The 142,361-nt window shown below is 40.3% G+C and overlaps 8 protein-coding genes and 4 non-coding genes across 12 annotated transcripts; 7 read left to right on the forward strand and 5 right to left on the reverse strand.

Annotated features, from left to right (window-relative positions):
• Positions 1-15,221: 15,221 nt before the first annotated feature.
• Positions 15,222-15,306, reverse strand: LOC136049029 (small nucleolar RNA SNORD100). The gene has a single exon (XR_010622259.1). It is a non-coding gene; the product is annotated as a small nucleolar RNA SNORD100 (small nucleolar RNA).
• Positions 15,307-15,647: 341 nt separating this feature from the next.
• On the reverse strand, positions 15,648-18,866 carry RPS12 (ribosomal protein S12). The gene is made up of 5 exons (XM_065733799.1): positions 18,760-18,866; positions 18,559-18,675; positions 16,889-16,991; positions 16,287-16,388; positions 15,648-15,730 (listed from the first exon to the last, which is right to left on the reverse strand). The coding sequence occupies exons 1-5, from the start codon at positions 18,771-18,773 to the stop codon at positions 15,668-15,670; spliced, it is 399 nt and encodes a 132-aa protein (XP_065589871.1). The 5' UTR covers positions 18,774-18,866; the 3' UTR covers positions 15,648-15,667.
• Positions 16,035-16,171, reverse strand: LOC136049018 (small nucleolar RNA SNORA33). The gene has a single exon (XR_010622256.1). It is a non-coding gene; the product is annotated as a small nucleolar RNA SNORA33 (small nucleolar RNA).
• Positions 16,451-16,537, reverse strand: LOC136049022 (small nucleolar RNA SNORD100). The gene has a single exon (XR_010622257.1). It is a non-coding gene; the product is annotated as a small nucleolar RNA SNORD100 (small nucleolar RNA).
• Positions 17,871-17,945, reverse strand: LOC136049049 (small nucleolar RNA SNORD101). Its single transcript, XR_010622261.1, has one exon. It is a non-coding gene; the product is annotated as a small nucleolar RNA SNORD101 (small nucleolar RNA).
• Positions 18,867-22,721: 3,855 nt separating the features above from the next.
• Positions 22,722-44,128, forward strand: SLC18B1 (solute carrier family 18 member B1). The gene is made up of 14 exons (XM_065733770.1): positions 22,722-22,780; positions 23,252-23,391; positions 25,064-25,159; positions 26,362-26,435; positions 27,256-27,403; positions 27,961-28,117; positions 29,140-29,276; positions 31,207-31,308; positions 32,140-32,231; positions 32,919-33,014; positions 41,613-41,687; positions 43,013-43,106; positions 43,186-43,232; positions 43,606-44,128. The coding sequence occupies exons 1-14, from the start codon at positions 22,735-22,737 to the stop codon at positions 43,676-43,678; spliced, it is 1,377 nt and encodes a 458-aa protein (XP_065589842.1). The 5' UTR covers positions 22,722-22,734; the 3' UTR covers positions 43,679-44,128.
• Positions 44,129-50,830: 6,702 nt separating this feature from the next.
• On the forward strand, positions 50,831-58,989 carry LOC136046858 (pantetheinase-like). The gene is made up of 8 exons (XM_065733669.1): positions 50,831-51,181; positions 51,257-51,387; positions 52,510-52,702; positions 54,133-54,427; positions 55,216-55,589; positions 58,084-58,254; positions 58,490-58,848; positions 58,881-58,989. The coding sequence occupies exons 1-7, from the start codon at positions 50,972-50,974 to the stop codon at positions 58,616-58,618; spliced, it is 1,503 nt and encodes a 500-aa protein (XP_065589741.1). The 5' UTR covers positions 50,831-50,971; the 3' UTR covers positions 58,619-58,848; positions 58,881-58,989.
• Positions 58,990-63,439: 4,450 nt separating this feature from the next.
• LOC136046865 (pantetheinase-like) lies at positions 63,440-69,733 on the forward strand. The gene is made up of 8 exons (XM_065733682.1): positions 63,440-63,667; positions 63,743-63,873; positions 64,732-64,924; positions 65,567-65,858; positions 66,840-67,213; positions 67,374-67,544; positions 67,782-69,204; positions 69,241-69,733. The coding sequence occupies exons 1-7, from the start codon at positions 63,458-63,460 to the stop codon at positions 67,899-67,901; spliced, it is 1,491 nt and encodes a 496-aa protein (XP_065589754.1). The 5' UTR covers positions 63,440-63,457; the 3' UTR covers positions 67,902-69,204; positions 69,241-69,733.
• A 5,596-nt stretch (positions 69,734-75,329) lies between these two features.
• TAAR1 (trace amine associated receptor 1) lies at positions 75,330-76,316 on the forward strand. The gene is given in 3 exon segments (XM_065736716.1): positions 75,330-76,014; positions 76,017-76,173; positions 76,175-76,316. Coding segments are annotated over 3 exon segments (984 nt in total).
• Positions 76,317-83,167: 6,851 nt separating this feature from the next.
• On the forward strand, positions 83,168-84,920 carry TAAR2 (trace amine associated receptor 2). The gene is made up of 2 exons (XM_065736727.1): positions 83,168-83,262; positions 83,751-84,920. Exon 2 carries the CDS (start codon positions 83,836-83,838, stop codon positions 84,850-84,852), a length of 1,017 nt encoding a protein of 338 aa, XP_065592799.1. The 5' UTR covers positions 83,168-83,262; positions 83,751-83,835; the 3' UTR covers positions 84,853-84,920.
• Positions 84,921-93,777: 8,857 nt separating this feature from the next.
• LOC136048325 (trace amine-associated receptor 5-like) lies at positions 93,778-94,806 on the forward strand. Its single transcript, XM_065735956.1, has one exon. The coding sequence runs from the start codon at positions 93,778-93,780 to the stop codon at positions 94,804-94,806; it is 1,029 nt and encodes a 342-aa protein (XP_065592028.1).
• Positions 94,807-102,564: 7,758 nt separating this feature from the next.
• Positions 102,565-135,326, forward strand: STX7 (syntaxin 7). Its single transcript, XM_065733785.1, has 10 exons — positions 102,565-102,649; positions 109,102-109,246; positions 123,188-123,257; positions 124,825-124,915; positions 127,157-127,294; positions 128,000-128,052; positions 128,824-128,914; positions 130,165-130,237; positions 130,871-130,953; positions 133,911-135,326. Exons 2-10 carry the CDS (start codon positions 109,165-109,167, stop codon positions 134,001-134,003), a joined length of 774 nt encoding a protein of 257 aa, XP_065589857.1. The 5' UTR covers positions 102,565-102,649; positions 109,102-109,164; the 3' UTR covers positions 134,004-135,326.
• The last annotated feature ends 7,035 nt before the right edge of the window (positions 135,327-142,361 follow it).

Here is a 142,361-nt window from a genome sequence, read left to right on the forward strand (position 1 = left end):
GAAGATGTTAATCAGGAAACAATACATTAAGACTGTAATTCAGACACAAGGGCAGAGCTGTTCCATGGGCACCTCCGGAATTTTTGAGAGATTTGTGACTGGCATTGACAAGCACAGCTAGAAGTGGATGCCAGCTGAGAGATGTAGCCTTGCAGCAACCCCCCCTTTAGCTCTGTTCCATCTCCTTCTCTTCATAGAGCTTACCATTTGCATCAGGGCATTCTGCAATACAACACAGGTCTCAGCACCAACCTGGAGCAATTCACTTGCACGATAGTTTTGACACCCAACATCCAGATGAACCATTCCTGTAAAGTTTCCATTCTTTCCTCATTCTGCATTTTGGCTCCCTGTACCTCCTCTATCACAATCAATAGCACCAAAACTGCAAAACTCAGCCAGCTTTGTTGAGTTTTTAAGGAATCATAAAACTTGAAAACATGGACTGGACTTTTGAACATCTTAAACACTTTCAAGGTAGATAATAAAGAGATTTAGTGCCACAAATATACTGCCGCACATCTGCAGTCAGAAAGCAAAATAAATAAATTAAAAGTACTGTAAGAGCTAAGACCTGACATGCTCTTCATTTTGGTTCTTATTCCTATTCAGAGAAAGTGAAACTGTGCATTTTTTCTATGGGTATATGCGCTTTTTTTTTTGTTATTTTTATTTTTTGCCCATTTTATATATTGCTAGAGCTCAATAAAACTGCAAGTCCTAGCAGATGTGTTGTACAAAAGGTGGGCACACAGTTCTGATTCCCTGTAACAAAGAGGTGAAGTGATGCGGGCTCTGAGTCAGAATTCCTAAGGTTTCAGAGTAGTCAATACACCTGCTATTCATTGCTCTTCAAAACATACCATCCTGAATAAAGGTGCTAAGGAAGAGGTGGCAAGGAACTTCTTTCACATTAGGACTCAATTACTAAGAATTTTATTTCAAGGGCTTTAATCTCCAATTCATATTTTAGAGTTTGCATGTGGATGAAGGGCCCAACCATCTACTCCTAATTGCTTTAAGAGCAGGGACAGTTGACTGTGTTTACATTTGCTGGAATTTATTTAACTGACTTTCAGCATGCCCTACTGACCCCCTACTGACCATGTGGGTTTGCAGTCCCTGGGGCTGCAATTTGACCGTTGGGGTCTATCCAGATTGCATGCTAAGAGTAAAACTCCAACTCTGAACAGTTTTTAGGTGGTTGTGGTCAGGGTAAAGTAGCCATTCTGTGTGCTCTGTTTTTGAGCACTGACCCTGCCTTTGATCTCCTTCCAGTGCCTTCCCCCACATGCAGTTCACTGGTGGAGCACAATGTGCATCCCCCTCTGTGGGAATTTCTGGGGTTTTGTTTGTTTGCTTCCTTGGTTTGGTTTAGGTTTTTGTTTGTTTGCTTTTAGGAGAGAGATTTTCTCCATTCTTAACAAATCTGAAGAACATTTTAATATTAGTGGCTACTACTTAGAGGCTAGACGGAAGCACACGAGGAAAGAAAACTGAAGGCCATCTAAATATGTCTCTTTCTGTAACAAACTAAAGCAGGGATACATAAATGGTAGACCCAGATTTGGCGTCACCTACTTTTCCTCACAGAATAGCAAGAGACCATGCACCAGAGGTACACAGCAGATGCTTGAGTTGGTCATCACAGGCTCACTTTACTGTTCCTGTGAAGCAAGCATCACATTTCACCGGCCATTTTAAATATCTACTGTAAGATAAAACTAAGTGATCCCAATTTTTTTTTTTTTTTACATCAGCAGTAAGGAGTTATCATTTGTAACTGGACCTTGTAGATAGACAGGTTTGCTGTATCAGTTGTGAAGCCATAAACAGAGACAACAGGGGAGAAAGATCAGATCACTTAACAGAAGAAAGTAAATACCAATTCTGGCATTTTGTTCCATGGATTGCTTCAGCATTTTACATTAGAGTCACTGAAGAAAAAAACAAACAGAAGTCCCAAGAAATTACTTGAGCAAAGAGCAAACTTCTCTCTCCGTTTACAGTTCAAGATTGTATCTGCTAAAATATAGATCAAGATCTGTTTGCCACCTCTCCATTTGGCCCTGAGATATCACAATTCCTGGCTGCAAAGGTCTTGCAGCAGAACAGGGATTGGTACAGTCCCTACATAGAAAAAAACTGAAATCAGTAAAAATCACTATTACAGAAACTTCCTAACACAGGAAACAGCTAGTAACATGGATACTTGTTTGCTAAAATAAAAATACACTATTTAAATAATGCACATTTAGAAATCAAGTATTCACATTTTTAAGAAAAAATTTATGTGGAACTCCAAAATCATTATTAAAGAAAAAAATGTGTAGAGATTATATGAATATCTGCAAGCACAATGCCTCCACCTGTTCAGGGCAAATGTGCCTCCTCCTACAGAGTGTGTTGGTTCACGTTCATATTTGTATGTGTGTGAACATATGCAGTGGTAGTAGGGAAGAAAACAAATTTTCCCAACATCTCCTGGAAAAAAAAATTAATCATATTATGGTGTATTATTCCTTAAATCAACAAACTCCAAGTTGCAAAATAATAACGTGGAAAATTCTCCTTTGCATCAGCACAAATTTCTGAAGTAATAGACTATAATGTATTTTATAATATGATTTATTTGTCAATGTTTTCAAGAGTAAAACATAATATTATCCTAACCTTTTTTTTTTGTTGTTCTTTTTTTAAATAGAGCTATGATTTAGAGGAAACGTGAATCTAACAATGAGGTATATGGTAGTTAATATCTTAATTTTATGCATGCAACAAATTAGCTCATGTTTAAAGCTGTTTTGTTTGAGCTTCTAATTGTCTCAATGTTATCCTACCATGTTGCCTTCTGAGTAGGGGAAGTTCACTTGAAAATGTTTTTGGTTTTTTTTTCCTCAGTTGACAACAATTCCTTGAGATAACTGATTTAAGATCACCTCTGTGGCTGGGCTGTTTCAAATTGAGGAAACGTTACCTTGCAAGAACCTGCTGAATTTTTGTCAGTTTTCTCCCAAAACTCAGATCTTTAAAAACACTGTTCTTTTCTACCAAGGTCATCTTATGATGATAAGAGTCAATGGCCTTCTAAACTCTCTACTTAAAACAACTTCAGTGTGCTTCCCTCCACCTCTGTTTTTTGTTTTATTAATTTTCTGATGGCTACTCAAGTAATTTTCACCAAAGTTTGGCACAAAATTTCAGTAATTTCAGCTCAACAACTAGCAGTCAGTGGACTCTAGGTTTTCAAGGTCACTCAGATGCTGCAAGCATTTTAAGACCAGGGAGCCATGACAATCAGAAACCAGATGGGAGGGACCACTAAGACTTCTTACAGGAAGCAAGAAGACATTCTATGAATGAGACTTGGGTAGGTCTGAATAAAAGTTAGTTATGATCCAACTGTAAATCAGCTCACTACCTATGTAAACCTATTTAATGGAAACAAATTTGATACATGATGACACTATCCCAAGCCCAAACATTACAGCAGTCATATAACAAAAACTTCAGCTGGCATATCACATGACCATCAAAGTACAGAAAGTTGGGAAGTCGTTTGTATTTTGGGGAACTCTTCACTAAGTATCCCATAGATTAAACTTCTGTTCCATTATTGCTGGTAGACTGTGATTTTGCATAAAGGTCTATCCAGGAGTAGTATCCATGACAAACATCACAACACAATCTTATGTCATGAAGATCTTCCAAGCTAAGCAGATGAAATGGATTAAAAAAAAACCAACAAAAAACACTGAGGTTGGTGAGCTGAAGGACAGACATGCTCCAGCTTTCATAATAATCACTGGCAGAGACGGAAAAAATCCAAAGCCAGCACCCTAACCATAAAACCATGCTTGTTCTCCTGGCATAGAAACAGAAACATGCCAGAGATGGAAAGCAAACACCAAGTAGGAGAATGGGCCCCCAAAGTGTTTTGTTCCCAGGGGAGAGATTAAAGTCTTGCAGTACATATAAACACCTGCCTAATGATGACAGAATTGAATTTATTGCTTCATGCAACAAAAACGCCTCCGAAATAAGATACTAGACTTACCATTGAGATCATCCAAAACATACCACGTGTTATAGTTATCATAAACTTCAGGTGATCGGCCTAAAACATCTGCAGCACATGTACTATCTGTTGAACACAAAGGCACTTAGCTCATAGAAACTCTGCCCAGGATCCTCCAGAGATTGTAAAGTAGCTGAGACACGATAGACTCAAAAGAACACCTCAGTTCATCAACCTATACCACTACCTCAGCACAGCAGCTCCAGTGGAAGCACTGCCAAATGCCTAACTTGCACACCCTCTCCTTCAGCTTATCATGCTCTTCAGTTAGTGGAAACAGATTTCTGAGGCTGGGATGATGTTTGAACAGAGACCTTAACACACAACCACTGCATTTATCCATTTGGCAATCAACCATCTTCTATTAGCGCTTAAAGTGTAAAGTACTTCAATAAAAGAACACTGGGCCTCAAAAACTTTAATGAAATGCAACTTAAAAAAAAAAAAAAAAAAGCAACCAAATCTTTCTAATTCACATTGTTACATTCACTTGGTCAAAAAGCAAAGCAGTTATATCGTAATGAGCATCTGTTGCAACAAGAGGTTTGAGCTCTTAGGCTGCCTGTACAAATGAGTTTACCAGTTCTACTGTATTTACAGTTGGTAAAAAAGCCATGGTAATTTCCATTAAACTGTCTATACTCAGTTTGACAGTGATGTTAAAGGTGAAGTGCCATTATTTATATATTGGCTGTAATATGGTTAAAAACACAGTACAAATAGCAAAATGATCTACACTGCAGTCATCTGATATTGCTGGATTTTTTCTCTTATGAAAGAAAGTTTTCATGGCTTTTTATTGTTAGAAGATGTAATCAAGATGGTCACTCTTGATTGAAGAGAATTAATCATGTAGGCTAAGGAGGAATCATATTTGCAGATCATAAATTAGATGAAAAGTATCCATATTTATTTGTTTTCATTTCTTCCCTGGGCAAAAATCCCTACTTTATTATCTGGAGCAACTGGAAATTTCAAAATACGGTCCTTACAAATTAAAATTTAGCATTGCTCCTCAGATCTCAAGCCAATAACAGCTAAGAGAAAGAAAAAACAAATAAATCCTTGCCCCCACTCACCCTTTCACCACCTTCACAATTCTGTTTCTCTCAGAAAAACTTGAAAGAACTGGTGAGCTTTGCAGCACACCAGAGAAGTCAATGTGCATGGCCTAGTTTATATCAATGGGAGAAATGCCTACTGAAGTACCAAGAGCTCCTTCACTACTATACCAAAAAAGTGCCAGCTCAACTTTTCTGCCTGATGAAAAATCACGGAGATGAGCTGCTTTCTAACATTAGCAGGTCTGGGTCAATAGATGTATTATGGAGCAAAAGAATAAATGATTTTCAGCTCCTCTTGGAAACACCCCATTATAGTGCACAAAGGCAATATTCTCACTGGGCAATAGACAGCACATGCCAAATTCAGCCCTTCAGACCTGAGTTCCTGAGCTGGCCTGATATGTGGTTTTGAAAGAAGTATATCACAGTAATGTAATTCCCATGGTGATCAAGGCTTTTTGTTTCCTTCACTTCAGTAACTCAGTACACTGGGCCCTACTACAGCACCCATTAACCTTCATTCTTGAACCAGATGCTAATCAGATTCCTAAGAAAAATAAAGTCTAGAAAAAACATTCTAGCCACCCAAGTTTTTTGACCATCTGAGGGCCAATGTAGCCATCTCCTCTTTGCTTGCTCTCTATGCAAGCACTATTGATTCTTTTTGTACCTTTTTACAGCTGTGATGATGAAAGAAGGCTTTATTTTAGGTAGCCATCTGGGTTCTTTTAGCATTCCTGGGAGCACATCCATCATATCCTTTCCAACCACGAATGTCCATAGGATGAGATCAATGATCCACTTGCCCTGTTTTATCTCACAGAGTGGCTACTGCAGAACTTGCTCAAGGAGAACACGTGGAACAAGACGTTGCGGTCCAGTCCTCATACTCATCCTGCATCACGTTTTTAGATTATGGATGTCATCAGGAACATCCTTTCCTATTGCCAAAAGTATCTGATTTGCACCTTTTATCCATTAATTTGTCTAATTCACTTTGAACTTCTTGATATGCACTGACTTCACACTTTCTTGCAACAGCAAGTTGCAGAGATTTATCACATGCTTTGAGGACATACAGCTTTTAAAATCCACTTTAAATTATCTCTTATCAGTTTCAATCCACATCCCCAACCTGGTATTACAGGATCTGATTAATAAGTTTAACACTCATCTTTTGCATTGCTCTTGATGTGGTAAAGCAAGCCCCTCTATATTCAGCCTTCTCTCCAAACTGAAGTGATCCTGCTGTTACACCCCCCTAATAACTTTTGGTGTCCTTACTCCTGGCTTGTTTTAACTTTTTTTTTTTCCTCTTCAAACTACACTTTTCACGAGATGTGGAGACCATCAAGAATACATGCAATAATCAAGACGTGGGAGCATGAAAGACTTTCTACAGTGAGTAAACTGTTCTCAGTACCCTTCCCAGTAGGGGCAGTTTTGGCTGCAGCTGAACACTGAGCCAATGGTGACAAAGAAATGCTAACTCAGCATGGCTTGCATTATTCTAAATCACCACAAAGGTTTTTTTTGGAGATGCCCAAATTAAGTCCAGGCAAGTGACTAGACTAAAATGACATGGGATAATGCCATGCAGAGATAGATTCTTGCTTAAGCCTTGGAGTATAACTCCCCCAGTGGAGTGCACAGACTCCTAGATTCTCTCATCTAGAGTGTCTACAATTACAGTGTATTGGATAAAACAGGCAGTCCAACAGTCTCTCCCACATGCATGAAACATTTTCACATCAATACTTCTCCTTTGCATAGCCCTCGTAGAATCACTAAGGTGGAAAAGATCACCTAGTCCCAACCACCAACCCATTCCAACCATGCCCCCTAACCACATCCCTCAGTGCCTCAACCACACATTTCTTGAACACCTCCAGGGACAGTGACTCCACCACCTCCCTGGGCAGCCCGTTGCAATGCCTCACTGCTCCCTCTGAGAAGCTTTTCCTAATAGCCAACCTGAACCTCCCCCTGGTGCAATGTAAGGCTGTTACCCTTGCCTCTGCCTTCAAGATACACAGAGCACTGAATAGAGGTGAACATCTGCGTTATCAGTAAAAATTAGTTGCTAACACATTCTTCCTTATTTAAAACTTGTCTTCACTGAGAAAATTTACCAGTACTGCATCTGAAGGCCAACACAGAGCTGTTATTTGAAAGAAAGGGATGAGAAGTACGAAGAGCTTCCTCTTCCCCCAGTGCTGCATCTTTTCCCTCCCCATGTACACCACTGATGCACCTCAAAAAATATTTACGAGTTCTCATTCAAGTACTTCAGCTGATAAATTTAATATCGCGATCCCTGGGGTAAGCAAAAAATAAAATACCGCATTGGCCTTCACACATGTGGAGATTATATTACTTCACAATGAAACCCAGCAAGCTGCACGTTGCAGCTTTTACCACAATCTCCTCGGTAGGAATGTTTCAAATACATTGCATATGTGTGAATACAATATAAGCATGCCGAAATGCTTTGAACGCTGTAATACATCAGACACTTCAGGGAGAAGAAAAAAAATAAAATGCTTTCACCTATCCTGACTCTTATCTGAAGCCTGCACAGTCCTTAAGCACTGCATTGGACACAGGTGTGTTCCAGCCTCACACAGTGCTACCCACGGAACCAACCTACGCAGCTATTTTCTAAGCAATCCACATAACCCCAAAACCTCGGCAACTCTGCGTCTTATTCGTTAATTAAGGTATCTCTGTGAAGGAAAGAAAGCAGACAACGCTGCCCGCTCCGCGCGTTACAGCTCGGAGAAAAACAGATTAAAGCAGCCACAGCTGTACAACAAAGCCCTTTGCTTTACGCACTCACATTTCTGCACGCTGTAAAAAGCCCAAACATCTGACTCATTTGGATTTTACAAGGCTATCGTGCTGGAAAACACGCATAAAAATCGACAGCGTTCAGGCTTCCACGCCGCGTTTGTTTCCCCCGCAGCCGGCTCGCGGGATCACCACAGCACCTGCTGCCGTAACTCCGCGGGAGCCGGCCGCCTAGCCGCAGCAACAGCGCCCCCTCGTGTCCGGCCGCGGCTGAGCGGCGGCGCTCAGGCAGCTCCAGTACTGTTATACAGCCCTGCGTATAAAGGCGATGCGGAGGTAACAAATGACCAAAAGCAATAAACAGCCCTCCTGTACAGTACAAACAACAGTTTGTGACTGTTGTCACAAAGAGCGTGCATATCCCAAGAGGGCCAACCTTTTGTTTGCTTTTGAGCTTTGTAACCTGCCCATGACAACTTTTATCCCTACACAAACTCTTCCTGTATAGTTTACACCTCTCTGTGAGCTAGCACTAGAGGACAGAGAAAAGCATTGCTATTCATTTCATAGACGATTATTGCCTGGAGAGTGATGGTGAAACAGTGGCCTCTTCGGGTTCAACTCCAGATGCTGGTTAGGGAAAATCTGTATCTTGAACTCACATCTCCCTAACTCAGCCTCTTGCTGTTCCTGCTCTGCCCTCACCTGCTAATTATGTTCACCAGCCTTAGTAACTACTCCTCACTCTCTTTCCCACAACTCCAATCTCACCCCCTCACACATCTTCTGAATCTGTTCCTTCTCTTCCCCCACTTCCCAATTACATATCAAGTCCACGAATGGAAACACTTAAAAATCTTTTCACTGGGAAAACTAAGTTAAAAGAGTTGAAAAAAAATAAGCCCCTATTCACTTTATTCCCAACAAGTCTCAGAAACCTCCTTGCTACTTTAATTGAAAAGTAAAAATATCAGTTAAAAAAAGAAAATATATGAAATTTTTCAGGCCCTGGGAAATAAACTTAACAAAGCTCTCACATATAAGTGGAATCTTATGGGAAAATATAATTAACATTTTATATTCATAACACTGTTAGCTCAACCAATGACCATGTTATGGATTTTATCATAAGATGATGGGCAGCCATACAAAAGGCTCAGTTCCATCACTATTTCTTGGCTGTAGGACAGTCTGGCTAAAAGCTTTCTTCTCTTTTGAATACATGCAAAGACACTGAGCTCCAAACAGCATTTTAGGAGCATTTTCACATGGTTGCAAGCAGAAGAGACATTTTCATTAACTTCCAAATTAAGGCTTTTAATATATGATAAAATTTAATGGAAATTGCTAATCTTAAGGTATATAATTTACTGAGACAGAAGCATGAATGCTTTCCAAATCAGACAATATATCTGAAGTAGACAAGAAAACTTATGACTAAATTATATAAGTAATCTTTTCTGTACACAACTTATATGGTTTTGACCGATGCTTATGAGTTTGTAGTAAGGTCACAAAAAAAAAAAAGCTAGAATAAATCCATACAGCATTTAGTATTATAACTATACTGTCCATTCTCTGAGAGCATTTTTGTAATGTTCTGCTGTGGTTTTCTGTGGGAGGAGAGGAATAAAAACACTACAGTTGAAAGTGAACAGCATGTGTGGTTAATCACCTCCGAAGAAACTGCCCTTCTCATCACATACTGTTGTGCAGCACCAGGAAGTCTGGGTGTAGGTTGTAGAGAGCGTACCAGCATGATGTTTTCCTAAAAGCACCACTGATACAAAACACATAAAAGGGAGAGGACTAATTTCTTTGCTTACTAGTTGAACAGAATCTTTTATCCCTTTTTGCTACCAGTTCAAAGTGGGAAAATAAGAGGTGACAGTTGTTCAGACTGCTGATCTAAATCCAATCCTCATTTAAAGGCTCCACTTAAAAACAAGCTTGCACATTTCTCACAGCCTCAAAAAATAATAGTTCTCTATTTCTATTTTTTCTACAAAACTCAATCATATTTAGTGATTTAATCTTAACCAATATTAAATCACCATCAGACTAACATGAGGTTCTCTACACTGTAGCCCAAATTTTATTAGCTCAAAAGACACCCGAAGTTCCCAGAACACATTAACTACTGCAAACAGAGCTGATGTTAAGTCATAACACCAACAAAATATATGGTAACATCAGAACTGTGCAACTAGCATGGGAGTAGCCACAAGCTGAAAAGGAAACATTCTCCAACTCACTACAGAACAGAACATTCTTATGTATTTAGTCAGTCTTATGCATCTGTGATCAGAAATTATTTTCAATGCTTGAATTACACATCACCACCAAGAATTTTTTTGCAAATACAGATACATGCTGCCCTGAAAAAACAGCCATTCCCAGATGTTGTTTGCCTCCTCTCACAAGAAGTGCCTTGCAAAGAGGCTAAAGGTTGTGCACTGCCTACCTTTATGCATCAAACAAATGAATTCATGCCACTATTCACACCAAGAACATCAACCTGGAAATGCAGAGGATTGTTACAAAGTGATGGGAGAAACTGTACTTGCAGCATCACTCTGAAGAGATGACATGTTGAACTGTAAATCAAATAGAAGTCAACATAAATATGGAAAATTAAAACATAGATGGCATCAGTACAAAAAGACAAATCTCCTTGAAAATGTCCAGCAGAGGGCTACGAAGATGATAAAAGGCATGGAACAGCTCTCTTATGAGGAAAGGCTGAGACACCTGGGTCTGTTCAGCCTTGAAAAAAGAAGACTCAGAGGGGACGTGATCCATGCCTATAAATATCTAAATTGGAGGAGGCAAAAGGACATGGCCAGACTCAGACTCATCTCCTCAGCAGTGTGTGTTAATAGGACAAAGGGTAATAGCCTCAAACTGATGCACAGGAAGTTCTGCACAAACGTGCGTGGGAACTTCTTCCCAGTGAAGTGACGGAGCACTGGCACAGCTGCACAGAGAGGTGGTGGAGTCTCCTTCTCTGGAGACATTCCAGATCCACCTGGACACCTACCTGTGCAACCTGGGCTAGGGAGCTGCTTTGGTTGGGAGTGATCTCAAGAGGTCCCTTCCAACCCCTACAACTCCATGATTCTGTCTTAATAGGCAATACTACAAACTATCTCACTGAGTTTGAAGTAGACAGTCAAATAACGATGAAGGGAGAGTCAGATGCAGCTGAGATTTAGATTTGGACCTAAAACATATCCATGGAATAGAGAGGTGAGTCAGTGACTGCAAAAAAGAGAAATGAATTTATATATATAAAGAAGTAGCTTGTTAAATTCCATTTGCGCACAGGCATTTCTCAAGCATGTGCTGACATTGTATTTTGCTACCTTGAAAGAAAGCTGAAGGGTGATACTTTAATATGTAGTATTTAATCCACTCAAATACATGGATGAAAAAGGAAAGCTCACCATAGCTTGCACTGACATATACCTTCATATATATAAATGGAAATCTGAGGGTGTTTCATTTTTTTTACTGTGGAGGGGGTTCTACACAGCATGACCTCAATTCCCTTAAACACTTAAAACTAGAATCGTTCCAGTTCCCCCCCCCATCTGCCTTCGTAAACCTGTCCTAAGCATCTGCATTATGTTATCCAACACACCAGCTGCTAACAATACAATCAATATAAAAGGTTACTTAGGGGGCACAGTTGTTTTTTTTCTCTCCCCCCCAAAACACACACACAGACACACACCCTGTCCTCAAAATACAAAGTATATTTTAACAGATTTAAAGTCTTTTTGCTGTGGAAAGGGTCTTAGAATAACTTGAATAGGGGGGAAAAAACAAGGGGGGGTGGGGGGGAAGTCTGGGAATGAAGCATACCAGAATTGTAACTCTTTGGAACAACAAAACAGGAAATTTGCTTTAATAAACATTTGACTGCGCATCAGCATAAAATATACTTTTGTTTCATAACTCAACTGTAAAATTTTATAGGGCAGTAACTTCACATACCAGATACTGGCCTGAATGCAGATTATTCCACTGCTTTTAGAAAAAAGAATCTGGTCACTTTGCATTGGTATTCTTGCAGAGTATCAAGGCAAAAAACCTACGGTTGTACTTCAAACAGTAAAACTTCTCTTCCTGACACTAATCTCAATCAGGCTACAGGGAAGATGAATGTATTACTATTATTTACTGAGCTAGAGGGGAACAAAACAGAACAAGTTTTCCATTCAGATAAGCAAAACAGCCTCAGTTGATCTGCACATATTTTCCCCCGTGGATATTTCTGTAGAACTCAGCCCAGTAATCTTTCAGCAACACAAAGTATCAGGTTTTAGTTTGGTTTTTAATAAATCGGGTACAAACAAAATAGCAACTCTGAATTATTAGAAAGGTGTGGGTACTTTTCCTTACAGAAAATATCCCCGTTTAATGTAATACCATACTGCTTCCACATATCTCAGTGAAAATACTTTTAGATACTATGAGAAGTCTCCCCAACTCCTTTAAACTGGAGAAGCAGAGGGAAAGCTTCTGCAAATAATTACTCTCAAATCAGTTCTCACTAGTTCATATATTACGTGACTGAAATGAGGAAGCACAGTTACAGATGCCTGGAGGTTAATAATGTAGTGTTTCACTCCCTTAACACTGTACCACTGAGTACAGTAGCAATTAATGTGAATTTAGGTTACTCCAGCAGTAGAGCCTTCATTCAAAAATAATACCAACACGAGAAAATTCTGAACATGTAAGATCACCACATAAGACCTATCACATCATCTGCCCAACATTTTCTTAAAAGATTCTGTAAGTAAACATTTGCTTGCTGACCAATCACTGAAAGAATTTGTATTTACTTGACTGTCAAAAATTGCCTGTAACTTCTGTTTTTTTCTTCAGTTTACATGAATCACACCACACCTCTGTGCCTGCCCAGCATACAGTATCTGCTTCAGGACCCAAACACGTAGTTAAAAATCCTACTGATACTTCAAACCCCAAACAGAATCTCCAGTGTAGAAGGCAGGACTAACAAATCTGTTCCTTTAAGCCACTGGATGCGAGGCCTTCAGAAAAGGACAGCACACTGTCTGCAGCTTTAGCACAGAAAGAAAAAGGGGCACACTGGTTGACAGCTGCATCATCTAAGATATGCAGTGTAGTGAACTGGTGGAGGCAATTCTGAATCAGGATCGTTCTCTTGCACTTCTCATATGGTTAAGGATACTGCGTGGTTTCATACCAAGCATTTTTCTTTGCATGAAATTAATGCTCAACAGCCAGAACATTTCTAGCATTAAATAGAACTGCCATATTCACTTCTCTCTTGGTAAGGCAGGCAGAACAACACTCTCTAAAGAAATGGAGCCTCCAGATTTGTGCACACAACACAACTTAGTGCTCAAAGCTCTGACCCCTGACATTTATGGTACTGAAGGACTTCTCAGCATACTGCACTGTGAGACCCTGAAGTGAATGAGCTGTCATTTTTTCAGCAAGCACTTGGCTCCCTCTGCAACTCTAAGCACAACTACTTCCTCCTTAGCAGCAAGATGTGTGCAGTAAGAGATCACTGCCAATATCCCACACTTCAAGGGACTGAAACAGTAAAGCAGGGACACACGCTGTCATTGGAAAGCGTGGATGGAATATATAATCAGATCCTAAACAAGAACCAAATACATTCCATCAAATCAGGAGGGATAGGGTATGTATGCATCTAGATGCTCAGGCAGTTTTGACCTAAGACAAAATGATATACAAGTAGTACAGGCCAGGATGATATACAGATGGCTCTAGAACAAGACAGTCTCAAAATACTTGCTTTGAATCTCACAGGACGTTCTTGCTAATACTATCTATAGTCTGCACACTTCATGACTTAATGACATTTCTTCAAAGCACTTCCCCTAGCTTTCTCCTTCACACAGAAACTAAGGATTTTGACCTGAGAAGAACCAGCAGCTCAGGAAAACTGTATTTCCAGAGAAAATTCTGCTGCACACACTGGAAAGTAAACATCTGTACATTATGTTTAATCTCCTCTTGTATTCAATTGAAGTTTACCTGAAATAGAAATCAGTCTTCCATTGTCCTATGTCATCGTGTTTAAAAAATGAAAACAATGTTTTAGCTAATGACAAACATCTGGAAATGCTGCTTTCTTTCACGTGCTCAGCTAGGGCTTCTTTGCATTTGAGCACGTAAGTCTGGATTTTATTGTTTTGATGAATCTTCATCCACTATCCCAGAGGTTACTGTATTGTATGCTTGTTCCTCTCAGCCCAGAGAATTTTAAGGACTCTACTATTCCTTGTAGGTAAAAACATTTAGCACGGGAGGCACTTAGTTAAGAAACAATTTCCAACCCAGCAATTTAACCTTTTCAGACCCCACTTTCCTTTGAGAAATTTAACAAAACAGAGGGACAAGGAAAAGCAAATCTTAAATACAATTGCCACTACCACAATTTCAGACAACTTCCCCTAGCATGTAGTTGGGAACATTTTGAAACTATTACAACCAGATAAGCACAGATATCTTATGCATTTTCAAAAGGCAACCAAAACCTTTGGAAGATACAGCTCCTGAAAATAGCATACAAGATAAACCATGCTTTAAGATACATCAATTTCCAAGATACCAAAGCTCATGAGCCAGATCAACCTGAGTTTTGCAGCAATCCTTTAACTTCATTTTGAAAGGAGCATTTTATAAATTGTTCAGAAACCTTCAATAATCCAATGAGAACTGCAACTGAGCATCTTACCTAGAGAATTTATGTAGATTTCAATAGTAATGGGTAAAATACTAGTAATATGAATACCAGTTGTAATTTCCTTGCAATTAACATATATGCATGTCAATCTTTCCAGTGTACACATGCTCAGTCCCACAGTCACTCATGCCCAACTTACCAGCATAATAAAGCAAATCCTTAGGAGTCCTCTTAGAGATGCTCCACTTTGCAGAAAACATAATACATGCAGGAAAAGGTATTAAACCCATTCAGATTTCCAAAAAGGTTTTGCTTAAAGTGTGTACCTGACCACTATTAACAAATCCAAGACAAAGGACAAGTCACTGTTAAACACTGCCTTGTGTGAGCTGAGAGAACTCAACTATTTGGCTACCCTGACAGCTAAGTACACATGCACAACCATAAGCACGTGACAGTACTTCTTTTACATAGGTAATTCCACGCAGTTTGTTTCAAAACTGAGAGAAGGAAAACACAACTAGTGTCAAGTCAGTCTCCTGAATAAATTAAGATTTATTTAAAGAATTCCTGCAACATCTCAGAAGATTTGGGTAACAGTTAAGGCAGTTCTCCTCATTTGCATCAGTAGAGGGAGCCAAATTTTCATCACAGATGCAGCAGTTACTTCAGATTTTCCCAAACCAGCTACTCTGGAAAGAATGTAGCAGTACAGGTCTACATACTGCCAAACTAGGCACCAGCAAAGGCCATAATCAACTATCAGCATTTCTGCAATTCAGAAGCTGTGTGAAGCCCCCTAAGTTGCAAACCTTAATGGCACAAACAAAAAGAAGCACCATGGAACAGGAATTACAAAGATCTCCATTATCTTTTTAAAAAATAGACAGAATTCAGATATTAAAGAACCACTCCAAGACCTTTAAAGTCCTTAAATCTGCTGCTATCCTTTGTGACATAAATTCCACCAGCACCCACCCATTAATCACACGCACACTCATCAGGCTCAAAATTTATTTTTCATTTCTTGCACTTGAAGTACTCTTCGATGACATCTTTGGCCTGAGATTCCTTGCCATAATCCTGTAAGACAGAATAACCATTATAAAAGACCTGTTTCTGAAGGTTATACCCTATTTTCAAAAGAACAGTTAGTATTCTCACATGATGTCACCTCAAGAGAAACCACAACTACCAGTTGCTTCCCCTCAGTTTGCTAATAAATAACTTTTAATAAAGGACTACTATATTTCATTTAAGCATATAACCCACTGGTGCAGATCCAAGCAGACTTAATTTCTGCTTAAAGAAAAACAAATATGCCCATATGTGAAACAGCAACAAGTACTACAATACACACAGAAGTCATTACTGCTTATGGTATGTAAGATGTAGCCATCTCTTGGGACCTCAAAGACAATAAAGTCTCTTCAAGGCTCGTACTGTGGCTTTACTTTACCAGTATTGTTTTAAAACATGCTCTGCAAAACATTTTCAAGTTAAGCAGAGACTATTAACTGGTGTTTTTTCTGTTAAACTTATTTTCTAGCTAAAAACTTGTCTTTAATGCTTACTGGCAAGAGGACATAGAAACCATTTCATATTGCTCATTTCCAGAATTAAAGGTGTATCATCTTACTTTGACAACCACACAACTGCAGCCCACTACTTTGCGAGGCTTCCCTTCTCTGTCGATCTTGCAGAGTCCTACCCATTCACCCAGCTTTTTGTTGTCATCAACCTGCAAAAAAAATTACACACATCAGAACTGTTAACTTCTAACGTAACTGTCCAACAAAAACTGCTGTACTCTCAGAGGTATTGGGTAACGTATGGCTGCTTTCCTCACAACTATCAGTAGAGGGAGCCAAAGTCTCATCACTGTACAGCTCCTGTGTTTTTTTTTTAATTTGAGGACAAACTCACAGTAAGATCACACACACACCCTACAACCACTAACAACTTCTGTTTCTTCATATACAGGACAAAAATACACTTCAACCTTATGATATATCTAAAACACATTTAACCATTTTTACATGTGTTGTTTTTATATTGCTCACCTAAGAATCTGACCAAATTGAACAGTCACTGCTGCTGTCCGAAGTTTTGCTTTCATAAACCACATATATAATTACAGTACTGAGTTCTCAAAGGTTCACCTCCGCATACACGGAAACAAGCAGACCAGATCACAAGTATGGTAACTTCCAGACCTGTGTCTGAAGTTCTGACACTCACCTTTATAAGGTTGATCTGGTGTTCTGCACAAAGTGCTTCAACTAGCTTTACATACATGGGCTCATCACAATTGGAAGCCAGGACACAAAGATGGGCTTGGCGTCTTAAAGGAAGAAAAGGCAAATGTAAACTCAAAACCTGACCAAACCTTCTTAATAATAAAAATCACAACAAACAAGATTCAGCACGTGCATCCTTAGACAGTCACTTCTTTGCTTTTGGTCTTGTTAAACTACTTTTGAATTATAAAGTATACTTTTGATACAATCTACTACTACCTTCTGCTTCTCAAACACAATGCAGTTCTTATGCATTGTTAGTTTTATTATGAGATTCTGTACCATTTCAAAAGCTTCTATAAACGCCATTATATTAATTCTCAGTCACTAGAGAAAGATGTAATGAACAGATAAATACTAAATCCCATAAGTAACTACTGTCTTTATTAGAAAGCAACAACATTACAAGTTGCTTTTTGTCCTTCACCTCAGATTACAGTAATTCAACATTAGGATTATAATTACAAAAGCTTGAATTTCTTATGCCAGGTTTTTAAAAGCTCTTCAGAACAATCTTTTCTACTTACTTCCAAAGAAGCTGTTATGACAGGGCCCCAATCCCAATTCTAATTACGATCTTTGTACTGCAGTACAATGTTAAGAATCTCAAAGGGATACCTGACAACAAAGAGAGCTGTATAGGTCTTCTATGCTTAACTTCATGTAACGTGACCACTGCAAACAAAACCTATGTCCTCTACAGCCTTCTCCATCATGAGCACCACTAGAGCCATTTAAGAAGTTTCCAAGCAAGACCATTCAGCAAAATGCACTCAACCCTTGAACAAGTATTATGCTCTTTATACAAGTTACACAAATTCATAGCTTAACTGAAAAGAATTCCTGATATCTAGTTTTCAGTCAGTTCCACTTCTCCTTCCTTCACTTATTTGGCACTCTGTCTTACAGGTTTTTGCATACAGGTTTGTCAGACCACTGTTCTCACTCATGGAAAGAGTGAAGGGGTATCCGACAATATGTGAAGTCATCACTCAAACACTGTAGCTTTATACTTAAATGTTATTTAAAGGCTAATACTAGAAGCTTGCATCTGTGCATGCATACTAGAAATAGTAGTTTTATATTGTATTTAGTACACAATACACATACATTCTGATATAGTAACAAAGCAATAGCCACAACGAAAAAAAAAAAAGGAAAGCAAAACAAAAAAGGCATACTCCACTTACAAAAACTAAATCACTTTTTGCAGTTCAAATCTGACATACACATTAGCCTTACCGATTCAAATCCTGATCAAGTTTTAGGAGTTTATCTTTTCTAAAAGATGAGGTTCCTGAGCTTCAGGTTTCTGAAGCAGCAAGCAACCAATGCCATTCCATTTTCTCCATCAAAAGTAATATATATGAAAACTCAATGGCACTACAGTTGCAAAAAAAACACTAATACTCTAGATGTTATCATTCTTGAGTCATTCAGTTTTACATCCACGTTTTAAAATCACAGTTGAAGCCTTGAAACAAACTATATTCACTAACAGAAAAGCACGGTCTTAGGAAAACCTGCAACTATAAGGCCCTGGACTAAGCAGGCATCGTAATACTCCTCACTATTTTGCTATTCACAGATAAAATAAACATTAACACTTACTTGTCCAAGGCTTTGGCTGCTTCACGAATACCACGAGCGAGGCCATCATGGATCAGTGCGGTCTTCAGCACTTCTTGGAGGGCGGTGTTGACATCCATTACACCTCCAGCAGTAATGCTGAGCAGAAAGCAGACATTATAACTACGCCTCGGCCGGCCGCCTCCCTCCCCCTGCCCCTCCGTCCTCCCCCGCCCCGCTCACCCTTCCTCGGCCATGGCCCTGTCGGTTGGTGCCGCTCCCGCCCGGCTTCCTGCTGCAAATACAGAGACACACCGCCCCGGTGAGTGCCGACGGCCGCCCCGAAGTCCCCGCCCAGCACCCCCCGGCCGCGATGCCCCGCCAGGCAGGGGGATCCTGCCCGGCAGGCCCCGCCGCCGCCATGGCCGCTCACCCCGCCGCCGCCGCGAGCCGCAAGCGAAAGAGGGGGCGGGGCTTCCGCCTCACGCTCTTATAGAGTGCGAGGACCCCGCTGCGCTCCGCTGCAGAGGCTGTCTGCGGCGCTGCCTGATGCGGCTCTGCGTTAGGGAAAAAGTCACGTCTGAAGGAATGCAGCGCTGGCACAGGGTGCACAGGGAGGTGGTGGAGTCATCATCCCTGGAGGTGTTCAAGAACCGTGTGGATGTTGCACTGAGGGGCGTGGTCAGTGGGAGTGGTGAGGATGGGTTGGTGGTTGCACTAGGTGATCTTAGTGGTCTTTTCCAGCCTTAATGATTTACTTATATTGCTCAGACCCCAGGAAGCACACAAACAGACTACAGTGCCCCCACCTTGTTTCTCTCTACAGGAAGAATGTTTTTTTCTAATATCCATCTGTTGCTTAACCTTCCTATTCTTGAAAAGCCCCAAAGATGCCAAACCTATAGAGAAGTTTCTGTTCGGAGTGGAACAATAAACCACTCTCACCCTCAAGGCCATCTAAGGATAAAGCAAAGTCCTTAGCATTCTGGAAGCAGAACATGGAAGAACAGTTTTTCTGGAGCAGTTCTAAGACAACAAACCTGTGCAAAGCGTTATCTCGACGTAGAGAAGAGGTTTTAATTGGCACTGAACTCTGTGTTGAAATGTTAGTACTGCACAGTAGCCATTTTTATAATAATGAGAATATATGATCCAATTTGAAAGTCCACTCCACTGCATGATGTGCATAAGGACATTGTGAATTCTAGAATTACAACAGTTCCAAGAGGGTAATTCTAGTCCATGTGAGGGTGGATGCACGGGTTAACAAGTGGAGCACTAGAAAACAAACAGTGGAATACCCTGCCAGTGCTCTGGAGGGTTGAAGTGTCTGTGCCAACAGTGGCCCAATGTGTCACCAAATGTCCAGCCCATCAGAGGAACTTAGTCTTCTTGAGATGTGCTTATATTATAAATCATATAACACATTGCCTGTAAGCCTGGATTTGTGGAGAGGAAGAGTATGCACAAGGTGCTGAAAGATTATGTTCAAGAATTCAGGTTCTCTCCAGCTAACTGTTCTGGACAACTCATTTGGACTCACAATATCACTCTGAGATTTTAGATTTTAGATATATAACAATAATATAACATTTCATGCACGTATAATATATTTAAAAATTCTTCATCCATTTGTAGCAGAAATGCAAAGTCATGGCCTGAACCCGTAATTGAGCACCTGGTGGGAAGGCAGGGCCAACCCAGGGGAGCTCAGGTGTATGCAGTGCCCCTGAGTGACTGAAAGGGGAGGAGCCAGGATCCACCCCTTCCCAGACCTCATTTAAGGGCTGGCAGTGGAAGTGCACTTATCTTTCTGGAGATCTTTGTGTGCCTGAAGTCTTCCAGAAGTGAGCAGCTCTTTTTGTTTCATTTTAATGTCTGTAGCTGCTGTGTTTGGGCTTGTGCTATAGCCATGGACTATGCTATCCCACTACTATTGCTGTACTTTATGTAGTAGCATTAGGCCATTTAATTTCTTGATGCATTCTGGCTGTTATTCTTTATCGCTTGTGGTAGTTTTTCTCTCTTTACTTTGCTTTAAGCAGTAACAGGACCTGGGAGGCTTTTTCCAAGGAGTAGTGCTGCAATCAGAATATAACAGCTTGCTATATCTTATTCATTGTGCTCATTTTTCTCCTGGTTTCCATTGGTAGTAGTCTCTACTTTCTCCTTGTGCTTTTCCTAGAAACCCCAACCCATGTTTTCCTTAGAATGCCAAACTCTTGTGGTAGTTTAACTTAACTATCATGTTCTAAGCTGCAGGGATTCAGGAACTGAGCGATGAGTTCAGAGCACGTGACAGTAAGACTGTCAAGTAGACAAGTGAAAGCATCAGCTTTTACAAGCTTCCAAGAAAGCACTACTGAAGTCTGAGCAAGCAGTTTTGCACTTTTATTTTGAACAATATTTGCAAAACTTACTTCCCTATGCATTTTCTTCCAGAAATGCGAAATGCAAGCAGTGCTGTGATAAATGTCTGATGTTGTGAGGCAGAACTAATTTTCGTTATGGAATGTTCTATGTCAGTCTCATGGAGCACCAAGCCAGGAGCTTTCTTGCAAATAACTTCAGTACATATTCAACTCTACTTTTCCTGAACAATTACTTAACTTTGTAACTTGGGAGAACAAAAGCTGTCTATGCTAAGTTTCAAGCACCTGTAGGAAGTATGCTGTGATCATTTGAGGGTTTCATGAAGAGGGGAGCATGTTATTTCAGCAGCCGTGGATAGAAAATCATTCATGAATATAAAAAGTGATCTGTGACTCTTAAATGATGTGATTATCATTTGGTTACATTACAGCAGGTATAAAGTTTCTAACTACCTGCCTGTGTCCCTATAACTTCTGGGGGGGAAAAGTCATATGATGTGAATAAACACTGGCCAAGAGATTCCTACATTATAAGGCAAAAGTGTTTGCAAGAGTTTTACAAATATACAGTACAATAATATAGGAAACATATCTTCACGTGTGCTAATCAATTCAGGATAGCCTGAATGTCTACTCAGAAAGCACTTAAAGCAGTTTTCTTAGCATGTTTTTCTTGTTGTTTGTTTTTGTAGACTAAGCAATGGATGTAGATCCTTTATAGTATTTATAGAGGGCTCTTTCCTCCAAAGCTTGAATTCTACCTATGACTTGGGATCTGAAAGACAGATTTTGTTTCTAAATGTTGCTGGAGACATAACATAAGCAAGAAAGGTTTGGAGTACACTTAAAAAAAATAAAATTGGAAAACTTAAAAAGCTACTGTGACAGATTGGTAGCAAGTACTGTTTCTTTTTAAGAGATAGGAAGAATTAATGAATGTACTCTTATGACAGTGAGCACTGCATTTGTAAACTGTATGCATGTACAGGGAGCTCATAGCCCCATCTCGTTCTCTGAGCTGTAACTAATGTTGTTCACAGTATGTCACTGCTGCTCCCCATACTTCATCCTTCTACTGAACACATGGACTTTGTAGAAATGGGATTCAGTGGGATTCTGAACTTGTGTAAATGGGAACGTTTGCTCTGAAACATTGTTATGCATCTTAGTATTGGTGATTAGATGGAGCACTGATGGCACGGCTAAAATAGTACTTTAGGAAATAGTTACTTATTTGTCTCCATAGCAATAGGTGCTTTGCCTTTCACTGGGCTTTGAAGAGATTCCCCAGCTTGCTCTTCATTTCCTTTCCCATTTTCCTCCCCTCTCAGTAGGAATCTGTGCTGTTTGTATTGATTGTGTTGCCTCCTCCTCAACTCTAGCCTGGATTTCCTCCTGGCCGCTTTGTAGCCATTCATTCTCTGACAACTTTGCCATTCGACCTTTTTGTTACTGTGTACTGTTCTGCACCTTGATAAAGGTTGTGCGGATGATAGTGACCTTTCCTATTGTAGCACTCTCAAACAGTAACGCTGAGTTGCCCTTTCGGAAGGAGGGTAGAGCTGCTCAAGACCCTTTTAGAGCTTCCAACATAAAGTAAATCGAGACTTGTTGACGCGGTCGGAATCGAAACCTTAACAGCTCAGCTCTTCCAGCAGTGCTGAGCTCTCCGCGCTCACCTCTCCGACCGCAGCTCACCCCTCGATCTACCCGCCCTGCGGCGCCACCGATCTCCCGCTCAGGACGAGCCGCATCCCGAGCATGCTCAGTGGCCGGCGCCTGTCCCTGCCCCGCCGCGCTGCCAGAGGAGGCGGTGCCGGCCATCGCGGTCCCGGCGCTCTTCCCCATGGGGAGCCGCGCGGCGGACGGCGCGGGGCCCGAGCGGCCGCCAGGTGGGAAGGGGGCCGGCTCCTGCAGCGCGCGGGTCGGGGAGCTGCGAGCGGAGGGTGCCGGCACCGTGCTTCGGGAAGCCCGCGTGCAGAGCGGCTCCCCCGCGAGGCCGAGCGTGGGGGACGGAGGCTGGAAGGGCTCCGCTGGCACCGCGGGGTAACCCCGACGTAGTGAAGGACGGCTGGGGCTGTCCGCGTCGTGGGCCGAGCACATGGTGCCCCTGTGCGCTCCTGCGGCAGGGGGGAAATACTGCTGCGTGGTTAATTGCCCCGAGTCGGGAGGATTGACGTTTTGCGCGGAATTGGACTTCTGAACGTGATTTGTAAATCATCTATTTATAGAACACTATTCACTATTTTTTGCAATATTGAATAATTTTATATTTTGCAATATTGAATAATTTTATGCAAGTGTTCTATTTATAGAACACTTCATCTATTTATAGAACGTGTTGGGTTTCTTTTTTCATTTAGAAGATGGCACACCAGAAGCACCTGGTGAGGAATCGAGGAGGCTCACCAGACAGCAGCTATTTACCATGCTTGCAGCAGCTTCCATAAACTTCAGCTCAATGATATGTTATTCCATTCTGGGACCTTTTTTCCCTGCAGAGGTAAACTATCTGTCTGTTCTTTTGTTTGTGTTTTTCACCTTGAAGCTTTTAAAAGGATCTTGAGGATCAGAGGATCTCTATAGCTGTGTGTGAGCTGTGGCTTACTCTTTGGTTGTGGGAATTGGTAGTGATGTTCTGGTGCTGGCTAAAATAGCTCAGTGTAAGTAATAGTGACCTGGTTCCTGGCCATGGTCTAATTTCATTGTCTCCACAGCTGCAGAGGAGACAATAAACAAGTGGTAGAGCAGCATTTGCTTAGATTCACGCGTGGTCACTTTGTGCTAAGGCTCTGTGGCCATTTCTTGATGGTGCTTCCCTGCTTTCTTAGGTCTTAAGAAAGAGGTCTTCCAGCTGGCATCCAGCTCTTAGCGTGGTAGTTAACAGGTTATATAGTGGATTATACAGGCAAGATACATTAGAAATAGAAATGAAGTAGTTTTTTTGCAGTGTGTTGTATAACAGTTTGTTGATAGAGCTGAGATTAGAACTCAAGCCACTTCCTGGCTTGCACTTCAGTACCTTAACTTCTCAATGACTTTTTTTTCCTCTTTGTTAACTCATGCTTGGTTGTCATTCACTGTGTTAAATTTGCTGAACTAGCAACTGCAGGAAGAAATATACTCTACTTATGCTGAATGACTGCAAAGCTTAATTGTGGAATGAAAAACATTGTCATGGTCCCTCTGCAGCAGAAATCCACTTCTCTCATAACCAGATTGTTCCCAGTTGTTAAAAGGAAATACTGAAAATTACTTTTGCCCTAAATGTGCCAGCATAAGTGTGCTGTACCAGCTGGATAAGTCAAAAACTTGCTAGACGCTTGTTATCATAAAAATGTTGTGAGTTAGAAGGGATCCACAAGGATCACAGGGTGCCAACTCCTGGCTCCGCATAGGGTTGCTCAAAATCCAAACCCTATGTCAGAGAGTGCTGTCCAAACACTCCTTGAACTCTGGTACTTGGGGCTATGACTGCTGTCCTGGGCAAAAATGTCCACTACCTTTTGGTGAAGAACCTTTCACTATCACCCAGCCAAAACCTCCCCTGACACAACTTCATATGCTGTTCCCTCAGGTCCCCTCGCTGTTTCTAGAGAGCAGAGCTCAGTACTGCCCTTCTGCTTCCCTCACAAGGAACTGTAGGCTGCCATGAAGCCTCTCTTTAGCCTTCTCTGGTCTGGGCTGAGCAAACCAAGGGACCTCAGCTGTTCCTCATACACCTTGTCCTCCAGACCCTTCACCACCTTTGTATCTCTCCTTATGTGCAAAGGTGGGCTATAGAGATGATGAAGGGGAGGCATGATACACTGAATTTAACAGGCTGCCCTGTTTGCTGCCTTCTTGCTGTGAGTGGCATCAAATCTCTGAAGGTACAGCACACCAGCTGGAGCAGTGGGTATAAAGTCTGTTCACCTAATCAGTAACATAGCATGCAACACAGCATTACTGCTCTTTGAGGAATTAATGTTGCTTTTCTCTTGATCATGTATAGCTTAAATAGAAGTGGAAGATTTTAAGTTGTTGTAAAGTTACCTCATGAGCACCTACTGTCTTTGAGAAAGGGAATTGCTTTGTAACTGCACTGACAGAATTAAAAAGAATTCAAAAAGTGTGACTGTTACTTGCCTGAAGAGTTTGCCTCCATCTGTACTTAGTTGTGATCTTTTTTGCAGGCAGAAAAGAAAGGTGCCAGTAACACAGTTGTTGGCCTGATTTTTGGATGTTTTGCTGTGGTCAATTTCTTAACTTCTTTAATCTTTGGAAATTATGTAAGTATCATTGAAGCGGCGATATACTTTTCTGAGACAGGTTGGTACACAAGGATAATTATGTTAGGGTGAGGAAAGAGTTGTTTCTTCAGGAGCGCTCTTGAAGGGTTGACTGCAGTAACCAGAGCTTGGCCAGTCTGATCTGATCTAGGTCTTGTCAGCACAGTTTAAAAATTACTCTTCTGCAGTTCCTGAAAGCAGCATAGTGTTGCTGAATTGCTAATGCTTTTTGTTTTGCTTTTTTCCCCCTCTCTGGTTAACTCTTCTGATGGCTTCAGAACAATCTGTCCATAAGTTCTCCTTTATTTTCCATCTTCCAATAGCCTATATTATATTTATTTCACTTGTGAATATATTCAGTCCCGTATTTGGCTTGGTTCATAAGGTGTTTTTTTTCCTTTAGTCTGCTTCACCATTTTTTTCTGATATGTTGCCTTTCTCATGTGTGTCCTTCCATTATGATGTTGTTGCCTAACTCAGTTTCCCCTTCCACTTCATCCCACTGCAATACAAGGTCAATGTCTCCAGTCTTTTCAGCTTCAGTTTTCTTGCAGAATCAGTATTCTTGCTGTCCAGGCCTAAACAAGACAGTCTGAAATGCCTACTGCCTTTAGGGGATGTTACAGCTTGGAATTAGAAGCTCCAGTGTGCTTTGTTACTGGATTAAGTTTTATGTCATGCCTATCCTCAACTTTCACCTCAGTGATGAAGCCTGAAAACTGGGTAATTTATCTGGTAATAAACAGAAGACCTGAAGTTACCATGCCTCCTGTTCTGAAACTTTCTGTTATTAATAGTCTTGATATATTTTCTTTAAAGTCAGCTTCTGCTGACTCTCTCAAGCCATGTATGAAACAATTGTTGCTGACTTTGCACCACTGACTTCACTGAAGGGTGAATGCATTAATTTTAGTTGGTAATTAGGAGTCCTGCAGTGATCTGCTGCCCTGCAGAAGCTGCAACGTGCAGCTGTGAAATAGTTAACTGCACCATTGTCTTACCAAGCTGAAAACTGGGTTAAGTCACTTAACCATTTAGAGTATTTTTAGGTTCAATGTTGTGTGAAGGCATGCAGGCAGGAGAAGTGTCTCCAGATCGTTTGGTTATTTTTGGTATTTTACAGCCTACATACTTTGATTTCTTAAATGTAATTTTGAAAGATTGATTGAAATAATAACACAAAAATTATATTTAATTTACAGCTTACAAAGATTGGAGCAAAATTCATGTTTGTAGCAGGGATGTTTGTTTCAGGATGTGTAACAATTCTATTTGGGTGAGTAATTTTTGTTTGGTTGCTTTGTTGCATTTGTCTTCCAATTATTTTCATCCAAATGAAAAGACATTAACAAAACAACTGGAAACTACTGGAAACTCTTGAACATCTTTTAGGTATTGTTTAGTTCATTTTTTGCCTCTTTACTTTTATTTATCACTTGTAAAGCCCAATAAATGCTTCTCCTTTTCAAGGTTTTAAGGCTTGTTTAGTACTTTGAAAGCTAAGAAGGAAGTTTCTATAAATAAGAAGCTTCCATAGTTAATGAACTGTGAGAAATCTGCCAGAGTGCAGCAATAAGGGAACTATTTATGCATAATATTTTAATTGCTGCTTTCTTAAATAATAATAATAATAATCCTGAGTGCAAATAAGAAGATTTGCCTGGCATCCAGTGAGAGTAAGCTACTTTTTATAGGAAAATAGAAGTTTTATTGAAAATAAAGTAAGTTTTAATTAGGTATTGTTCACTGCATCAGACTCCTTGAATTGTTGCTTGGAAAAGCTATGAAATACAGCAGAAAATGGCACTGGTGTATTTGTTGTTTTTTTGTTGTTGTTCAGGAGTTTGGAGGGTGATACTCCTTTTATTTTTCTTCCTTTTTGCATCATCAGAGAAAGGGGGGAAATGATAAAGATGTCAGGAGAGATTTGATAGAGTTTGAATGACTATAGTGATGTAATTTCAAAAAGATGCAGCAATAGAAGTATCATGTGTCTTACAATTTTCTTTTAACTAGTAACAGTGATTTTCCTGAGCCATTTTTGGATGACTTGTCACATCCTGAATGGTCTGCATTTACTTCTTTTTTCCCCCCAGAATGCTGGACAAGGTGCCAAATGGACCAATGTTCATTGGTATGTGCTTTTTAGTAAGAGCGATGGATGCAATAGGTTTTGCAGCTGCAATGACAGCATCATTTTCAATCCTTGCAAAGGCATTTCCCAATAGTATAGCTACAGTTCTGGTAAGTACAAAAAACTGTTACAACTGAGTACCTGCAATACAATGAATTAGCTGTAGGCAGTTCTAAAACCAAGAGGATAAAATCTGCTGTCTCACATGCAAATGTATTCAAAGTTATCATATAGTCTTTATATAAGATGCCAGGTTGGCTGTAATTTAATAATGAGTGTTTCCCACTGCATTTTCACTGTTTCTTGTCCCTAGTCAGTGAATCTAGTCAGCCACTTGTGGAAAGAAAGCTTTAACTAGACATGCTTGCTTCCATCCAGGAGTGAGCATTCCCACCCCACCATAGAGTTCACCATAGAGGTGATTGCTTCAGCCTGGGTTGGCTTACAGATGCTTTCCATCAGTGAAGCATTTGTCCTGCCTCAGAACTTAGGTGCATTAGTGATAGCTGAGTGGCTAACCCTGCAGTGGTCTATGTGGTCTATCTAATCAAGCCTACAGCTGATTTGGATAACATTCCTTTTGTTATCCCACTTTGTAAAGGTCATTGTTACACTGAAATTTCTCAATATACTGACTTTTTTATTTATCTGCTTTTTTATTTTTTAGGGCAGCCTTGAAATTTTTACAGGGCTTGGACTGGTTTTGGGCCCACCTTTAGGTGGCTTTTTGTATCAATCCTTTGGTTATGAGGTCCCTTTCATTACACTGGGATGTGTGGTATTGGTCCTAGTGCCTGTGAATATGTGCTTATTACCTAAATATGGTATGTACCTTTCCCACTACCTCCTTTGTTTACCTTAATTTCTTCTCTATGTAACTGCTCATTAGAAAATTGTCAGCTTCTGGAATCTGATTCAACTCAGAGGGTTAGATTTACTTGCAATCTTCATCAGGCCTGTCTTTTAACAGTTAATGCATGCAGATGGCCTGGAATGAATCCAGTGTGTCATGTCTTTCTGCAGACACTTGGGACTCTGGAAGTAAGCTGAAATTGTTGTTGTTGTTGTTGTCTCCTTAGCTTCAGTGCCTGTAGAGAGTCAGTGGCATCTGCTTAATATCAGTTTGTTGTAGCTAGCTGAAGAAAGGCAGGAGATCAGCTTTGCCTAGGACAGGAGAGCTTGGTGTGTCTGATGATTTGTAGTGGGGGAAGAATTACAGTGAGAACGAAAAGGAAGATTACTTGTACTGATTGATATCTGACCTGATTAATTTTAGATGATCCTATTTGGGCAGAAAAATAGCTTAAAGGTAAGTCTTTCCACAGGATGGCAACTGTAAGGTTCCAAATTAGTTAGTTTTTGATTCCAAGAGGAACAGTAGCTATAAAATAGTTATTCTTTTCCTCAGTTTTCTTCTTAAATTCAAAAGCCTTGAAAAGTAACTCACTTATACTGGCTTTTAGAAGAAACCTACTGTGGTTACCACCTACCCACTAGAAACTACACTAATAAATGTAGCTCAGAGTTGGTGGATGCAGATGAATGAACTTTAGTTTTATACGTGCTCTGAAATGGTACTCAACAATTAAAGCACAAATAGCATCAAGAAGGGAGCCCAACTTAGGAGTGGTGTCTAAGAGAAGCTTCCCATCTGTAATACAAATAGAACATGTAGGAGATCCAAATTAGTGTTCATGTACAGATGATTTACTAAGACTTTTTTCCATCCTTTTTTGCTTGTTTTAAATTGAAATGTATTTGTGAGGTTTTCATTGTATAAGCAGTAGTAGAGATGTAACTGCATTTTCACAGTATTTTTCTTTTCCTTCCTTTTCTCTCAAATCAGATGCAATCCCTAGCAAGGAGTCATTTTGGAAACTCTTTCTTCTGCCAAAAGTCTTGCTTCTCTGTTTTACTATATTTTCTTTAAGTGCGTGCTTGGGCTTTTTGGATCCCACGATGTCTCTCTTTATCCTAAAGAAGGTAAATCTTGTTAATGTGAAGGAAAGACCTAACTTACAGTGAACAACTGATTAAAGTTGTGCTTTAAATTATCTCAAACAATGTTATGCCTTGTCCATTTCAGTTGGTTTAATTAACTTTACTTCCACTTACACTATTGGTTGCCATGGAGTCTCAGGAACTTTGAGAACAAGGAAAGTTCAGGAAATATTTGCTTTTACCGCTTAATTGACTTTCAACTGCAAAAGCTGTTCTTCTAACTGGCAGGTTTTATAAACAAGGGGCTTTTTCCTCCTTGCTGGAAGCAAATTCTGTAAAGTTGCAGCAGTGATAGGCAGCATCGTGTCTTGATGGATACATGGGCAATGAGATGAGGAGGAAAGTTTATTTACTGAGTAAGATATCAGAATGTAAAATAATACAATGCAATATAATTAAAATTGAATCACAGATTTGTAGGGGTTGAAAGGGACCTCTAGAGATCGAGTCCAACCCCCCTGCCAAAGCAGCTCCCTAGCCCAGGTTGCACAGGCAGGTGTCCAAGTGGATGTTGAATGTCTCCAGAGAGGGAGACTCCACCACCTCTCTGTGCAGCTGTGCCAGTGCTCTGTCACTGCACTGTGAAGAAGTTCCCTCACACATTTGTGCAGCACTTCCTATGCATCAAAAAAATCAAATAAAATGAGTGTCCAAAACCAAAGGCCTACTCCAGTGCCTAAGATGAGATGGCTAGGGAGTACACACACTGTAGAGACAAGCAGAAAGGGAAAAGGGAGTGTCTCGTGACATGCAGATAGTTTCCTTTCCTTTGGAAAGGGAAATGGAAGCAGAACAGTTAGCAGTCCTCTGGGGTACGTAGCTCTTATCTTCTGAAACAGATATACCTGGAACTACCAACAATCCACAGAACTGGAGCATTAACTTTTTAACTCCCAGTGTGCAGCATGATGTTACGTGGAAAATCATTAAACAAAAATCATAAAACCGTAACAAGGGACATTGTGTCATAGCCCTGCTTTCACTTACAACAGTGCCACAGTGAAATTGGTTGCAACTACATAGTTTGCTAGCCAGGTTCTTCAGCACTCATTAAAAGACAAATGTTTTACTTGCTTTTGATTAATTTTAATATTTCTATCTAATTTTGTTTTTCCACTGGTGTTTAGGCAGTTCCTGCCTGAAATTAAGCAATTATTTTTGAGTTGCTTATGTATTAGTTTTTCTAGGGTATAGCATTTTATAAGATGTAGTACTGCTGCTACTTTTTCCCTGTTTGGTTCAACATTAACAGTGCTCATCCAGGATGGAGAAGGCTTGGTGCAAACCTCTTACATCTTTAGAGATGTGAACATAGGCCTTCTAACACCTGAGCAAGATCTGTAATCATCCCACTGTCAGATAGTGTGCAGTGGTGTGTCTGCTGTTTTTTTGCCCTGCTCTGTGCTAGCAGATACTTGCTGTGAAATGACTGCAGCCTTCTTGGCAAGTGTTCCAACCGCAAAATTAGAGTTATCGTGTTCTTTCATATGCTGAGGAAATACTGAATGTTTATGTAGTTCATGTCACATGAAACACCCTGGAATACCTTCTAGCTGTTAGTTAAAGCATTCGTTTTAGAGGCTAGATTATGCATTTGGTTTCAGACACACTAGATATCAGTGTTAGTGTCCTGTGTGCTGAGTTAGGAATATAGCATAGTGTTTGTGCCTATTTTTCTTTCAGAGGAGTCTTATCTGACTACAGTCATGTCAGGCTTTGTGCTTAGAAGTGAAACTAGAGCTTCACTGATGTGTTCAAATACTTGACAAACCCGTGTATGAGATCAATAAATATGTAAAACCATGCATAGATTTCATTTATTTGACCTGAAATATAGTTCTTGGATTGCTCTTTAATTAACATAACATATATGGTTTGTGTTGTTTTTGTTGTGTTTTTTTCCTTCTCATAGTTCAAACTCCCAGCTGGATATGTGGGCTTAGTGTTCCTGGGTTTGGCACTCTCATATTCCCTGTCTTCTCCCCTCCTTGGGCTCCTAAGTGACAAAATGCCTGTGAGTACTGTTCTGGTTGCTTTTATAGTGGTGGCAATGGGCTCTGTACATTTAGCTGAAAGTGAGGGACTTCTCATATTGAAGTAATGTACACTGACCTGCTGCAGTGAAAAGATCTGCATTTCAGAACCTTGCACGTGCACTGAATAATGGCAACTTAAGGTCCCTTTTGCAAGGTCTGGGTTGTACAAGAACATCCAAAATTGTAAGGGACACTGGATAAGTATCTTACAGTTGAAGTGATCATTTTTGGTGAACTAAGCAGTGTTTCCAGCCAGTATGGAACAAACAGGTAAAACATGTTACAGTTATTCACACTTTTGTCCACATCTGATTTTTATTTGCTTTTGAGAAGAATAATGTATGTCAATCAGGCAGATTTACAGCCACTGCTAATTGATCAATGAAAACTGAACTTTGAATAATGTGTATAAAGAGTGGTGAAGGTTCCTGCCAGGGGGGAAAAAAAAACAGAACTCAATTATGACCTTGGTATATGAGAACTGCTTGCAGTGCTTTATCCTTTCTAATGCTAAGACGGAATAAGACCTAGAATATTGAATATTTCTCTAACAGAGCAGTGCTTTTATTCAGTATTTTGAGATCTCTGTATTAGACACGACTACCAGTGATGTCACTGGTGGCAAGAAAACATAAATTCAGTATTTATTAATGTTTAGAAATTAATTGCTTGTTTGTGTAGTGATAGTCTATAGAGCAGTGGTACTTTTTAAAAGATGAAGATGTAGAAGAGGAGTATTAGAAAATACAAAAATATGCATTACATAGTCTTATTTTTTAAATGGTATACGTCTTCCTTTTCTTTCACAGCATCTCAGAAAATGGCTGTTGGTATCAGGCGGCCTAATAACAGCCCTGTGCTTTTTCTTGTTAGGACCTGCTCCTGTACTGCACATTGAAAGGTTAGGAACTGCTCTTCTTGAACCTGTCTCCTTAAGTGATGCTTTAGTTACAGTTATCGTGGCCGTAATTATATTTGTGCACAGTTCTAGCTTTTAGCACCTCTGACCTTGTAACAGTGTGTTTCTCACTTCTAATGCAAGACTATAAATGTAAATCAGTGGAAGTCCCTGAAAATTGAGGTGTAGTTAAAGGTAGAAATGACTGTTTCTGAGTAGATCCTTTTTTCTGTATTTCGCTACTACATTTGCTTGTGTGTTGTGAAGAGTGCTGCTTTTTTATTTGCCTCCCAGTTCTGTGGCACTTCCACTTCAGCAAAACATGGTCCTCTTTCTGTCTTATTTCTCAATCTTCTCAATTTCATCAGTGTTCATTAACTATGTTTTTTGTATGTGTGGCTGTACTACTAAATTAAGCTCATCTGTCCACCGCTTCTGTATGGTTCCTCTTAAAATTAGCTGCCTTGGATAGAGAAATATTTAAACTGAACATGCAGCATTTAAAAGCTTTGAAGTCTTTTTTAATGCATAGACATTTATTTTCAAGTCGAAGTGATAGTACAGTTCTTTTTGACTTAAAGAAACTTAGTTTTCTGTTTGGTCGGTGTAAGCTGATATAACGGCCTTCAGTCAAATGATATCTTGTTGTGAAAAGAATCTTTAGCTGTTTTTTAAATATCTCTTTTGCAGTCAGTTGTGGATGTTTGTCCTAGTGCTGCTTTTTCTTGGCTTTTCCCTTGGAATGAGTGCAATCCCAGTATTTCCAGAGATACTGCAGTGTGCATAGTAAGTAACTGTCCAGTATATCCTCCATGTTTGTTTAATAGTAGGAAACTCAACATTATTTTCAGAGGTGAATGCAAAGTGGATTTTTGGTGTGGCTGTTTTCCCCTTTTGAGATCAAAGCAGTGAGTAACAATTATGTGCTTTTCACTACTTTGTCTTAGATTTTTTTTTTACAGTTTCCCATCGACACAGTTGTATTACAAGTAAATTTTTGTAGATATGTGCTTCTGTGCTATAGGCTCAATGAGTGGACATAGGATCCCAAAGTATGGGGTGGCTTCTGTCTGGTTTCCTATCCATAGGACTTATTTCACCTTCTTAATAAGATTAGCCCACAATTTGCACCGTATTTTCAGTCTGTGTTGGCATTGTGCCAACAACTGGCAAGTTGCATTTGCTTGAAATACAAAGCTTGTGATGTGTCTTGACAGCAATGTCCTGGAAGGGTCTTGATTTACTTTTGTAAGTATGTTCCCCCTGAAGCATGGTCTTCCCTTCTTTAAAGCTATCTATCATTGTTTTATACTTGTCAAGTGAAGTATGGAGACTGAGCAGTCCTCGTGATCAACTGCTTTGGAGTCGGCACAGCCGGAGCTGCAGTGGCTGATTGAGGTACAGGGTGGGTTTTCGGGAGGTTCCAGTCTCTCGGGAACCGAGTGAGAGCAGCTAGTCCCGGCAGACCCCGGCAGCTCTCTCTCGCGAGAGGCTGACGTGGCGTAGGCGTTGCCAGGGAAACGGCGGGGGATTTAAAACGATCAGAACCCGGAAGTACCGCTCAGTCCTCGTGATCAACTGCTTTGGAGTCGGCACAGCCGGAGCTGCAGTGGCTGATTGAGGTACAGGGTGGGTTTTCGGGAGGTTCCAGTCTCTCGGGAACCGAGTGAGAGCAGCTAGTCCCGGCAGACCCCGGCAGCTCTCTCTCGCGAGAGGCTGACGTGGCGTAGGCGTTGCCAGGGAAACGGCGGGGGATTTAAAACGATCAGAACCCGGAAGTACCGCTCAGTCCTCGTGATCAACTGCTTTGGAGTCGGCACAGCCGGAGCTGCAGTGGCTGATTGAGGTACAGGGTGGGTTTTCGGGAGGTTCCAGTCTCTCGGGAACCGAGTGAGAGCAGCTAGTCCCGGCAGACCCCGGCAGCTCTCTCTCGCGAGAGGCTGACGTGGCGTAGGCGTTGCCAGGGAAACGGCGGGGGATTTAAAACGATCAGAACCCGGAAGTACCGCTCAGTCCTCGTGATCAACTGCTTTGGAGTCGGCACAGCCGGAGCTGCAGTGGCTGATTGAGGTACAGGGTGGGTTTTCGGGAGGTTCCAGTCTCTCGGGAACCGAGTGAGAGCAGCTAGTCCCGGCAGACCCCGGCAGCTCTCTCTCGCGAGAGGCTGACGTGGCGTAGGCGTTGCCAGGGAAACGGCGGGGGATTTAAAACGATCAGAACCCGGAAGTACCGCTCAGTCCTCGTGATCAACTGCTTTGGAGTCGGCACAGCCGGAGCTGCAGTGGCTGATTGAGGTACAGGGTGGGTTTTCGGGAGGTTCCAGTCTCTCGGGAACCGAGTGAGAGCAGCTAGTCCCGGCAGACCCCGGCAGCTCTCTCTCGCGAGAGGCTGACGTGGCGTAGGCGTTGCCAGGGAAACGGCGGGGGATTTAAAACGATCAGAACCCGGAAGTACCGCTCAGTCCTCGTGATCAACTGCTTTGGAGTCGGCACAGCCGGAGCTGCAGTGGCTGATTGAGGTACAGGGTGGGTTTTCGGGAGGTTCCAGTCTCTCGGGAACCGAGTGAGAGCAGCTAGTCCCGGCAGACCCCGGCAGCTCTCTCTCGCGAGAGGCTGACGTGGCGTAGGCGTTGCCAGGGAAACGGCGGGGGATTTAAAACGATCAGAACCCGGAAGTACCGCTCAGTCCTCGTGATCAACTGCTTTGGAGTCGGCACAGCCGGAGCTGCAGTGGCTGATTGAGGTACAGGGTGGGTTTTCGGGAGGTTCCAGTCTCTCGGGAACCGAGTGAGAGCAGCTAGTCCCGGCAGACCCCGGCAGCTCTCTCTCGCGAGAGGCTGACGTGGCGTAGGCGTTGCCAGGGAAACGGCGGGGGATTTAAAACGATCAGAACCCGGAAGTACCGCTCAGTCCTCGTGATCAACTGCTTTGGAGTCGGCACAGCCGGAGCTGCAGTGGCTGATTGAGGTACAGGGTGGGTTTTCGGGAGGTTCCAGTCTCTCGGGAACCGAGTGAGAGCAGCTAGTCCCGGCAGACCCCGGCAGCTCTCTCTCGCGAGAGGCTGACGTGGCGTAGGCGTTGCCAGGGAAACGGCGGGGGATTTAAAACGATCAGAACCCGGAAGTACCGCTCAGTCCTCGTGATCAACTGCTTTGGAGTCGGCACAGCCGGAGCTGCAGTGGCTGATTGAGGTACAGGGTGGGTTTTCGGGAGGTTCCAGTCTCTCGGGAACCGAGTGAGAGCAGCTAGTCCCGGCAGACCCCGGCAGCTCTCTCTCGCGAGAGGCTGACGTGGCGTAGGCGTTGCCAGGGAAACGGCGGGGGATTTAAAACGATCAGAACCCGGAAGTACCGCTCAGTCCTCGTGATCAACTGCTTTGGAGTCGGCACAGCCGGAGCTGCAGTGGCTGATTGAGGTACAGGGTGGGTTTTCGGGAGGTTCCAGTCTCTCGGGAACCGAGTGAGAGCAGCTAGTCCCGGCAGACCCCGGCAGCTCTCTCTCGCGAGAGGCTGACGTGGCGTAGGCGTTGCCAGGGAAACGGCGGGGGATTTAAAACGATCAGAACCCGGAAGTACCGCTCAGTCCTCGTGATCAACTGCTTTGGAGTCGGCACAGCCGGAGCTGCAGTGGCTGATTGAGGTACAGGGTGGGTTTTCGGGAGGTTCCAGTCTCTCGGGAACCGAGTGAGAGCAGCTAGTCCCGGCAGACCCCGGCAGCTCTCTCTCGCGAGAGGCTGACGTGGCGTAGGCGTTGCCAGGGAAACGGCGGGGGATTTAAAACGATCAGAACCCGGAAGTACCGCTCAGTCCTCGTGATCAACTGCTTTGGAGTCGGCACAGCCGGAGCTGCAGTGGCTGATTGAGGTACAGGGTGGGTTTTCGGGAGGTTCCAGTCTCTCGGGAACCGAGTGAGAGCAGCTAGTCCCGGCAGACCCCGGCAGCTCTCTCTCGCGAGAGGCTGACGTGGCGTAGGCGTTGCCAGGGAAACGGCGGGGGATTTAAAACGATCAGAACCCGGAAGTACCGCTCAGTCCTCGTGATCAACTGCTTTGGAGTCGGCACAGCCGGAGCTGCAGTGGCTGATTGAGGTACAGGGTGGGTTTTCGGGAGGTTCCAGTCTCTCGGGAACCGAGTGAGAGCAGCTAGTCCCGGCAGACCCCGGCAGCTCTCTCTCGCGAGAGGCTGACGTGGCGTAGGCGTTGCCAGGGAAACGGCGGGGGATTTAAAACGATCAGAACCCGGAAGTACCGCTCAGTCCTCGTGATCAACTGCTTTGGAGTCGGCACAGCCGGAGCTGCAGTGGCTGATTGAGGTACAGGGTGGGTTTTCGGGAGGTTCCAGTCTCTCGGGAACCGAGTGAGAGCAGCTAGTCCCGGCAGACCCCGGCAGCTCTCTCTCGCGAGAGGCTGACGTGGCGTAGGCGTTGCCAGGGAAACGGCGGGGGATTTAAAACGATCAGAACCCGGAAGTACCGCTCAGTCCTCGTGATCAACTGCTTTGGAGTCGGCACAGCCGGAGCTGCAGTGGCTGATTGAGGTACAGGGTGGGTTTTCGGGAGGTTCCAGTCTCTCGGGAACCGAGTGAGAGCAGCTAGTCCCGGCAGACCCCGGCAGCTCTCTCTCGCGAGAGGCTGACGTGGCGTAGGCGTTGCCAGGGAAACGGCGGGGGATTTAAAACGATCAGAACCCGGAAGTACCGCTCAGTCCTCGTGATCAACTGCTTTGGAGTCGGCACAGCCGGAGCTGCAGTGGCTGATTGAGGTACAGGGTGGGTTTTCGGGAGGTTCCAGTCTCTCGGGAACCGAGTGAGAGCAGCTAGTCCCAACGGCTGTTCTCGCGAGAGGTTAACGAAGCGTTAACGAGGCGCAGGTGTTAACGAGGTAGGTGTTAACGAGGCATAGGCGCTGCCAGGGTTTCAGCGCCCTCGCCCACACTCCTCAGCTGATTAGGGCTGAAGGGTTATATCCCTGAAGGGCTCAGGGAGGGCCGCGAAGTATCACATTACAATTCATATCTATATATATATTATTATAAACAATTATTTATATATTTACTCTCAATTTTTTTTTTTTTGTTTTTTTTTTTTTTTGTTTTTTTTTTTTTTTTTTTTTTTTTTTTTTCGTTTCTTTGTTTTTTATTTTTTTCTGTCATGGTCTCTACAAGACAGAGGGCTTGCCTTAAGAAGGCTGTGGCGACCCAGACAGAAGGTCTGCCTAGAAGTGTGGCTACACAGGTCTCTGGTTGCAAGGAGTGTCAGAGCCTGCTACTACTAGATGAGGGTGCTAAGCAGTTCTCCTGTGCAAGGTGTGAGCAGGTGGAAGATCTGCTTAACATGGTGGTTGAATTGAAGGAGGAGGTTGAGAGACTGAGGGCCATCAGGGACTGTGAGAGGGAGATTGACTGGTGGAGTAACTCCCTAGAGTGCCAGAGAGAAAGGTACCAGGGAGATCCCCCACAGTTTCTGGTGGACTCCCTGACCTGTCCCCGTAGGGCAGAAGGGGGATATCTGAGGGATGGGGAGGGCTGGCAGAGAGTCCCTACTCGGTGCCGTGGGCGATCTCCCCCTCTGCCTCCCCAGTGCCCCCAGATACCCCTAAGCAATAGATTTGCAGCATTGGAAGTTGAAGAGGTGATAAGGGGTGAAGTGCAGGAAGATTCCCGCAGGAGGTCACCAATGGCAAGGCAGTCACCTCCGTGCATTGAGACTGCTGCTACTAAGAAAGAAAGGAAGGTGATCGTAGTGGGTGGCTCCCTTCTAAAGGGAACTGAGGGCCCCATTTGCAGACCAGACCCAAACCGCAGGGAAGTGTGCTGTCTCCCTGGGGCTCGAATCAGGGACATTACTAGAAGACTCCCGGACTTGATACGCCCCACCGACTACTACCCATTACTAGTAGTTCAGGCAGACTGCAATGAAATATCTCAGAGAAGTCTGCGAACTATGAAAAGAGATTTTAGGGGATTAGGGCGATTAGTTCAAGGGGTGGGAGCACAAGTGGTGTTTGCTTCCATACCTTCTGGGGCGGTGAAGGACACAGAATGGGCTAGGAAAACACAAGTGATGAATAACTGGCTGAGAGGTTGGTGTAGAGATAGACACTTTGGGTTTTTTGACCATGGGACAGTTTACTCGGCTCCTGGCCTGTTATCTGTTGATGGGACACACCTATCCCAAAGGGGGAAACGAATCCTAGCACAGGAGCTAGCTGGACTCATTGAGAGAGCTTTAAACTAGCTGTGACGGGGGAAGGGGATAAAACAGGGCTCTCCAGTAAAGAGCCTAAGGAGGCTGTGCTGAAAAAAGGGGTGAGGCAGATATCTCAGCTGAAGTGCATCTATACCAATGCACGCAGCATGGGCAATAAACAAGAAGAGCTTGAAGCCATTGTGAGGCAGGCTAACTATGACCTTGTAGCTATTACAGAAACATGGTGGGACCTCTCCCATGACTGGAATACTGGGATTGATGGCTACAAGCTCTTCAGAAAGGATAGACAGGGAAGAAAGGGTGGTGGCATAGCTCTCTATATCAAAGAGTGTTTTGATGTTGAAGAACTAGTGGTTGGAAATGACAAAGTAGAGTGTCTATGGATAAGGATCAGGGGGATAGTCCTTAGGAGTGACATCGTGGTGGGGGTCTGTTACAGACCACCTAGTCAGGATGAAGAAATAGATGAGATGTTCTATAAACAACTCGTAGATGTTGCACGATGGCCAGCACTCGTTCTCATGGGGGACTTCAACTTCCCTGATATATGCTGGAAATACAATACTGCGCAGAGGAAGCAGTCCTTGAGATTTCTAGAATGTGTGGATGATTGCTTCCTGACTCAGCTGGTGCAAGAGCCTACCAGGGGAGATGCCTTGCTTGACCTACTTTTCACTAACAGGGAAGGACTAGTAGGGGATGTGAAGGTTGGAGATTGTCTTGGCCAGAGTGACCATGAAATGGTGGAGTTTGCTATTCTGGGTGCCGTCAAGAGGGTGACTAGCAAAACTATTACCTTGGACTTCCGGAGGGCAGACTTTGACCTGTTCAGGACACTTGTTGCAAGGGTCCCTTGGGACTTGCTCCTGAAGGGTAAAGGGGTCCCGGAAGCCTGGATGCTCTTCAAGATGGAAATCTTAAAGGCACAGGAGCAGGCAGTCCCGGAGTCCTGTAAGTCAAGCCGGAGGAGCAAAAGACCAGTGTGGATGAACCGGGATCTTTTGTTGAGACTCCGAGAGAAAAGGAGAGTCTATGTCCTCTGGAAGATGGGTCAGGCTACTTGGGGTGACTACAGAGAACTGGCCAAGATCTGCAGGCAGAAAATTAGAAATGCTAAAGCCCAGCTTGAAATTAGGCTGGCTACTGCTGTAAAGGAGAACAGGAAACCCTTTTACAAATATATTAACAGCAGGAGAAAAACTAAGGAAAATTTCCCTCCTTTACTCAACGAGGCAGGCAATATAACCACAGATGATAAGGAAAAGGCTGAGGTTCTCAATGCCTTCTTCACATCTGTCTTTAATAGACAGGACAGTTATCCACATGGTACTTGCCCTGACCTGGAAGTCCGGGACGGGGTGCATAATGCACCCCCTGTGATTCAAGCAGAGACGGTCAGAGATCTTCTCCTCCATCTGAACTGCCACAAGTCCATGGGGCCAGATGGGATCCACCCAAGGGTGCTGAGGGAGCTAGCAGAGGTGATTGCCGAGCCACTTTCTGCCATCTATCAGCATTCCTGGTTATCTGGAGAGGTCCCACAAGATTGGAGGCTTGCCGATGTGACTCCCATCTTCAAGAAAGGCCGTAAGGAAGACCCGGGGAACTACAGGCCTGTCAGCCTGACCTCGGTATCAGGGAAAGTTATGGAACAGATGATATTGAGGGAGATCACACGACATGTGCAGGGCAATAAAGGGATCAGACCCAGCCAGCACGGGTTCACCAGGGGCAGGTCGTGCTTGTCCAACCTCATCTCCTTCTATGACTGGGTGACCAGACAGGTAGATGAGGGAAAGGCTGTTGATGTAGTCTACCTGGACTTCAGCAAGGCCTTTGACACGGTCTCCCACAGTATTCTCCTAAGGAAACTGGCAGCCCGTGGTGTGGACAGGTTCACTCTTCTCTGGGTGGAGAACTGGCTGGAGGGCCGTGCCCAGAGGGTAGTGGTTAATGGAGTTAAGTCCAGCTGGCGTCCTGTAACGAGTGGTGTCCCCCAAGGGTCTGTTTTGGGGCCCATCTTGTTTAATATCTTTATTGATGACCTAGATGAGGGAATTGAGTGTACCCTCAGTAAGTTTGCAGATGACACAAAGCTGGGAGGATGTGTCAAACTGCCTGAGGGTAGGGAGGCCCTCCAGAGGGATTTGGATAGGCTGAACAGCTGGGCTGAGCAAAATGGGATGAGGTTCAATAAGACCAAGTACCGGGTCCTGCACTTTGGCCACAATAACCCCATGCAATGCTATAGGCTTGGGGCAGAATGGCTTGAAGAATGCAGAGAGGAAAAGGACCTGGGGGTGTTGGTTGATGCTCGGCTCAACATGAGCCGGCAGTGTGCCCAGGTGGCCAAGAAGGCCAACAGCATCCTGGCCTGTATTAGAAATAGTGTAGCCAGCAGGAGCAGGGAGGTGATCATCCCCCTGTACTCAGCTCTGGTGCGGCCCCACCTCGAGTACTGTGTTCAGTTTTGGGCCCCTCACTACAAGAAGGACATTGCGGCCCTGGAGCGTGTTCAGAGAAGGGCAACAAAACTGGTGAGGGGCCTGGAGCACAAGTCTTATGAGGAGCGGCTGAGGGAGCTGGGATTGTTTAGTCTGGAGAAGAGGAGGCTCAGAGGTGACCTTATAGCACTCTACCACTTCCTGAAGGGGGGTTGTGGAGAGGAGGGGGTAGGCCTCTTCTCCCTGATAAGTAATGACAGGACGAGAGGGAATGGCCACAAGTTGCGCCAGGGAAGATTTAGATTAGACCTCAGGAAGCATTTCTTTTCTGAAAGAGTGGTCAGGCACTGGAATGGCCTGCCTAGGGAGGTGGTTGAGGCACCATCCCTAGCGCTGTTCAAGAAGCGTTTAGATGAGGTGCTTAAGGACTTAATTTAGTAGTTGGGTAGAGATAGTGATAGGAGGATGGTTGGACTAGATGATCTTATAGGTCCTTTCCAACCTTATGAACTTATGAACTTATGAACTTATGAACTTATGAGTGATGGTGTGATGGTAGAAATCTCCCCAAAAAAACATAAGAGATAAGCAGCACTGCAGTCTTCCAGAAAAACAGCGAAGAAGAAAGTGCTGTAGATGCAAACATGATCCCAACAAAAACCCATTTTAGGGGAAAGCTATATGTTGAGATGCAGTAATGTATTGTGCATCTCTAATTGTGATGTCTTCCTGCAGTGAAAATGGTTTTGAAGAAGGGTTGAGTCTGCTGGGACTGGTGTCTGGGCTCTTCAATGCCATGTGGTCCCTTGGGTATGTATACAGTCACCTTTTTATAGGCTATAGTGTTTGGCTGTTCTTTACTATTGCTGTACGATAATGCTAAATTACAACTGTGGCCATTGTGTTGACTTCCATTCAAGAGGTTGTTGTCAAATGTGTAGTGGGCATGTTGAAATAAAGCTTCTATCCTATAAAAGAATGGACTTGCCTACCTTTAAAATGTATTGTTTTCATATATAAAAAAACTGCACTGATTAAATGGGTGTTAGTTTGCACTCTTTTATGTTTATTTTTGTTGCCAGTGAAACCTTTAGTGTTTATTATAGACATAAGTAGACTTCTTTATTTTTATTTTTCTTCTCCTGCATTTACTTTTTTTGTTGTTGTTCTGGATAGAGCACTCTGTTCTCTTTTGACTACAACTGCTATTCAAGGTCTGTCTTTGCAGAGCTTAGCAGAGAGTTACTGAATTTCTTACTCAGTGGTTGTCATAGTAGCATCTTTCACACATTTCTAACTGAATGTTAGAATGGCTCTTCAAAGTTGTTGTTCAGTGAGAAATGAGTCCCTCTCTTGGCAGACACTTTCACAAAATTCTATCAGTTTGTGTAGCCCTCTGTGGCTGCAGATGGGTTTCAGTTGTTTCAGTTTTATCTTATAAAAATGGTGCATCTAGAACTTAAGTTATTTGGTGTAGGGTTTGGTACAGGTACATGCAGTATAAAGTTAGCAAAACTCAATTTTATGCTGCTACTAAACATGGTATTATTATGACTGGCTTCTGGGAAATCTCTAGTTGTACAGAGTTTCATCTCTTGCTGCAGCAAGTGGCAAAATCATGTAGAACTTTTGCAAAGCAATAGTAGCTGCATAACCTTTCATAGCGTTCTTAGACTGAAACAGAGGTGCTGGGATGTTACACACAACTCAGCCTTATGAGCAAAGTAATGAGAACTGTAACTGTCATGCTGTGCCTTTCTGCCTGCTTATATCTATCTACTTTAAGGTTTGGGTGGTTTAAATTTTGAGAGATGAGTGTTTAAATTTCTTTTATGGTAGAAGAAGTCTATGTAGGTACTGTTAGAACACTAGTTAATGGAGCCCCTAAGCCACCCAGTATACAGAAGAGTGCATTCAGCATAATGATGTGTATCCTGTCTATAACTGAGGAGGCAATTAAGCAAATTTATTGGGGCCATGACAAACAGAGTTAATACTAGCTTCAGAAGTCAGCTTCTTTGTTGAATAAGAGAGAATCAATGGAGGACGGCAATGAAGTGCAATAAAACTTATGCAGATAATACAATCTCTACCTTTTATTTGAGATATCAGTGCCTCTTTTTTATTTGTTATAGGGCTTTTATAGGTCCCACTTTAGGAGGATTTCAAAATGAGAAGCTGGGTTTTGAATGGGCATCAGCCATTCAAGGAGGATGGGCACTGTTAAGTGTAAGTGATAGATGTTTTGCTTTTTAAGAACTGCTGCATAAGGTGATTATTATGATTGTAACTGACTGTTTTTCCAAAGGGACTTGTGACTGGAATATTTTATATTGCTGAGGCCACAAGGAAAAGGTATGGGGAGTTATTCTTTTTTTTTTTTACTTAAAACTGTATGAAGCAAATCTTTGCAAGCTGTGCTTCCATTTTTCTTCAATACCATCTTGGTATTAAATGACAGAATGAGCAGTGAAAATATTTTATACTTTACCTCTATTCTTTACTAAATCTTCACTGACTTAGAATATCTGTGAACTATGCCAGTAGAAGCAATAGGTGTGAAAACAATAGTACACATTTCCTTAGTGTTGTGCAGAACTAATTCAAAGATCCAGTTAGTTCTTAGCTTATTTTGTGTGATTTTTGTTAAAATATTGGTGTTATATGGGAATACCTACACAATGTTAAACCTGCTTCTTCTCTCCCATTCCATTCCTTCTGTGAACAGCTCCAGTTCCAGCCTGCAAAACCCTCCTAGTGATAATGAAGAAAGAACTCACCTCTTGGGTAGTGAAACATAACCAGAAATTATTTTGATTATTTATTATTGTGGTTTAACTTAGTTTTGAGGTGAGTGGGCTTAATTGTTTTACTGTTCTGGAGTTGAGATACTTGATCTCCCTAGTGATGGTTTAGTTGGACCTCCATTCATATTTTGAAACACTAAACACTGCCTTTCTTTTGAAAGTCCTCATGTTGGGTGCACTGACGAGTAGCCCTCAGATGTCAGCCTGTTTAATTGTATTCCATATACAGTGTACCACTGTATGTAAAGAGGTGCATTTTCAAATGTCTGGCTTCTATACTTGAGCCTGCTGTGCATTACTCTTGGATAAAGCTACTATTTTGCTACTATGATTTTCTCTATTTTTTTAGAAGAAATATCTTGTAATACCTTAAGTGACACTATAAGATTTTTGAAACAGAATTTGAAGTGGCAAAGCATTTAAGCACAATGCTGTTTTCAATAAAGCAACTTTTTTTTCCTAAATTGTGTGAATTTTCTTGTACAGGTAAAGTCTTTGTGTCTAGCATTTGTAACGCATGGAAGTACCTGAAAATGAGAAGTAAACATCTCAGTGAGAGCTGATTTCCATTGTTAGAGGGGATGGGTTACTCCAAGTGTGTGTGTATGTATACATATACATTCCTCTAACACATGGAAGCTTAGGTTAGTCTGTGAGATCACTGTCCTGCTAGTAAATGCCAGCTGTAATGTTTGTACTAGTTGCCTGTGCAGTAAGTATATCTATCAGAAGTCTAGGGCTACCATTTTTCAACAGAAAGGAAAAAATCTCTCTCCTCTGGATGCTAAGCACAAAAGGTGAGGTTAACTGAGATAAGGGTGAACTGCACTAGATTTTTAGTCTCCAGCTTGGCATGAGTTTTATTTTTATCCTTGAACCAAGTACCAGGCCCTAGAAGATGTACTCTGTGGTACCCATTTGTCCCATAGATAAGGGGAGTGGTTTACTCCTAGTAATTTGGAATCAACTTCTTTTGTTGTTAGTAGCTAGTGTAGTTTACATGAAAAATATTCTGCTGGAGTCCTTCTTGGGGTGCTGACAAGAAAAACTGCTTAAAGAGACAGCTGAATAGGGTGCCAAAAAGCAGAAATATTCGGGCAATAGCTTTTCTTTTGTGTTAAGTATTAGATCTCTTTGAAATCTGGAGTGTACCACTCAGCCTGCTTTAAAATGCCACTCCTGCCCTTGCTGTTGGTGAGGCAGGTGAGAAAGATCTAAAAGAACTAGAGGCAAATGTGAAGTGTACAAGGTGCAAATGCGTTCACTCTGGGGAATTACCTGTTCTCCTACCTGATTTGTGCTGTTAGGACTTGAAGGATTACCAGAGTGTAAATGCCTCTGAATATAATGAGCAACCCTTGCACTTCTCCCGTTGTCCTGTAGAAACAAGACAGGTTTAATTAACAGTTCTGGCACTACATCTTCTCCCTTCTTTCATGTTTGCAGTAGAGGCAGAAAACCTGAATTTAAATCTTGGGTTCCAGATCTGTTCTTCAGATGAACTCACGAACATCTTCTCCTGCCATGATTATCTAGGAGTCCAGGAACCATGGTTGACGAGCAGTGGAATCTCCTATGGGAAATTGAGTGCTCCCACTTATGGTGCTGTTCTGTCATCCAAGGGCAGCTCTAAATACCCAGTTTGTTTTACTAGCGCAGTTGTGTGGTCTGTGAAGCTGTGAATAAATACCAGGTGTAAGTAAACTCCACATTTGGAGCAGTGCTGAGCTCAGGGCTAGCCCCCTGCCCATACCTTACTGTCTGCCTGGGAATGTGTGAGCTGTCTTTTTGCTGAGGATTTCCCAAACTGGCTTTCTTTCTGCTGAGACCTGGGCTTACGTTAACCTACCTTCGCACAGCCATGACTTGCCTGAATAGTTTGCTAATCTGGCTGGCAGTGTATTTCTTCAGCTACAGCACAGCAGTGACTTATGTCAGTGGTGTAATGGACTGTTGGTGTTTTGAGGCTTTTGGGAAATGGGGTTGTATTGCATGATCTTGGCTTTCTAGTGCTCCAGGAAATTTATATGTTTCTGTAAGACTTTCCTTATTAAAGTTTCCTGTCTTTGCTTGCCTCTGCCCCTCCTCTTGGGTGACTTCAGGCTTTAGGTGGGGCTTTTGAGAGCTCCCACCTCTACTGTGGTTTTGCTGCTGTCTTCTCTTGATGCCTGGGCTCTGGATGGTGACATCACAGCTGTCTACAAGCACAGTGCATGTCTGAGGACACAAATTTCTGCTTCTCCTGAGAGGGTCTTGATGCTGATGGTCAGAAATATGGCTATTTTGGAAGTGGCCATCAAAGAAGCAGTCAGACAGGTATTGTGACTTAATGAGAGCCATTTATTTTGGTAAGTGCTACAGGAGTTGTCTTTTTCTATGTTGGTACTAGGGTGCCTGTATCATTGTGACTCCTGAAGATGGTATTTACAGCTGGGTCTTCATGAGGGAAACAGTATATGCTTACTTTGAGGATATTCCAGAGCCACAGGTGGACTGGATTCCATGTGCTGATTCTGAAAGGTATTGTCTTTTCTATTCAGGAGGAATGTTCTAGTGGGGAGAAACAACTACACTGAGGATTGTTAGTGCATTTCATTTAAAACGTGTATCATTTAAAATGTCTTGGGACAACTGTTAGAGGAAGAGAAGTTAGACATTATTAGTTGTTGTAGATAACTTCAGATAACTTCCTTGATTCTTTTTCTGTAAATCTTTAATTCTTTTATTTGTGTTAGTACACTTGTGAAGGACAAAATTTATTTAAAAGAAATAAGGGCCATTTTAGAATGTTAACATATTTTACTTCCATCAAATTAAAGCATGATATTGTTCTGACCCAGTTCTTTTTAACATTACTGCATTATGAAGAGAAGGAAGCTCAAGTTTTATTTTTCCTCAATAAGTTGTACCTTTTTTAGTGATTTACAAAAAGGCTGAGGGGAGACCTATTTGGTCCCTCCAGCTGCCTGAGTGGAGGTTGCAGTGAGAATGGTGTCTCCCACATTTTTCAGGTGACAAATCACAGGACAAGAGGAAACAGTCTCAAGTTGTGCTAAGGATGTTTAGGCTGACATGAGGAAGTATTTCTTCATGGAAAAAGTGGTCAAGTGTAGGAATGAACTGCTCAGGTGTTGAAGAGATGTGTGGATGGTGCACTGAGTAACACAGTTTAGAGACGAGAATTGGTGGATCAGGTTGATGGTTGAACTTGATGATCCTGAAAGTCTTTTCCAGTCAGATGATTCTAAGATTCTGTGCCTTTATGAAAGATAATGTTATACAGTATAGAAGAAACAATTTCTGAGCTACACCAGGGCAGCAGCTGAATCAAGAGCTGAAGCAGAATGCTGAGATAATCTTGTATGTCACAGTCACATCAGTGTTCTGTACAGGATAGCAGCAAAAAGGAGAACTAGATGGTGAGAAGATTAACTTTCACTGCAAGGTAACTACTGTGTTCCTCAGTTATTTGAGTTAATGTAAAGCCAAAGTTTCATCATTCTAAGCTGAATTGATCTCGTTCAGAAGGTTAAATACCCATAACCTTTGGGCATGCGTATACATGCAGACAGGATTAGGATTTCTACTGATCTAGTGGAAATCAAAACGTGATATATAACAACACAGAAATGTTTAAGATATTTGGAGCACTTTTAGTGCTTTTATTTTTAAGTTATCATTCCTGAGATTTAGTCTGTGTGTTGGTTCTTCATCTTCTGACTTATGTTGTGGTGGCATTCATCAATGTTTTGTTCATGTTAAGGCCAAAACTTTTTTCTCCACTAGGTGGAAACATAGTGCCAAGCAATGTTCCTGTGAGTCTTGTAAACTCTGGGAATTTCTATTTGCAGGCTCTTTACTGCACAGTTTTCCTGAACAGATGGTAGAAGTCGAGCACAGATGTAATGTTTTCAGAGTGAGAGAAACTTACTGCTGCTGCTAAAAAGTATCCTTAAAATCAGAAATGCTGATTTCTAGTGGAGTTGAACTTAATAAGAAATGTACATCTTCAACTACTTAAAGCATAGTGTACTAATCTTGTCACTTACAGTACAAGAAACATCAAGGTTCTGTTCACATCCCATTGATTGCAAAAAACATGATCAGGACTCTAGTCTGAGAAGACCTGATTTAGTTTCAGAACAGTCCAGTAAATATATTTAGCTAGTAAAAACTGCCTGTGCTTTATTTGAGATCAAAAGCTCTCTGGTTTTGTGTGTTTGCAGGGACTGGTATTTATGCCCCAAGTGGTCTAAGAGCATGTTATAATAATACAGAAACAGAAAAAAGTCACCTTCTGGTGACAGAACTGAGTTCATGCCCACATCCATCTCCTGACTATCATATCATATCATATCCTGCTGTTGTCTGGAAGTTATATGTCAGCAGTATCAGTTTCCACCAAATGAGCATTATTTCAGTGGAGTCATTTACCACAATCTCTTCCTTTTCCCTGAACTCTACCTGGAGGGAATTGTTCTATTTGTCAGAAGGGCCTCTGTTGCCATCTAAGTCATGTCAGGGAAGAAGAAAGGAAGAAAAAAAGATAAAGCACTGGAGGTGCTCTAAGATTTTGTCTGCTTGTTTCTGTAGCACTAATTATATATAAATTGGTGTTAGTTAATACTAGTACACATAATCATAATGGGAATCTATTTCTTAAATTATGCTGTCTAACAAGATAGTCATTGCACATTGGTTTGTTTTCTTAATCTTGCAACAAAATAAATTCCTCTGCTGGTCAGTTCTGTATCTATTTTTGTAGGATAGCTCAGGATTGTCATAGCCTTGACCTTGATCCCACTGGGGACAGCAGGAAAGAGATGCCACTGACTTCTGTGCTGTGGGATCCAGACCCAGTGTAGTGGATTCTGTCCTAATAACAAGAGTTTTAATCATCTGAGTTTTTTTAGTGAGATGTGTCAAAGTCAGTTCCACAACACTGTTCAGCCATATGTCTGAGTGAGCCCCTTTCTAAACCAGATAAGAGTAATAAAATCTTTGAAGGCAGATGGCTGAACTTTTATCATCTACTTATAAAAAGAAAACAAGCCTCTGAAGAATGCTGCTTCAAAATCAGATAGTCAGCTCAACACTGTGTAAGATGTTAGCGTGCTGTCTCCTAGATTGCAGGAGGCTATTTGATGTTCCTGGATGCAGTTTTACGTGGAAAATTTCTGTTCCATGAAACTATTGATAAACATCACTCTTCTAAGCAGTGATGTGGATCCATAAGAAATTCTCAAAAGGAGCAATTTCAAAAAACACATCTGTTTCCCAGCTGAAATGGTTGCTGATGCATCAAGACTGCAGGCAGGTGTTGGCATAAACTGACTAACACCTTGAACGGGTGCATTTGCTCATGTTTGGGCCACGAGGGTGCACTGGATTATGTTGTGTGTACTGGTTAAGATTTTTATGTAAGGAAACTCTATGGCTTATTTTTCAGGTTTGGAAAAGCAAACATTGTTCACATTGAATCTATTCAAAATAATTAAAGTTAGACTTGGGTTTGAACAAAATGATGTGGTAAAAAGATTTTATTTTGTAGCTATACTGAATAGTAACCCCATTCAACTGATAGAGTGGAGGCAATGGAAAACACACTAGTTGTTGTGAATATCTGCATATTTATCTATTTGTCAGGATGTGATATCCTGTTACAGAGCAGCACCAGCACTATGTGTGGTGGCTAAAATAGGCGGGGCTGCTTGGCTCAGTCAACTGCCTGTTCGTGTTGCTCTGCTGTGATTGCCTGAGTGAAGGAGTGTTCCTTCTTGCGAGTTTCTCTACAGAGCGATTAACCTTTCAAATGAAGAGTCGTTTTCCAGGCATTTTCTCTTAGTTAAAGAAAAGGAGCAGGACCATGGTGTGAAGGCAGACTATCTCTACAACTGAGCTGATTTGGCACCAAATTGCATCCCCTCTCACAAAAGTAAGTAATCACATAATCTACTGTCCTCACATAGTAGCAGGGATTGGGGAAAGTGGACTGGGAAAACAGGTGTGAAAAATAGAAGGAACTCCGGGATACCCATCTTCTTACATTGATTGAGGCCATCTGTAGCTTTCTCTGCTGTAGTTTTGCAGGATTTGGCTCAGTAGAGTGTTGTTTGTTTTCTTAATCTGAGTTATTTCCTTAGTCCTGGGTGAGCTCTTAGTTTTGCAGGCAAGTGGTGCCAGCTGGCACAGCACCAGGCACCCAGCTTTACTGCAGAAACCCCATTCAGGCAAGGTGACTTCAGCCTTGTACACCAGTGCACGCTCTGCCAGGGTGGTCATCTATCAGGGTTAAGTGTTTTCTTGGTTCTTGCTAAACAAGGAAGCATTTACCACTTCCTCCTTCACAGTTACTGCTCACTGTGGCTAATGTGACACAATCTGTGTTTCCTTTGATAACAAAAAATCCTTTCAAAATGCATTACTTCTTATCACTAAAATCTCTGTTGTAGCCTTTCAAGGCTCCTTAACGAGCATGTTGTATCTAACATTGTGCTTACAGAAGCACCAGTGATGAATCTCAGCAGATGCACATTGATGTTCCTAATGCTTAGAAGTGCTGCTCTTTCAAGGCACTCTGTGGTGTTTGCTTTCACAAGGAGCATTTCTCTCTCTCCTGAGATGGCTCTGCAATGGTGGCAGGCTCCCTGCTCTGCTTTCCACTCAGCAAGCCTTTCTGTTTAGGAAACTGTTTCCAAATGAGAATGCTGTAACTATTAGAATGTAAAAAAAAAAAAAAAAAAAAAAAAAAGGTTATGCAGAAAGACATTTGAACTAAAGTTAAAAATTAAAAAGGAAGTGTTCTTTGATCAATAAACGGAATGTTGTTGGATGTAGGAAGGGTGAACTGTGGAGCAAGCGTGCCACAGGGCCTGGTGATCTATGCAGGCCTCTGGGTATCAGGCTTAAGCCAATGTAAACAAGAGAAGTGCATTGCAGTCAGTGACGGGAATTACATAAGAGAAAACTTGGACAATTATTTCTAGTCATATGTTTAATAACTTAATAAATATTGGTATTATTACTCTTGGCACTACCCACTGTTTTGTGACTGCCTGTGCACTCTGCCAGCTGCTAGTCGAGAGTTGCGACATCCTCTTCTTGCAAAGTTGAACTTTCCTGTATGTCACCAGAGACGCTCGATTCCAAGGTACTGCTTTAACAGGCCAGCGTTTCTTCCCTCCCATATTTAAGTTAAACTTTGACCCTCTTTTATTTTCTGTGTATGTTCCCTTTTCTCCATTTCTCTGTTACTCAGAACATTCAAGAAACTGCAAGCCAGCAGCCATGGTCCCTTCCCAGACCCTGGTGCATGCTGTGGTGCTTGCCCTGTCAGCGCTGCAGGCCGTGGCCTCAGACACCTTCATCGCGGCTGTGTACGAGCACACCGTCATCCTGCCACGTACTGCTCACAAGGTATCTCCCGACGATGCTTTGGCCCTGATGAACAGAAACATGGATGTCCTGGAAGGAGCCATCAAGGAAGCAGCCCAGCAGGTATGACGTGGATGGTGAGTACTGTTAATTGGGAGTGCCTTGACGGTGCCTTCTTAATGGATTTGGTTCTGCCAGGGTGCCCGCATCATTGTGACCCCTGAGGACGGCATTTACGGCTGGCTTTTCACAAGGGAAACCATTTACCCCTACCTGGAGGATATTCCTGATCCAGAGGTGAACTGGATTCCCTGCACCGATCCCTCGAGGTGATTCTTTCTGTGGTGCTTTGTGTGGTTTCAAACTGGTACCTCATGGAGTCATGAGCTGCTCCCAGCAAATGTCTAAGCACATTTCTAATGTGCTTTCAGGGCACATTTCTATTTCAGCATGATGTGAGGGTCAATTGCATCATAAAATTGACAAAAGAGCTCTGTTAAAAGATTTTTGAATTAGGTACTTTAAAGAGAAATTCAGACTATATACAGAGTTTGTATTTGCCAAATGTGGTGAAAATACATGGGCTTTGTTGCATTTGAACAAAGATTTGATGCTACAATATGATGCTTCTCATTCTGCTTTTAGTATTTTTGTTCTTTCTTGAGTTGAACTGTCTTGGAAATCTGTAATATTGGATTTGTTTTGTTTTGTCTGTGTTCGTCTTTTTTGTTGTTTTTAGTTTTTTTTTTACAAATGTTATGTTCATATAGTATTGCAGAGCCAATTTTTGTGAACAGTCAATTTTTGTGCTCTAGAACGTGATCTCATCATGTTCCACCAGGGACGTGATTATGTTTGGGTGAGCATTGGACTTCAGACCCGTAGAGTATGAGCTAAATGCTCAGTCATAGAACCGCAGATGTGGTCTGATTCTTGCACCACAGCTTTCTGCACCTGCTCAAGGAGGAGGTGCTAAGACAATGATATGACCTCTGTGAGGACATTCCTCAGTGGTCGAAAGAGTAAGATTGACGGTGGGTAATTTGTGCTGGGAGAAGAGCAGGATGTGCAGCTTCTTGCCAGGTCATAAGTAAATAAAATATAAGGAGTCTTTTTCAATGAATGTGGTTTTGGGTGATAGCAACAAGTCTAAGCACATCTTTATTCCAGTTCTGCACTCAGTTAAGTTTTGTGAAGGTGATCTATGTATCTCTTCATTGTCTTAAGTCAGGTTTTTCATTAGTAACCTTGCTGGACTACAGTGGCTGCCAATCACAGTCTTTCAGTGTCCTGTTCCTCAGTGCTGCTTATGTATCTGGCATAACAGTCCTCCTGAATGGCTGTCCTATATATCTGTCTGCCCTACCATGACAGCAGGAACAGAGGTGCTGCCGGCCTGCCCTCAGTGTTTTCTTAAATTTTTTTTTTTCTTCTGGTCTGAAACACATCAGATTTGGTCGAGCACCAGTGCAGGAACGACTCAGCTGCATGGCCAGGAACAACTCTATCTATGTAGTTGCAAATATTGGGGACAAGAAGCCATGTAATTCCAGTGATCCGAAGTGTCCCAGTGATGGTCGTTACCAGTACAACACTGACGTTGTCTTTGACTCAGAAGGGAAACTGGTGGCTCGTTACCACAAGGTAAGAAGTGGCCTTTGAAGATATTTTTTCCTACACCTTCCAAAATGTCTCTATTTGGCAAGAGAATACCAGTAATTGTCCCATGGCGTAAATTTCTCTTACAGTTTTTTTATTTTTAATTTAACAGCAACTTTCTCCTGCTGTGAAATGTTGTCAGTGTATTTGCTATCTTGTTCCTAAAAACAGACTAGAATGAAAACTGGGTGGTTGTTCAGCTCTGATGTCTGTTGTTTCACTGCCTCAGTTTAACTCCCATTTAGTGGAAACTGTTGTTTGAACAACTGTAGTTTTCAATACTGACTATTTACCAGACTACTCTTTCATCTTCCAGCATTTTAGAAGGTTCATCTGCATCTCATTTTATGTGCTCAGTCTGATTTAAGGAAAACGAGCCCTTCCCTATCATTTTTTTTGTTATGATGTTTAAGCATGTTTTCAGGGCAGCTTTTGTGTAACTCAAATTTTGGACCTATGCTGAGTGTAAACTCATTTGCACCTTGTAAAAGTATGTATTTCCAGTTTTTCTGTGTACTTTCCCATGAGATTCTTCAAAGTTTTTTGGGGGCCAAGTGCCAGTTATCATGCTGACGTGGCCAGACTGAGGTCAGTTGTTTATTTCATGTGCTTTGAACCCAGTACTTCAGCTAGTGCTTCTCAGGTGAAGCCAAGATACTTGTTTATGAGCAAACTGGGTCAGGGAGACACTGCCAATATTAAGGCTGGTGTCTGTATGCTAGCTAGGCATGGTGCAGGTGCTAAGTGCCAAGTTCAATAAACTTGAATTTGCCTTCTGGCTCGTTTACCTGTTTATTATCTAAGCTGCCTGTATATTAAGGGCTCTCTTAGCTATAAAGGGAACCCAAAGAAAGAAAGAAAATGTTGCAAAGTTGGAAGGGTTATGTACTTGGATTTTTCTGTCAGTTGAGATTGTATTACCTCTTCCCTGTCAGCACAGCCTCTATCTTCTCTGCTTTTCAGTCATGCTATGCTGTCTTGTGCTTCCTCCTGTGATACTACTCTGCTTCCAGTTCATACGTGCATCTCCACATCAAGGTCACCAACCCACCAGTTCTTTGAGTTTCTCTTCCATTATTATTTCTCTGAAGTGTGTCTTTGGATTCAGCAGTATTTTAAACTTATATGAGGAGGCTGGAGATATTATTTGTATCGGAGCTGCAGGTGGTTGACACCTACAGAGTAGCAGATTGTCAGATTTTTTTTCTAGCTAGGTGCTGAGATATATCATGTCTTCCCATATGCATCTTTGGGGTACTATGGTAGTCATAGTATTTCAGCTTGACTTCCTACATCTGTAGCATTCTATTGCTGATTAAAACTTTTCTGGTCATTCTGGACAGTTTTGCAAATTGACTTCAAGTTTCTGCAGCAGGTACTTTTAACTGGTTTCTTTATTATTCTTTCCCTTGCAGTATAATCTGTTTATGTCAGAAGCAAATCATTTTAATTATCCAAAAGAGCCAGAAGTCATCACCTTTGAGACTCCCTTTGGGAAGTTTGGCATTTTCACTTGCTTTGACATCCTTTTCTGGGAGCCTGCTGTGGTGCTGGTGAGTGAGCTACAGGTGGACACAGTGCTTTTCCCAACAGCCTGGATGAATGTCCTGCCCTTTCTGACTGCTGTGGAGTTTCACTCTGCGTGGGCTATGGGCATGAGAGTCAACCTCCTAGCTTCCAATACTCACAACACCATCATGTCTATGACAGGTAATTGATTTCAGTTCCTTAGAAAAATCTTTTTAACTGTGAATCTTTATTCCATGTTCTGTGAAGAACATAATGCAAAGGAATATTACATGCTTATTTGGAAGGATTTAGTCTCCAAATTTTAAACTTGGTAAACCCTTTTCCCTACTATACCTTCTAAGACACAACCAAACTTGTGGTGCTTTTTTTTTTCTTCCTTAGCTTCTTGGGAGTTTCCTCTTTTTCTTTGTTTCCAAACAAAATGCAATGTACTACCACTTCTACCTGAGAAGAAGAGGGCAGAGCTCCTCAGTGATGAACATGACAGCTTTTCTTTGATTTTTCTCAATCACTTGACACTTGTCAGATGCAAATTCCCCATGTAAAAATGAATCTTCAGCTAGTATAAACTGGGCTGGAGAGATACTATCCCTTTCGGTGTCCATCAGGATGGACTTATGACACTTGTCTTTATGGTGTTTAGGTGGTTTCAATCAGTAGTTAATCCTTTTACATCAACTTGTCAAGAATGAAGGAATGCTCAAGCAACAGTGTTGTGTACAGAAGAGATCTGAGGCGTCCTAAATGCAGTATTGTAAAGTGACACTGCCTTTCAGCTACACCAAGCAGACCTCTTGCAGAGAAACAAAAAGTCTGATCTCTGACTCCTGAGTTGCTAATGTTATGTTTAGTGAGAATAAAAATTCTGCAATATTTATACAATACTGGGCAGGCTAGCAATGAAAATAATTGAAAGGACAGTATGAAATGTTTGTACCATTTTGGGTTGAAAATTCCACTCTCCTCAGGGAGCGGTATTTACGCACCAGATGGAGCCAGAGCATATCACTACAATATGAAAACTGAGGATGGGCATCTCCTCATCGCTAAATTAGATTCACACCCTCGCCTTTCTCCTGCTTCCCCTCCTGCTGTCAGCTGGAGCTCATATGCTTCAAGTGTTGAAAGCTGCGTACCAGATGAAAATGATTTCAGTGGACTCATCTTTCATGACCAGTTCACTTTCACTGAGCTCACTAAGCCTGAGGGGAGTCTCACTGTTTGCCAGAAGGACCTCCGCTGCCACTTGAGCTACAAGATGACAGAGAAACGAGAAGATGAAGTTTATGTGCTGGGTGCTTTTGACGGGCTTCATGTTGTTGAAGGACAGTACTATCTGCAGGTAATAATTCTTTGAGGGATGTTATTTATTTTAGGAAGCTTATTTACAGAGAGAAACCTTCTGTCCCTTGGGTTGGGAGGTGTGGGGGAATTATGATGATTTTCTTCAGTGTCCTAGTTGTTAGCAACAGGGAGTAGTTGCTAACATGTCCAAGTCCATTTGGCATTAAATCCAAGGTATGTAGAAGAGAAGTTGGTAAATCTCTTTTAATTTCTAGAGGCCATTCTCTATTTTTTGAAGCATACAATATTGGCTATGTAGCAAGCTAAATGTAGGTCTTCTGTTGTTAGTATCTGCAGTAAGTGTTCTCAATCTTTCCTATCTTCATCAAATACTCCTGTTAAAAAATCATTAGATCTGTCTTTCTGTAATGCTCTGATAATTTTGATTCATGAAGTTGTTAACACTCAAATCTTAAGATTTCACTGAAATGGCATGCAACTTTTACTGAAAAATTCCACTGTTCCTCTTTTTCCAGTCAGGTGTTTGAGAAGACAGTGAGTTGCATCCTGACTGAGTTTGCCTTAAAGCCATATTGGTAAACTTTCCTGCCCTCCTAATTAAGTTACTGGACCAGCAGATTAATCTTTTATCTTTTAGTTAGCTAATTCTCTCTGCAAATGAGACCTTCACATGCCAGACGCTATTGATTCCAGGATATGCAGGGATGTCTTAGCCAGCAAACAGCTCATCTAATACATTTTAGAAGATAGATTGAATAAAATTACTTCTTGGTGAGCTCACTTGGAAAATGTATTTCAGTGACTGTGGAAGCTGCCAGATGATCTCCACGAGTACTGAATTTTCTAGAGAAGACAGGAATTTCTATTTTATTTTTCCATTTGTATTTTTTTAATTCTATTTAACATATTGAGAGAATTAGATTATTTGTTTGAGTGTTTGTATTTCAGTAGGAAACCATATTTGCTGATAAATGGCACTAACGTTGTTTGCAAATATCCTTTTTCACAGATTAGGTTTAAGCTGGAGAATTTAGTGTGAGGGCAAAAAGGAAAGCATTATATTTCTTACTTTACTTTCTGTGTTCCAGCTGCTAACACAAAACTGCGACAAAGTATGCTGACTTGACTACATGGTCATATATTACTGAATCAGGGAATGGTTGAGATTGAAAGGCACCTCTGAGGGTCACCTGGCCTAACCCCCTGCTCAAGCAGGGCCACCTGGAGGAGGTTGCCCAGGACTGTATCATAGGATCACAGGATCGTAGAATATCTCAGACTGGAAGGGACCCACAAGAATCACTGAGTCCAATTCCTGTCTCTGCTCAGGATTACTCCAAATTTAATCTCTGTGTCTGAGAGCATTGTCCAAATGCTGTTTGAACTCCAGAATCTTGGGGCTGTGACCACTGCTCTGGGCAGCCTGTGCCAGTACCTGCCCACTCTCTCAGTGAAGAACATTTTCCTAGTCCCCAGCCTGACACAGCTCCATAATATTCTCTCGAGTCCTATCACTGTCACCAGAGAGCAGAGATCAGCACCTGCCCCTTCATTTCCCTTGTTAAGGAAGTTGTGGGCTACAATGACTTCTCATTCTCCTCTAATCTGAAGATGTCCAGCTGGTTTTGAAGATTTCCAAACAGGTAGTTTCTGCAACCTCACTGGGCAACCAGTTCCAGTGCTCCATCACCTGTACAGTAAATAAATTCTTCTTGATATTCTGATGCAACCTTTTGTGTTCTAGATTGTGCCTGTTGCCTCTTTTTCTGGTAGTGGACATCACTGAAGAGGCTTGATCCATCCTCTTTGGACCTTCCTTTATTTATAGACATTGATGAGATTTCCCATGAGCTTCCTCTTCTTTAGGATGACCAGTTCCAGTTCTCTTAGCCAATCATCATAGGAAAGGTACTTCAGTCCTTTAATCATCTTGGTGGCACTACATTGGATTCTTCCCAGCATGTCCAGATTTCTTGTACTGGTGGGCCCAGAAGTAGATGGGCGATTCACTGTGATTCTCCAGTATTCAACAGAAGTTGAATGGAGAGTATTTCATTCAGAATTCCCACGGACTACCTGACCTGAAGTATCTGAAGTATCATTAGCAACATGTGTGCCTACCATTAATACATACAGTTGTGCAGTGTACCTTGGAGGAGGAGGACTATAATTTCACCTGAAATTTCCATTCATAAGTTTTATTAAGACTTGCGAAGATGGAATCTTTAAACAAGAGAATTGGCAACTGGAAGAATTAGTGGAAGTCCCACTGGCCTGCAGGCACGAAATAAGATGTTCTGGCAGTGCTTACATCAGAAACCGAGGTTATTTCTAGCTATTAAAGTGCAAGTCTGGAATACCTACAATTAGGTTAAGGAGTGAATGAATAAGCTACTCCTGAAAAGGAGTTGATTACACATTATGGAAGAAATCCTGTTGTCTGCTCGAATACACAGTAGGTTTAATGATACAAGGTTTTCATAAGTGTTTCTGTTTTGCTCAGAATGTTTCCTCTTTGCCTTCCTTGACAGATATGCACACTGCTCAAGTGTAAGAGCACAGACCTGAGCACGTGTGGGCAGCCAGTGGAGACTGCGCAGACCAAGTTTGACATGTTCTCCCTCAGCGGCACGTTTGGCACTAACTACGTCTTTCCAGAAGTCCTGTACAGTGGGGTGCAGCTGGCCCCCGGGGAATTTGAGGTAATGGCACACTCTGAAGTTGACTCATGCTAGATTCTCTGTGGACTGTTAATGGTTAAAACTAAGTCAAAATGAAGTGAACTCTCTTGTAGTGGATAATCGGACATATTCAATGAAGTCACTAGTTGCTGTAAGTGGTACAATGCCTTCTTGTTTTGTGACATCTTTCTGAGCTCTTCACCCATTCATATTAGTATTCCTCTAACTATATCCTTGTGTTACATTTTCCAATCAGGTACTGAAGGATGGGCGTTTGATAAGTAAGAAAGCACCCACAAAACCAGTTGTTACTGTGACACTTTTTGGACGGTGGTACGAAAAGGATCCTCGGAAACAAGATCCACAACCAACAGCCTCCCCATGATGTTACTGTAACTGAAAGTGTGTGCTAATAATCTCCAAATGAGATGCATTGTTCTCTGCTAAAATAATCTGGATTATATTTTTTACTGTCTGTTCAACAAACTTCTTAATGCGTTCTGATTAATAAAAATGCAATAACATGATTTTATTGATACCATTTATTGAGAAGTAACTTTCTATATTAGATTACTAATCTTTTATTAGTACAAATTAGCAGTTGTATTTATCTCTGTTTTATGGATTTTTAATTTTCTAGCCTGCAGAAAATTTGTGTTTTGGGTGAGAGGATAAATTCTTCTTAAAATAACTGCAGATTTTATAATTGAAAATTATTTTGAGACCAATAAATAAAGCTGTAAGAAACATGTTAAATGGCAGCTTCATACAAAAAAGCTCAACAGTTCTTTTTCTCTGATATGCAACTACTAATGCTGACTTATGCAGGTCTGTTTTGTTTGTTGTTTTTACTACAGTTGCACGTGATTTTTTTTTCCTATTTGTGTTGTTTTGGTTTTGTTGTCTTTATGTTGTCAGCACACATTGTGTGGCACATAGAAGCACAGAACAGTGCATTGTGAAGGCAGAGCAGGAATTCCAGTCAATGAGCCAACCCTGAACTAAAACCTGATGCCTCCTTTTTTACACAACTGACTCTGAATTATCAATTTTCTGAAGTCTCTGTTGAACAGCTTGAAACTGAAATCTCAATATTCTGCTTGCCAGTTCTGAACAAAAGTTTGTCAAGAACTTCTGATTGTACTGTATGCAGTGCTGGAACTGACTGTAGCCAGTAACGAGGTCATCAAGTGCATAGTTTCATGTAAGAACTTCTTCCTCCGTCCTTATTGATTTCTGGTCATGTAACACCAGAGTATGTGAAATAAGCCTTATCTTTGCTGCTTCATGATAATGCTGAGTGGTGCTGCCCTCCAAAAATTCATTTACTGTTGAGACTTGAAGATCAACTACTCCAGGAGAAGGGTCTGTTTATGTCTTTGCTTCTTCTTCCCTAGTGACCTGTGCCTTGCTGCTGCTGGATCCTAGTAACCTTCCTTCAGTGTATTGATCTGACTTGTGCCTCTCTCTCTGTGGCTATGCCTTTTGAAAGGGGTTAGACACCCCTGTTAGTTCCAATTCCTCTTTCTTTTTTTCCCCACACTAGCACTATTCCTACTTCTTTGGTTATGTAGCTGGTGAGAAGTCAGAAATGCGGATACTACCCAGTAGCCTTGTGAATGCTTATGCTTTCAAATGCAGATAAATATTCACATGTGATGTAATATAATAGCGTATATGTGCTTATCAGGAAGCATCTTCCTACCCCCATACCACATCCTCTGATTCATGGAATCTCAGCATCAGTGCTGCTAGAGCCACCCTCTATAAAAATTGTGTTCACTATTAGAGTCAGTGGTTGCCTGACTACAGATAGATCTCAGTGTGGCAAGTGATTATTCAGCCTCATCCTTTTCCTGGGTGAACAAACAGTGCACATTCTGGTTTTGTCCCCTGTAAACCTGCTGGGTCACACTGCAGCTCACTCCTGGGGAGAGGAGCTGGATTTGAAGGAGCACACAGTAGCATGCAAGGTGGTTTCATTTTGTAGTGCGGGGGGATGCAGAAGGAATGTGTGATGAGGCTGGGGGGCAGTTCTTTCAGGTCTGTTACCTGCTGAGACAAGTCCTTTAGCTAAGGCAGTGGCAAGTACCTTGAATTCTGGATTTGGTTTGAGGCTGTTGCTGTCTAGATAAGTATATTTCAATATCAAGTATTTTCTCACAGTAGACTGGTGTAAGCCACTGAATTATTTTTGTTACAAAGATTGCGTAATGTTTATAATCATGAAATATGTTGTGTGAATCGAGGAAGGCATGCAGAATGAAATCCTCTGCAAATCTACCCATTCATACATATACCAACTCACTATGCATAAATCTGCGATAAACTGTTCTTCCAGGTCAATGTAACAGAGAAAACACATTTCTTTACCTTCCAGCTGATTCAGAAACAACGAAGGTAAGACTGGTGCCTTATACGAGATGTAAAGATTTTTTTTATTCAAGCACAAAGATGTAAGAGATTTTTATGCGTGTGTAGCTTCAGCTTCAAGATTTCCAGTGGGGTGGTCTGTAGATGTGACCGTAGCAAGTGCAACAGGCAAAATGTAGAAGTTACAGCTCCCAGGCGTGACGCTACTCCAGCAGAGATCTGTAGGGATAAGAGATCCTCAGAGCTCAGTGAGTGAGCAGTATGCAGGTCTGTGCAGACTGGCATCCCTGCTGCGAGGTGGGCCCTGAGCCAGGAGCAGCACAGGCGGTGCCCGGATGGCAGCACCGTTGGCCTGTGGTGTTGCCTGCACCCTGCACTTTGCCAGGAGTGCGTCAGCTCCGGCCTCTGCTGTCATTTCCCAAACTCCTGTAACCTGGGCTTGCACTGAATTCCATGCCTGAGTAGTTCATTAATCTGGCAGGTGATGTGTTTCTTCAGCTGCAGAGCAGCAGGCAGGATTGCTCAATGCTTACAGCTCTCTATCCTTTGACGTTCTGAGAGTTTCGGGACATGGTGTTGGCTTCCTAGCACTTGGGGAATTCCCAGGGTTCTGCAAGACCTTCCTAAATAAAATACCCTGTCTTTGCTTGTCCCTGTCCTTCAGGCTTCAGGTATGGGGCTTTTGAGGGCTCACATCTCTGCTGTGGTTTTGCTGCTGTCCGTTCTTGACATCAGCTGCATCACAGCTGTCCAAAAGCACAATGTGCGCTTGTCAGAAATGTCTGCCTCTCCCAAGGAGGCCTTGTTTCCAGACAGAAATCAAAGTTCTGGGTGGAACTGCGCACTGAAGAGGAAGATACTATCAGGGTGAAGACTCTATTCCTTGATGCCTTGCTGAGCAGTCAGTATGAATAGCCAGATTATGTTCCTTCCTCACAGGTGTACTACAGATTTGAACAGTAGAATTTTTGTGAAGCACTTGGAGCTGTAGTAGTAATGTGCCTTTCCAAAATATTATTCAGAAAATTGCTCTTTGTGAGGAATAAAAATTGCTTTGTATGAGCAATTAAAAACTGCTTCACCGTGCAAAAACACACCTTTCATAAAATAGCAAAAATAAAAAGTTCTGTTTTATTTTTGCAAAACAAGCGACCATTTCAGCTCGAGGCAGAATGGTCAGAGCAATTTAAGGGTTAGTTAGTATCACAATACGTACCTGGAAGGGAAGACAATCTACGCTGCTATAAATGGACAGGTTCACTCTTCTCTGGGTGGAGAACTGGCTGGAGGGCCGTGCCCAGAGGGTAGTGGTTAATGGAGTTAAGTCCAGCTGGCGTCCTGTTACGAGTGGTGTCCCCCAAGGGTCAGTTTTGGGGCCCATCTTGTTTAATATCTTTATTGATGACCTAGACGAGGGAATTGAGTGTACCCTCAGTAAGTTTGCAGATGACACAAAGCTGGGAGGATGTGTCAAACTGCCTGAGGGTAGGGAGGCCCTTCAGAGGGATTTGGATAGGCTGAACAGCTGGGCTGAGCAAAATGGGATGAGGTTCAATAAGACCAAGTGCCGGGTCCTGCACTTTGGCCACAATAACCCCATGCAATGCTATAGGCTTGGGGCAGAATGGCTTGAAGAATGTGGAGAGGAAAAGGACCTGGGGGTGTTGGTTGATGCTCGGCTCAACATGAGCCGGCAGTGTGCCCAGGTGGCTAAGAAGGCCAACAGCATCCTGGCCTGTATTAGAAATAGTGTAGCCAGCAGGAGCAGGGAGGTGATCATCCCCCTGTACTCAGCTCTGGTACGGCCGCACCTCGAGTACTGTGTTCAGTTTTGGGCCCCTCACTACAAGAAGGACATTGAGGCCCTGGAGCGTGTTCAGAGAAGGGCAACAAAACTGGTGAGGGGCCTGGAGCACAAGTCTTATGAGGAGCGGCTGAGGGAGCTGGGATTGTTTAGTCTGGAGAAGAGGAGGCTCAGAGGAGACCTTATAGCACTCTACCACTTCCTGAAGGGGGGTTGTGGTGAGGAGGGGGTAGGCCTCTTCTCCCTGATAAGTAATGACAGGACGAGAGGGAATGGCCACAAGTTGCGCCAGGGAAGATTTAGATTAGACCTGAGGAAGCATTTCTTTTCTGAAAGAGTGGTCAGGCACTGGAATGGCCTGCCTAGGGAGGTGGTTGAGGCACCATCCCTAGCGCTGTTCAAGAAGCGTTTAGATGAGGTGCTAAAGGACTTAATTTAGTAGTTGGGTAGAGATAGTGATAGGAGGATGGTTGGACTAGATGATCTTATAGGTCCTTTCCAACCTTATGAACTTATGAACTTATGAAATATAGAAGGTAATTGGCTCAGGAACATAGTAGGGTCGTGCATTCTGCAGCTGTACGTGGTATTGGCTACACTCTGAAGTGTGAGAGCTGAACTTTATGCTGGCAGTCTGCCTTCAACCATGGTGACATTTTTTATAACCAATAGCAGACGTCCACAGTGAGACCATATGGAACAGTCTGGGAGATCAGTTTGGAGGCCTGGAGAAGTACAGAGGTCACCAGTGCTCCATCCATAAAGACTCATTTAAACCAGTATTGATCTATTGATCCTGTGATGTTATCTTGGCCTTCTGTTTATTTATAACATTTTAAATTTGAAATGCTCCAATTCACAGGAATGTTTCTTTTACTGCTTACCATAAATGAGAGTTCCTGAATGTTGACACATACTGTACTGTACTTCCCTGTATTATGCAATAGGAGATTACTTCAAAAACAAGCTTGCTACATTCTTTACTCCTCCTCTTTCTATCTGCTTTATATTCCCCATGCCTGCTCCAGAAGCAACAAGCCAGCAGCCATGGTCCCTTCCCAGACCCTGGTGCATGCTGTGGTGCTTGCCCTGTCAGCGCTGCAGGCCGTGGCCTCAGACACCTTCATCGCGGCCGTGTACGAGCACGCCGTCATCCTGCCACGTACTGCTCACAAGGTATCTCCTGATGATGCTTTGGCCCTGATGAACAGAAACATGGATGTCCTGGAAGGAGCCATCAAGGAAGCAGCCCAGCAGGTATGACATGGATGGTGAGTACTGTTAATTGGGAGTGCCTTGACGGTGCCTTCTTAATGGATTTGGTTCTGCCAGGGTGCCCGCATCATTGTGACCCCTGAGGACGGCATTTACGGCTGGCTTTTCACAAGGGAAACCATTTACCCCTACCTGGAGGATATTCCTGATCCAGAGGTGAACTGGATTCCCTGCACCGATCCCTCGAGGTGATTCTTTCTGTAGTGCTTTGTGTGGTTTCAAACTGGTACCTCATGGAGTCATGAGCTGCTCCTAATAAATGCCTGAGGGCTTCTGACTTTCTAAATCTTTTAAAAATCCAGGTACTGTATAAATGTAATACATCAAAAAGTAACCTTATGTTAATGGTAATTGGAATATTCAAGGTCAAAAACATTGAGTCTGCCTTACTTTTGCAAATGAAAAAGGAGTAAATTTTGGCAGCATCATTATTTTGAGAACACATAAAAAGCTTATCAGTTCAGATTACTTGAGAAAAGCTTCTGTTACTGTAAGCCAGTTAGTTATCACGGCTACTGCATAGATGAAACGATGATTCAGAACTCAGATCATGCATCTCGGGTGATTTCTAAATCAAATAGCACAAAATATTCATCTGGATTTGAAAAAATTGCCTTTTAGAGATATAACTACTTGAACAGTTTGCTGTGTCACACCGGGCTACTGTGAATGTTTGTTTTACAAATGTGGAGCAGGAGGGGACATTGAGGGGACCGGGGTCATTTCTAAGCCAAGCTTTTTTGTTGTATTCTGGAGTTTTATTAAGGGAGATTTCAAGAGTCCTCAGGTGTGTAAAAGTTGTGACCACTTTTTACCAATGACTTACAACCTTAAACAGAGCAAAGAGACTTTGAAAAGGTCTTTTGAAGTTGAGACTTTGATTTATAGATTAGCTTAAATCTGTATATTAACTTATTCTCTCCCTTGGTTTCTAAAGTTGTCTCTAGGTTTGTATATCTATAGCTAGGTATCTTTACAGTCCCTTCTAACCCAAGCCATTCTATGATTCTATATATTTTTTTTCCTTCTCATAAAAAATACCTTAGATTTGGTCGAGCACCAGTGCAGGAACGACTCAGCTGCATGGCCAGGAACAACTCCATCTATGTAGTTGCAAATATTGGGGACAAGAAGCCATGTAATTCCAGTGATCCCAAGTGTCCCAGTGATGGTCGCTACCAGTACAACACTGACGTTGTCTTTGACTCAGAAGGGAAACTAGTGGCTCGTTACCACAAGGTAAAGAGGAGCATTGGCATCACCCTGTAACTAACCATCAAAATAATTTTAACGTCTACAGCACCAATTTCAAAAGATTTATAAAATAATTTTCAGTTTTCGCAGAATGGCAGCCCAGAACAATCCAAGGAAATACTTTTGCAGCTAGGAAGAAGTGCAGACAAGCATTTGGCACTATTATGAACTATTCCTATGACCACTGTGGCTGCAGAAGGCATTCTGGATATCAAACACCTCAAGGCTACACTAATAATAGTAAACTAGAAAGATGCAGTGACATGTTCATTAAATGTTAGATGGTCCTTGGTGTAATTTTGGCTGGGTCAGACTGTTTTCCCAAGTGATCTCTTGGCGGCATGTAGCAGTAAGCCCTGGCTTGACACTGCTGTCAGTAGGCAGCAGGAACATGGTCACCCCTACTCAGTAGACCTTTGGGGTGAGGATTTTGCTTACTTTGTCCCCTTAGATTCACTGAGCCTTTTCAGAAGATCTCCAGTCACTATGAAGGGAGTTCTGAGGCACAGATACCCCCCTTGACACAAAGGAATCTCAACTCTCAGATTTGTTTTGATCTCAGACACTAAATTTTTTGTAATCTTGCCTTACTTTTATTTCCTAATACGTCATTTTCTATGCCTGCAGTACAATCTGTTTAGACAAGAAACTCAGTTTAATTACCCAAAAGAGCCAGAAGTCATCGCCTTTGAGACTCCCTTTGGGAAGTTTGGCATTTTCACTTGCTTTGACATCCTTTTCCGGGAGCCCGCTGTGGTGCTGGTGAGTGAGCTTCAGGTGGACACAGTGCTTTTCCCAACGGCCTGGATGAATGTCCTGCCCTTTCTGACTGCTGTGGAGTTTCATTCTGCATGGGCTATGGGCATGAGAGTCAATTTACTGTCAGCAAATACTCACAACACTATCATGTCTATGACAGGTGAGTTGCTTTTGGGAAAGGGGAATTGTCTTCTTATCACAAATCAGAAGTAGGAAAAAAATGCTTTAAAAATCATGATATATCTGGAAAATAGTATACGAAAAAAGAGTAAAAATATTCTTCATGTTGTATTAAATGGAGTAAACTACTTCATGCAATACTGTGTTGTAAGTACAGGGTGAGGTAAAATTTAAGTCAATACAATTACAGTTTGATATTTTAAATGTGAGATTTTTTCTTTAGAAATGGCACACCCTCTCATTTAGAAGCAGAATTTTTTTGTTGTTGTTTGTTTAGAACTTAGTCAAGAATCAAATGGAGAAAAAAGTGTTTTAAAAAACAGATGTAGGATTCCTGTTTTGTATTGAATAAAACATGTTCAGGTTTTTTATACTGCTCAGGAGTTAGAAATGGTATGATTTGCTTTAACCTGAACTGATAACTACTGCATTTTTTTCTTTTTTTTCTGTAAACTAAGAAAACATTGCTGTATCTGTATCTGTAACTGTTCCCCAAAGCAGAAGTGAAAGACACAAGGGAATATTTTTGTCTGCCGTGAGTGCACTGAGTTTCATCCACAGCCTTAGGTTTCCTTCTATAAATGTAATTATGCCCATGGGCTCCTTCTTTGGCAAATGTCACTTGCAGTGCACTAATTTATATCAAAATTAACATAAAGTGTTTTTTTTTTTTTTTTTTTTAAGAAAAAAGAATGGATGGTGAAATTGCCTTGTGTGAAATTGCCTTTGGAGGCTCATATTCAAGATCAAGCAAAGCAGAAAAATCTGAATTTTGCGCCTTTTTTTTTAAGACTGTGAAGTGTATTTTAGCAGCCCTGTCCTTTAAAATATTTCCACAGTTCTTGTTAACATGTTGACTAAAGATAGCTTCATGTTTACACATGGCAGCACCCGTGAGGCACCCTCGGTGGCTCCCCCAGCAGGTTGTGGTGACCCTGGGTGCCATGCATGTTGTTTGCAGGTAGCGGGTTGTTCACGCCCCATGGGCCAGCCATGTACTACTACAACAGCAAGACAGAGGAGGGACGTCTCCTGGTAGCTGAGCTGAGCACGCGACCCCGTCTTTCTGCTAACTACCCTGCTGCAGTCAACTGGAGCGCGTATGCTACAAGTGTCAAGAACTATTCAGGAGAAAATAAGACTTTTCCAGGAGCTGTCCGTCGGGATATATTCACTTTCAGTGAACTCAAGCATAAAGCTGGAAATCATACAGTCTGCCAAAAAGACCTCTGCTGTCACGTGACCTACCGGATTTCAAATAAAAGTAAAGATGACGTTTATGTACTGGGCGCGTTTGATGGGCTTCATGGCTCTGTCATAAAATACCATTGGCAGGTAATTTGTTCCTTGGCGATTAGTGTAATACCAAAATTAATGAATAATTCCAAAACAGTCATTTGTTTCTACATCATAAGAACTTTTCTTGCTCACAAAACCGGCTCTTGAGTATGAAAGCTTACTTGTATTTTACTATTCTGTATCCTCTTCTGCACAGATATGCACACTGCTCAAGTGTAAGAGCGCAGACCTGAGCACGTGTGGGCAGCCAGCAAAGACTGCAGAGACCAAGTTTGACATGTTCTCCCTCAGCGGCACGTTTGGCACTAACTACGTCTTTCCAGAAGTCCTGTACAGTGGTGTGCAGCTGGCCCCCGGGGAATTTGAGGTAATGGCACACTCTGAAGTTGTGTGAAGCTTTGTTTGATTGCCTGATCTCTGTTCCAGTGCTTGAAGTGGAAGAGTGTTTCCATGTGCAAGAAAGAGGATTTGTGTTCTTTTCATTCTCATGATTGTCTTTAAAAAGTGCTGAACCAAATTATTTGACCTTAAAGATCTCTGTGCACCATGCAATAGTGCTACTCTGTTACTAGATATTAGTATCACCCTTTCTCTATTCAACTAGGTACTGTCTGATGGACGTCTGCGAAGTAAGAATGGCACATCGAAACCACTCTTAACAGTGACACTTTTTGGAAGGTGTTATGAAAAGGACCTGCCTCATCCCCTGCGAAACTTAATGTAACTCCCTAAACATTAATCAGTCAGCATAGATAGGATGAGAATTTCCCGCAGTGATCCATAAGCTTCTCATGATTTGTTGCAGTTACCCTGTGTTACTCATATCCCACAATCCTATATTTTGCTTAGCAGCTGGGCTGTTGAGTTTATTTAGAAGAAAGCAGTGATCACTCTGTTGTGTAACTATATCAAGAGTACACCACTGTAATAGTGCTTGAGCCAGTGCAATTATTTTTTATGCTCTGTCGTATGAAATCTCTAATTAGAAATTATTACATTTTTCAAAGATATAATATAGGTTGCCAGAATAATCCCAGTCAGAACACTGATGCTGAGATATGTGGAATGTGAAGTTGGCCAGTTTTCTGCAGAGCAAATCTTCTGGAAGAAGCCCCTCTTTCCCTTCTACCTCTTCTTGTCTTTCAGATTGGAGGAGCACTGAGTGTCTGTGTCCATCAGCCTCAAGTGCCATTCAGCAAGGCCTTCCTAATACTCAGTGGGACTCGGCCACATTCGGACCAAGCTATTGTATAATGAAACAAAAAACAAATTTGAAATGATTTTCGGGGCAATCTCCATATGGTTCTTCATGATCCACACAGACACTTGAGTCTACTCCGTAAAGGACCTTCTGTTCTGCAGTCCCGCATTGTTTTCTGTGTGAGGCATACACATGCTAGGTCCAATAAATTTCAGAGTAGACTTACCTTATAAATATGTTACATCAAAACATTCCCCTGGATATTGGAAAATTTCTTCAAAACTGTGAAAATGTGGGAAATAGGCAACATTTTAATGTCTGAAACAGATTTGACCATATATGTAGTGTAAGAAATGGGCATTATCTAGGACTTATAGTGATGACACGTGGAACTCGGCTGCCCTGGGCTGGCTTCTATCTACAATGTTCCGCAGCAAACAGGCCTTGTTTGACCACGTATGCCTTCGTGTGATCCCTGCTTTAATGTTAATCCCACAGTCTTTTACATGTACTGCTCTTTACATCCCTGGCATGAAGCATGCACCATGTTTAGCAACCACCTGCCCTAAATGTGGGAGATAAACACTCCATGACTTCTCACCTCAAGCTCACCAACATTATTTATCCAAAATTTGTTGTAATTATATGAGTTCTGTTTTCCTTGTGCTGTTGCTTCTCAGTACCCAGCTTTGAAAGATTCTCTGAGGCTTTGTTTCATCCTGGAAAGAAAACAGCCAAGCTCATATCCAGAGGAGGGACCGAGCAACTTGACAGCAGTTATTCAAACATGCAGGGCCTCAAGGTTGTACTTCCTAGAAACTTATAGGTTCATAGGTCCATTAAGTTGGAAAGGACCTACAAGATCACCTCACCCTTTTCTTGCCTGACCTGCGGCTGTAACCCAGAACAGTCTTTCAACAAACAGATTTTGGTAGTCTTCCCAGTGGCAGCACTACTCCTCCACAACTATTGGTTGTGTAACAGTTATGGGGTCCAGAATTTCAAGATGTAGAAGGCCACGCTACCCAAGCCAGTCTAGTACACTCCAGGGGTCTCTTATCTGGTTTGTATTGGGCAGCAGTTTTAGAAGGGCAAACAAGAACAAACATGCTGGTTTTGAAGGTCTGTACTGTCATTTTGTTGACCACAAAGGTCTATTGGTGTTCACTGGGGTCAACTGTCAGACCCATATAGTGAAAAGAAGAGCAGCCGAGAGCAGCATGTGACTGTAATTTGAATTCTGTTTTTCTTGTCACAGTCGAATCTCTTGATTAAAACCTTTTTTCAGTGGTTGGCATCAGTAGGATTACTTTTTAATTCTTATTCCATCCTTCCCCCTACAAAAAAAAAAAAAAAAAAAAGATTCAGAGGACATTTTAGAGACTATCAGTGTCATTCTGAGAACAGAAGGCACTTTACAGGTTGCTGGTTCTTTAAATCCTGAGTATTTCATGCACTTCAAATAGTCACTGAATTTATAATAATATTCCTAAAGCTGGAGAGGAATGGAGTCAGGATGTTTTGATTGAACAGAATGTAGGCATTCAGCTTATTCTTATTACCTGGGTTATCTTTCTCACAGTATGTTAAATTTTATCCTCTGCTTGGTAAAATGCTTGTTATCATCTGAAATGAGAAAAATAATCAGCAAACTCCTCAGTGGTTCACTGTGTGTCACCCCCACTACCATCTTTGTAAGAGGAAAGCTGCGAAGCTTGGAAACCACAGGTGAATTGTTAAAATTTGATTTTTGTGTCACTTGCCTTAGAGTCAGTATCCTTAGCAGTGGCATCAGTGAGAGTTTATTCAAGCTCTGTAGCTAGCATTAATGAAACCCATGGAAATACTTCTAAATTAATATTTTCTTTTTATTCAGTAGTAGATTTTATGCTAAGTGATAACTGGGCATAAAATCTCTCAAATCATTTGCTTACTTTTTTGGAATATGGTGTACTTCCCGGATACATGCAGAATTGAGTGCCTTAGGCAGTCAGAGTTAGAAATGCATAGAACACAACTGGTACTGTGTATTAAATACCTTACAGAAAATGAGGAAAATACTCAGAAGTAGAATCCTGCAGAAGTACAGGATTCTTTGAAAAGGACACTAAAATCAAATTTAAAAAACAGTTAATAACTGCAAGACTGTACATGAAATAATCTATTGTTCATAAATTTTCATGGCAGCAGTAAATTTGCACTAGAAATATGTACAATATAAGAAATGCATTGTAACTACATTATTTTAACTATGCGTACCCATCTTCGTTTGCTGCTTCTGACATTAATGTTAGTTTTGGTGATCTCATAGCCTAGTATCTGTGATGGCATAAGTATGCAGGAACAACAAGATGTGTAGAAAGTAGTTAATGTGTTTTAGTGTTAGAAAAAAATAGGATATTTGACTGCACAGTTCCATCTGGCAAAAACATAGCAGACTTTAGAGATAGTCCTTAATGTCTGTTACTTTTGTAATGGAAATATTCAGATGTTTACTTCATCTACTAAATGAGTGTTAGGATTACAAGACATGCTTGAGTTTGGCAAAGTTGAGTTTATAGAAATAATAAGGCTTGTTTTTATAGGTTGATTAGAATTGCTCAGGTTGGAAAAGACCTTTAAGGTCATGAAGTCCAACCACAACCTAACCATACTACCCTAACGACCCACCGCTAAATCATGTTGCAGAGCACCATATCCAAATGGATTTTAAACACATCCAAGAATGGTGACTCATCCACCTTCCTAAGGAGCCTATTCCAGTGCTTAACACCCCTTTCTGTACAGAAGTTTTTCCTGGCATCCAATCTAAACCTCCTCTGGTGCAACTTGAGGCCATTTCTCCTTGTCCTGTCACCTGTCACCAGTGAGAAGAGACCAACCCTACTCTTTCCACAATCACCTTCCAGGTATTTGAAGAGAGCAATAAGGTCTCCCCTCAGCCTCCTCTTCCCCAGGCTAAACAGCCCCAGTTCCTTTAGTTGCTCCTCATAGGGTGTATTCTCCAAGCCCTTCACAAGCCTTGTTGTCCTTCTTTGGGCACCTCAATGTCATTTCTGTACTGAGGTAACCAGAACTGAACACAGTACTCAAGGTGGGGCCTCACCAGTACAAGGAGCTAAATTAATGGTTTGCAAGAGAAATATTATCTGCTAAGATATGAGCTTCATTTTTGGTGTTCAAACTATAATTCTCCCGACTGTCTGGAAAGTAAAATGTCTGCTGTTATTTCAGCAGGCATTATTTGTTGAACAAGAAGGGTAGAGTGAACTTAAGGTCTACGTCCTTGCTGTTTTACTTAGACATTTTTTAGGATGCACTCCCTAGTCCTTGTTAGAGACTGTCCTAAGCTCTCCATATAGCATTTAGTAGGGCATTAGTTAAATACTGTTATCTAACACTTCTCTCTCCTACTTTGTTTGCCTCCACTAAGATCAGATTATCATAAACTTATGCACTTTTCACTGAGGTTTGGTAAGGACAAATGGGGACAGTGAGGTTACTATAGTACTACTAAAATCAGTATTGGTACACCAGTTTACATCTGCTAATCATGTACCTGCAAAGACAGTGATTTCCTACATTTAATTTTGAATTCAGATAGTTGAGCTCTCTTTTCTTTTCATTGCACCCTGCAAGGTAACCCTCATATCACTTGACTGGGTCTGACCAGAGTTGAAGGTTCTGCTCTCTGCCCAGGAGAGTTCTTATAGGTAATGGTTCAAAAAGTTCAAGAAGCATTTGGACACCTCTCTTGGACATGGGGTTTGAATTTTGGGTGGATCTGTATGGAGCCAGGGTTTAGACTCAGTGGTCCTTGCGTGTCTCTTCCTACTCAGAACATTCTGTGATTTCAATTTGTGAAAGCACTTTTTAATCAATTCGTGGAAATTTGCTGCTTGAAAAAAATAATCATGTTTGTCCAAGTAGAAATCAAACATATCTGACACTGTTGATATAAAATGGAAGAGCAAGCTCTTAAAGTATGGCTGTTAATGGACAGTGATGTACTTCCTGGTAGCTAGACTGAAAGACAGAAAGCTACAGCAGGTGTATGGTACCTTTCATAACAGATGTCATTTAGCTGTACCTCAAGAGTATCAGATGGCTTTGTTTATAAGAACTAGAATTATAAAGTACATAAAAAGCTTAAGTTCGATCATTCATACTGCTAAGCAGCAGGCTTAAAAATTCATTTTGCTGAAGGCTTACTAAACTTTTCTTTAATATTACATTAGACATTTTAGATTCTTTATGCACGTTAACATTAGTCTCTGCTTTAAGGGATTCTTCCAAGTTCAACATCAGTCTAAATGAAAAGTAGAAGTAGACATGCAACCTCCCTCATTTAGGTTTCCTACAACACTTAACTGGATGTTACTACACTTGTATTTTACCAAGGGATTTTTACAATGCCAATTGTTTTCTGCTGAGTATTTTCTTATACATCATAGCTCTTCTTTCACCAAGGCTGCAAACCATAACTCTACTTAGCATAACTCAGGGAGAAGAGGCCCACCCCCTCCTCACCACAACCCCCCTTCAGGAAGTGGTAGAGTGCAATAAGGTCTCCTCTGAGCCTCCTCTTCTCCAGACTGAACAATCCCAGCTCCCTCAGCCGCTCCTCATAAGACTTGTGCTCCAGGCCCCTCACCAGTTTTGTTGCCCTTCTCTGAACACGCTCCAGGGCCTCAATGTCCTTCTTGTAGTGAGGGGCCAAGCTTTTTGCCAGGCCCATGCTCTCCTGTCTCATACCCCCAAGTGAGGAGCTAGATTTTATGACTTGAGCTGTGCATGTCCTGCTCAGAACTCAGAGAAACCTCAGAGGAGCAGATGCTGACTTTCCATCAGTGCAGCCCACCAGCTGACACTGGTGGATTCTTTTTAGGAAGATGTGTCTTCTTTTTAGGAATTCTTCTTTCTGGAAGGACTCTCTTCCTTGGGCTCCACAGCAATACTAAAACTTTTATTGTTAGAAGATGGAGATCCTTGGAAATGAGATGAACTAGTTGTGATTTGATCGTTGATAATTTATAATTTGTCCCTGTTTAGGCACAGTTCCTCTGAGATGGTGAAAGAGGAACAAATGGACAATCAACATCTATTAAACTTCTGTTACAAAGTATATAAACACTAGATCATTGTAAATACTGGATAAGCTGAGGTTTTCAATCAAGATGAAGCAGTACCTTTGTTTGTCTTGGTCTCAGATACTGTTGAAGTATCAAGACTGATTTTTTTTTTTAAATACCCAGTCTGGAACAGACACTTCACATTTTCAAAGATAACTCCAATTGCTAAAGTTTGACAAAGTTTAACAAAATTGAAAGTAGGGCCCTGAAGTGGAAAACATCAGTCCATCATAGTGATAGTTTAGTGCTGTTAACTCCATCTAGACTTTGAACCTAATAAATAGTCAGTTGTTTTTGGTTGTTTTTTTGTTTTTGTTTTTTTTGTAGGTATCTTTACATGAGCTTGTGACAGACAAGATGTATTGTCTGCTTGTCTTTTCTGAATATTTAGAATCTATGTCATTCTCTCGATGAGATTTCCCCAAAAGGTTGTATGCAGAGGCAGACCAGAGCAGGCAGATGCCAGGCTGTGAGCCCTGCATGGGATCAGTCACTATTGCACTGTATCTACAGGATGTGCTGGTTCACCCTGAGGAAATAGCTCCCAAGCAGGTACAATCTCTTCATCTAACCTTTTCATTTACAGGGAACTGCTAATTTATTTGTTTCAAAGATGAATTTCCCTTAATGAGTGCTTGAGACAGCAGTTATTCTGTGTTCATCCTGTAACAAACAGTGATGACATCAGCAGCAATCAGATTTCCATGATGGTTCAGAAGATCATTTAAAAAGTTGTTCATCCCCAATATCAGAACAAATCACATGGCTAGGGGGCAAAATTCTCTTCAGGCACAGCTACGAATTCAGAGCAAAGCTGTAGAACTGTTCCAGGGCCATGATAACATAGGGTGACCTTGGGTCCTGTGTGCTTGCTACCTCTCTCCTCCATTTGCCTTTGCATTAGAGGTGGTGTTTGGAGGTCACCTAATGCCTACAAATTGGCCATGGTCATGGGTTCACTGTTGTGAGACTCATGGGTGCACAGGGGCAACAGAGAGGTGCAGAGGGCCTGCCCCACTCCAGCACCATGGCTCACCCTGTCCTCAAGAAAAATAAAGGAATTGAGTTGTTTACATTTATTCAGGTTTTTGTGAACTTACACTATGAAGCATCTAAACAACTTCATGGAGCTCAGAAGGCAAGTTGTCATCTTAACCTATGTTGTTGTGTATGTCTGTGAGGCACCCAGCACAAGTGGGCTTTAGCTGATGTTCACCGCAACAACAATTTTGATGCCCAGTAGCATTTGTGTTTCAAAGGACTGTGTGGTCATTTGTGGAGCATGAAATCAATGATCCTCATGGGTGACTCCAGTACAGTCAGTAATAGTTGTTTACTTTAGACACCTTTTTTACTAGCTGTATTTTGCAGGTAGCTGTTAAGTGATTAAGTTGTTAGATTAAACCTGTTTGTTCAGTAGTATAAGCAGAACTGGGCTCACAAATGCACATCGTGGCAATCTGTGTGCAGTATAACTTTTCAGTGTAATAGTACATGCTGTTTTAAACCACCTGTATACATTTCTTGTATTTTAGAAACTCATTTTAGAGAGACTACATGGTGATTTTTGTTTGCCTACTGGGTAATCTTGGGCTGCTCACAAAATGATGTTAAAAGTTTAATTACAAAATAATTTCATCCCTCATAAAGAAAGAAATGTGATTTTCCTGCACGTTCATCTAGTTAAAGGTGTCAGATTGTACCTTTTTTTCTTCCTGCAGCTTCCCTCACAGCAAAAAGCAGAAACAGCTATAACTGCACCTCAGCATTAGGATAAGTCTGTGCTATGTAGCTGAGTAGATTTGATATCTCAGTAAAGATGCAGCTGTGCTGTGAATCTGTAAATGGTTCTTGCATAAAGAGCAATTGGTCAAACAGTATCCATATTTCCATGTATATCTTCATGGTTTGCATTATTCTGACCACACTGATTGGAAATCTAATGTTTATTATCTCAGTATCACATTTTAAGCAGCTCCACATGCCTACCAACTTCCTGATAATTTCCGTGGCTACAGCTGACTTTTTGCTGGGATTCCCCATCATGCCTTGCAGCATGGTGACCTCTATTGAGCACTGATGGTATTTTGGGGAATACTTCTGCAAGATCCACACAGGTACAGATATTATGCTGAGCATGACTTCCATCTTCCATCTCTCCTTCTTATCCACTGATCGTTACTATGCTGTGTGTGACCGTCTCAGGTACAAATCAAAGACAAATGCTTTTGTTATCCTGCTCATTGTATTGGTGAGTTGCACTGTCCCTGCTGCTTTTGCTTTTGGGATGATCTTTCTAGAACTAAGTTTACAAAAAGAGATTTATAATCACATCCATTGTGTAGGAGGATACTTACTGTTCTTTGGTGAAACTTCAGGTGTCCTCACCTCCATAGTGTCATTTTACATCCTTGGATTAGTTATACTGTTAATCTACAGAAAAATATACTCTATAGCCATAAGGCTAGCAAGATCCATTGATGCAGTTAGCAAAAAAAGAAAAGACATGAAACAAAGCATATTTCATTCTGCAGATAGAGAAAAGCTGCAAAGGCATAATGCATAGTAATAGGAGTATTTCTCATATTCCGGAGCCCATTGTTCTTCTTTACAGCAACTTACCCATTTATGAATTATGCAACACCTCCTGTTCTCATTGATGCTTTGGTTTGGTTATTTAAATTCTGAATTTAATCCCATTGTTTATGCGTTTTTTTACATGTGGTTTTGCAAGGCATTAAAGACCATTCTGTTTGGAAATATTTTTCAACAGGACTCTTCAAGGACTCAGTTATTTTTAGAGTAATATCCTTTACATGGTTGGCTTCGCAGCATTGAGATTTTCCTGCAACTCCAGGAGGCAAGAGATGAAAATGACAGAAACAACACCTATTTTTTTTCTCAATTATTGAATTTAGTTCAAACAGTTAAGTGACTATTTTGTTTTATGTCTCCTTTCATTCCAGACTGGGAATTGTAAGTATGTAGTGGTTTGGTTATAGCTATTCATGTGACATATACAGGAAAACAATGTTGGAGCAGTTTATTAACTGCTTTTCTTCATTAGGAAGTAATTGCTAAACAACAGATTTAAAAAATATATATTTCTGTATATGTGTCATCTTCTAGAATTAACAGAAAATCTTTTCCTTTTGAATTTGGAGATGCCTTTGAGTAAATCCCAAAGCTTTTAAATTTTGCCCCTCCCCTTCAGTATGTATGCAGAGGTCAGATATCCTAATACATGTCAGTACATTCTAAGAAGAGAGGACAGAACAAGGAGAAAACATGCTGTTCCTTCTCTTTCCATTTCAATTAGTGCTTCTCTTTGGGTTTGTCACTTCCAGGCTTTGCTGCTTAATAAGGTCAAAAACATTTTTAATGAAATTTAAGATATGTAAAATATGCTATAAGAAATGAAAAGTAATTTTGAAAAGCAATACCGAATCTGAAAATGTCTGAAAATAATACTTTTATAATGAAACAACTTTGATGTAAAACACGCTCACATTTGCCTCTGTCAACACCTTTTTTAGCTTAAGCGTATCGCCAAACAGAAGGAAATAACACCTCTTGCCTGATCCTGTGACATCTGGTTGGAGTAGGACTAATTCTGGGAATGGACAGTAAAAGATTAGTATCTGAGAAGTGCTGTGGTGAAATTGATTTGGTGTTGAAGTTCAAGAGCTATGCTCAGCTCCTTTGTTCATGTTGCTTGGATAAGCACACACTGTGTGTATCTTCTTTTGTGCTCTGTAGAGCGCTGATGCACTCAGCACTGTAAAACGTAAAAGTTCAGTGATACTACGTTTCAGCAGAGCAAAACAAATCAGGATCTGAGACTCCTTTACAGTGTCATTGTGTAAGTTAGCACACTCCAGAACGACAAAAAAAAAAAAAAAAAGGAACTATGACTGAAGTGTGCAACACACCAGCTTTTTGGGAAGATAAGATAATCCTTGATTGTGACAACAATACCACAATACCACTTTAATTCTCAGAGAAATAAAGAAATTTGAGATTTAAAAAAAATATTTTTCCAACAAATGAATACATAATTCTCTTCGTCTTCATCCCTACTGAGGTCAGCCTGATGTAGTTCATTTTCTCATGTTCCATGTTACTTTCTGAAGTGAACTGTTTAATCACTTGGATATCTTGATCTTTCTTGAAATAGCAGTTTCACAATTGCTGCCAGGTGATATCTTCTTTCTTCTGGTGGTGATATACATTGAATCATAGAATGACTTGGGTTGGAAAGGACACCAAGGATCATCAGTTTCCAACCCCCCCTGTCACAGGCAAGGCCACCAACCTCCAGGTTTCATACTTGACCAGGCTGCCCAGGGCCCCATCCAACATGGTCTTGAACTCCTCCAGAGATGGAGCATCCACAGCCTCTCTGGTCAACCTGTGCCAGCACTTCACCACTCTCTCCATGAAGGACTTCCCCCAACACCCAATCTAAACCTTCCCTTCTTGAGCTTAAAACCATTTCCCCTTTTTCTATCACGGTCTACCCAAATAAAAAGTTGATTCCCATCCTTTTCATAATCCCCTTTTAAATACTAGAAGGCTGAAATGAGGTCTCTTCACAGCTTTCTCTTCTTCAGGCTGAACTAGCCCAGCTCCCTCAGTCTGTCTTTGCAGGGGAGATGCTCCAGCCTTCTGATCGTGTTCATGGCCCTTCTCTGGACCTTCTCCAACAGCTCCACATCTTTCCTGTACTTCTGAGGGCTCCAGACCTGGATGCAGTCCTCCAGATGAGGCCTCACAAGGGCAGAGTAGAGAGGGACAGTCACTTCCCTGTCCCTGCTGATCACCCCTCTTCTGATGGAGCCCAGGATGGCCTTCTGAGCTGCTAGAGCACACTGCTGGCTCATGTTCAGTTTCTCAGCCACCAAGACCCCCAGGTCCTTCTTCACAGGGCTCTGAAGGTAAGTGGTGTTCCCCTGTGAGGAATGTTGACTATCTGAGTATTTCTAGGTACATTTAATATATTCAGCATATATTACTGTAGTCTCTTCAAGAAGCAGAAGGGGACATTGCCCTTTTCCCTTCATCTACCGTCTGCCTTGCACAAAAACCTCAAGAGCGTGTGGAAAGAGCGTATCAGAGACAGTAGGAGAAGAATTTTTCAATGTATAAACCAACAGCTCTCCTGAAAGCTAGTCTAGTCAAGATGTCACCAATACTAATAAATTGCAAAAGCAACAAGAGGCTTCCAGTCACTGGTGACCTTTATGCATACCTAGAAGGCGCTTCTCTTCATTCTTGACCTGTAAGTCAATTTTGTGCACAACCCAGCACAGAAAGTTTCAGAAATAACTTTTTCCTCTGGTTTCCTATTACCCAAAGGTAGTACTTTCCCAAAGAGCCTCCCTGCCTTCTGTTTACAGAGTGTCGTCTCTCACAGAGCAACTTTAATGAAGTCCCACGTTACTTTCTCTCATTAGCTCCAAACAGAGGTAGCATAAAGTTATTTCTTAGTGTGAAAGGGACATACACTTGTTAATGAGACCATGGGGTCTCTATTCAAACCTTAGATTTCGATAAATAAGAAGAGCAGAAAAAAAAAATGCCTCTTGCTGCTGTCCAATCAAATTCTCAGTTAGATCTAGTAATATAGAATGTAGCTGACTACAAAGTGACATCATGTAAATGAAGTGCAAAGGGTATTGTTAAGCTGCTTATCAACACATTTAATTAGTGACCTTATTAAACACTTCCCAGATGTCTACTTTTTCCAAAGCAAATGAATCTCCAGTGGGCAATTTCATATGTTTTAACTTCCCTGAAAACTTCTGCAAAGCAATTATTACAGCATTATGAAAGGATATGTTTTGTTGGTAAATCCAGGTCTATTCATTTTGCCACCTGTGAAAATAGTTTTTGCAGTGTCACCTCTCCTCACACTTTAAACAGAACTGACAGGTTTCTTGCAGTAAGTCTAGGACACACAGTCTCCTATCTCCTCTGTCTTGGTGCCTGTAACTTGTTGTTTCAGTTGTTTTGACACATTGATGCAACCTGTGAACTGCAACCTGATTTGGCTCAATGCACAGTGGTCTCATTTCCAGCTGAGGCTCATGGCCCACCCCTTGGTCACCAGAAGAAGTGGTACAGGGAAAAAGATGACCATAGACTACCTAAGCAGAACCCTTCCAGAAACCTCACAATGAAAGTATCACTCCAAAATGGAGTATTTTTAACAGCTAGATTAAAAGTATGTCAGTGCAGTTCTCAAATAGAAAAAAAAGTAAGCTCTCAAACTGTGTAAATACTGCAGAGTATGGCTTTCCCAAGGTCGTCAATTCATCCAGGCTGTACACACTGTACTTTCTTGTATATTACATAAATACACATTCAACACTGATGAGAAGAACAGAAAAGCTAGATACAGTCAAACACAAGATATTTAGTGTTTTACAAAAGGCTTTTACTTGAACATTTTTTCTGATCATCTTAATTATCTACAGTCTTCAGTGTAACTGCATCATCTGAAGACTTAATTCAGAAAAAGACTAAGCCTATCTCTAATCACTTTTTGATTAAGTTGTTTCCATTAGACACCGCCTAAATTTGTTAAACTTCTGTGGTGTGATTGACTGGCTTGGTAAATAGCAGTATATATTGTCTTCCTTGATTTGAGTACAGTTTTTGACACTTCCTCCCATTAGTTCCTCATAGACAGGCTGCTGAGATATGAACTGCATAAGCAGACAGAGTTGACTGAAAGAACGTATTGAATAATAAGAGAATGGTTGAGAGGATGGATGGTGATCAGTGGTTCAAAGTCTATACAGGAGTTAATATTTGGCCCTGTCCTCTTCCACATCTTCATTAGTGATCTGGATTATGGAGCAAAGTGTGCTCTCAGCAAGTCTGCAGATGACCCAAAATTGTGAAGAGTGGCTGATAGAAGAGAGGTAATGTTGCTACCCAGAGTGGCACCTGGAGTACTGGGTCCAGTTCTGGAATTCTATGTACAAGAATGATGGACAAACTGGATATAGTCCAGTGAAGGACCACAGTGATTAAGGGACTGGAGAATGAGAAAATGAGCACAAACTGAAACACAATGGGTTCCATCTGAGCATCAGGAAACACTTTTTAACTGTGAGGTTGACCAAGAAATGGCAGATTGCCCAGAAAGGTTGTGGAGAATATTTATTGTAAGTATCTTCATGCCTGGTCATATCCAAAGCCCATTTGAACACAGCCTTGGTCAACCATCTCTGGTACTGCTTGAGCTGGACAGCTGGACACAGTGACCTTCAGAAGTTTCTTCCAATGTCAAGATATTTTGGGATCCTGTTATTTTATGAAATTGAATTCCTATAATATTTACTAAACCTCGCATAGTGTTACTTGTTCTTGTATAACTAGTTATTTCCAAACAAATTCAATTTCATTCTTTGTAGTTTTTTTTAAAAGATCTTTCATCCTTCATGATCTTCACGACCTTCACTTTAAAACCAACACTGCATAGACAATTGAAAATGTTTGCGCTAGGACTATGTCCTAGCCTTTGTAAAACAAATTAATTTCCTAAGAAATCAGATTCACAAGTAATTTAGGCAGTGAGAACTCCATAACCCACTGTAGATATCTGGACTTCCTATTTCTCGTAGATGAAAGAGACGTTAGCCTCCTTAAGAACTGAGTAGTCACAGCATATCAAGGAAATAACAAAGTGCAACATAAATCAAACATATAGGCAACAATTAAACTGTGCTATCAGTGAAAACAATGGCGACACAGTTTTCTCTCCACACTGCCTATGCGGTACAGCACTACCTGGTATGATTAGTTCTCAAAGACAACTTCCAAAGTCCATTCAGCAAACTTCCTTCTATTCAGTTAAACAGGTTCTCATTAAACATCTCATTTCTGAAATATATCAAACTGTTCCCTCATTGATGTCTGCTGCACTGTGTGAAAAGAGGACCACCAGCGAGGTGTATGGGACATTGCTTCCTGAAGGTAATGGTTTTTGAAGTGTAGTCTCTTTTGACAGTGATTTGTTAGAAACCTAATATAATTTGGTCTGCATAGTTTTCTGCACAGGTTTATATTCTGGTGACTTATTTCAACAAAGTTTCAACAATGTGAAGCTTGTATATCTCTCAGTTACTTAAAAAAGGGGTTCTAGGTGTGCTTGTCACAAAAATATTGTCAGATCTCAAGAATAAAATACTTGCACTGTACACAGTGAGAAAATTCTACTATTTTTTGGAGTCAATAAATGATCCTATTTTGTATTTGCATTTTATTCCCAGCAGAAAGTTCTCTTGTTTATTTTCCTTTAAAACAACTGTCAAAATGGTAAACTCCATTAAATATTCTAAAATTCCATAGAATCATAGTGGATTTCCTTTAGTTAATTTTAAAAACAATGTTTTTTTTCTGCCCTCTTTTCATGACATATTGTATTAGTCAATAGGAACCCATTCTCTCCATGCTGAATAACAACAATTAACACTTAGACTGGTAATGAATCTTCCATACATCTGCACAAGCTTCACTCAGCATTAACATCTAAGTATCTACTTCTGACCTCAGAAGACTCAATTTGTTCAGATAACAAATTAATTTTGTCTTTTCCTGTAAGAAAATAAAAATTACTTTTACTGGGTTTTATTTCTTTCTAAGTGGGAAGTTGTCCAACAAAGGATGATAATTTTTTTATGCATCTATATATATTATTTTATACACTTCTTTCTATACATCTTTATTGTTCCCTAAAGTATAGGGAAGTTCCTCTGTACACTGTATAAAAGCTGCTGCTACAACAAGCATGAGAGGCAGTGCTAATGCATCCCATTAAGTTACAAGATGATGATCTTAAATGTATTAAATATTTTATTTCTAGTTTTTATTGGAAACGGTAATTATTTGAAATTGAAAGTTAAGGAGCATTTTCTAATACAGTAGATAAACATTTCATCTTCCCTTCATCTTTGTATCACTTTTCAAAAACTAATTCTGATAAGGCTTTTTTTACCTTAATTCACTAAAGCATCTCAGTAGTGCATGAGGTTAAATGAATGGAGAAAACAAAAATAATGGCCTTGGGATTTCAGATACTTGCCTATGTTTATCTCCTGTTGATGTAAATCCCTAATTTATGCAAATATTTTTAACTTAAAAACTCCTGGGAATTTAGTATAAAGCCATAAAAGAAAAATCATTTCCCACATTTCACTGAACTGAACCAATTCCTAAAGATGGTCTGCCTTTTACGAATATTGCAATACTGCAGAACAATACCAAACAAGATAATATCTACTTAAATAATCTATTGATGATACTACTAAAACAAATTCAGGTAGTATTAGTCTATAATACAGACGTATTATAACATTTAAATATTTTGGTACTCTTATATTTTCTTCATTTCAGGGTGATATCTGTTTGAAAATTCAGTGGACTAAAATGCTTCTCAAGAGTGGGTTAAATTGATGTGGAGAAAAGTATCTCTTTTTGCTTCTATTTCTAAACTTCTTCTGAGTCTAAACCAGAAATTAAATGTGGAAGAAAAGGGTGTGGTTCTCTGCAGACGAGGGGGAATTTTTTTACTCTTGAAAATAGTCACTAGTGGATTAATATGTATCTGTTACAGCTGGATCACAGTCTACTTCAGGAGATAAAGCTGAACCCTTCCAAATACTGGAATTATAATAACACAAAACAAGTGTTAAAATTGATTTCCATCAGATGTGTTCACAGTTCTTCATAATCCACAAAAGGTGAGTTTAGAATCATTAGTAATTTAAAAAGTGGGAGATGGCAGCTTATTTTTGACTCACAAAATGAGCATTTAGAATATAGCTGATGTGAAGTCACATAACATTTCTCATTTAGAAAACATCAATGTTCTAGGGTTGAAGAAGCAGCTAAATCCTGTACAGTATTTGGAGACTGAAGTGAACTTGGTTTTCTTTGTCTATGTATCTCTTTCTTGTAATACTTTAAAAGGATTGATATTAACATCCATTTGAAATATAATTAAAATATTTTCAAAGTAATCTAGATATAAAAGAATGCAGAAAATAAATTTGATGCTATATTATAGTTCAGTTAGATTAAAAAGTAGTCAAGGTTGCTTTCAACTGCTTTTTTTTAATATACTTCTTGAAATAATTAAGCCAAGTTAAAGTTTGTCTCTGAATTACTGTATTCCCCTCAGTAATTCATTCATGCTTTTGTCTAATTTTGTCTTGTCTTCTCATGTTAGGTCATGGAATCTTTTGGAAACTCATGAAAATTAAATCTACCTATGGAACTACATATCCATTAGAAAAATCTTATAAAGGATTGTTATGTTTTCCATGAACATCTCAAGAGATTTTACTGATTGTCCCGAGTTTGGAAATAGGTCTTGTTCTGACAGCTCTAGGACACCAAGTGTACGAGGGGTATTGTATTTCTCCATGATTACAGCCCTCCTATTCACCATCTTGGGGAATATGGCCATAATTTTTTCCATCTTGTATTTCAAACAGCTTCATTCCCCAACCAATTTTCTCATCTTATCCATGGCCACCACAGATTTCTTACTGGGCTTTGCCATTATGCCCTACAGCATGGTGAGGTCCGTGGAGAACTGCTGGTATTTTGGGATGATGTTCTGCAAAATTCATTACAGTTTTGACCTGATGCTCTGCTTAGTTTCCATTTTCCATCTTTGTTCCATTGCAGTGGATCGCTTTTATGCAATCTGTCACCCTCTGCATTACCCCAGCACAATGACCACAGCTGCCATAAAGCAAATAGTAGCAGTCTGTTGGTCGGTGCCAGCTGCTTTTGCTTTTGGTGTTGTTTTCTCAGAAGCTCATGCTTCTGGAATTGAGGGCTATGAAACTTTGGTCAAATGCTCAAGCTTGTGCCCTATTGTGTTCAACAAAGTGTGGGGGATTGTTCTATTTACAGTTGGTCTACTTGTTCCTGCTTGTATTATGTTAGGGATCTACATTAAAATTTTTGTAGTCTCCCAAAAGCACACATGTGTGTTGAGCCAGACGAACAAGCACAGACAAAGTGATATGAAAAATGAACTTTCTAAGGATAAAGACAAGAAAGCTGCCAAGACTTTGAGTGTAGTTATGTTGGGTTACTTAGTATGCTGGTTTCCTTGCTTTTTTTCAATCCTACTTGATCCATTTTTAAATTTTTCTATTCCTTCACCTTTGTTTGATGCTCTAAATTGGTTTGGTTACTTAAATTCTACCTGTAATCCATTAATATATGGCTTTTTCTACCCATGGTTTCGGAAAGCATTTAAATATATTGTAACAGGCAAAATATTGAACCCCCAACTTCGTACAACAAAACTTTAATCTGAAGATTAGTTCTAGTAGTACACTGTAGATTCTACTTTTGACTCCAGGTCTAAAGGTGAAGGTTAAACAATGGATTACTCGATATTCATAATACAGTAAATGTATTACGTACATCTGAATGTGTAATATGAATTTCACAATCAAGTACTGTTGAATTATTTTATCAAATATTCTCTTAATATAAAATCAGACACTTTATATTTTAGTATTTTGTTACCACCTATACTGACTCTAACTGCTTTGGTACTGTTTGAGATATGAAATTTTTCTAAAATCTCCATATCTGCTATTTTAGGAAATATACAGTCCATATATACAGTACTTTACCTAATTCTGCATGCATGTAGCAAGTCTTTCTTGAGGTTTACCATCAGTAATCTAAGCTGAATACATCCCAAACTGGTATAATGATAGTACTAACAATCTTTTGTGACTAGGGCATTAATATACAGATACATAGAATCTGCAGTTATTTACAAGTGTATCAAATTTCAGTGTAATTTTGTCTTGAAGTTGCTCTTTTCCTTTGAAATCAGCATAATCAGACTTGCAGCCTTTATTCCACGTATGTATAGTATATAGGAATGAGAGTGCAACTCACACTTTATGTACATTGCTGTGCTTCCTTAATTTCCATATCAGGCTTCAGATGCTACAAAATATTCCTGCCAAGAGCTCACCCAAGATTCATTCCAGCAAGCCTGAACACGGAAATGGAGCTGTGGTTCTGTGGTGGTGCAAACCCACCACACCACTCTACAGTCTCAAGTGTAAACCACCATTGTGCTTTCGCCTTTCAAGTGCAGTGAGTTGGGATGATCAGGCACACCCTGACCATATCTAAAACTCAGGCTCACTGTAGCCTGACCTGAGAGAAGCCTGACCTGTAGCCTGACCTGACCAGAAATGTCAAATCTGAAAGTACCCAAACTGTATGGATGGGAGAAGATTCCAAGATTGCCTCACCTGAACTGTGGCCAGAAATTTAAAGGTTTCTAACTAAAGTTAATTATCTTAAGGTCTTATAAATACTGTCCTAAGTGAAGAACCCCTTGAGCTCTTGACCACAGCCCACCATGGTCCTTAATGTTCCCTTGAGCTGGGATGTCTCTCAGGGTAGACTTCTTGAGATGCACTGTGAAGATGAGGAGTCTTTTGCAGATGGACCCTGTTGTCCACCAAGAGCTGACTAAAGGGAAAGTGATTAACTTACCAGAATGGAGGATCCTTGGCCATGAAACTGAATTCAGAAATCTCCCTTTGGAATTACCTTGTGAGTAAGTGTCATGCAAACCTTGCTATACTTGAGCCTTTAACTAAATTGGTGTATTTGCTTAAAGTAAATTTCATTGAATCATTGTGTTAAGTTGGCTCGTGATTAAATACTGATTAATACTGCTACTTTGAATCACACAATCTAATCTTGTGACAGTGTAGAAATATTTATAAACCCTAAATTGTTGCTAAAATCTAATGTTGAGTATCCATCAGCCTGCTAGTGGCTCTCACCACATTAAGCTTCCTCTGAAATCAGTAAGGAATTAGTGCTGGAGCTCACATCAGGCACATGCAGAAAGCCAAGTGGGCTGAGTTGCTACTATTGAACACAGGTGCTGCAGGCCCTTCAGTGTGCACTGAGCCTCTGACTAATCTTTCACAGACTGTATACAGTCCATGTATAAAAGCCAGACTACCAAAAAGCAACCCTCGTGTTTATTCACTTGGTGTGGAACAGAAGCAAAGGCTGTTCATTTTCTTTGCTGGAATCTTTTAAAGAACTTTTGATAACCTGAACGCATTCTAGTTTGGATCTGGTAAAACACCAGTTTCACCCCCACCACTAAACACTCGAGGCAGCAAAGAGATGGAAGGTCACGGGCTGGTCTCGCATGGTGTATAAGACTCATCTATCCCAACCAAAAATAATAAAGAAAAAACCAACAAAGCAGTGTATGCCATACTGTCTTTGTGCACAATGGCCAGTAGCTGAAAAGTTAGAGCAGAGAACAGAGCAGGACTGGGTGCCAGAAAAAAACATAGGCACCCATAAGTTGGATTTCATTGCTTAGTATGTGTCCAGTGAGCAATGAAAACCCCTAAATTAAACACCAAGACAGTGGGAATGGTGCTGAGGGACAGCAAGGATGCTGAGCCACAGGCTGCTTATGGCCAATGGCTTGACTATGGAAAGCTGGAACTCTTTAACATAGCACAACCCTGATACTCAGATCTCATGCTGTGTACTCAGATTTGTCTAGGCTTGTTCTTCTTTTGCTCCTGCACCTCTTACCTGAGGGCCAGCTATGGGGTAGCTCTGGTGAACTGTAAAGGCCATTTTATACAATAGCTTATAGTAACCAGGGTACACCTAGAATGACATCAGAAGACGCAAGAACTTTCTGCTGCTTCTTTGGAGATGAATCCCATGACATTTGCAGTGTTTGAAGGAATACAGAGCACCCTCAGTGTGCTTCTATCAACAGGGAAAGCTTCCTGCCAGGTGATGGGGGAGAACTACAGAGGCAGTGTCACAACCAGATGTCCCAGGTCATCTCTGCATGTGGTTTAGTGTGGCTGTTCTGGAAGAACTTCAATGCTATCAGATCAGTCAGTTTCTGTGTGAAAATAAAAATGCATATCTGCACACAGTACAGGTGGGAGTCCACGAGGGGTTTGTGTTGAAAGCTAACCACATATCCTTTAAAAGGATCTTCAAAATGTCTGCTGTCTTTAGTGATCACCACCGTACACAACTGTTGGACAGGTGAGTGTTAATTCCTCAGGCTACTTCAACAGGAATATGTTAATATTAGGTATCCAAATGAGTCTGTGGTTCCACATTAAAGCATTTCTGAATATTTGTCTACATATCAGATACCTAGCTGGTGACACATGATGCAGTCAAAGACATTTTGAGTATTAATTACAGGGTTTCTTTAACAAACTGTGTAAATCATTCACAGTCAGTCCAATATATCACACCTACATCTCCTTCAGACTGCCAATCCTCACAAAATGACTTGCAGCTATCTGTGACGCTTTGCTGTGTCATGTCCTTGGGTGTGTTTGGTGTATGCCCTTGGATGTCAAAGGAGTACCTACTCAGTCTGCCTGCAGCTGGATCTGGACTACCAGAGTAGTTTTTCTGGACAAGGTGCCTTGTGGATTTGTCACAGGGAGAGGCATACAGGATACAGTGCCATTTGCTGTTCCATCTGCTCCTAAACAGCACAAATGCTAAACCTGGTGCTAAACCAAGCACTGCTTTGCATGAAACCGAGGGCTGCAGAGTATCAGGTGATTTTTGCAGACAGTGCCTGGTGGTCCACAGGTGAACTGGAGTGTCTGCAGTTTTTGCTATAACACCACATTCAATTCCATGAGGTACGCATTTATATTCAGATGCAAGCAGTGCAGATCTCTTCAAGACTTCCTCTCTATAAATATCAGGGTAAACTTTTCTTCTGAAACATGTTTGCTCCTTAATTGATTTCTTCATGTTTTACTCCAAATTGTGTGAAGCTGTTCCAACCAAATGTACTGTGGCTTCTACTTTTTTGTTTTGTTTTTATTTTTAACTGTGAATGATTCCAGCAGGAGCTAACACTGCCTCAGGAGGTGGTGGGAGTAGGGGACAGGGGGTGGTATTTTTTTTTTCATTCGTTTGTGTCACAGCCTAAATAAACTGTATGAAGGGCTTCCTACCCCCTTGTGGAGTCTACCTGTAAAAGCAGTTTTAAAGAACAAAGCTGAGATCTGTACTTTACTATTATTTACACAGGTATAAAAATAAAATAAAATTGAATCATTGAGTTTCAAATACACGAGTTAAAACTTTCTAATACATAGATTTATTTAATTTTTTGTGACCTCTGTGGATTTTAACATGGGACTGTAAAACATGTAAATGACTTTTTACCTGGGCTGATAGGACAAGGGGAAATGGTTTTAAACTAAGACAGGAGATTTAGGTTAGATGTTAGGAGGAGGTTTTTCACTCAGAAGGTGGTGATGCACTGGAACAGGCTGCCCAGAGAGGTTGTGGATGCCCCATCCCTGGAGGCATTCAAGGCAAGGCTGGATGTGGCTCTGGGCAGCCTGCTCTAGTGGTTGGTGACCCGGCCCATGGCAGGGGGGTAGAAACTAAATGATCTATGAGGTCTTTTTCAACCCAGGCTGTTCTATTTTTCTATAATTTTTATTTTGCACCTTAATAGCATAAAGTATTTAGGAGGTGTTTAGCACCAGAACATTGATGTAACTGGATCTAGAGGCACGTATATATGTTTCAGAGATGAGCAACAACACAAAAATTCAAATGGCAAGTTCCATGAGATACTGCCATAGTATTTCCAAAAAGAAGTCTTTAAGATTTAAATAAAAGGTTTTGGTTTGCAAGCTTTATTTATCTTTTTATTGTATTCAAAATGAAAATATGTCAAAGAAGTTAGATAAAGTTTCAGATAAATTAATACTCATTAGTCAGTATCCAATTTATAGTGTCTTTGGCAAAGAGATTGACCTTCAGATGTATTATTCAGCTTTATGAACATTAAGTAAATGTAAGTAAGTGTTCTATGAAACTCCTGACAAAAGGGGAGTGTACTACTTTGAACATAATATATTAAAATAGTTTATTTATTCTTCCTTTTACATAACTAAATCAAATCACCTTCCTGGTGGATTGGTTGTGTGTATGTCTCTGTCTTCAATGCAGCAGCAGCAACATAGCATGTTTGAGGCATCAGAGAGGAAACTGACATGGCAAAGAATGAGTAATTTCTCACAGGACAGCAATGAGATTTTATACAAACTGAGAAAATTCTGGTCATTCCTGTATGAAAGGAGGACTGGTTTTGAACGTATTTTAAACATTTACTCCAAAATGCAATAATGGGAAAAAGAGCACCACAAAAAAAAAAAAAAGCTTTGCATTCTAGTAACAGATAAGATATTTAAACACATTTTGTTGACCCTTTCTGAATCAGAGTATTTGTTTAACTGTAGCTACACTGTCATGAAGGGAAAAAAATATCTTCAAGAACAGAGAATTGAAAACACAGACAAAATGCTTTGTCTCCAGTTGTATGGAAACAGGTGCATTTTGAAAAGCCCAATAGTGGGAAAATAGCCGAACAAACAAATAAATAAATAAGTGCTGGGTTTAAAATAGCAAAACTCCAAAACTCCTCTTACATGCCTGACAAAGCATATTAGAGGATATTATTAAAGATAATTTCTTAATAAATCTTTATCATAAAACTATTTGAATCACCACATATAACTAAAATCAGTGGAAATTATGTGGCTAGGTCACTTCTGAAAGATCAAATATGTTTTCACCTTTCTGAGCTACATTCACATGTACCTGCTCCTGTGCACCAGGTGTCCGAACCTGAGACAGTAGAAACAGCAGTGTCACAGATGTGATCTGCTTTGAAGGTATTTTTTTAATTTGCCTTATAAACATAAACTAATCTGTTTTTCTCCATTTCTTCCCCAGTCAAGAAAAACAAAAAACAAACGAACAATCAAGCAAACAAAAAAATCTAGGACTCTAAAACAATAGCCACTGTAAAATTAGTTTTATTCAAGAAAGTGCTACGTAGATTATTAAGCTGCTATTTTCTGACTTTTGTTATTGAAATCTTGAATTGCTCTAGCATGTGGACTGGAGAGGAAGGGAAAACCCTTCAGGTAGAGGCTTACGTTCATATAAACTGCAGGCACCTGCCATCAGTGGAGCTAGGAGCCAGATTTTGTGCCTTTGCCCATCAATTCAGCAATCAGGTGAAGTCTCTGGTGAATGAAAAAAAAGGAAACATCATACCAATTTCGAAAAAGGGTAAAAAAGATGATCCTGGAAACTACCAACCAGTCAGTCTCCTCTCTGTGCCAGGGAAGATCATGGAACAGATCCTCCTGAGAGCCACCCTAAGGCACATGGAAGGAGGGGAGGTGATATGGGAAAACCAGCATGGCTTCACCAACCTGCTGGATTTTTATGATGGTGTTATTGCATCAGTGGTCAAGGAAAGAGCAACTGATGTCATCTATCTCATCTTCAGTAAGGCCTTTGACAAGGTACCCTGCGATATCCTCTCCAAACTGGAAAGATACAGATTTGATGGGTAAGCTGTTTCATAGAAGAAGAACTGGCTGCAGGATCGAGTCCAGACAGTGGTGGTCAGTGGCTCAGTACCTGGATGGAGATTGTTGATGAGTGATGTCTCCCAGAGGTTGGTGCTGGGGCCAATACTCTTCAACAGTGAACAACTACATCAACAGTGGGGTTGAGTGCATCCTCAGCAGGTTTGGTGAAAACACCAAGCTGTGGGATGTAGTCAGCACACCAGAGGGAAGGGATGCTATTCAGTGGGCCCAGTTGAACCTCATGAGGTTCAACAAATCCAAGAGCAAGGTCTTCCCCCTGGATCAAGGCAACCCCCATTACTGCAGTAATGATGAAAAACTCATTTATGGTATGCATACTTCTTCAGAGACAATCACTTCTCACCATTATGAAGGTTCCATCATAGACAGAAGATGGGGGTTTTAGGCTCAGTAGTGCAGTGTAGGCCATTTTAGCAAGCTTATCACCTTCTCATTCTATTATTTTCTATTTAAGGATACTGGTCTCATTCTTTTTGAAACCATGAGAAAAAAATTCACAGCATAGATGCAGTGATGATGGTTATCCCAGAATGTCCATAAGCCATTGAATCTGCCTGATCCTCAGTTAAGGAGTTCAGACTTGGAGGTTACCTAGAAAAAGCTAGAGCAGTTAAAATGAAAAACATGCCTTCACTGCAGGAGTTTGAAGCATACCAGATAGTACACTTTTCCTTCTATATTTTTTTTTTGTGGTTTCTTTATTTTTTTCTGCTGACTACAAGGCTATGTAGTACACTCAACAAAAACTCAATTTGAGATTATATTCAGCAATTTTGTCTGAAAGAGGAAAAGGAAAGAGAAGGAACATTTTGAGAATGATTGGTGTTTTTCATTTTATGATACCATTCTTACTTTCAGAGTTGATACACATTAATAAGCTCATCCTGTTTCAAGCTATAAAGGTGTACATTGTCACTATAAACCATAACACACTATCTGACCCTTTTCTTAATCATGAGCTCTTTTCATGCAATCAGTCAAGCAAATGATGTGTGCAGGAAGGACAAGGTGAGATTGTTATGTTACATGTTGGTCTCTTTCAAGATGGCAATAATCATTTCAGAAGCACTATGATAGTTAGCTAGCTGACAGGATATTTTGACAAGTTCATGATTCAAATTCACTTAGAATTTGAATGACAAAGGGATTAAGTGAGAATGGTATTTTATTACATATAAAATACAGGAAGAATTAAAATTAACAAGAATACTAGAGCACAGAGGACTAAAAAGCTACTGCTAGTATTAAAAGCTATCCAAAAGCCTCTAACAATCTTAACATAAATGCTCATTTATTAAGACATGGGAATAGGAAAAAGAGAAACATATCTCTTTGAAATGTCTGGCTAAATGCAGTCCTTCATTGAACTATGCCTAATTTATACCTTACTGCACTGAGATTTTTAACAGCTACACTGATCATGGAGGTCTCCATGGGGTGAGGGTCAGTGACACCCCAGGATGAGCTAGCATTAGCCACATCTTCTTTCAGGAGCGTTCTAAGCAAGAAAATTCAGATACAAACCTTGAGATAAATCTTCAAAGATTCAACGACAGCCAAGCATTTGTGTGTTTGAACTGCTTTTAAGAAAATGGCAATTTTTGCTGAATACACAGCAGTCCCTCTATGCCCCCAAGGTATATCAGCCACCTGCAGGGACACTCCCTCCATCTGGATTATATAAGGTGCTGATTGATCTCACATTTTCCACTCAAACAATAGATGAACTTGGAAAAGGATTTCAATACTCTGCAGTACATCTCCCATAGCATGGAAATAGCTATTTCACTGTAAGTATTGCCAATTTAAGAGCTTTGTTGATGCTAGGAAGGATGGGAAAGGTGAGGATATTATACAGCTATTACAGCAGTCGTTTTAAGGAAAAAAATAATACATACAGAAAAATGTCATATTTTTAACTGTAGCTGTTAAAAACCATACCATTCATTTATCTGATTTAGTAAAATGCTACTGGAACAACTCATTATAATCCACTAACATGTATTTGGTACAGGTCAACGTAAAATTTAAATGGCTTAAACATAAAGCTTAAATAGCAATGTCACAAGTATAAAACTGTGACAATCTTCAGGGCATATAGCAATTTCTGTGTTTGCCTTGCTGAATATTTGCCATCACCTCAGCAGATATCCATGTATATGCCCACAACTAGGAAACTATAGCCTGAGAAATGTGCCGTGCGGGTTTCTCTTTTTCAGTGACACATTGCTTTATAAAAAATCATTTCTCAGTTTTTACTTACTAAAAAGTTTTGCTAATAAACTGGAACTTACTTTCCAGGGAAATTCACAAAAATCAGTGTGCTATGATATTTGAGTCAGCTTTAAAATATTCTGTAAGCTTTGGCTCACAATGCCTGTTACTCAGCAGTTCTAAGGCAGAATTTTGCTTCGTTTATTACTTACATGGATTTGCAACATTCCCTGCATTACTCACTGTATTGGATGACAAAAAGTAAAAAATGCAGGAAAATTGATGCAGCTGAAATTGAACACCCTGATCTGAAGCTTCAAGAGGTACAAAAAAATGATAAAATAGGCTCATTTTTTTTTTCACTTGAAATATGCCAACTGTTCAATAGCTTTAATAAAAGTATTTGTTTAAAAGGCATCTCTCTTTCTAATCTTCCTCTTTAACACCTTTTTGCAGGTAGTCATTTGGCAGCTCCACTGGAAGCTGAATCCTTTTCCAGGCTTGCTGCTAACCTGAGTGGGCACAGGGCCTGCCATGGGCTCAGCCCAGGGCCATAATGCAGAGAAGGGGACGCTCATCGCCTTGTGCTATGAGGTGAATGGCTCGTGCCACAGAACCATGCATCCCTTTGAAGTGCAGCTGGCCATTTACCTGGCCTGTGCATTAGGCACGCTGATCACGGTGCTGGGGAACCTGCTCGTTGTCATTGTAGTTTCCCATTTCCAAGCCCTCCACACTCCCACCAACTTTCTACTCCTCTCCCTTGCCTTGGCTGACATGCTCCTGGGATTGACTGTGCTGCCCTTCAGCACTATCCGATCTGTAGAGAGTTGCTGGTATTTTGGGGATGACTTCTGTAAACTGCACACCTTTCTGGACACACTCTTTTGCCTGACTTCCATATTTCACCTGTGTTTCATTTCTGTAGATCGGCACTGTGCAATCTGTGACCCATTGCTCTACCCCACCAAATTCACTCTAAGAGTGGCCTGCATGTGCATTGGGGTGGGGTGGGCAGTCCCCATGGTCTACACCTCTGTCTTTCTGTACACAAAAGAGATTGCAGAAGGGCTGGGCTATTTTTTGCAAGATGTACCCTGTGTTGGTAGCTGTCAGCTGCTGTTCAACAAACTCTGGGGGTGGCTGAATTTCCCAGTATTCTTCTTCCCTTGCCTCATAATGATAACTTTATATGTAAAAATATTTACTGTTGCTAACAAGCAAGCCAGATTGATAAACAACATGAATAAAAGTTTTGGGGCTCAACAGCACAGAGGAGCATCCAGAAATGAAAGGAGAGCAGCAAAGACTCTTGGGATAGCTGTAGGAATCTATCTCCTGTGCTGGCTGCCCTTTACTATTGACACCTTAGTAGACAGCCTTCTGAATTTCATCACTCCTCCTGTTCTGTTTGACATCCTCATTTGGTTTGCCTACTTTAATTCTGCCTGCAATCCCTTGATCTATGTATTTTCCTATCATTGGTTCAGGAAAGCTGTGAAACTAGTCTTAACTCAGGGAATCTTTTGTTCCAGGACATCAAGAGTAGACTTGTACCAATAATGATCAGGGCCTTCTCATGCACTGTGGAAAATATTTTAGGCTAAATCGTGGGTTTTCTCATGAATATTACTGATCATCCAGTTAGCTAGTATTTTATTTTCTTGAAACATCTGACCTGGGCAGATCTGAAGTTTAAATAGACATATGCTGTTCTGTGAATGACTGTTCACAGCATTTATCCCAGCACACACACCTTGTTAGTCTTGTGTTTGTTATGTGATGCTGACAAGTGTTTGAAACTTTTCTGTAGTCAGTTGCAAAATAGGACCCCATCCATACTGTTACTGAAATAATTGCTGCCTGTTTCTGAAGATACTTCTTTAACAGACTATTGTTTAGGTGTTTTTTTTTTTTTTTTTAACAAAGTGGCATTGATTTAGGATTGTTACAAAAGATGTATGTCAATTTTTAAGTGCAAAGAAGTGTAAGGATGCAACTACAGGTAAGATAAAATCCTTAACTATGGTAGTGGATAATAGCAGAGCAATAGAGATGTCAATCTGATATTTTCAACTTAATTGTCCTGCTGTGATTTTACCCTGAGCCAGATGTATGGGAAATGCATCCTAAATTCCTTGTTAGTATCTCTTCAAATCCATGGAATCTTCATCTGTTTAATCAGTATGTGCAAGGTGACTGCTCCATAACTTTGATCACCTTTATTGTCCTTCTTTGTATCTTTTCCACTCTTACTGTGTAAAGGAAGTAGAAGAAGTGGAGAGAGGGAGGAAAGGAGTTGTACAGGGTATTCAAACTGTTAGTAATTTTAGTGTTTTCTTCTTTGCTGTCATTCTTTCATTTTCCCTAAGATTCCTCATGCTTTTTTTGTTTGTTTGTTTGATTCCAAAGAAGTGAGTGGGTCTGCTTACAGACATAACATATGCTTACGCACTTGAGCTGAGCATAAAGTGTCAGTGCAGTTTCTCAATTTTCTTCATCTATGTTTGTTTATGTGATTTCATAGGCCAATTTTAAATCTGTAGACGGCTGTGATATCAAGCTCAATGGTAAAATGTTGTACTGTACATAATGGAGTTATTTACTACCTCAATGTTATGAACATTTTATCAGGAAAAAAAGGTGTAACATGCAATAGTAAATCTTTTATAAAGAATTATTAGGCATACAAATAATAACTGTAAAATTGTTATCATTTTATTCTGTTAATGGCATGTAAAGCTACTATAAGGTTTCAATGTTCAAATTTTTATTGCAACTCTCTTCTAAGGAATGTCATTCCATCTTATATTCAGCTGCATATTTCCTATGTGACAAGCACTGCAAGAAGAAACGAAGAAACTGCTCTGGAAAGGACGTAACTAAAAGTAAGAGAGCAGCATAGAGCCAACTGAGAAGAGTGATTAATTTTTCCTAAACTCAGTAGGCAATTGAATCAATCCCATATGTTAAAAAACAAAAGAGAAGAATTACACAACACATACTCTGTAGGAAATCAGAGCAATAAAGTGATTGTTATAGCAGCTATATATTTTAATGTATGCAATAAACTAAAAGGCAAAACTCCTTTTGCTCATCTTTATCATGTTTATATTTCTGCATGGCTAAGGTTTTCTCAACCAGCAAAAATGAGCTATTGCTTTGGGATTCTGTAATCTGTTCTGACATCTGATTATTTCAAAACTTTTTACTGTTTGTCTATACTCATAAGACTCCAGTCAGAAAAAATATATATAGTGGTGTTCAAAATAATCAAAGCTCAGGCTTTATGGAGGAAGAAGAGAAAGAGTGCTAAAGAGTTCTTTTCAGGGTTTTTCTGGAGAGTGACCATAAACTGTCAAAGTTTTTATGCTAAAACATTTATGAAGCTGTATGCCTGTAGGAAGAATATAATTCTATTTCACTTCCTTCTCTCAGTGTCTGATATTCCCCTCATTTGTTGTATTAATCTTCATTGTTTCTTAGGATGGAATATAAAGAGTTTTCTACTGTTCCTCAGTCTACTCATTCTGTAAGAAAAGGTAAAAACCTCACACCCTGTAGACTTTGTACAGTTAACATACCAAAGCCAGTGACCAGGCTAAAGAAAGGAAAGCACAATCAGATTCTTAGGGAAACACAGGTGACAGAATTCCATAGAAATATGTACGAAATCAACATAGGTATTTAAAGTCTTAGATCATGGCTCGAGTTTCAAGATTAAGGCTCTTAAATTTCATGTGCATCGGTGTCTATGATTACAGTAATTGTCTAAATTGATTATAGTTATAAGCAGAATGGCTGTTTAAGCTCTGCCTGTAGTCAGTAAATATCTAGAATATGAATCAGCTGCCTGTTGGCACCAAAGATGCCTTAGGGAACATGAGATGTCTGAGAAGGGCTGGCATTTAGCTAAGAGGAAGCAGAAGCATAGAGTCAAATGGGACACACCTGGGTATCTAAAATGGCACTAAGTGTTCCTGTTTGGGTACCTAACATAAGCAAAGACATCTTATAGAAGTTCAGACATTTAGCTATATAGAAATCTGCAAGCCTCAAACTGAATTGTGTTGTATGGGTATCTTAAAAACACCTTTCATCAGCATCTTTGTCTCTTGAACTTACTGCAGCCAAAGCCATAGAGAAAGAGAGCTTCCACTGAGTTTCCAGTTGTTTTTTGAGATATTTTCTACCAATCCTCGACAGATTCAAGAGTGATAGATTCAATTCATAAACAAATTGGCCACTTCTTTTTGGAGTCCCACTGCATAATCTATCCTTGTAGTCTTCTTCCACAGAAGAGAATGAGCATTGTTCCCTTGATAGATTTTCACTTTCTATGTTACGCTAGAGAGATTAGCACATCATAAGAGGTGATTGTTGCTAGATCTTCTTTTTGGCTAAACAGGTTGAGAAAATGGAGATAGGCACATACAATGCAAGGGCAAACATGTGAGACAGGTCTGGAAGCAGCCATAATTGCTGTCCTGTTCTTCTGTCACTGACTTTTGTAGCAATCTTAACTCATGCTTTCATCATCTTTATAACTCCTCCTCTTGCTCCTTGCCTTTAATGTTTACACAGACAAATTCTGTCACGACTCCTTTGTTTGTTTTACCCTGTGGTTTCAAAAAGCAATTAAGGTAATTATGAATTTTAAAATGATAATGATGATGGCATTGGGCTGTAAAATGATGGAGATCAGTTGCTCAACAACTAACTCATTTTCAAAATGAAACTATATTAGATTCTATCAGATCTATTTGTTGACCTCAGATTCCATAGATTTTATCCTTTTTAATGTATGTTCTTCAATAGATCTGCATTTCTTTATCTGAACAAAATATTGTCATTTAATTTTATGCTCTGTATAAATCTTCATCATGTTTAAGTGGTCTGCCTGAAGGGAGAAGGACTTTTTATTTCCAGTAACCTCTTAAATAAAGATTAGGCTTTGCAAGAAAAATTTCAGCTCATTTCAATACTGCAGATAAAGCACATTGTGATTTTTGAGAATTTAATAGAAAGGCAAAGGAAGATTTAAATAAGTTGCTATAAAGTCTCATTTTCTTTTATTCTTTTATGAAATATTAATGTTGGGAATAGAATTTTTCTCTGGTTACTTAAAAAATATACTATATGATAATTACTGCTGCTAGAGAGTAAGTACCAATCTAATTAAATGAAAATGTTCAGAACAGATTTTTAAACAAATTTATAGGCTATTCTGCAATGTAGTTCACCCACTAGCTTGTTAAGGCTAGAAACAGTCATCTGCCATGACTTAGAACAGCATCTGGTGTAATAGGTACCTAATCTTATTTCAGGTTTTGGAGTAGAGAGCTCAATTAAAACAGCAAATAGCAATAGCAACAGTAACAGGAATTCTTCACTCTGATGGAATGCATCAAGCACTGTCTGGAAAGCCTTGCTTGACGACTTACCATTCGTAGGAAATAGGAGCAGCATGGCTCTACATATGTAATGTCAGTGGTACACAAGTGAAATGCAATAGCAAAGAATGAGACTCACCTGTAAGGTAAATTATGCACCAGTCATTCCTGGGAGAGAAGACGCTTGTTAGGAGTATGAGGATAGGGCTGGATTTCTATTTGTTGTGTTGCTGTGCTTCACACAGGCATGCAGAACTGCTAAGGAGTGACTGCCCCACCCCAGTTTCACCAGCAACTCCATTGCCTATGCCACCCTGTACTCATCACCCCACTTCAGGGACATCATGCTGACTACATGTGCTCACAGGTTGGGGCCTGCAGAAGCAAGAGGACTCCAGGAAGGAGTGAAGAAAGTGGAGCAGACCATTGGCTCAGACACAGGGAGACCAGGAAGGAATGTCACTTTCAAATAACATTGTTGATCTTGGTTTAATTTCAAACTCTTTCAAATATCAGATACCATATGGAATATAAGCAGCATGTTTTTGAAGTGACACCACATTAGTTCAGTTTTACACACAGTAGCAGAAATATAAAATGCCATATTCTCCAATCTTCAGAGTCAATAAATATCCAGAGTATCATCTGTGCCAGATCTATGCATACCATGCTCTCAGTTTTTCTCCATTTCTTTTCTCAGAGCTTTCCCCATTTTGTGTAATCGATCATGCTCCAAAAGCAACAGGAAATGTAGTCTACAAGTAGGTTAACATATGGTTCAGAGCTCAATTCCTTGTTAACACAGATGAAGGATCTGTAGAAATACACTAATTCCATGAGTTTATAGATAAAAATCTCTAGCTACACTCCTCTCCAGCATATCTGAATATTACACTTTGAGGTGGCCTCTTTACAGCTCCTGCCCATATATTAACAATTGAAAACACTATTATTTGTTAGCAAATGAAATTATGCAAAAACTGAATTAATACTGCTATTTTAACTATAAGAATAAGACAAAGCACATTTTCCTAGTGCTGTTTTAAGTATTTCTTTGTGCTCTTAGGAGGACTTCCTACCTGGCCTTTTAACTATATCTTACTTTAGATGATTACATTAAAGAGGCTACTTAAATATTTTTGTAATAGGGACAACATTTTAATGGAAAGTTTGTTTAATAACCCAATTTCCTTTCCAGGCTGTAAGATACTCATAGGACCCAGTTACATTACAGTATAATATCACAAACTTTTCCAGTTATTTAACAATGAAAGGCGGATGCTAAATGAGCTAAGAGTACATGAGAACCAGGATTTTGTCTATAAAACGCCTGATGCCTCTAGACAATCATTCAGCTAACTTATTTCCTTAGAGTGAACACCAATCAATGACTATATTATCTGCAAGCTACAAAAAGAAGTGCTGAAGTGGCAATCTGCAGATAAAGTATTCTTACCGATAATGGGGCATTTCTTCTTTTATTTTATTTTTGAATTGGAAGTACTTATCTGAAATCATTGTTTTCTGAGGGAAAATCGACAGTGAGCCTAGCTGAGGCTTCTAAAAGTAGGAGTGGCTATGCTCAGTCCATGGAAATTTTATGATCAAAACTTGGACGTAAAAATCAAGGGAAGGCCTTAATACAGAAAGGAAGTGCATTACTCTCTCATTAGTGCTCCATCTAGTGGGATAATCCTGGATTAACTCCACTGTTTCAACAGCATGGAGGGAAAAATTTCCTGTGCATGTAGCTACATTAAGATCATTGCTAATCTAAATGACATAACAAGTCTAGAATGATGAGGTAAACATTCCCATATGAAGTTAGAAAAAAAGGCATATCTGAATGCTTTCTCTTAACAACTTTAATTTATAAACATGAGGCTGGATATCTCCAGGCATCTATTAATATCAATTTATGTAAATATGCCAGTCCTGAAGGCTATATTGTTGTCCTAGCTGGGACAGAGTTGATTTTCTTCAGTGTTTTATATGATTCTGTGTTTTGGATTCAGGAGAAAAAACAATGACAAGGGGGTTGCCACTACCTGGGGGACTGCCTGGGCATCAGCGGGTGGATGGTGACCAATTCTATTGTACATCACTTAAATTATATATATATATAATTTCTTCCTTTTCTGCTTTGATAAATCTCAACCTATGCGTTCTACTTTTTCTTTTTCCAGTTTTCTTCCTATGCCACTAGGTGAAGAAGGTGGTGCTGAGCTGCCTGCTGGATTATATCACAAAAGTCCTCTCTCATTTGAGCATGCTTTGAAAAAATACTGAAAACAATCTATGTAATGGTTAATCTTTCAAGTTTTTACTACACTGCATTGTGCTTGCTTTTTCTTGGACTTTTCCACTAGTGGTCTTTGGTTACAATGTTACGAGAGTTTCCCCTGCTTCAGTTATTTTCAAATTGTAGCAATGATCAAGATCAGCTCAATGGGAGGAGGAGGACAAGCACGCTTCCCAACTTCCTTGGTCCAGGCTTGGTGTTGCAGAGGAGACAGCATTCCCAGCCACCTGTACCACAGGGTTTGCTCTGCATTATTTAATTTAATCTCACAAGTTAAGCATCCCAATCTGCAGGGCACTAGGGAACATATGATCCTGTGATTCTTCTCTTTGAAAAACGGAGCAGGATCCAGGAGCATTCTCAGCTGCTGTGAAGGAGGCCTTAAAGGATCATCTGTCCCATGCTCTCAAGTAAGTGGGTCAGGAGAGACAGAGTTCTCCCATGTCTGGTGCCTAGCTCTGCCTTCCTTTGCCTCAGTGATTTTTAGGTGTAGAATCACAGAATCATTAAGATTGGAAAAAAAAAAAAACCCAAACAAACAACAAAAAAAAAGCCACTAAGATAATGTTATCCAACCTTCAACCCATCACCATCATACCCACTGAATTATGTCCCTAAATGCCACATCTACCTTCTTCTTGAACACCTCCAGGGACAGCCACTCCACCACCTCCCTAGACAGTCTGTTCTAATACCTCACCACTCTTTAAAAGAAGAAATGTTTCCTAATTTCCAACCTGAACATCCTCTGGTGCAACTTAAGGCCACCACCTCTCATCCTACTGATGTTACCTTCAAGAAGCAACTGACTCCCACCTCACCGTAGCCTTTTTTCAGGTAGTTGTAGGGAATGATAAGGTCTGAAACTCCTCCGCCCAAAACTTTCAGTTCTCTCAACCACTCCTCATCCAACTTTTGTTCCAGAGCCTTCACCAGACTTCTTTAAAAATATTTATAATCATCCATTCCTTCAACTTACTTAATTTCCACTTCCATTTAGAGATGATGACCAAAACAGAAGGTCACCCAGGACATCGATATAATGGCACTGTAAAATAAGGAAACTGTAGTTTCCTTATTGACATTTTCCCCTAACTTCTGATGCTGCAGCATTGTTTCCTGATATTATATTCTTATGCCTCTTGTGTTTTCTGTTTTTTTTTTTCTCTCTGCTAATTTATGACTATGGAGGCATTAAATTCAAGGTTCTTCCAGGTAACTAGCAATAAAACAAGAGGTAATGTATTTAAGTTGTGCCAGAGGAGGCTTGCTCAGGTCAGATATTAGGAAATCTTTCTTCTCAGGAGGAAAGATGAAGCATTGGCACTGGGAGCTGGTGGAATCACCGCCCCTGGAGCTGTTTAAGAGTGGATGTGGCACCGAGTGAAGTGGTTTAGTGGTACGGCGGTGGTGAGCTGATGGTTGGACCTGATGATCTCAGTCCTCTTTCCAACTATAACCCCTGAGACCTCGCTCCCCACTAGAGGCCGCAGTGCCCCCTTCCCGCGTCTCTGGGCCCGCAGCCCTCCTTCGTCCGACCCGGCCCGGCCCCGCGGCCGCTCCTCCCACGCCTCCGCCGTCACGGCGTGGCCCCCGCCCCATGACAGTACGGGGCGGTGCCGGGCGGCCAGGCCCGGGCCCTCCCTCGGGAAGCCGGCCTCCCTGTCACCACCGCCGCCGCGCCCGGTGCGAGCTGGCACGCCGGGACCGGGTAAGGACAGCGGGAGCGGGTCGGGCCGGCCGCCTCCTTCCCGCTCGCACTCGATCGGGCGGCGCGTCGGCGGCGGAGTGGGGCCTCGGTGCTCGCGGCCGCCGCCGCCTCGGCCTGGGGCGGTACCCGGGGAGCCGCGGTAGGGTTGAGGCTGTCCGGCACCGGGGAGGCAGGGCAGGGCGCGGCCGGTCGCGCTTCTCTCGCCGTGGCATCCCCCTGGTTTTCTGCGATGAGAGGACTTGGGGCCTCGAGCCGGTGTTCTGTGGAGACTTACATGCTGTGTATCGGAGTGCTCGTGGTGTTGGAGGTGTGACAGGAGCCAAGCGTGCTGCACGAAGGGAGGCTGCAAATCGCCTGTGCAAACAGAGCCTGGGGCCCGGCGCTATCGCTGCAGTTCCCATCGAGTGACTTACTGCTGCCGCTGCCTGAGAAGTGGGTGCTCGGTGAAGCTGTGAAGGGTTTCGCTCTGTCAGGCCCGAAATGCGAACCACTGCATCTTCATAAAAGCCTAACGCCGAAATCAGGGGGTGCTTAATGCTACAGCTGATGTGCCTGCGTATCCTGACCTTTCCCTGATGAGCAAGCAAAGCAGAAGCTGGGAACAGGATAGCAGGGCGATTTCTGTGCAGGAGTTGCCCTGCAGGCCTCTTGCTGCGAGCTCAGGAATTCATGTGAATGCTGTTAATAGAAAAGAGGAACATAAAAAGTTGAAATCTTGTAAAATGAGAGGAAGGTGGTGCTGGATGCTCTGTTCAGCTGTTGTATTTCTGTTCCTCTTGTAAAGGCATCTCTGTAGCCCTGTTCAAAAGTACTGAGTAACACTTCTCTTGATGGCTTACACCAAAGAGAAGCTCTGGCAAAATTAAGTGCAGGACTTGGATTTAGTCATTGCCATATTCTGGTGGTTCAGTTCCCAGTGTTTGTCTTCTATTTCCTCCTCGGAAGTGTGATTCTCTTTGTGAAGGCATTTCCCTGAGAACGTGTGTTGTCAGGCTTGCAAAAGGCACATTCTTCTGTTGCTTAACGTAATTATCAGTGAGGATGAATTGGATAGTGATAAGTACATTCCTTTTTAGCCATGTATGCTGAGACAGCATGGGTTGTCCTTTAGGCCTAATTGCATTTCAGGTTTCTATAGTGAGCACTTCTAATGCTTAACTGCAACTGTATTGTTTAAGTTACATCTTTATTGAGAAATCTTTTCTAGGGAAGTGATGCTGATGAGTTGCACAGTCTTAACAAATCTTATTTCTTTAAAAAAAAAAATCTTGTAGTCACTGCATGAAGTAAGTTTGGTTTTGATGCACTTCAGCACAACCGATGAGGCAAGGCCAAGGTGACTGGACAGAGTGGAATAGAATATTACCTTTTTATTTCTTTTGTCTTAGTGTTCGTGCATTAGAGCAAATAAAGTTTATTTTAAAACTTTGCTTGCTTTCCTATTCCCACTTTGGATTTAGGCTTACTTCTACCTGAAGCAAGATGATAAAGAAAAATAAAATCTGGATAGTTTAGCTTTTATTTCTTTGAATCAGGCAGGGAGAAAATCATGTTGCTGTTCTGTTAGCATGTTTATTATGCCCCATAGTTGTTTTTGTGCTATAGAAGCTCACAGAATGCCTATGTGGATCAGGGTTCCAGCCTATCCAGAGCTGTTAAAGCACAGTAGTGGAAATTATGGTGTCTTTCTTAAAAATACTTTGACCATAAGTATTAGCAGGGGAGGGGGGAGAATGGTATACCCAAACAAAACTTTCCTCCCTCATCCCCATTGGATAGAACAGTGACAGATGTAATTCTCGCCTGTACTCTCAGTTGTGAAAATGCCTCTGGTGTTGTAGCAGAGAAGTAGTTACCATATAGTATGCAGTCTGACCCTTATTCCAGGAGCTTTGATTTCTTAAAGTTTAGTTTTACTTGCTGCTGAGGTTAGCAACAGCTGATCTCTAATGATGATCTATTTGGGGCTGCCTTAGAATGGGAGCTGGAGCTGCTCTGTAAAAGCACTGTTTCACCTTGTCTCATCTCAGAAGCTGGTGAAGGAAACCTATTCAGATGAGGTGCACAGTGCAATGTCAACTTGCAGAAATCTTACTAATCGTTGTGATACAAATCTTCAGTAGTTAGTATTGTGGCTGGCTGCTGCTTTTTGAGAGGAATGGCAGTAGAATCTAATACTTATATCACACATCATCATTTTTGATTGTGTTTTCACCCTATTTGAAGGAGACATATATTTGGCAGAGATTAGTATACAAAGGAATTGCTTTGGAGAAGCTTTGTTGGTTTTTGTTTGTTTGTTTGTTTCTTAAAGTGTATTCAAGACCTGTCTCTGGATATTTAAAGGCGCAAAATTCTAATTCCAATCAGGCTTAAATTTTCAAGCATTTCTATGGAATGTAACATATCATTTTTCTTACCAAAAGCTAAGGATTCATGTAAACATTTCTAGTTCGTGATTCTTAAGCATTCCTTAAATAATGAAATAATTGCTTAAGTGTTCTTTGTCTTGATGTTGTGTATGGTCAGTTTTTATAGGACAAGAAAGAAATCATAGAATATCTAAATGAGAAAATACCAAATGGATTAGATGCTTGTTAACTGACAAGAGCCTGAAGTGTAGTTAGGTGATGGCTGCTGAGATCTGGCCTGTGCTGTGCTTGTTGCATCTCATAATTTTGTTTTAAGGCTGACACCAGAGAGCTGGTTGGTTGTAGAGTTCCATGTCCTTGTCTGGTCAGCAGAAACTGGCCTCTGCAGTCAGCAGCAACCTTACTGAAAACAGACAAGGGAAAAGCAGATTGTTTCTACTCCTGATGAAGGCTTTTTAAGAAACCAAGTTGATGCCAAGGATCTTTATTTACTTGGAATATCAGAGTGACTGTGAGGAACAGGAGCTCATTAATGTACAAGTTAGGAAAAGTACATATTAATCTCTTGAATTCTTTAGGCTTTGTGTATGTACAGAGAGGTCTTGCTTTGTTCAGTGTTGTGTTCTAAAATTGTTTTTCTTTTGTTGTTGTTTTGTTTTTTCCTGTCAATAGACTCAGTTTCTTGGTGGACATTTTTCAGTAGTTTGAAAAACTGAGTTTCCCCTAGGTGTGCTCTCACTCTGAAGCAGTGTTGGCAAACAGAAGATGAGAGGTAAAATTAAAAGTTTGCACCAGGCTGAAAGTTTCAGAAGGATGGAGTGCTACCACAAATGCAGATCTGTTGCAGTTTGAATGCAAAGCGTACTTCCTCAAACTGCAGTGTATCATTAGTTCCCATTTAAAAAGTCATGCAGGCAGTAGTATCTAAGTGTTGCATGATGGAGAAGTTAAATACTGTGGAACTGAAAAGGGATAATTTCTATGGAAATGCAGGGTCTTGAATGCTTCTGAGGCCTTTGTCTGGAAGGAAATGCTTAGTGCATGTCTGTTTTGTTCCCCAGTGGTTGAAATCCTGACCTTGCTCTTAGCAGAACTCCCCTTGGCTTCCCAAGGTGCAGCTGTCTGGGTTTTCAGAGGGCAAGTGGCTCCAGGCTGACAAGTGAAGGGTGTACAAGTGCAGCTGGAGTGCTCATTCTGTTTGGACACCAGAGTTGCTTAAACTAGAATGCGGAAGAAGCTCACACTTCCTGTTTTGTTTTTTTTTTAGTGTCTTTTTGTTGGAGTGGGTGGGTTGTTTTTTTTTTAATTTTAGATAAAAAAAGAATTTCTTTGAGCTGCACTGTGATTGGGAACTGATGACAACTGATGGCTGACTGCTTACTCCTCTTTGCAGTCTGTTTCCCAGACTAGTCAGAGAGCAGGAACTTACCCTCCACCAATTTGTGTTATCAATGTGCTCTGGAATATCATAGCCAATGCAAGAGTTTGTATGGGATAAGGCAGCTATGGTTTATACTGCTGTGCTACAACTTGACTGTGTATACTCATTAAAAGAAATGTGCTGTTCCTTGCCCAAACCACACCCCTTCCTTTTCATTTCACTATAATTCTTTAAATAACTGAGTTTCCCAAAGAAACAACTTCAGAAATTGAAAAAATGTTAGCATTTAAACTATATTCATAGCTGCACTCTTAGAAAGATTTTTTTGGTACCTGCTGTTGTATGTCTAAAGTGGAAGCTATTTCACAATGTCTAGAAGCAGGAAACTTTTCAAATAAAAAGTTAAATTTAGGAAATATTAATTAATTGCACCAGCTTTTATTGTTTTGGGGTGTTCTTAGAATGGGGACTAATTGATTTCTGCAGCAGTGGTGACTGTTAGGCCTTCGGTTATGAGCACATCCTAGACTCAGCACTCTGAAGTGTAGTGTAATTTCAGCTGTAATTACTCTTCTCTTGGCTTCTCTTGGTGGAGTGAGGTTTACTCATTAGAGAAGACCACGTGTGCTAGAATATATCATGTGAACTTTGCAATTGTATCATCTGAACATCTTGTCATTATCCATTACGTTTGGCTGCCCAGCTATGTAGCTAGAAAGTTGAAAAGCTCAAAGTTTTGTGTGTTATGTAACCCATACATTTGAAGCAGCTTCCTCTTTGAAGTGCTGTGTAACTTGTTTAAAGATACCTGAAGTCAGTTGTGGAAAGTTCCAGGACAAAAAAAAAAAAAAAGTCAACTGCTTTGCTTTTGTCGGCACTTAAATGCCTGAAAAATGTGTTATGTGCAGCTGTCAGTGAATACAAACGAGAGGTGAGAAAACAGCCGTGAAGGACTGTTTCAGTTCTGCAACCTTTTGCCTGAGATGATTGGTCTCTTGCCAGCTCTTCTACTCAGCAACTGCATTTTAATGTTTAACTTCTAACATTAAAAATAATATGTAACTAAAAAGTACTTTTAGCCAGTACTGCATTCCAGTTAGCATGCTACTGATGTGTTTAGAAATAACATCTGAAAGGAAAAAGCAATGTCAACAGTTTTGAGTATTCTTCTTTTATTTGGACTGAACTCTGCATTTTATGTGAAGTATTTCCCACTAAAATGATATACTTTCTTTTGGCAACATACTAAGCTGTAGAATCATTAACTCGCTGCAAATTTTACATTGAAAATACCAGTTCAGTGCAATATTGCCTAGAGTTTCCAAAGAGATCAAGGATTGTTGTGCTGACCTTGGTGTCGACAAGTGGGATTTAAGCTGTCTGACTTGTGACCCAAAATAACTTGAATCTGCATGTGCAACAGATTAAGATAGGAAGTATATTGCAGGGAGCAGTGATTGTGAAGCAAGTGGAGTAGAAGAACACAAATACATGTCTTCTTATCTGCCATCAGATTGTTTATTACTGGGGGATGCTTCAAGGCCTGGAACCTCCTAATTGGATTTGGGACCCTGGTGAGGCAGCCTTCCCAAAGTCATGGAGAGTTTTGGCTTTGTGGTAGCAGCCTAGTTTAGGTGATGTACCACACACGGTAGCATCTGTGGGCCAAACTTCTGTCCCAGACTTCTGTAGTTGTAGCCTTGATGGAGATTTGGGGTAGAATGTTTTGTGGCTCTGACCATTACAGTCTCACTTCAGAACATATGCATTGCCAGTTTTCATTTGCACATGTATCCATAGCTATGTCATGTTAATTTGGATATCTTTGGACTTGGACTGGAAGTTGCTCTTTGATGGTGGAAGGCAAACTGGGACATTTCCAATAGTTACTGTATACTGTATGATTGTATGTGTGTTCCTTCAGAGCAAATATATTTGTGAGCATATTTGTATTACTGAATTTTGGCAGTTTTGGCCTTTTAAAATAAGATATTCTAGGTGCAAAATTAAAAAAAAAAAGAACGTCTGCAAATGCATTTGTATAGCCAAGTTGTAGAGAAATTAATATATATTGAGAAACATAGTATAAAATAGCAATTCATACAATTCAGAATTTAGTTGAATCTGTCTGCAGTTGAAAATCATTGGTGTTTGCCTCATTCATTCTGATGCCTTAAGATGAGAAAGTGTCACTGTTCTTCCCAGCAGTTTAATGTGGTGGGTTCTATCACTGATACAGGTGATACATGGTGTTGAAATAACCATACAATTGGTTGTGGGTATAATTCATTAGAGGATTTGGCAGTCACGGAATAAATGTTCAATACTTTCTGTAAAGGCAATGAATGAGTGTATTCTTGTTTTTTTTTTATTTATTTATTATTTATTTTTTTGCTTATGCTGAGGAAAGTATGTTAGAACTTTGACTAAGGTAGTAGTTTCTGTGGCATAGCTGCTGTAGTGTAATTGCAGATTATAAGCTATGTTTATTAATAAACCTAATTGTGAGTTACTGTATTGTCACATTCCTTTTTAATGCTTTCTTAATACCTGAACGCTTCTTAAGAAAGTGTTCTCCAAAATTCAGAGTTTGAAATACTCTGTTTAAGAAGAGTAGAATCTTTTCTTGTATACTTTATGATGAAGACTTCTGTAAACCAATGACCAGGCATAATTCTATTTTCTTTTTGGGGTGTTAGGTGTCCTTAATAGGTGGATACCATTCCCATCGTGGATGACTTTGACAGCAAATTTTCCCAGCCATGTCATACGGTGCCGGCTTGGTGGATCCTAATCAACTAGCCCAGCGCATAACTTCTAACATCCAGAAGATCACACAATGCTGTAAGTTGAATTTACGCATGTTAATATGAAACTTCAGTGTCTGTGCTCTGTGTTCCTGGGTTAATTTCTCAGATTCATTCATGGGAATTCGCTCTTTGACCTCACCTGCCCATGTCACAGGTTTGTGGCATACCACACAGCAGATCGGGTCCTTCAAATGTGTGTTTAATGTGATGTGTCCCAGAGTGTTGCAGTATTGTGCAGTATTCACAGAATGAATGAATAATTAGTAACACAGCCACTGGTAATAAGCCAGTTTTGTCCGAAGTCAGTTATGTGGCACCTTAAGATTGTGTGTCAGGGTGTTTGCTGAGCAGGGGTTGCACCAAATATTTGCTAGAGCTTTCATTGCTTATCAGAGTAGAAGCTGTGGCCATATAGCTTGCCCTTGGAAATATATATTAGATATGTAAATACGATCGTGCATGTATTAATATACCCATGCTTAGATTTATCCCACCTAATATTTTAGCCACCTAACTGAGATGTTCAAGGTAGAGGTAAGATTGGGCAGCTAGGCTTCTCAGTCATTTTCCCTTCTATCCATTTTCCATTATATTTTTCATGGGTTTATTTCATATGAACAGCAAATATAATTTGGTTTCTCAAATTGTGCAAAAAATCCTTTTCATCATAAGGGGGCTGGCAATCAAAAGCCAGGCTGACAGCCTGTGACAGACACCGAGAAGTAAAACAGAAGTCTCTGTTGTTAGGTGAAAGCATGAAGTGAGTCAGTAGTTGAAACCAGAGTATTGTGAACACAGTCACTGAGCATAATTAACTGTCTTGTGCTATATTCAGTAAGTCTGTAGTCTCGTCCTGCCTCTTCCATCTCCTTTCTTGATTCTACTGTGTTTCCTTTCCTTTCTCCTTGGAACAAATAAGACTTCCTAAAAGAAAGCTGTCAAGGCTTAGTTAGAGGGAAACATGCCACACTGTTACCTGCAATTCAGCCCTCCTTTCTGACATTTAGATGGCTAAGTCCGAGCAATAGAGAGAAGCTTCTGGTTCAAAAACCAGGAGATCAAGCTTCAGAAAGTCCAGCCAAGTGGTTTTTTAGGAACCATTAGGTACACAGCTGGATTAAATCCCTCACTGACCTCTAGATCCTACAGAATTTTAACCACTCCATTACTGTTGTAGTCTGTTCTCCTCTGGTAGATTTTATGAGGATCTAGGTTCTGTGAGTATGCTAAGCATGTTTCCTGGATAGGCCTCTCTAAGTGCTTAGCCACTTTCTAGCTATTTTGTTCCCATGCATAGGAGCTGTTTGTCTTCTTGTTGGAAAGTTACAAACCATGGGAACTTCCAGGTCAGATTTATTATGTGCATTTATGATCTTGTTTAGGAAGGGAAGGGGAGAGAAACTGGAATCTTGACCCTGAATCCATATTCTTGCTTCCAAGCTGTTGACCTGATCTTGCACTTCTATACAGAAGTTTGTAGTATTTGTGAGATGAGATGTAACAGTATGTTTGAATTACCAAATTTATCCCAGTGCCTGAAATTGTGGAGATTCTCTGGTTTTCAGAATGAGGTTAGTTGAATGAGAGAGAATTTAGTTTCAGATTACTGATACAAGAAGTCTCTCAAAACTGATTCATACTTCTGTTAACAGGCGAGCTGAATAGTTCTACACAGATATAGATGAGGTACAGATTGGCTGAAGAGAAGCTATTCTTTCCAGCTAGAAGCTGTCCCTTTAACTTGTGGAAGAATACAGATCAACTTCCTGAATTAGGCAGTTCTCTAAAGGTTTTGTGATACAGAAGTTTCATAGGGAACAACATTGTTTGGAATTGTCATATTTACTTTTGTACTTTTCAACTTTAAAGTTGAATTATTTAGCCAAAAGTGGTAAATTTGATTTGGTTCTTTATGAACTGGTTTTAAACGCCAAATGTACACGGTGTAAAAAGCATATATTAAATATCAAGCATTTCATGATGCCACCTAGACAATGCTGCTATTATGTTAATACTGATGATCCTTCTTTCCTTGTCCTTTAATCCACTGTTACTGGTTAAAAAAGTTCTACGCTGGTTAAGCAGACCAATAATGAAATCATTTGTGGGTAGTATTGTTTTTGGTTTGAGCTGCTATGTGTTAATAGAAAGCACCATTTATATTGGGTAACAGCTGGGATGGCACAGTACTCTCTTTAAGTTTAAAGAACAGATTGTATCGATCTGTTGATCCAGTCATGCAGCTGTGAAAGCACTTTAAGAGCTGTAGATCTGTTCTGCCTTCAATGAACCCGTGGTAAACTAGAACAGTCAGTGCTGTCTGTAATAGGCTGGTGGAGTTTTGAGGGAAGAGAGTGTTGGTAGGTCATTTTTAGGTCCCAAAAGGTGCAAGATCTCTTGGAAATTTAAGCCAGAAACGCACCTTAGATGTGTTTGGGATCCTAAATTCTAGGCTGTTCTGTGGGGAATAAAAATAAATATTCAGCTATTCTTTAGAAACAAGTATGCTTGCTCTATTTTGCATTTCCAACACTTGTATAGAAACAAGCAATGTTAATAATATTTGGGGAGTGGAGTGTACTTTCCCTGGCCTGAAGAGAAGCAAACTCATATTTTGTCTATTGATGTTTCCTATGAGCTCTGATTTGGGAGTTACACTGGATCATTTCTCTGAGCCTTTTGTTAAAACTGTAACACTGAGCTTCTTTCTGTGACTGCAAAAATCAAAGCTCTTCATGGTGTCCAGTGCTGAGTAGCAGTCTTCAGGTGGAAAAGGCAGAATTCGGCTCTTAGACCCTATTCCTTGTGTTGTCAGAGTTCCCGTGACTGTTTCATTGAGCAGTGGTACAAAACCCTGAGGGGTGTGAACCATATGTGCCTAAATGAGCTGTAGTGTTCTGTGTTGAGCATTAGTGTAGTCAGCTGTGTTGGGCATGCTCACATGCCTGCAAGCCGTGTCCTGTTGTTTTGGTCTTGAATCTGTGTTATCTGGGGAGAGAAACAGAACTGTGAACAGCTAGGGAAATCTCAGATGTAAATAGGAAGAGCAAACAAGCCTGTAGCGCACTTTGGCACTGCTTAGGTAGCTGCTAAATTTCTGTGTTACTAGAGCATGATTTATGGTTAAGATTTGAAAGTCGTTCTGTCTGGAGTCTGGTCCTAAGTGACTATAATTTTCACTCCAGGCCTGTCTTTTATCTGATTAGAAAATTATATTACACACCTTGTGTGGGATAAATTTACAGATGGTTGAGCCTTTGCCCTTAACTTTCTAAATATAAAGAACAGTAGCATGGAGAACAGTATATAAAAGAATGACGTGGTGTATAGAGCTCCAACATGTCAGGATTTTGCAGATGGAGAATCTGTTATCAAGTTATTTCAATCAGTATTTGTTAAAGGAGCGGTAGTCCCACTTGGTTTCATAGGTCACACACTCACTTAAGTGGAAGCATAATGACAGCTGCTATAACTTGTTACACCCCGAAGGAAGGCATTACTCTCAAATACTTCCAGTTGGTCACTTATTTACTGCATCTAGATAGACAACTAAAGAGAACAATAATGCACAGCATCCAGATGAGCTAACAAGAAATAGTTCTTAATGGCAAACAAAGTCCTATTTCCTTAGAAGTTTTTTTTTTTTTTCCAGGCACATTCTTTTACCATGCTAGGGAATGCAAAGTAAGATGAGAGCATTCAGTCCCTATTGTGATTTTTTTATTATTATTTTTATTTTTCTTTAAGGAATTGTGCAAGAGGAAATCCAGAAAATTGAAAAAAAAAATGAGTAAAATAAGTAAAACAAAAAGCATAATTTAAAAGCTTTAGAATATGTTAATTTCAGACTTCCTGCAAGTGTAAAGGTGAGGGCAAAAATTTATTTGAAATCTGTCAAGTTTCTGTATTTTAAAGAATTAATAATTTTAAAGAATTAACAGTGTGCCAAGATGAGGGAAAATGGTTTGTTTGAGAAGTTGAATCCTAAAGAGAGCAGAATGGAAGTTGTGTTCATTCAGAAGGAATATTTCACAGCTGTAAGAATAGGAAATAAGTGGTTAGGATAATAGGGGACCCTTCTACTCAGCTGGAAAGTTTTGACTTTTGAATCTGTGACAGGAACTCTGCAAGTTGAGGTAGTTCACCTGTGTTTCAAGTCTTTCTCCCGTGTGTGGGTCATTGCCTTTTTTCCACTTTGCTCCATTTTGTTTGTTTGTTTGTTTTCTCACTGAGCTACCAAAGCCTGTGTAATCCCCTAAGAAGAGAGCAAGCTACGCAGATAATTACTGCATCTCCACTGACATCTGAAGCCTGGATTTAGGAGCCATTGGTTGAAAAGCAGTACAGCAACATATGCTGCATTATGATAGAGAACACCAAACAAAGCCTGACGTTGATAAATGCATGCCCAGTTTTAGTGTTCTAGGGGTTTTCTGCTTTACAGACTGTAATCATACAGTTACAGAACCCACAGTGACTCATCTGAGGCATTTGTATTCCTTCACTGTCCCTCTCTCCTTCCCCAGTTCCACCAGTTTATAAAGGTCATGGCAAGCTTTTGCCCAGTTATGACTGCAAAGTCAGTAACAATGTCATAATTTACCCTTGCTCAGTTCTGAAGAGGTCAGTGAATAGGGTATTTCACTTGTTTGTGCAAAGTGAAAATCGGCCTTGCTGGAGAAGCATGTGCTCTGCATGCTAGAAGATTATTTTAAAAATATGTAAGAATAATTCCATAACCAAAATCTGCCTGTGGCTGGGGAGAGTCTGTCTGGCTTTAAGAGAGTCTTTCTCATGAGGATCACGGCTTCCTGTCAAATCCTTATTTTCTGTTTGGTAAGGTAGCACAAACATCTATTCACATTGAGTGCTTTCCCTGAAGGTCAACTTCAACCAGCAGCCATCACTTCTGTGATACCTCTATCATGTGATACCTCTCCTGCGACTGCAAGTTTGTCCAATTTCTGTTGAATCACAAGCATTCTATAAGCCAGTATTTTCACTGAATGTTGTTAAAATCAGAGCTGAATTACATCCATCATATGATATTTCCTTTCAGTTTTTGTAACTGTAGAAAATCATGAACACAAATTGAGCCCTGAGGGATACTAGGGTTCTGATAAGTGCCTTTTATGGTCTGAAACATTCATGAGAAAATATGTCTGCTGCCATGCTTATCTCTCTAACATATTCATATGATTATTCTTTAGAAGAATAGAAATTGCCAATTAAAGATGGTAGAATGGTAAATAAAATCACTGAGGTGTTAAAGTCACACCCTACATGAAAACAGAATCTGTTTTGTTTCAGTTTCAAGTGTGGTTTTGTACAGGTGTGGTTTTAAAGAAAGTAGAGCTTGTTGAGGCTGTAACAATGGCATTGTTAGAAAAATTCCAGTTAGCTGCAGTTAATCAGAACTGAACTTTTTTGGAACGTACTCATTGGAACAGAATTTTTTTATCGCTATTGCCGTCATCAGGAAGATTTCTTTGGTCTGGAATCTTGAATTTAATACTTAACTGATTTCAGTAAAACCAGGAAAATGCTGATTGCTGAGGGGGTCTAAGCAGCTGTTTGTTGTTTTTTTTTATTGTTGTTTCATTTTATGGTCTTTTCCAAGACATTGTGCCTTAGGTGGATGACACTGGACAAGAGGAACTGGAATTTATTTAGGCTGGTATCAAAACAGAGTGAAAAAATGAATCTTCCATCCACTCCCTAGAGCTCTGCTTATGCTAATATGTGCAGAAAAGGCAGAATTTTCCTTGTCCTGTACTGTTTTGCTCTGCTGTGGCTGAGTAGTCTGGGAAAGGTAGGTAAGAAATATCTCCAAAAACGAAGCCATTTTAGTTTGGAAGTATTGAAATAGAAATTGTAAGATTACTGTGCAATTGCAAATAACGTGATGACCAGTGGAGACATCTGCAATTTTGCCTGAGCAGCTGTTTCTTTTGGTGATGGAGCATACATATGGTTTCATCTAGACAAGATAATTTTTGCATAACAACCTGCATTCCCAGCAGAGATGGGATCTGGGCAGAGTTCTGCCTGAATCACTGAACAGCTTGGGTTGGAAGGGACTTTAAAGTTCATCTAATCCCTGTCTCATCTCATGGTGGAAAAATATTTTCCTTGTATTTAGCCTAAATCTACCTTCTTTCATTTTAAATATTCTTCCCCTCGTCCTGACTCTACAGCCCCTGGTAAAAAGTTTTTCTTATGAGTTCCCTTTATATACTGACAGTCTGCGGTGAGGTCTCCCTGGACACTTCTCCTTTTCTGGTTGAACAAACTCAACTCTCTCAGCTTTTCTTTGTAGCTCCAGCTCTCTGATTATCTCCATGGTCCTCCTCTGGACCTGCTCCAACAGTTCCATGTCTTTCTTCTACAGGAATCATCACTCTCTTTCCTGCGTCTAGAGTTAATTTTCAGAATCTCTCTAAGGTAGTTAAAATACCTCATTCATTTGCTGGATCACCCTCCTTGTATTCAGGAAAAGAAGATAATACATGGCAATTTGATTTATCCAGAGAGCCCTCTATCACATTTTTAAAGTATGCTGCTCTCCTGTAAAAACTTCAAATTAGCCCATGTCAGTGGTTGACAGCAAATGTGTCCCTGAATGGTAGCTACTTTCTTGTCTTGAGCAGTCAGTGATGTTGCATGTCTTCGCTTTCATGTCAGTGCCTGAGTAAGGCTTCTTGTGTTACTGGCCTCACCTCGCAATGAACAAACTTTCTTTGCTTAGGTGGGTTGGGTTTATGGTGTTAGTGCAGCTACTGCATTTTAAAGAATCACACGCTGCTTACAAAATGCAAGTTGTTCTTTGGATAAATGTTCTGACTTTGGGCTTCAGGGAGTTACCAGGGAGAATTTAGGATATGAATACAAAGTGGCTTAATGACTTCCTCTCAGCTGAGCAGTAATAATGATCAGTTATTGTGCACTTAAGATGCATTTAATGTGCTCTACATCCACATCAGAAGAACAAGCATTACTTCAGTCCCACTTGACAGCTTCTTCATAAGAACCATTAGAAATGATAGTACACCAGCATGACATGATTACAGTTGAACGGGAAAAATCAAAGGCATATCCTCAACTCCAGACATTGCTACCTATATTTCTTTCTGGTCACTTGCAGGCAAGTGACCAGAAATTCTTAAATATTAAAGCTTCTTAAATTTAGAAATTTAAGAAGCTTTAATAAAACTAAATGAGAGACAGTACAAGACTTATTTTTCCTGCTTTTTGGACCATTCAAGTCTCCCATTTTTTGTTTTATTATATAAATAGTTGAGGTACCTCCACACTGATGTATTGCACATCTTATTTTTGAATTCTCAGGAACCAAATCACTGTACTCTTAGAAAATGGCAATTGGGTACCCTCTTGGAAGATGGGTGGGGTTGCTTTTTATTAGGTTGGAATTTCTTCAGCTGGTGGTATCCTGATTTATTTACTCTGGTGAACTATTACACTTGTTAAAGCAGGGACGACACAGTGTATGGCACATCAGTGTTATATTTGTTTAAAATCTTTAATGAATGTGAACTATACTAATAGTTTTAAAGAGTACACTTGCACAGGAAACTCTTAACATGCTGATTTTATTGCCACTGTGCTACTTTGTTGTATGTAACAGCTTTTATACAACATTTGTCCAGGAATGTCACGTGCAGCATCTGTCCTTAGTCAATTTCAGTCAGAATCACAGAAGGAGAACACACCAAATTGAATTTGAATAAATTGAATATGTCTATTGTCCCCAGACAAAAACTAAATGGTCTGAACAGGTGTCATTTTTACAAATAATTCTTCTGTTCCAGTAACCTGCTCTGAAGAGACTCAGGATCTAATTGGATTATTTAGTTTGTAACTAGTTGTGCTGTTTCTTGACTCACCTGAAACTAGTAGGTGATTTCTTAATAGTTACCCAACCAATGACAGTGTGCATAAGGTCTTTGAAAAGGTGTGCTGAAAGGTAAGTGTGCTGCTGTTGTATACAGTGCTTATTTTCCAATTGAAGCTGTAGCTGAGTTGGAGCCTTGTGTGAAGCGGCCTTCTCTTTTGGAATGTACAGAGGAATACTTTGCTGGTTCTATTTATTTTGTTTGGGCTCAGAAGCTAGAATAACAGGAGGAAGTTTTTCACTCAGAGGGTGGTGATGAACTGGAACAGGTTGCCCAGAGAGGTTGTGGATGCCCCATCCCTGGAGGCACTCAAGGCAAGGCTGGATGTGGCTCTGGGCAGCCTGCTCTAGTGGCTGGAGACCCTGCTCATGGCAGAGGGCTTGAAATTTGGTGATCTTTGAGGTCCATTTCAACCCAGGCCATTCTATGCTTCTATGAATAATGACCGAAAACCAGTTACTTTAAATCTTCATTGTTAGTTTTATTTCTACTGAATTTAGATCTCTGAACCTTATGCAGTGACTGAAACCCTCTCTGCCCCTTATTCAGCAAAATGCAGTGGTGGGGTGGATGACCTCTTGCCATCACAGCTAATTGTGAGGAGCAGCTGTAGCTGCTGGTTGGAACAGTACTCCCTGTGACAAGACTCAGGTGTTGCTGTTGTGCAATACTGAGTTCACTGTACTTGCCTGTCCTGCTTGTCTTGTTGTTGACCTCCTTGTAGTTTGGTACCTCCTGTTTGTTGCTTATTGCATGGGCGTGCATGGAAAAAGCACCAGCATTTCCTGTGGAAGCACTGAACAGCAACTGTGAAATTGGGTGATGTGATTGTTCTGACTTGAACTCTAGTACCGAAGGAAATTGTTGCTCCATGGCTATAATGACATCTTGTGTGATCTGAATATAAGTGAGTTCCAGGCTGCAAGGAGGCAATAAGCAGCCCTGACTAAATATCTTTTTCCTGAAGTTCATGCTTCTGTGTTGTGGCCTCTTTTTAAGAGTAGCTGGGGCTGTGTGTTCATTTATTTCATGCTTCAGCCATAAAGCTGCAACAAGCTGAAGATGGCCATGAACAACTGCAGGTTTTAAGGTTTGGTTTTATGAATGTTAAACTGAATAACATAAAGCTGAAGGGGGATTGAAGTTGACTGATGGTAAGTTGGGAAAGCATCTCCCTTGTAGCCTGAGTTATGGGTCAGTGTTCCAAATCAAGACCATTCTCAGTTTCCCTTGTATCATGCTAAGAATGAATGTGGTGCTTGGACATCTCTCAGCCCTACCAGAGAGGATGGGTGACCTACTCCAGGTAACATGTGATCCAGTATTTCAAATATGTTTTTATATATGAAGTAAATACTGTGTACTGGAGATCTGACGTAAATGTTTCTTAAATACCCCTAGTTGGTTTTTTTTTTTTGTTTGTTTGTTTTTTTAAGGCAAATATTTCCATTGTAAATCTCTCTATTCCTCTCTCTTGTAGAGAAAATGAGGCCCTTTTGTATTAGGCAATGTTGTAGAACTTTTCTGTGCCTGTTTTTTTTTTGTTGTTGTTTTTTGGGGTTTTTTTTGCTCTTTTCTCTCAGAGCTTCCACTGCCTATAAATGGATCACCTGTTTGAGATAGTAAAAGCAAACACAGGCTGGCTCTTAACTAATTCTCTCCATAGGTATTCAGGTTAGCTCTTAATTGTTACTCTAGCTCATCCTTATCCATGTCTGACCTGTTCTTGTGCATGTGACTGCTCAGAGCACAACCAAATAGCTTTCAACAGCTGATAGTTAAGTATTACATGGTACAGATTAGGAATGCTGCAGAGAGAAATGAAAATCTTCTTACCAGTATATATATACATATACACTTATACTCTTTCTAAGGTAGAACAAGTAAGATTCTTTAGCATGTGAGATGGTAATTACTTGGAGAAAACATTTGGATAGAGTAGCTGACAAGGTGCTGCTCCTGCAGAATTGTTGTAAGCTCTGAAAGAACCCTTGGTTGTCATTATATACTAACATCTACTTTGACCTTCACTGCAGAGATGGCCTCAGCAGTTAGTGTACTTCTGAGGAATGAAAAATGTCTGTGCACACAGACAAAATAAATAGAACCAGCAAAGTGTTCGTGTGTGTGTGTGTGTGCTTCTGCAACTCTGGAGTGAAGTCCAGCAGCTACTTCTGTGTGTCCATGGAACCTGAGCTACAATGTCAGACTTTGCTCTAAATGAGCTTAAAGTCACACACAGGGTCTGTTCAGGCTATGTTGTGGGATTGGTAATGCCCAGAAGAGCAGAGAGGACCTTTGGCTGCAGAGCTACTCCTGTTTTCATGGTTGCTTGTCATTGCTACAGGGTGTGGGAAGCTGGAAGAATCAGGAAGTGAGTAAAGGAAAACCTTAAAGGATGAGGTCACCTAGGAATTATTCAAAACTGTGTTCTGATCTTTGACTTCTGATGATTATCAATGTATTTATGGCTTTGTGATTTAAGCCTATGCTTTCAGCTCTCTGGGACACTTGAGTGTCATTTCTGATGAACTGTGAGGCATCTAAGGAACAGCCAGATGCAATGATGTGCCAGTATGAGGTAAAAGGCTGGTGAAACAGGGGGACATTATAAATGCTGTGATCCACAGTGAAGTTGAGAATGTAGGAGCTTCTGTCTTATGAAAAGTATTCCCAGGTTTCCAGTTTTATTCTCCCTTATCAGTGCCAGGACTGCTCCCCCACGTGTTTCCCAGCAGGTTCTGTGGAGGGAGAGAGCAGAGATGTTTCTAACTTTCACGATGCTGAGGATGGTATTGATCATGGACTAGAGCAGTGCTCCTTCCTCCAATAGTCCTTACTTGAAATCAAATTCTGTTAAAGTCTGTGTGTGTGTGTCTGAAGGAACAAGTCCCATTACCTTCATCCAGGTGGTACTGTCTTAAAACCTATTCTAAATTCTATTTTTACCAAAACATATGTATAAGTTCACGAGTCTTAATAAATGTCTGCAGTTTAGGTTATTTTATAGTTATAGTTTGAAATCAAATATCTTAATGAGTAGAAGCTACAGTAAAGAATCTGCAATAAAAAAGATCTCTGAGCACCTAAGAAATACACTGATATATTTAAGCCTGTATACAAAATAGTATGTTTTTATTAATGTGGAGGAGTATAAAGGATGGATTTCTATAACTTGTAGATCTACAGATCTGTGCTGTAAATTTTGCAAGATCAATTTCTTTGCTTTGTACACATGCTGTATTTCTGTTCCGCCCAACACGATTAGTGCCTGTGCAAAATATCAAGCATTTGCCTTCTTCATGAAGATGGCATTAGGACTGCTGCTGAAAACCTGGCAAAATTTACTTCAATTCCTCTTTTTTTCCCCATTTCCTTATTTATGTAACAAGTGTTTCATTTTCCCTTGCACTGTGTAGTTCACACGAATGAAAAACTGCAGAAAATATATCTTTTTTTTTTCTCCTGTTATCGTTATTGTGAATACTTAAGGAAAAAAATGCTAAATTCAAGGAGTCCCGAAAAAACTGGGGTCAGTTCAGTCCTTGAGATGTATATGGGTATATATTTTCCTTATTTTATTTTTCCCTGACAGGTTTCAAAGCCTATTAACATTTTATTTTACATTGCTTACAGACATCGTGATAAAATGTGTTCAAATTTTGTGATGAATTCTTGAATACTCCTGAACTGGGATGAATTTCCCTCTGCATAGAACTGGGTAGTGTCCAGCTATGATGTGCTGGCTTTAATTTCCCCTCAATTATTTATTTCTGTTCAGTTTAGAAGTAGGATAAGTATCTAAATAAGCTGGTGTGAAAATACTTTAAATATAGGTTTTGCTTCTGAGAGTTTTTGAGGTGTGAGCCTTTTAAGTACAAACCATTTTCACTTCTTCATTTGTAATTAAATAATTCTATCTCTAGGTGGCAGTAAGGCATGCTACTTTTTCTATCTGCAAAATACTTGTCAACCAAGCGGTTGTAGGTTGTTTGTTTTCTCCTTGTAAAAATACTTAAACAACAAATAAACGCCTTGGCTCTTGCATCAGAGAGGAAAGTCTTTGATCAAATAAAACTGAAAGCAAAGTACTCTGAAGTTTTATATGTAGACTAGAACTTAACACTGAATTCATAAGGTAACATTGGAAAGACACATTTTAAAATGACATACTGGAAAAAGGAGGAAAAAGAAAAGGCTTAATTAACCAGAATAACTATTTATTGGTATTTGTGCCTGCTTGTGCATGTCTGGGCTCAAGCTGCTGTGTATGAGCATTGAGGTCCAGGAGGCTGCACAGAACTTCTTGGTCCTTGCAAGTACCAGACCTCCTCCTGGTGAAAAGCTGATGATTGGCAGTAGGTTTCAACTGTAGAAAGCATTGAAGAATTTTCACTTAGGTTTTAGTGCTTTTCAACTCAAATAAGAAACAAGCTGCACAAAGCCCATCTTACAGTTGCTGTTTCACTTAAGTAAATTTTTGGTAGTTCATGACTCCCTCAAAGTCTTGTGTCTTGAGATACTTGATTTTTGATCTTGCGTAAGACTCAAGTACTAACTTCTTTCATTTTTGATAGTATCTTCATTATGTGAATGTGCACAGATGTAATAGCAGTCATCAAGATTACTACATTATGAAAAGCAACATAGAAGGTCTAATATAATCTAATTCACTTGAAACTTCTTATCGTAGAGTCATATAACCGTGGAGGTTGGAAAAGACCACTGAGATGATCTAGACCAACCATCAACTCATCACCACTATACTCATTAAACTATGTGCCTAAATGCCACATCTACCACTTTCTTGAGCATCTCCAGGGTCGGTGACTCCACCACCTCCCAAGTAAACCTGTTCTCTTTCCAAGACATCCAACCTGAAGCTCCCCTGGCACAGCTTAAGGCCGTTACCTCTTGATGTGAATATTAGAGACTTAGTAAAAATGTTCTAAGGAATTCTATTTGTATCTGCAAGCTAAGCAGTTGCACTTTGTAACTGTAGTTCTTTCTGTTATAGATTTCTTCCATGGTATCTCTTCTTCATAGCTTTTGTTGGTATTGAACAATGACTTCTACTATAATTTTAACTGAATTTAGAAAAAAAGATATCATGCCAGTAGAGCATGTAGAGGATCCTGCATATTGTTATACTGTTATTTTCTACAGTCTGAGTGTTGTACCAGTCTGCCTGGGAAGCATCACAGAACACCACATACAAGGAAGATGTGCTGGCTCCTTCCTTAAGCTGAGAAAATATAAATTATTTTGTTTACATATAATTTCATTTTAGAAAATGTGAGGTTGTTGAGTCAAGATGGAGCTCACAGAGTGTTTTAGTTTTGTTATACGATAAAATGCATGTCCTGAGGAATATGTATACTTTTCTCCTTGCTTTCATGTGTGACAGTCAATTTAGTAACCCAACATGCAGCTTTGTTGAGGTGTAGCTTTTTTTGCATTTCAAAATTATTTTATGAAATACCTTCAAAAAAAATTTTTTTGTTTGTTTGTTTCCCTGCTTTTAAAAATGTATGTACATATTGACAATAAGGATCTCAAAAATAAAATGTAAAACCAGATACCTGATTTTTGTTATTTTAATGTATGGTAAGCACATGAATGTTTTGTTGTTGCCTTGTTTCTGAAATATTTTGTGTGATAGTGTTGTAGCAAGCCTGCATATGGCTTTCTGAAATGGCATGCAGAAAACTTGATTAAATCATGAAATAATTTTGCTCTTAATTTACAATATTATAATTACATAAAACTACTTTATACTTAGTAGCTTAAAATGCTAACCTTTAAATTGTCTATTTCTGCTTAGATAATTGTATATATTTCTATTCTTTGTAAGAAACCTGGGGCTTTGTCTTTGAGTTGGCAAAAATGTTTATAGATTATTCTGAAGCTTCTTAATGAAATCTTTCCAGTAGATTTAAAAGAAAGTCTTCAATATCAGTTTCTATCAACTTTTATTGTTTTAGAATTGTCAAGCAAAAACAATAAACTTATGTTGGATATGTCAGTGCACTACTAAAATTTCTCTTCCTCTTCCCAAACAGCTGCCGAAATACAGAGAATACTAAATCAGCTTGGAACACCACAAGACACACATGAGTTGAGGCAACAGCTGTGAGTATTTCACATGAAAACATTTCATTTTATTGCATTGCAAGCAATTCCCAGGAAGGTGATCAGATGTGGGTTGCTGTTGTTATGGTGTGTTTTTATTTATTTATTTATTTTATTATTATTGTTAGGCAAGGTGCTTGTCCTCACTGAGAAAGGCAAATATATGGAAATGATTGAGATTTAAAAAACAAATACTCCCTCAACCCTTTACCCCATTCTCCAGCCAGTTCTTCAAATCTGACTGTATTGGTTTGAGAAAACAATATATTGGAAGTATTGAGTTTTGGGGTTTTTCTTTTTTGAGAGTTATAGACCCAGAGGAGAAAGCAGAATATCATTTTTTAATAATGAAAGCTAAGTAAGTGGTGATACTGTAGAATAAATTACAAAAATATGAAAATGAAAAAATGAAATAAGATTGAAACACAGGTGCTGTTCATTATAGTTCAGTTGCCTGAAGATGGACTTTCATGAACATGCCAGTCAGCATCTCTCCACTACTCAGCACGGTCTGATGACCCAGTATGACTTTTTATTTATTTATTTTTTTGTTAAATGTGCCTCCTTTACCACATAAAACTCAGCCACATATGTGATTTAAACAGTACAAGGCAAACTTAAGCATAGATTCAAAACTTAAAAGGCTAGAAACTGTTGTGAATTCTAGTCCATTTATGTAGGTGTTGATATGTTAAGTTTCCTTGCGTTTTCATCTGTCATCTTTTCACTGATTTGAAACATTTTGCCCTTTCCTTCAAACATGAAGTAGTCCGGGAGAGTTATTTGATCACTTTTAAGTAGTTATGTCAATTGTTTACTAACTGCTTTCCGGACTGGGAAAGAAGGTAAAAAAAAAAAAAAAAAGTTATTCCCAGAAAAAATAGAGTGAAATTCTTAATGGAAGTGTGTGCTAATAGGAGAAGTGAAATGAAACATAAAGTGCAAATAGAAATGCTGCTGAGAAGGCTTTTAAAGCACCATGTAATCAATAAGTTTTTAAACAAATAAAGTTTTCCTTCTGAGTTCACAGCCATTATCATGGGAGAACATAAATCTCTTTGGATAAGCTTCCCAGTGACTATCAGGAATTGCCCTTTCATAGACTATGTTCTTAGAATTATATTCAAGCCCCATTGTCTTCCATATAGGAAAACACTTGGTCTTTTATATGGTTATTCTGAACTCTTCTTTAACAAAATATGAGAAAGTTTTTTCAATTCTTGATAGCCTGAAAAAAAAAAAAACCAACAATACAACAGTGGAAAAGCATCTTTAGTTATTCACAGTAATTGGGACTTGTTGCTGTACATTAGGGAAACACAACATCTCAAAAAGAAAAATATGGAAAAGGTGAACAGTTGTGCTGTCACTCTGAGAAACATTCCTTCAGCCTCCATGTCACCTGGAATCCATAGTGATGTGTTGTCATTCTTTTGCAGTGAAGAACAGTAGAAAGATAGCTTTGTGCACTTCAGCGAGTGTTTAATACCATTGTGTTTCTGAGAACTGATGAAATTCAAGCAAAATTAGCCAGCAGTCTCTAATGAAACTTTGCATTTGATTTCAGGCAACAGAAGCAGCAGTACACAAACCAGCTTGCCAAAGAAACTGACAAATACATTAAAGAGTTTGGATCTTTGCCTGCAACGAGTGAACAGGTATAAAACCAAAGAACATGGCTTGTTTGACTGTCATTTGGGTCATGTGGAATATTTGAGTGACTTCAGTTCTGCCTGCCTATTTTTTATACTCTGCACCTGGTTTTCAATGCACTGTTTAGTCAGACAGGACACTGGGATGGCAGGGTCAATTACAACACAAGTATATTTTGCTGCAGTCTGGATTTGGTTTCAAAGATGTTTTTAAGTATCAGGATTGAGTTTTACTGAGAAGGCAGGACTTGAGACAGTTCATTGTGCCTGTGATCTCGGCTATCTGGGCACTCAATAATCTGTGGCAGTGATGCTGCTGAGTTTGACTCGGTAAACATTCAGAGTACTTCCAGTGGCTGGGAGTTACTGCCTGCCTTAACCACATGGCAGGTGACCAGATCTGTTTGCACACTGTCCAAATTTATTGTGCAGAATAAGTCTTATTTGCATAACTCAGGTCTGTATATATGCTATGTCTTGTCCACAGACTTTTCTTAACAGCTCCTATTCATCCATCTTACCAAAACAATTTATGCAGTCTCTGAGCTGCTTCTTTCCGAGGTCTGTGTGAATACAGGCAAGAGCTTACATGTGAAGTAGCTGTTGCCATTAGCATGCTCTCAACTTCCATCCTTTGATTTCTTGTAGTAATGAAATCCACAGCTTAAATGAGGAAAGAGCAATAGGATCCCAGAAAATATGAATGCGGCTTATTGCCACTCAGTTTGTCTGATTTGTGACTTGTTTGCAAGGAGCACTTAGGAAAATGAATTGTCCTGGAATGCTCATTTCAAATGGCAGGCTGTGTTCAATGTGTGCTGTGCCTGTTAAGCTGTGAATTTCTTAGAGTTACAACTTGGTCTTAGTATGCAACCTCTGTTTGAGGCAAAGATGTTTTTTATTCTTTGTCTCATTGCTGAGAAGTTGGCAGTGGGATATTTTACTGTTTAATTTTACTCCTTTTATCATGAGCTTTTTCATCAGAGGCAATACTCAGTGAAATAAATAGATGTTGGGTTGATGAATGGCAAGTTATGGCCTCTCACAAATTTGGAAGATAGGGTTGGTACCATGATGTATTTGGGAATATAAAATTGAGTCTTTCTGGTATACCTGGTGTTGTCATTCCTTCCTTTACATCTCCTTCATAAAAATAAAAAAACCCCTTGAAAGTTAGAGTAGGTATTTAGTAAGTTTTAAAGGATTTGGAAGAGGTATGTGCCTACTTCTACCCTCTACTCTGCTCTTGTGATGCCCCATCTGGAGTACTCTGTCCAGGTCTGGAGCCCCCAAGAAAGACAGAGAGCTGTTGGAGAGGGTCCAGAGAAGAGCCACGAGGATGATCAGGGGGCTGGAGCACCTCCTCTACTAAGGCAGGCTGAGGGAGCTGGGCTTGTTCAGTCTGGAGAAAAGAAGGCTGTGGGGTGACCTAATTGCGGCCTGTCAGTACCTAAAGGGAGCCTATAAACAGGAGGGGAGAAAACTCTTTGAAAGGGTAGATAACAGCAGGACAAAGGGAAATGGTTTTAAGTTGAGGGAGGGAAAATTTAGATTGGATGTCAGGGGGAAGTTCTTTACTATGAGAGTAGTGAGGTGCTGGAACAGGCTGCCTGGAGAGGTTATGGACGCCCTGTCCCTAGGGGTGTTCAAGGCCAGATTGGATGAAGGCCTGGGCAGCCTGGTCTAGTATTAAATGGGGAGCTTGGTGGCCCTGCCTGTGGCAGGGGGGTTGGAAATTCATGATCCTTGAGGTCCCTTTCAACCTGGGCCATTCTGTGATTCTGTGATACTTCTGATTGTGGTTCAATATACATTTCTAGCATTCAGGTAAAATACATGTGGAGAGCTTTGTCCTTGCCTATTTCTTCTTTTTCATTCCCCTCATACATTCTGCTTTGCTTATTTTAGAATTCATAATATCAAAGTTTTTCACACTTAACCACAGAGTTAATTTAATAATAAGATTTCCCTGTATCAGTGTGTAGTGCATTGTATATGACCTGCCTATTTCTTGTTTTCAGCTGTTAAGTAGACTAAATACATTGGTTTTCTCTTTAAATTTCTAAAATTGTGGCAGAGTTATGTAATCGCAGGGGGTGGGAAGGTTTGTCCGTGCAAATGGTTTTGTAGGCAGTATTCTGTTATACCTATTTAGGAAAAAACAAAGCACACCTTAGTATTGAGTAGCATAGAAAAGTCTTGAAAAGCCTGATCTCATTTGACTTGGTCAAACTTCTTCTCCCATAGCGTCAAAAGAAAATACAGAAAGATCGTCTTGTTGGAGAGTTCACCACAGCGCTCACAAATTTCCAGAGGCTGCAAAGGCAAGCTGCTGAGAAAGAAAAAGACTTTGTAGCCAGAGTAAGAGCCAGCTCAAGGATATCTGTAAGTACTGGAAAATGTTCTTATTATACTGTTTACAGTGGTGGAGGTGGTGTCAAATTTGCATCTGTAATGCTTTTTACAAGAGCTTATATCTAGTCCAAATGTTGCAGAATGTGTAAAATATGACTATGATCATAGTAGCTTTCTTCACTTACTTCCGTGCACAGCTGATTTAAACAGCTCATTTTATATTAAAGGCTGAATTATATTATAATGAAAACTCCTGAAAGCTGTTTGCTTTTTTTTGTTTTCCTTGCCTTTGTCACATAAAGGCACAGAATGCCCCTGAGTTTGTACACTAATCTTACAAGAGCAGTTTTTAAATGTCTTGAAATACTTTTTCTGGGCATTTAGATATGAGGACTTTTTTTACCAGGAAGAATCACTTGCCAGGTATCTGTGCGGTATTGAAGTGTAGAAGTACTGAGAAGTGTGTCAATTTTGCCTTTTTACTCCATGCCAGAAACATGTCACTTTACCTGTAAATTTTAACAGGCATTTAGTGAGCCAATTTTTTTTCACTTGTATTTCAACTTTATGCATGCATTAAGCAAAATCAAGAAGCAAACGTGTTAAGTCATGTTTCTGTTTGGAGCTGACTTTTTATAAAATTTTATAATGTGTACTCTATTATAGAAGTTCTCCTTTCAGATCCATGATATTTTTACTCGGTTTTTTTTTTCCCTCCATACACCAATTACATAGGGTGGTGCTCCTGAAGACAGCTACAAAGAAGGAACACTTGTCTCCTGGGACAGGTAGGCTGAATTTCTTGTTAAAACTTAACCTAGTTTAGAACAAAAAAATGGCTTACAGGGAAGAGTAGCTGATTTTCTGCAGGCTTTCCTCCATAATGAATTTGTGGAAAAGAGCATTTTTAGGGGGATAGATGGGAAGAAAAACAAGCATTTCATGTTATCTCCTTTTTTTTTTATATGATTCTTTCCTACACCTCTATCATCTTCTTAAGCTGACCCAAGTCCATATCTGAACTGTGGGACACCCAAACTTAGGTAAACACAGTCCAACTTGTGAAGAGTGTAAAACTGTTAAGCTGTGACTGATCCATTGTTTACTGGGATCTCCTGCTATTTTCAGTCTCAGAAGAACTGATTCCATTGGTATTGGTTAACCAATTTTTGCCTGTTTGAACTCTACATTTCATAATTCATAAACTTTGTCCTTGCATTCTAATTTGGAACTTCCAAAGAGATTGCTTGATGCTATATGCAGATTGCTACATCAGCAGCTTCCTGTATCAAAAACATAATTGTTAGATCTTTCCTCTTGACTGGGCATGCAAGGCTAAAAACTTGTGCAGCCCGGTCTAGGGAGCCTGCTTTGGCAGTGGTGTTGGGCTAGATGGTCTCTAGAGGTCCCTTCCAACCCCTACAATTCTGTGATTGTGTGTGTTTTGTTAACTGATGAAATTTGTACCATATTGACTGTCTTCTTATTCTTCATATTCTGATTTATTTCTTATGGTAACAGTTCAATTCTTGGTTTGCTTGGTTGGTTTTCTTTGACAGTCAACCTCAAGCACAAGTGCAAGATGAAGAAATTACAGAGGATGATCTCCGTCTTATTGAGGAGAGGGAATCTTCCATTAGGCAGCTTGAGGTAAGCATAAATGTTTTTACTGCAGATTTCAGAATATACTCTTAATGCTTCCAAAGGGAAAAAGAAAAAAATATGTTAGTATAAATCTTGGGGGCCTAGAAAATGTTTCTGGGGAGTTTTTTCTTCAACTCTGAACATATCATATAAAGACAGAATTTGTAATGTGCATTAGAAATCTGATGTGTAAAAGCTATATCTTGATATGTTTAATCTCAGGTGGTTTCATTGAGAAATAAGAAAATGCTTCTGAGATAACAAGGGAACGTTGATTATTTGTTTTTGTTTTTTATTTTTTCAAAAATAAATTAAAGCAAGGCTGTACTGCCCTACCCAGCTATTCCCAATTATTCAGCTTCTCTATTTTGTAAGAGTATTTTGTTCTTTTTTTTTTCCTGAATGCTTCTGTTGGAAATAGAGATGCACTACTTCATTCAAACTTCTGTAATTAAGTGTTTGTCAAAACATTTAAAACAATTAGCGTTGAGTGGTAATTATACCAATATTATGTAATGAAATACTGACATCGAGAGACTTCTGTGAAGAGAGTGAGCTTTTCCAGCCAACCTGGAATCCACATCTCTACCATCAACAACAAAGATGCAGTAACCAGGATTTATCAGGAAATCTTGCTGATGGATGTCAAAATTCATTCTGTTACATGTGTAAATATTATGATAATTTCTCCCTTGTCTTCAATACATTGGACATGCAATGAACTAAATATATATCAGTTAATAGTTGAGATCATATGCACAGTGATGATGTGACACCTATAACTTCATTGTAGCTGAACAGAAGTAGATTAGTGTGCTTCAGTAGCTTGGCTTCATATTATGGATATCATCTGTGTATATTTTGTCACTTATGACTTTTGAGTGTGTTTAATGAGTTTCCTAAAATTAGTGCAAAACACTTAATGCACGTGCTTTTATTCATTTTGTTTAAATTGGTATCTGTTGGCATGAACTTCCCCGGTCACTTAAACTATGACAAGCTTGTGTGTAGGTGAGCCTTCAGCAGTGATAGATCCTGTTTTTGAAGTGATGTGAAATGTGCTTTGTGCACCATCATCTTCAATTTGTTTGATTTGTCTCGTAGTACAAAAAAGTCTTCCAAATTTAATATTAAAGATCTCTTTTCCTTGTAGGATGAGGAGTGTATATTCAGAGGATAATGAGCAGTATTTTTAGATACATTTACAGATACCTTGTTATGCTTTGTCAAATAATGTTATGATTGTTTCCTTGCAGTCTGATATTATGGACATCAATGAAATCTTTAAAGACTTAGGAATGATGATTCACGAGCAAGGCGATGTGATAGGTAAGCCCGACTCAAATATTCTCTGAAAAGTTATTTCATGTCTTTGGGGACGGCAGTGCAGAAAATTTATTTTGCTGGAAGAGTTCCTGTATTAAGAACGTTAATGTCAAAGCAAATCAACAATATAATAATAGATAGATTGAGGTAGCTGGGGATACATTAAAAAGTATCTTTAAAGTACAGTTTAAACGTATCTTTAATTATGTCCTTTTGAAGTGTATAAAACGTGTAACAGTAGTTTTTGGAATTGTGTTCATATTCTATTCCTTCCTCTTGGGGTATTTTGTATCTGTTTCCTCTGATCTCCTAGACCTTAATTTGTTGTTTTTGTTAATCTGAGCAAAGAGTAGTCAGCAGGAAGTTGAATGGCAGAAAACTACTGAGTGAAAGTTTCTATTCTGGTCAGTTTCTAAGGCTCATCCCACTTCGGAAACGAGGGATTCTTACTGAGAGGAACTTAACCCAGGCATTTCAGAAATGAGCTCAAGTGTAGGAAAAGTCAGTTTCCATAGTATGAAATTTCGGGTGTGGATGAAGAAAATTAACATTTCAAGGGGACAGCTCTCAAGTTATTTCAGTATTCCAAATATTTTGACTAACCAAAACTTGAAATCTTTCCTTTGAAATATACAGATAGCATAGAAGCTAATGTGGAAAATGCGGAGGTACATGTGCAACAAGCAAACCAGCAGCTGGCAAGAGCAGCAAACTACCAGGTAAAGTCAGTGCTGACTGCCAGTTGTGTCTAAGTGTCTTTCCTCAGTTGTCCTGATTTCTACTTAATATAACAGTACAGAATTTGACTTTTTCTCAGGGCTTGAAGACTCTCTTGAAAGTGTATCCTAGACTGTGATGGTATTTCTATGTTACTGTGGGGGGGGATATGAGCAAGCTCTAAAAGCTTTGGGTTCCATGTAAAAAGTTAGCTAGGCTCATAGAATCATAGAATCACAGGGGTTGGAAGGGACCTCAAGAGATCATCGAGTCCAACCCCCCTGCCAAAGCAGTTCCCTACACCAGGTCACACAGGTAGGCGTCCAGGAGGGTCTTGAATATCTCCAGAGAAGGAGATTCCACAGCCCCCCTGTGCAGCCTGTGCAAGTGCTCCGTCACCCTCACCGTAAAGAAGTTCTTGCGCACATTCGTGCGGAACCGCCTGTGCTGCAGTTTCTGTCCGCTCCCCCTTGTCCTGTCTCCACACACTGCTGAAAAGAGTCTGGCCTCACCACTTTGTCCCCCACACCTCAGATATTTATAAACCTGGATCAGGTCCTCTCTCAGTCTTCTTTTCTCAAGGCTAAAGAGACCCAGTTCACTTAGCCTTTCTTCATAGGGGAGATCCTCCAGGCCCTTCACCATCTTTGTGGCCCTCAGCTGGACTCTTTCCAAGAAATCCCTGTCTTTTTTATACTGGGGAGCCCAGACTTGGTTGTTTCAGAACACCTGGAATTTTACTGTTGTTTAGAACAAAACCAAGTTATTTTAACAGCTCAAGAAAGGCAAGGTAAAGACTGAGTCTTTAAAGATGACTAAAAGAGTATGGAAGTCTTCTGAAAATGCTGTACTAACATCATTTTCTTATAGCACAAAGTCTTCAGAACTGTGTTATGTCTAGCTTCTGTTAATTGCTACCCTGGTGCTAAAAATGCATTTCAAACTCTCTTTTTTTTTTTTTTATGAAAACCCCTTTGAGAAGACCTTTTAATGCTTCCTCTTTCTAATTTTTGGGCACTTGTTATAAATAATCTTATTAGTAATAAATCTTTCCTCTTTAGTGAAAATTAGTCCTTAGATTAAAAACCAATTTTTAATCCTCTTATGTGTATTAACAGTAGCCAGGTTGGTAAATCAATGACAAAATGTCCAAAGGATTGTTTGCTTATCTCAGAAGTGGGAGAAAAAAAGGGTGGACGTGTCCTCAAACTGTATGCCAAGTGGCAGTAATGGGCACAAACAACCATTAAGTATGATTGATGGCTATTTTGATGCTGACATAATTCAAGAAGAAAAAAAAAAGGCAACAGTCAGAATTTTCTTTGGAAGGTGTTAGTTTTGGAGTTGAAATTTAACATGAAAAACTTTGCAATGATTCATCTTGAAGAGGAAAGGATGAGTCACTTCAAAGTTATCAAGTTTTTGACAAGCTCCTGTTTCATATATATCACAGCAGAGACCAAATACTCAGCAGAGTTTGCTTGTGTCGGGAAGGATTGTATAGTTGACTTGAGATTTGAACTTTCCATTGCTTGAAAGCTCAACTTTGTTCTGAGACACTGACAAACCATTTAATATATCTGTGCTCTCACTTGCTTAGGGAATTGATAGAAGCTTAGGCATCCTAGTGAGAGCTGGATTTAGTTGGTGTTCTCACAGCTCCTTTTCGTGGAAGTATGTACCATCCATTTGCCTTGTGGGATGTGTTCATGGAGCAGAGCTCTTGGGGCAAAGCTAGGCTTGTCTGCTCTGTTTCTTTATTGGCCACTGCTTTATACTTGCAGAAGTGATCATCAAGTGTATGAGGAAATAAGATCTGTCATTATTCTGCTACCTTGCCTAAATAGTGTTACAGAGAAAATGCTTGACTTTAGTGCGGTAAAAGGTTGTCCAGGATGAAAAAGGAAGAAACTGTGAGTAGTAAGAGTTGTAGGGAGACAATCTGGCAGCAGGTGAGAAGGGGACCCTAATAAAAGGTTGAGTGCTAGTAAGCTAAGTGATTAAACATCTAAGGGGCAGAAATCTCAGCTTGAAAATGGGAGAAGTGAGTCAATAAAACTAGCAAAAGAGAATATCTAAGACAAGAAAGAAGCTTGGTGGTCTGCCTAGTACTGAGCAGAGAGCTGGCTGCTCAAGTGAGGAATTAGCACAGATGTAGTCCCAAAGGAAATATTCAGAAACAGTGATTTAAACCTTTCTTAAAAAGAGAGCGGAGCCTTGCTCTGCCTCTGGAGCCATGATCTAGGTTCCCGAGATTATAGTGTAATTATTCTTCAGCTATTAGCAAAAGCCTGCAAAACCCACTAGTAGAGTCTGTTGTTTCCTTTCTTGCTCCTTGAGATGAAGGATGATAATCTGTTCCTAGTCTTGGTTGCTCTGGTATCTTAAGTTACAAACCTGAGTGGAAGATCTAAAAGTTTTGGACATTATCTTAACTTATGCTACATTATAATGACATCTTTAGAGCTTGAGTCTCTTAATCTTGTTTTGTTGTTTTGGGTTTCTTTAAGAGCAATTTGAGTATAAAAATCATCACAAAAGCAACTTTAAATAACTGAATTTATTCAAAGACCATCTTGCACAAGTCTAAAAATGCAGTCCTTTAAGGCTTCTGTATATACATATATACTTTTTAAATACCTTTTTTTTTTCCAGAGAAAGTCATTTCTAACTCCTTTACTGTACAGATTCATTTTCCTATGTACAAGGCCATCTGCTCTCAAATATTTTCTTTCCCTAGTGTTTTATTAAAATTCTGAAGTTACTGTGGGATTAATACAGCCAGAAAATTAAGACATGGATTTTTTTTTTCCTTGAATAACATTACATGACTTGTTTGTATGGACACAGTTAATTTAGATCTCACGAGCAGTTGGACCATAAAAACTTCTGAGTTGTTTTTTGATCTTGTGTTGCAGTTTTCAATCAACTTTTTTTTTTTTTTTATCATTGCTTACAGCAAAGATCCCGAAAGAAGATTTGCATCCTCATTGGTGTACTTGCTATTGGAGCATTGATTCTTGGAATCGTCCTATGGTTTTCTCTAAAATAAAGTCTTCAGAGAAAGCACTGTAATTGATATTTAAATTATGAAAGGAAACTTCTGCAGTAATGGTTTGCTCATTGTGAAGCTCAGTAAAAATAATGGTTTTTCTGTACTTCATCACACTCACTTTTTAATGAGACTTTGTTTTAACTTGAGAAATAACTTTCTCAGTCATACCATAACTGCCTGCTCTCTTGGATGTGAGTGCTGTCTTACCAGTCAAACCAGTCAGCATCGTATACCGTTCCGTTAACTTAACTTAAAAACCTCTTAAGGGTTAGGAGATTAATCAAAATCTTGATAAGTTGTTTGAAGGAAGGGGGAGTGGGATGGGATTATTGCTGAGATACTGCTAAATGTTGCTGCCAAAATAAACTCCTGAATTGTTGCTTGAGGCAACAAATTCACAAGTTGGAATTTAGTTTTAAGCTAGTGATGTCTTTCTGTCTTTTTCCCTTCCATCTCACCCACCTGCCCATTTGATACGGGTGGTTCAAAATTAAGACGTAGATGTGAAGTTAGTGTGATCTCTTTTTAACTGAAGCCTTCAAATTAAGCCTTTAAATTAAGCCTTCTGTTTGCCTCTAATCTTTCAGATGCTTCATGTATCTCTATCTGGTGTTAGCTCTGGTTAAGCCTGGAAGACTCTGCAGAAGTAGATAGGGTGGATGATAGAATTATTTGGATCTCTTTGAGTTTTTCCATTAAGAAATAAAGTGTTATGTCCGTATGCCTGGCATCTTTGCATCTGAAGTGTTTATCAATGAGCTTGGCTAAATAAAAGTAAGCTCTAGTCTGTGAATTCTTAAACTTACTGGGAAGAATAGAAATTCCCAGCTTCCGAACTGCACTTGACTGTTACTGTTCTGAAACTGCTGTAATTCAGTTTCCACGAACAGATCCAAACTTGTATGTGAGGTCTTTCATACATCTGAAGAAAAGATTACAGGTTAAATTCCAGGCTCAGTGGTATTTGAAAACAAGTTCTTAATCAGTTGAACTTCCTCAAACTGCTTAAGAATTCTGATGCTTATAGCCTTTAAAATGACCTTTTTTTCTTTTGTGCCATTTTGTACTAATATATTAAAAATGTAACCAAACACTTTTTTGCCAATTAATCTATTTGCATTTTTAATTGATGTCAGTGAACTAATCTGGAAAGTGTACAGATAAAAAGCCAATTTGTATTTTATAGATTTATTGTACACTAGTCTGATAGAGAGTGCACTGTTTACATGGTGAACTATGAAATATTGTTTGGAAACAATCTAAGCAAAGATGGACTTCAGAATTGTAACTGTGCAACCAAAATAAAGGTCTTTTAAAGAGAACTTTTTCTAGTCCTTTTTTTTTTTTTCAGAATCTGTCTATACAAACACAAATGTTGTCTTTTTTCATTTGAGAGAATTTCAGCTGTTCTGCTGTTCCTAACATTCATATTGTTGATGGAAATTTTCTTGGATCTTTCCTCCCTACCTCTGTGACCTCAGCCTTAGGAAAACAAGGAGAACAGGTTGCTCTGCTCTGTATTTCTGGTGACACAGATGTTAAGTTATCCTTTGGCACGGATACAGGAATCAATAGTGTGGGAAGGAGACCTGCGCTGATGTATTTGGATCCCAAAAGCAAGGGAGAAAAAATGTGTGGTTATAACCTACATAATGTGGAGGAAAACCTGTCAGGCTGCAAGTAAGTCGGATGTAAGTAAGCAAGTAAGTATGGATGTTTGTGTGTTGAGGTCCCAGGTACCGTTTTCATGTGACTACCTTAGTGCTGACTGTGAAGCTGGGACTCTATTTACCCTTTCTCATTAAACAATCATCAGATTTACTTTAGATCACTGCTAGCCATGGTAATGCTACCAATTAGTGATGCTAATACTTAGATTAGGTAGAAAGTGTTATGGTGTTTCTGTGCTTTGTTTTGTATTTAGCATGTACATGTCGGGGGAGGGGAGTGGGAGAGGGGAGAGTAGGGCCATAAATACCCCACTATAAACTGCTCTTAATGGAGTCGCTCTCTTTCTGTCTTTTCCCTCATGTACATATTTGCACTCTTAATCATAAAAAATGCAGTTTCCAAGTATTTAAAGAAAATGTTGATATCTGTAAAGAACTCTAATTCAACATCTGGTTATAACATGTATGAGTGTATTTTCTTAGAACAAATATTTTGGCTGTTTGAAATTATCCATCAGTATGTGAGATTAGCGAGGCCAAAGAAAAAATGCAATCAAAGCACTCTTCATTTTACTGAAGGAACCTGGTAAGAATGATTCCTTTGTAGTTATCTTAACCCACACACCAGGGGTGCCTCTCTGTTCCTTCCTGCTTTTCCAAGGAGCTGAAAATCACAGGGTCAGACAACTTTTTAAAGGTCTTGTGGCAGTGTGGATTGTTTTGTTTTTCACTGCACCTCTCCCCATTCAAAATTGTTCTTGATAATCAACAGGGTGTATGGTATCACCAGACTTCATATCTAAGCCTTCTTAGATCACACACGCACTCCATGTGTTGGGTCACCAAATGTTTGGTGTCAGAAATGAGGGTTAGATTCTGGATGTCCAGAGTAGTTTGAAATTACAGATCAAATTTTAATTGTGGCAGTAGGGGATCAAAAGGTATGGCAGAGGAAGACAAAGGCATAATGAATCTGTTAGCAAATGTTTGAAAGACCAAACCCCTATGTAGTTGGTCACTAATTTGGACTGTTTCAACGATGGGTTCTGGTGTTGGGTATCATGTTTGGAAAAGGCTTGCTTTGCTTTTATCTGGTTCTGGTTGAACCTATTTGATTTTTTTCTTAAGTAGATGATTTTTGAAGGAGGAAAGAGCAGAAAGCTCTTGTTCTGCTATGCATCAGCATCTGATGACTTTGTTTCTTAACTATACCTGCAGTGCTAAGTGGTGGTTAAGCGCATAGCATGCAGCTTTCCTTTTCAGTTTGCAATTAAGTGCAAGTATCGTAACCAAAGCTGCTGTGGGTTGGGGTGTAGTTATTCTCTAATGAGGTTCCCACCTGCAGAGCCATCCTAGATGCTGTTGCAACATAATGTTGCAAGAATAAATACCTGAAACTCATCAGCTTTCAGACATCTTTGTGCTTGTATGTGTCTCTGATGTTGCTCGTGAAGCATGCAGGTAATAGGGTATTTATTTAATTCTGTGTGGCCCCAAATGAATTCAGTGATAAAAGAACCCAAGTGTTTTCATAACAATAAAGAACTCTACAAACACAGAAATAACCAGAAAGTGTAATAAACTGTTCATTTTCAAAAGACAATTTGTATTCCCTCAAGTAGAATACCACAGCATCACTAAATGATGCCATAACTTGCTATTTAGACCATGGATAGTATACTTCTCCCTCTGGCTATTTGGAATGATTAGGTGTGAACTCAGCTGCAATTATTTTATTCCTATTCCAAGTATTAAGAAAGTACCCAGGGCAAAGGTGATTTCTCCCATTTATTTATATATTTCTGAGTATTTCTTCTTCAAAATATTCTGTCACAGTGTCTGTTCTTCAAAAAGCGTGTCTGCCCGCAAACACAGAGCTCTTCTGGTACTGCTAATAGAAGTGTTTGTGATAGAAGGAAAAAATGCAACCTAGAAAGTAAAAGGATTGTTAGCACAAGAGAATCAGATCGCCATGGCAGCTTTGTATTTTAACAAGGTACCATTTTGAAACCTCTGAATATATAATTTAATAATCTAAAAAATAAATAAATTAAAAATCGCTAGTAGCATTGCTCACTTTCTCTGCCATGTTTTTCAAGATTCATCCTGGACTGATTCACGAACACCTCCTTTATTTATTGTTTGAGCAGGAAACATTAGTTCTTTGGCAATGCACACTGAAGTCTGAAGAATAAACCTGTAGTAATAAGCATGGGAAGGAGGCTGCACACTGAATAATCCAGGAAGCCTAAATGATAGTACAGCTTTTTGTCTTTACTCAAATAAAAAACAAACAAAAAAACTGCTTGGAGCTTATGAGAGAGGACTTCACTGCACTCAAAGCCACAGCATGTGCCACCACTTCGGCTGCCCTGAGTCCTGCCTGCAGAGTACACCTTTGTCTGCGAAAGGTGAGTAGGCACAAGCTGACACATCTTTTCTGCTCTAGGGGAGAACGTTAGGAAGCAGCTTGCAGAAAGGATAGTTAAATATATTACCTACCATCTGCATCGTGCATGGTCCCACCCACCCTCACATCAGCTTGAATATTCTCTCCGCAAAAAGGAACTGGAAACCCAAAATTAGATTCCTGAAGCTTAGCAAAGAGAAGAACCTTTGTGTTTCTCTCTTCAAGTAACTTCAGTGCCACAAAGCATCACTGAGGTAGCAAGAAATATCATTGTCTGTTCCCTGACAGTTCTTATTCAACCAGATAAAGAGTAAGCAAATAGTCTTGAAGACCAGCCACTACGTTGTCAGAGAGTATTAGGTTGAAGAAGCTGGGAAGATTAGAAATGCTTATTTAAAAGCAGATTTAAACTGTCTTTGTAAGGTGACAAAACCACACTGAGGCTTTTCTTATTCTGCATCATCCTTAGTTTTGATGTCTTCGGCAAATCAGTCTTTATTTTAAATAGAGGAAGGAGAAATTTAAGCAGACAGAGACTAGAATACTTGTCCCTGATATGCACAATTTCTGTTAGTTAATAAGTTAGTTTGTAAGTCAAGTGGAGAGTTGTGAATCTTAATCTTCCCAGGGATGGTCTCTGTGGCAGTGAGCATATGTCTTCTCACACAAAAGTATTTCTTCCGCTGCAGCCCTGGAGAAGGGCACCCTGGCACCTGAATGGCCCAGCAAAAGCACTGGGCATAATAAATTTTCAAGTTTCAAGGCAAAGGCCTCTGCAGTCTGTGATGCCATATGGAGTCAAATGTCAAGAGTACCTGTGCAATTTGATCTTACAGTGAGAAAACGTGGATGGATTATTGGCAAGAGCCTTTTGTGTATCTCAATGGTTGCTTTGCAGGTGAACAGCTATTGTGAGAGTCTGTGGTGCCTTGAGATGAATGAAGAGTTTCTTCATGATTCCATTCATAGAAGTTTCTTTCACAGTTTTGATATCTGTCTGTTTCAGTACCATGTGGAAATTATCTTCTCCTAATCTCTTTTGAAGTGTATAGCTTCAGTTAATATATTTGTAATATAAAATATATTTTGAGATGTACTTCAGTACCATATAAATTGAGGGGAGTAGATTATATTTTCTTTCTGATTTTTTCAGAGAAAAAGAATTTTTTTTTTTTTTGTTGTTGCTTGTTGCATTGATCTCTGGACAGACAACATTTTGAAAGATTTGCACTTCAATGTGAGTTTTATTAACTTCAGTTTAGGACAGAGATCCAGCTTTCATCTGGCAGACCATACAGGTAGAATCAGCTTTTCCTTAAAGTTGTGCTTATTTTCTTTCTGAGAATAAGGTCAATTAGGTTTACTAGATGATTACTCTGCAAGATAGGAGTCCAGGACTGGGAGTAAACATTCACTCAGTGTTCCATTGCTGAATGTCTTTGACACTTAGGCACCATCAGTGCAATAACTTTCATGAACTCAGTGAGTCACAGCCTTGATCTTGCTGTAGTTCTTCTTGCTGAAGATATTTCATCCTGTTTCTTCTGGCAGACAGGAGTGAGGTGTTTGGTTGTTTTGCTGTTTTTATCTCTGCATCTCTAATATGACGATGTATTTGCACCTGAAGACAGGCAAGAAACTGCATATGGCTGCACAGGTTTGTACTGAATTTGTACCAGATAACAGTATGCAACATTATTCTGTGCAACAGATTGTGGTTGACTGTCACCCAGTACAGATGACTCAAACTTTGAAAATTACTCTTCTATGAATAACCCTCCAAAACTATCCTTTTCCATGGCCATAAAAATATGTTTGCTACCGTTCAGCAGTTCTGTGAGGAAGAAAACAGGAGCTTCTCTGTATGTTGCATTCCATTTGTATGTCCATCCTGAGACTTTAGTAATCTGATAAAATCATTTTGTTATGTGTTTAGGGAAGTGGTCAGATCTCTGAATGTTACTTGGTTTCCCTATTATGTTTTTCAGGAGCTGTATGTTCTGAGTGAAATCAGAGAAAGACTGGAGCAGAGGCAGAGTGCGCTAGGAAGACTTGTAAAAGGGTTGAGGGGAACAAAACAGTGGCACCCATAATTCAGTCTGGCTGTGTATGAAATACTTCAAGGAAAAAAATTTATTTATTCGACTCAAAATTCAAACACTTAGCATGTCTTTATTAAACTGGATTCAGAATTTCTAGAAGCATATTTGTCCTGAGAGCATCCTTGAGGTTGAAAGGTTTTGAGTGCTGGTATTTTAATGAGACATTTGGTTTTCAACTACGTTTGTGTCTCTGTCAATCTGTTGGGAAGGTGATGGTGAAAGAAACTACTCCCAGTGCACTTTTGTTCATTTGTGCTTTTCACCACAATTCTCCTGAACCAGTGTCGTATCTGCAACATGCCCATGCTATGTTCTTCACCTAGAACACAAGACTGATTTTGAAAGGTACGTTCATAATGCCATTGCAGGCACTGAAGATGTGGTAAAATATCATGCTTGCCAGCTGCAGAAGTATTCAGGGCTTCCTTGGCATCGATCTGGTGGACAATCCTTTTTATTTTTTGGAGCCCTAGATTTGGGCTGGCCTTTGTGTGTCACTCTTGATGGACAGGGGCTTCTCAGCGATGATAACTTGAGGCCTTTCCAAAGGGACAGTAGTGATGGCTCAGTGTGTGTGGAGCCACAAAATGGCTGAAAACAATGCAGGAAACAGGCCAGTTCCTGGCTGTTTGGAGGCCCTTTGGGACAGGATCTCTTTGTGGGGCTTCTCCTTGAGGTTCTTCCATCCCAAATAAGTCATGGTGGTAACAGAGCAGTGTGAGCCTGTAGCCCACATCTTCAAGGAGGAAAGATTCTGAATTTCAGTCTTTCATGGCTATGCTTTGCAATATGCATATGATGTGGACCTTCTGATGAAGTCTTTAATAAATTCATCCCAGAAATGTTTAACAAAAGCAAGAAGTAGAACATTATCTGCTCAAGAATTCCTAAACTCAACAGTAAAAAAAAAAAAAAAGTGTGCGTGTATGTGTGTACATATATATATATGATTTGTAAATTAAAAAGAGGTGTGAGAATGTAATATTAAAAATGTTTAACCAAGCTTCTAGAAAGAATTGTTCCAGGAGCTGTTTGCTTTGGTTTTTTTTTTTTCCATGGATGTGCGTTAGAGTATACTTCCCGCTGTACTGAGAAGCACTTAATGACCACTAGTCATTGCAGTGCCAATGGTACTGATTTGATTTTAATGGGAATCAAAGTACCTTGAGTGTTTTCTTTGTTAAAGATGCTGTGAGCAATGGGATGAAATGGGCTTAGCAGGGTGGCAGAAGGCTGGGGCTGGTGAGGAGGTGCTGTGTTAGAGCAGCAAAGTGGTAATTACAGCACCTCACAACCCTGCCGATTCCAAGGTAGTGATGTGATGGGGGAAAAAATATTAGAAAAAAAACAAACCAACACAACAACAAGCTCCTGTCTGCTTGAACCTCAGGCAACAGTGTAGTGGTAGAGACTGAAGCATACAAATCTGTGTGTATTCCTATCTCAACTGTCTTTTCCCTCAAAGGTCAGACCAGCCTGGACAAGTTGCAAAGCCACCATGCTATTGACAGTATTTTTTCCACCAGCTGAAAGAGCCCAAATTGATGATGTAAAAGAGGGGGAAAAGAACCCCAAGATCTAATAACTGGAAAATCCTCAAGGTTAGTTGTTGCTTTGTTAGTTTTTCTTTTTTTTTTTTTTTTCTTTTGCTTGCTTATTTGTTCGGTTGGTTTGGTTTTTGTTTTGTTTTTTAAGAAAATATTTTTTCTCATCATTACCTTGGAAGCAGCACAGAAAGGATAAACAAGTAATTGTGGGTTTATTTTTTTTTCTTTTGAACTAGCATTGATGTACTTAACGGAGAATTCTGGGATCCTCGCAAGGGGCTGTGAGCATGTAAACCAGCAATTTACAGGGAAGTTTGGGTTGAAATTGTAACTTCTTATCCGACCAGGGCCTTGGATTGCACATAACAAGAGTATGGTGTTAAAACAATACAGAAGCTCCTGAAAAATGCTGAGGAGTCAGACTCTGGCCTATACTTAGTGCTGTGAAATTACAGTGCAGTGATTCTGAACCAAAGTTCATTATTTGCAGATCATCTGTTCAGAGAACACTGAGAGTTTGACTGCTGCGGTGTCAGTCTTACAGAAAGAGAGAGAAGAATGAAGCTAAACAAAACAGACGTTATGATTTAAGGTCCATGAAATGCCACGACTTACTCAAACTGACA

This window comes from Cyrtonyx montezumae, unplaced genomic scaffold, assembly GCF_038088225.1.
Source record: "Cyrtonyx montezumae isolate F1298 unplaced genomic scaffold, pur_monq_1.0 scaffold_0, whole genome shotgun sequence".
Classification (NCBI taxonomy): Eukaryota; Metazoa; Chordata; class Aves; order Galliformes; family Odontophoridae; genus Cyrtonyx; species Cyrtonyx montezumae.

Bases quoted from the DNA above. Each gene is read 5' to 3' on its own strand.
- LOC136048325 (XM_065735956.1), top strand. From the start codon at position 93,778: ATGGGCTCAGCCCAGGGCCATAATGCAGAGAAGGGGACGCTCATCGCC.
- RPS12 (XM_065733799.1), bottom strand. The intron at 16,992-18,558 runs GTAAGTGTTAAT...TCTTCCTTTAAG, and splicing joins GCAGCCAAAGCCTTGGACAA to ACGCCAAGCCCATCTTTGTG. The intron at 15,731-16,286 runs GTAAGATGATAC...TCTGTCTTACAG, and splicing joins GCAGTTGTGTGGTTGTCAAA to GATTATGGCAAGGAATCTCA.
- STX7 (XM_065733785.1), top strand. From the start codon at position 109,165: ATGTCATACGGTGCCGGCTTGGTGGATCCTAATCAACTAGCCCAGCGC. The intron at 123,258-124,824 runs GTGAGTATTTCA...ATTTGATTTCAG, and splicing joins CATGAGTTGAGGCAACAGCT to GCAACAGAAGCAGCAGTACA. The intron at 127,295-127,999 runs GTAAGTACTGGA...CCAATTACATAG, and splicing joins GAGCCAGCTCAAGGATATCT to GGTGGTGCTCCTGAAGACAG.
- LOC136046865 (XM_065733682.1), top strand. From the start codon at position 63,458: ATGGTCCCTTCCCAGACCCTGGTGCATGCTGTGGTGCTTGCCCTGTCA. The intron at 63,668-63,742 runs GTATGACATGGA...TGGTTCTGCCAG, and splicing joins TCAAGGAAGCAGCCCAGCAG to GGTGCCCGCATCATTGTGAC. The intron at 65,859-66,839 runs GTGAGTTGCTTT...TGTTGTTTGCAG, and splicing joins CACTATCATGTCTATGACAG to GTAGCGGGTTGTTCACGCCC.
- LOC136046858 (XM_065733669.1), top strand. From the start codon at position 50,972: ATGGTCCCTTCCCAGACCCTGGTGCATGCTGTGGTGCTTGCCCTGTCA. The intron at 52,703-54,132 runs GTAAGAAGTGGC...TTTCCCTTGCAG, and splicing joins TGGTGGCTCGTTACCACAAG to TATAATCTGTTTATGTCAGA. The intron at 54,428-55,215 runs GTAATTGATTTC...CACTCTCCTCAG, and splicing joins CACCATCATGTCTATGACAG to GGAGCGGTATTTACGCACCA.
- TAAR2 (XM_065736727.1), top strand. From the start codon at position 83,836: ATGTTTTCCATGAACATCTCAAGAGATTTTACTGATTGTCCCGAGTTT.
- SLC18B1 (XM_065733770.1), top strand. From the start codon at position 22,735: ATGGGGAGCCGCGCGGCGGACGGCGCGGGGCCCGAGCGGCCGCCAG. The intron at 27,404-27,960 runs GTAAGTACAAAA...TTTATTTTTTAG, and splicing joins ATAGTATAGCTACAGTTCTG to GGCAGCCTTGAAATTTTTAC. The intron at 31,309-32,139 runs GTGAGTACTGTT...TTTCTTTCACAG, and splicing joins TCCTAAGTGACAAAATGCCT to CATCTCAGAAAATGGCTGTT.